This window comes from Gopherus flavomarginatus, chromosome 12 (assembly GCF_025201925.1).
Source record: "Gopherus flavomarginatus isolate rGopFla2 chromosome 12, rGopFla2.mat.asm, whole genome shotgun sequence".
Lineage (NCBI taxonomy): Eukaryota > Metazoa > Chordata > Testudines > Testudinidae > Gopherus > Gopherus flavomarginatus.
This window is the reverse complement of record NC_066628.1, coordinates 7,022,870-7,163,055: the sequence shown is the minus strand read 5'-3', so window position 1 is coordinate 7,163,055 and position 140,186 is coordinate 7,022,870. Positions and strand designations below refer to the sequence as shown.

Below are 140,186 nucleotides of genomic sequence, written 5' to 3'. Positions count from 1 at the left end.
AAAAGTTACAGAGTGGGGACGCTGTTATAAGTATGAAAGTCTGAAATCTCACCTCTCTTATCCTTTCCCCCTCCAGACACTCTGCCATCTGCACTGGAGAGAAAAAGGGGGGAACCCCTAGGAGCACACAGACAGGGTGAGTTTGCAGGTGAAGATTGTCTTTAAATTATGAGAAAATTCCAGAGAAAACGTCTTCATGAGAGTGTAGCTAAAGTTACCAACCAAACTGACAGTGACCATGACACACACAGCCCTAAAAACAACACATTCAATGGATCCAGGGGCCCACGTCCCCCCCATCTCCTGCCACACGCACACTTTTAAAAGTGGGATGTTCAGGACACTTTTTGACACGGGCATAGTTTGAGGGCAGGGTGCCACGTTCCCCTGCCCCTCCACCCCCGCACTGCAAGCCTCGGGTAGGCATGGAGAGTCACAAGCAGTGTCTGTGCTTTGGGCTGGGCAACTGATCAGTTCCTCCCTGTGTAGCGCAGCCCCTGCCCGCGGCGCCAGCCTCTTCCCAGTCCTGGCCCCTCTCAAAGGCTCCACCCCTGCTCCTCTTTCCCTGAGGCCCTGCCCCTTGGCCAGGCCAGAAACCAGAACCAGGGCCACCACCCAGGTAGCCCAGGCTGCACTGGAGAGCCCTGCACCCTCCACCTGCCCAGGATACTGCACCCTGGAGAGTGGGCACATGGACCAGAGGCTGGTCTCACAGCACCCCGCACCCATGTCCAGGGCAGGTGGATTGTCAGGGGCTCTCCATAGTGGGCAAGTCTCCCAGCCTGGCCAGGGGACACAGCCTCGGTCCGGGCCACGGAGGGGGCGGGGACACACAAACAGTCCTGACACCACTCTTAGTGCTGAGTTCATGCCCATTCTGATGAACAGAAACGCTCTTAACCAAGTCGCCCCCGAACAGAGCTCTCTGCCACATCTCTCTGCTTCACCTGGTGCCAAGGATCTCGCCATCACTCTTCTCTAACATCCTACCTTTCCTTTGGGTGGGGCTGGGCTCTCACATTGGAGCTGCTCCCTGCTTCCTGGATTGGGGAGATGCTCTTCCTGTGATGTTGGCAGCTCCTCCCTTCTCTCTGGGCTGGGGATGGGGCTACCCCAACCAATCCTTCCTCCTCCTCTATGGCACTTACACAATGCTGCACCGTCCTCTATGTTCCCTGGCCTGGGACTGGAGGCTGCATTAGGGGAGGGAGTTTCTCGCTCAGTTATTTAATTGGTACCCGTCCCCTCTTCCATAAAAGCTTCCAACACCTTCCTGGCTGTGCCTCTGCCGCTGGGAATGGAGCAGTCCCAAGAGGGGGAGCAGGGAGCTGAAGCTTTTGCAAGCAAAAGAGAAACTAATGAACTTTGTCATATTACATAGACTGAGGAGCTGCAGTGACAGCTCTGCTCAGTCTCAGGTGCCCTGAACAGAGGCAGCTCCCTGGGATCCAGGCCTGACCCAGCCAGGAGGGGGCTGCTGGGGAGAGTGAGAAATGGTCCCAGCCTTCCCCAGGGCCGAGCTCTGCCCCTGACATTCTGATTCTCTCTCCCCCCAGTGAATGTGACTCTGGATCCAGACACGGCTCATCCCGACCTTGTCCTGTCTGAGGATGGGAAAATTGTGATGCGGGGAGACACACTGCAGCAAGTGCCCAACACCTCTGAGAGATTTGACATTGCGCTGTGTGTGCTGGGCTGTGAGGGATTTACCTCAGGGAGACCTTGCTGGGAGGTGGTGGTGGGGGGTGGGCGATGCTGGGCTGTGGGGGTGGCCAGAGAGTCTGTGGGGAGGAAGGGACGGATCAGCCTTAGCCCTGAGGGGGGGATCTGGGCTGTACAGTGGTGGCTGGATCAGTTCCGGGCTCTCACCTCCCCTGTGACCCCCCTGCCCCTGAGCCGGGTCCCCAGCAGGATCCGGGTTTGTCTGGACTGTGACCGGGGGCAGGTGACATTTATCGATGCTGGTGACGAGGCCCCGATCTTCACTTTCCCGCCGGGCTCCGTCCCTGGGGGGAGAATCCGACCCTGGTTCTGGGTGTGGCAGGGATCCCTCCGACTGTGTCCTTGAGACGCAGGAGAGGGGGGAACCAGAAATCAGCCTCTGTAGCCTCATGGACCCAAGACTCTAAGATCTTGGAGGTCTCCCATCTACCCAGCCCCTGGCTCCTCATCTCTATGACCCCTGGAAGCTACTCCCCCTCCCTCTCTGCAGTGCCAGGGATGGGAGGGGGAAGGGAGTGAAGAACCCCTGGAGCAGGAAGGGCCCTGAAGGGCAGAAGTAGGGGCTTGGCAGGGGGTAGCACCAACAGCCGGGCAGGGGACAGGCGGAGGTGGGGGTGGCAGAGACACAGCATGAATCAATCAGGGTTTAGGGGGCTGGGGAGAAGCAGCAGCAGTCGGAAGCATTTTGTACAGATCTGTGACCTTAGCTCTCACTGGGGGCTCCCAGCCCAAGATCAGCTCAAGGGGAAGGGGTAAGATCAGGGAGAGAAGAGAGCAGCCAAGGGAGATGATCTGTGACAGGGAGGAGAGACACAGAGAAATAAAGAGGGATGGGAAGTGAGGCTAGAACAATGATGAATAGAAAAGGACAGTAGGAAAGGAAAGAAAAGGGAACATGAGCAGGACGGGGAGATTTATTACATATTACTGAAAGTGAGACTGTAACTCGTTAATTCCCCATATTAATCCCTGGCCACTGGTGCTATTTTAGTGCCATAAATGAAACTGTTCTCAGTAGCTGGGGCTCTCCTTGTCATGCTGTGGGTATTAAAGCTCCTTAAAACATTACAAACAATTCTTCTTGTTTGTACAACTTTAATGTTCCAGCTGCAGGTGCTGGGGGCAGCATCATGGGATTTGCTTCCTCACTTGGTTGTGTCCTCCCAGCACCCACAGAGAATAAGGGCCGGCTTTTGGAAGTGCGGGGCCCAATTCAAACATTTTCGGTGGGGCCCTGGCAGGGGTGACTAAAAAAAAAAAAATCACATTAAAAAAAACCCTTTTCATTTCTTCCATGTATTATTTACTTTCCATAACTATATAAATAATAAAATTATATATTACGTACATTGCTGGCTGGAGGCAGGGCAAGGGCAGGGCAGGGGCTGACTGGAGGTAGGGTCTGGCTGAAGGCAGGGCAAAGGGTGTGGGGCTGGCTGCGGGCAAAGCAGTGGGTGCAGGACTGGCTGTGGGCAGGGCAGGGGGTGCAGCAGGGGCTGGCTGTAGACAGGAGCTGGCTGCGGGCAGGGCAGGGGATGTGTGGCTGGTGGAGGCAGGGGGTTCAGCAGGGGCTGACTGTGGGCAGGGGGTGCGGGGCTGGCTGGAGACGGGCTGGCTGCAGGCAGGGCAGGGGGTGTGGGGTGCAGGGCTGCTGTGGGTAGGGGGTGCAGCAGGAGTTGGCTGTGGGCAGGGCAGGGACTCCCCTACTTCTATCGTCCCAGCCCTTTAAATAGCTGCCGGAGCCCTGGGGAAGCAGCGGGGCTCTCACGGCTATTTAAAGGGCCAGGGTGGCAGAGACCGTTCGAGCTCCAGCCCTTTAAATAGCCCTCGGAGCCCCTTGCTACCCCAGGGCTCTGGGGGCTATTTAAAAGATCCCAGGCTCCCCTGTTTCTACCGCCCCATTCCTTTAAATAGCCGCTGGAGCCCTGGGGAAGTGGCGGGGCTCCAGCGGCTATTTAAAGGGCCGGGGCAGTAGAAGCAATGAGAGCCCCCGACTTTTTAAATAGCCCCCAGAGCCCCACAGCCCTACCCCAGGGCTCCACCAGTGGGGCTCTGGTGGCAATTTAAAGAGTACGGGGGTTCCAGCCTCTGCTGGGAGCCCCAGGCCCATTAAATTGCCCCCTGGGGAAACCGGGCCGTCCCGGTATGGCGTACCAGGGGCGGCAAGGGTGCGGGGCCCTCTTAGGTACAAAGCCTGACTCAGGGGAATTGGCTGAATCAGGCTAAAGCCAGCCCTGCAGGGAATATTGAACCTCTAGAAGGAGAGTTTGGGTTTTGCTGTGATGTGCATAAGCACGGACTCCATGTGTGCTCCGGGGCTGGAGCACCCACAGAAAAAAACTGGTGGGTGCTCAGCACCCACTATCAGCTCCCCGTGGCCCCACCCCGACCCCCTACTCCAGCTTACCTCCGTCTCCTCTGCGAGCACGCCACCACGTCCTGCTTCTCCCCCCTCCCTCCCAGTGCTTGTGCTGTGACACAGCTGATTCAGGGGGCAGGGAGGGAGGGAGGGGGAATGTGGTGCACTGGGGGAAGAGGCGAGGCCGGGGTGGGCCTTGGGGAGAAGGGATCCAATAGGTGCAGTGAGGGGGCAGAGTTAGGGCAGGGACTTTGGGGATGAGTTTGGAATGGGGGCAGGGCCAGGGATGGGGTGGAGTCAGGGGGGCCAGGGGCCGGGAAAGTTGGGGGGTGCAGGCACCTACCAGCGCTGAGAAAGTTGGTGCCTCTGGTGATGTGTCACTCTCCAGCCTGTGCTCTGTCCCTGTCCTGTGCACGCCCATGTCAATCGGGAATTGCTCAGCTGTGCTCTGCGGAGAGGTGACTGGTTACACAGGGTGTAATCCATGAAGGGACTCAGGTATTGTAATGATGAGTGTTACAGGGCCTAATTTTTAGGCAGCTAGGAAATCACAGGAACAGCAGCACTATGACCCTCAGAGCTGATTCAGGTGTGTAAACTCCCTAGGCAATCCAAGGGCAACACAGGCACCTTACAATGCATTACATGAAAGCCCCTCTCAGTAGGCGGGGAGCCCTGGGAGATGCCGACAAGGGGGAAAGGGGTGTCCTAAGCCACACCCCTCTCATGGATAGGTGCCTAAATCTGGGCTGCAGAGGGATGTCTGTCTCTGCTTTGCAATCCACAAACAGGAACCCACCGCCTGACGTCCGGGGCCTCCAGTCGTAGCTGCTGCCAGTGCCTGGTAGTGGTGGCAGTGGCTGGGAACCTTAGCTCTTTGAAATCGCCCCAGCAGGCCACTGGGCGCCTAGGTGCATGCGCTGGATGGGTGCAGTGACAGATTAGGGGAAGGAGAAGTCCTGGACTCCAGCAGGAGCCACACTGCATGAGGTGGGGGACGAGAAGAAGCCCATGACCCAAGCAGATGTGGGACTGAAGCCCTGACCCCCCTCTGTGCAGAGCTGGATTGAGCCCTTTCTTTTCCTGTGCCTCCTGCACGGATCTGGCTATCACTGTCAGGCTGTGGAGTAATTCAGCCCAAATCTACTTACCTTGGTATCATTATTTCCCTCATCACCACACAGCTATGAACGGATTTAGCCTAGAAGGTAGAGTCAGCATTAGCCCCATGTGGCAGGTGGGATCTTGGGCACCCAAAGGTGAAGTAACTTTCCCAACGCTAAGCAGGGAGTCAGTGGCAGAGCAGAGAACCAAACCCAGCACACCTGAGGCCCAGGCCTCTTCCTGAACCACTGGGCCACCCTTCCTCCCCAAGGAAGGGGAATCTCCTCTGCCGCTTTGAGTGTGTGGGTGGGAGCAGGCACTAGAAAGAGCCCCCAGGAGGTGGGGAGCAGAGAGAGATGAGTAAAAGGACATGTGTGGGAAGCAAGAAGGGGGAAACATCAGGAAGGGGAACAAGGACTTAGAGAAGAAACAAGAGGGAGGGAAAGGGGCAGGGAGAGCGATTGGAAGGAAGTGGAGAAAAGAGGAAAGGAGAGGGGAACAACTCCCCACTGCCTGTGACCCCCATCCACCTTCTCCCACATCCATCAGTGGCCCTCAGCTCCCAAACAGGCACTAAGCAGGAGTAAAGCACAGAGTGAACACAGTGTCTTTACACAGTGGTGTTAGCGGTGATGAGCAGCCAAAATCTTAACAACCGGTTCCCTCCTCACCCCATGAGCGGGTCAGGCCCGGCCCCCGGGACTCCTGCTCCATCCACGCCCCTTCCCTGTCCCCTGACTGCTCCTCACCACCCCATCCAACCCCTCCTCTCATTCCTGATGGCCCCCGGGACTCCTGCCTCATTCAATCACCTCTGACTGCCCCTGGAACCCCTGCCCCTGACTGCCTCCCACTGCCCCAACCAACCCCTGCTCCTTCCTGACTGTCCCCTTGGGACCCTTGTCCCCATTCAATCCCCCTGTTCCCCGCCCTCTGACCACCCTGGCCCCTATCCACTCCCACCACCACCCTAAACTCCCCTGCCCTCTATCCAACACTCCCTCCCTGATCTCTGCCCCCTTACTGCACTGCCTGGAAGTGGCTGGTGGAGCTACAGCCACACGACTCGGCTGGAGCCGGGCCAGGCTGCATGGCTGGAGTTGGGCAGAGCCAGGCCACACCACAGGAACTGGGCTGGGCCAGGCTGGGCCACACCACACAACTGGAGCCACGCTGGGCCAGGACGCACAGCTGGAGCTGGACTAGGCCGGGCCACACCGCGCACCTGAAGCTGGGCCGGGCCGCTGCCTCGCAGTGCCTGGAGCTGGGTCACGCCGCAGTGCTGGATCCGGGCCACGCAGCATCTGGCTCCAGCCGGGAGTTCAGGGGCTGGGCAGGAGGGTCTAGTGGGCCACTGTAGTGGGTGCCCACCCCTCATTCTCCTAAGAGCCAGAGGGACCTGCCTGGGGGCGAGATGGGGAGTCCCGGCAGTGCTTACCTGGAGCGACTCCCAGGAAGAATCCAGCAGGTCCCTCTGGCTCCTAGAGGTGGAGTAGTGTAGCTGGGGGGGGGGGGGCACATGGTCGTCCTTGCGCCTGCCGCCGCAGCTCACCTCCACTCCGTCTCCCTGGACCTAAGCGTGAAGCCACTGCTTGCTTCTCAGCCCTCCCAGGCTTCCCACGCAAGCAGCTGATTCGCAGGAAGCGGGGGTGCGGGGGAGAAGGGGAGCAAAGCGTTCAGGGGAGATGGCAGAGCAGAGGTGGGCTGGGGCTGGGGTCAGGGCGGGGAGCTGCCAGAGCTTTACTGGTCGTTAAATTTAAAAGCCCTTTTAGATCCAGTTGTTCTGCGCAGGACAACCGGTTCTAAAAGAGCTTCTAAATTTAACAACCAGTTCCAGCAAACCGGTGTGAACTGGCTCCAGCTCACCACTGGGTGTTAGTGAAGGCAGCTTGTACCTGAGTGTAATTATTCTAATACACTGTAATTCATAGTAATGTAATGATGTAGTCCTACTATTTTAATGATGACATTATTAGCATACCAATGATATACACACATTCAATACCTACAATATGAAGGAAGTGTATAAATATGCTGAAAATTGTCAGTTTTGGGGGGATGCTGAGCCCCCCCCCACATACATCTTACTCTTGAGGCAGGAGGGGGCATAAAGGAGTGAGCAGTAGGCGGGAGGCACTTGGGGGGGGCAGGGACCTAGGGGGAGGGGGGCAGAGCAGGGACAGGAAGAGGTGGAGTGGGGCAAAGTGGGGGCTTGGCCTTGGAAGGGGGCAGAGCTGGGATGGGGCACCCACCAGGAAAACCAAAACTCATTACCTAGTGTGTGGGGTGGTACCAGTGAAATTGTGAAAAATTAACGCAATAAATATTGGAAGAAATACTTAAAATTGGCAGTGATATACACTGATATCAGTGAATTCTGACAATCCCTCCTTAAACACACAGACTTTGCTCCCTCAAGGGCATTAGGATAGGCGGATGCCCTCCAGCCACAGGGCCCTGGGGCACGTCACACAAATGCCCGCAGGTTGCAATGTTCCCCAGTGGCTCCTCCCTGCTCAGCAGCAGCCGAGTCAGTCCGAGGAAGGGAAACACCCGGAGGCTGCTGCAGGAGCTGCCAAGGCAGAGCCCGGCCGGCCTCACTCGGCTTCTCTCCTGCAGCGAATGTTGCTTGTTCATTTCTGGGAGGAGCCTGTTGCATGATCTGGGGCCAATCCCTGGGGGCAGGGCTTCTGCCTTTTTTGGTTGGTTGGTTTTTTAAATTCCCTCCCAGCTAAAACCTCTCCATTGCATTATCAGGGATCTACAACCCATCCTGGACAATGATCCCACACTTTCACAGGCCTTGGGTGGCAGGCCAGTCCTCGTCCACAGGCAACCTGCCTACCTGAAGCATATTCTCACCAGTAACTGCACACCGCACCATAGTAACTCTAGCTCAGGAACCAATCCATGCAACAAACCTCGATGCCAACTCTGCCACATATCTACACCAGCGACACCATCACAGGACCTAACCAGATTAGTCACACCATCACCAGTTCATTCACCTGCACGTCCACCTATGTGATATACGCCATCATATGCCAGCAATGCCCCTCTGCTATGTATATTGGCCAAACTGGACAGTCACTACGGAAAAGGATAAACGGACACAAATCAGATATTAGGAATGGCAATATACAAAAACCTGTAGGAGAACACTTCAACCTCCCTGGCCACACTACAGCATACCTTAAGGTGGCCATCCTGCAGCAAAAAAACTTCAGGACCAGACTTCAAAGAGAAACTGTTGAGCTTCAGTTCATCTGCAAATTTGATACCATCAGCTCAGGATTAAACAAAGACTGTGAATGGCTTGCCAATTACAAAACCAGTTTCTCCTCCTTGGTTTTCACACCTCAACTGCTAGAAGAGGGCCTCATCCTCCCTGATTGAACTAACCTCGTTATCTCTAGCTTGCCTGCATATATATACCTGCCCCTGGAAATTTCCACTACATGCATCTGAGGAAGTGGGTATTCACCCACGAAAGCTCATGCTCCAAAACGTCTTTTAGTCTATAAGGTGCCACAGGATTCTTTGCTGCTTTTACAGATCCAGACTAACACGGCTACCCCTCTGATACTCCCGAGATTGGCTCCCGGTTACCCAATCGGCTTTAAAAAAAGCTTTAAAGGGGCGTTACTGCGCCTGGGCCATTTTTGGTTTCGCTTGTGGGGGTCCCTTGGCTACTGCTGGCCGTGTTCCTCGCTCCTCCTGCAGCGACACGTGGCTGCTGCAGGCGCCTGGTTTGGGTGCAGGGGCCTTGACTTGCTCATATGGCGGGGTGAGGGCTGCCGACTGCCCCCCGCTGCCCTCCTGCACCCACCACCAGCGCATGGCTGTGCCTGGCTCACTGCAGGGGGGTTGTTGGTTGCGGGGGTTGTGGTTTGGGGGGAGAGGGAATAGCAGTAGCTCCAGCATTGATTTACCTGCCTTTGCCCTGCTCGCCTGGCAGTTACAGCCAGGGCTGGCTTTAGGAAGTGCGGGGCCTAATTCGAACATTTTGAGAGGGGCCCTGGCAGGGGTGCCAAAAAAAAAAAGGTTAAAAAAACCTTTTCATTTCTTCCATGTATAATTTACTTTCCATAACTATATAAATAATAATAAAATTATATATTATGTACATTGCTGGTTGGAGGCAGGGCAAGGGGTGCAACGGGCTGGCTGCGGGCAAGGGGTGCAACAAGGACTGGCTGCGGGCAAGGGATGGTGCAGGGCTGGCTGGAGACGGGCTGGCTGTGGGCAGGGCAGGGGGTGTGAGGCTGGCAGTGGGCAGGGCATGTGGGGCTGGCTGAGGGCAAGGGGGTGCAGCAGAGCTTGGCTGCGGGCAGGGCAGAGGCTCCCCTGTTTCTACTATCTCGGCGCTTTAAATAGCTGCCGGAGCCCTGGGGAAGCGTCAGGGCTCCCGTGGCTATTTAAAGGGCCGGGGCGGCAGAGACAGCTGGCGCCCTGGCCCTTTAAATAGCCCCTGGAGCCACCCGCTATCCCAGGGTTCTGGGAGCTATTTAAAGCATCCGCGGCTCCCCTGCTTCTACCTCCCCGGCCCTTTAAATAGCTACAGGAGCCCTGGGGAAGCGGCGGGGCTTCGGTAGCTATTTAAAGGGCCGGGGTGGTAGAAGCAACGGGAGCCCCAGACTTTTTAAATAGCCCCAGAGCCCTACCCCAGGACTCCAGCAATGGGGCTCTGGTGGCAATTTAAATGGCCTAGGGCTCTCCACAGCACTGTGCTGAGATCTCAGAGCTGACAGGTAAATCCTGGAGGAAGGAGATTCCCTGATTTACTCTCCAGCTGGGACACATTCTGTCACTGACACCATGAAACCCTCCCCCAGGGCTGAGCTCTGCCCCTAATGCTTTGATTCTCTCTCCCCAGCGAACGTGACTCTGGATCCAGACATGGCTCATCCCCAACTCGTAAGGTTTGAGGATCAGAAAAGTGTAAGATGGGAAGAGACACAGCAGGATATGCCCGACAACCCTGAGAGATTTGACACTGAGCCCTATGTGCTGGGCTGTGAGGAATTCACCTTGGGGAGACATTGCTGGGAGGTGGAGGAGGGGGATGGGCAATGCTGGGCTGTGGGGGTGGCCAGAGAGTCTGTTGGGAGGAAGAGACCGATCAGCTGTAGCCCTGAGGGGGGATCTGGGCTGTGGAGAAGTCGGGGGGGACCAGTTCCAGGCTCTCACCTCCCCTGAAACCCCTTCACCATGAGCAGGCTGCACGACTTGCAGCTAGTTCGTTTCCAGACCATGCCAAGAAAACATCTATACACACTTGTGCTCCACACCCTTCACTCCTCACCCTCCAATCCCGCCCTGTCACGAAGTGGCGGGACCTCCTACCACCTTTCGAGGGTGAGGCACCTCGGTGGGCCAGCCCATTCTCTACCCTGATCCTGAGCAGGGCCGGCTTTAGGAAGTGCGGGGCCCAATTCGAACATTTTTGGCGGGGCCCTGGCAGGGATGACTTAAAAACAAAAGTGGAAAAAAAGCCTTTCATTTCTTTCATGTATTATTTACTTTCCATAACTATATGAATAATAAAATTATATATTATATACATTGCATCATATATGCTGTTGATTGGCTATTAATGACCGCCATTTCACATGTGTGGGTCCCCGCCACTCCCTGGGGGTGTGCACATGTGTTGGTCCCAGCTGCTCCCTGCCCCCCTCATTGAAGCAGGTGTGCAGGGTTACTGCCATGGAAACTGCAGGGCAGCAGTGGACATGGGGCTGGCTGGAGGCAGGGCAGGGGCTGACTGGAGGTAGGGTCTGGCTGCAGGAGGGCAAAGGGTGTGGGGCTGGTTGGAGACAGGGAGTGTGGGGTGGGCTGGCTTCAGGCAGGGCCGCAGGGGGGTGCAGCAGGGGTTTGCAGGTCTGGAGACAGCAGAGTGTGGAACTGGCTGGCTTCAGGCAGTGGGGTGCAGCAGGGGTTGGCTGGAAACAGGGCAGAGGGTGCGGGCTGGGCAAGGTGTGCAGGGCTGGTGCGGGCAGCAGTGTGTGTGGGGCTGGCTGGCTTTGGGCAGGGCTGCAGGGGTGTGTGGCAGGGGTTGGCTGGAGACAGGACAGGGGGTTTGGCAGGGGCCGGCTGTGGGCATGGGGTGCAGAGCTGGCTGCAGGCGGGGGAGGGTCAGACTGGTGTGGGCAGGTCAGGGGGTGCAGCAGAGGCAGCTGGAACCCCAGCCCTTTAAGTAGCCCCCAAACGCCCTTCTATCCCGCCCCACACCTTTTAAATAGCCGCGGGAGTGCTGGGGAATGCATGGGGGAGGCGGGGCTCTGGCGGTTATTTAAAGGACCGGGGTGGCAAAGGCAGCTGGAGCCCCGGGCCCTTTAAATAGCCCCCGGAGCCCCTCACTGCCTCAGGGCTCCGGGGGCTCTTTAAAGGGCCCAGAGCTCCAGGCGGGATCGTGGGGCTTGCCGCGCTCCAGCTGGAGCCGCCAGGATTGCTGCATTCCGGCTGGAGCGCGGCAAGCCCCGCCGCCTCGCTCTCCCAGCCGGAGCGCGGCAAAGCCCCGCCACCCCACTCTCCCGGCTGGAGCCCCGGCCAGAGCACCGCAAGCCCCGCCGCCCCGCTCTCCCGGCTGGAGCCCCAGCCAGAGCACGGCAAGCCCCGCCACCCCACTCTCCCAGCTGAAGCCCCGGCCGGAGCACGGCAAGCCCCGCTGCCCCGCTTGGAGCTCTAGCTGGGAGAGCGGGGCTGTGCCGCGCTCCCGCCGGCGCTTCGCTCAAAGGAGCGGGACCGTGGAAGACCCCAGAGCAGACCGCAGCCGGGGACCGGGGTAAGTTAAAAAATAATTTAAAAGGTGCCTAAGACGCGGGGCCCTCTTAGGGGCGGGCCCAATTCCCCGGAATTGGTCAAACCGGCCTAATGCCGGCCCTGATCCTGAGACCTGCCCGGGATATCAGTTGGCAGCTCCTACACAGAGCCGTGAACACGGGTGTGTACTTCACACGATTTACCCCCATCCCAGACACCTGCCCCTTCTGTGGCGTGAGGGAGACACTGGCACATATTTACCTGTAGTGTGCCAGGTTGCAGCCCTATTCCAGCTCCTCTTAGACATCCTTTTGATGCTTTTGGTTGCACTTTTCCCCTTTCCTTCTTATTTATGCACTTCCTATTCATGGCCCCACGAAGTCACAGACCTCTTAGTCAACCTCCTCCTGGCCCTGGCTAAAATGGCCATCTATAAAACCAGGGAGAGAAGGTTGGCTGATGGGGGTCTCCTGCGACTGTGGGGCCTATTTTCGATCCACCGTCCATTCACGCATCTGGGCAGAATTCCTCTGGGCGGCATCCACTGGCTCCCTTGTCATTTTTGAGGAGCAGTTGGCGCTGTCCGAGGTTCTCTGCTCTGTGTTCCAGTCAGGTTCCCTTCCTTTGACCCTTTGACCACGCTCCCATCCCTGTTATTTCATTAGTTGTCCCCCGTAATCATTTGGTTTCCAGGCCCAGTGGATCCTCCCCTTAGGCTGGGGGGAGGTCCTTTAGCTGTGGGCGGGCTCTGCCTGCCTACTTCCTGGATCCCAATAGGACCCCTGAGAGATTTGTCACTAAGCCCTCTGTGCTGGGCTGTGAGGGAGTCACGTCAGGGAGACATTGCTGGGAGGTGGAAGCGGAGTGTGGGGGATGCTGGGCTGTGGGAGTGGCAAAAGCATCTGTTGGGAGGAAAGGAGGGATCAGCTGTAGCCCTGAGGGGGGGATCTGGGCTGTGGGGCGGTGCTGGGGGGGTCAGTTCCAGGCTCTCATCTCCCCTGTGACCCCCCTGCCCCTGAGCCAGGTCCCCAGCAGGATCCGGGTTTGTCTGGACTGTGACCGGGGGCAGGTGACATTTATTGATGCTGGTGACGAGGCCCCGATCTTCACTTTCCCGCCGGGCTCCTTCCCTAGGGAGAGAATCCGACCCTGGTTCTGGGTGGGGGGATCCCGGCTCCGACTGTGTCCCTGAAACATGGGGGGCCGGGGGGGAGAGTGCGGAAATCAGCCTTTCTAGCCTCACATACCCCAGTCTCTATAACCTTGGAGGACTCCCATCTACTCAGCCCCTGGCTCCTCATCTCTATGGCCCCTGGAAGCTGCAGGAGGGGCAGAGGGGCCCGGAGGGACAGATGTGGGGGCTGGGCAGGGGGCAGAACTAACAGCCGGGCAGGGGACAGGCAGAGGTGGGGGTGGCAGGGACACAGCATGAATCAATCACGGTTTGGGGAGAAGCAGCAGCAGGGAGCAGTTTGTACAGATATGTGGGATTAGATCTCACTGGGTCTCCCAGCCAGAGCTCCTGCCACAGGAGCCAAAGTCACTTCAGGACAACTGGTAACACTGTAATGGTCACACACACAATGAGTGGCAGGGGGAGATGGGTAAGGAGAGCAGTTGATGAAAAAACCATTATATAACCTAAAAAAAGGTCATAATTGAGTCAGTCTCATGATTTGTTTTTCAACTTCTGAGATTGCAGCACTGGGGGAGGCAGGGACAGGGCAGGTTTAACCTGAGGGAATTAGAAGAAGCAAGAAGGAAAATGTGAATGAAAATAAAACAAAAATAAAGGGAGAGTCCAGGAGAAATGGTGGAAAGGATAACGAGCCTTGTGGATAAGGGAGAAGCGGTGGATGTGATATACCTAGACTTTAGTAAGGCATTTGATACAGTCTCGCATGATATTCTTATAGATAAACTAGGAAAGTACAATTTAGATGGGGCTACTATAAGGTGGGTGCATAACTGGCTGGATAACCGTACTCAGAGAGTAGTTGTTAATGGCTCCCAATCCTGCTGGAAAGGTATAACAAGTGGGGTTCCGCAGGGGTCTGTTTTGGGACCGGCTCTGTTCAATATCTTCATCAACGATTTAGATGTTGGCATAGAAAGTACGCTTATTAAGTTTGCAGATGATACCAAACTGGGAGGGATTGCAACTGTTTTGGAGGACAGGGTCGAAATTCAAAATGATCTGGACAAATTGGAGAAATGGTCTGAGGTAAACAGGATGAAGTTCAATAAAGATAAATGCAAAGTGCTCCACTTAGGAAGGAACAATCAGTTTCACACATACAGAATGGGAAGAGACTGTCTAGGAAGGAGTATGGCAGAAAGAGATCTAGGGGTCATAGCAGACTACAAGCTTAATATGAGTCAACAGTGTGATACTGTTGCAAAAAAAGCAAATGTGATTCTGGGAGGCATTAGCAGGTGTGTTGTAAACAAGACACGAGAAGTCATTCTTCTGCTTTACTCTGCACTGGTTAGGCCCCAACTGGAGTATTGTGTCCAGTTCTGGGCACCGCATTTCAAGAAAGATGTGGAGAAATTGCAGAGGGTCCAGAGAAGAGCTACAAGAATGATTAAAGGTCTTGAGAATATGACCTATGAAGGAAGGCTGAAGGAATTGGGTTTGTTTAGTTTGGAAAAGAGAAGACTGAGAGGGGACATGATAGCAGTCTTCAGGTATCTAAAAGGGTGTCATCAGGAGGAGGGAGAAAACTTGTTCACCTTAGCCTCCAATGATAGAACAAGAAGCAATGGGCTTAAACTGCAGCAAGGGAGATTTAGGTTGGACATTAGGAAAAAGTTCCTAACTGTCAGGGTAGTTAAACACTGGAATAAATTGCCTAGGGAAGTTGTGGAATCTCCATCTCTGGAGATATTTAAGAGTAGGTTAGATAAATGTCTTTTAGGGATGGTCTAGACAGTATTTGGTCCTGCCATGAGGGCAGGGGACTGGACTCGATGACCTCTCGAGGTCCCTTCCAGTCCTAGAGTCTATGAGTCTATATTAAATATCTGAGTGCTTTTCGGTGTGTTTCTCTGTAATAATTAAAAGACAGTTCTATGAGTTGAGAGTGGGGATGCTATTATAAATATGAAAGCCTGAACTCTCATCTCCTTTCCCCCTCCAGACACTCTGCCTTCTGCACTAGAGACAAAAAGAGGAACATTCAGACAGGGTGAGATTGCAGCTGGAGATTCTTTGAATGATCAGAAAAAGTCTTCATGAGACTGTCACACAAACACTCCTGACACCAACCTTAGTGCTGAGTTCTTCTTCGAGTGATTGCTCATATCCATTCCAGTTAGGTGTGCGCGCCGCGCGTGCACCTTTGCCAGAAACTTTTTACCCTAGCAACTCCAGTGGGCTGGCAGGTCGCCCCCTAGAGTGGTGCCGCCATGGCGCTTGATATATACCCCTGCCGGCCCGCCCGCTCCTCAGTTCCTTCTTACCGCTGTGTCGGTTGCTGGAACTGTGAGTGCAGCTTGCTGTCCTCCACGTCCCTAGCTCTCCTTTGTTACTGTCAATAGTTGCAGTTGTAAATAGTTTAATAATATAGTTAGAGTTGTATAGTACTTAGTAGTTAGTGTATATAGTTTATAGAACTTGTTCGCGGGTTGGGCCGTTGCCCTTCCCGGCGCCCGGCACCGGGCCCATGCCTGGTTCGCCGGGCTTCAAGCAGTGCTCGGCCTGCAAGAGGCCGATGCCTACTAGCGATCCCCATGACGCGTGCCTGAAGTGCCTCGGGGAATCGCATATAGCCGAGAAGTGTCGCATCTGCAAGGTCTTTAAGCCGCGAACAAAGCAAGAGAGAGATCAAAGACTGCGGACTCTCTTGATGGAAGCGGCACTGAATCCAGTACCGTCAGCGCAGCCAGACACCTCTACACCGGCACCGGACCGCACCAGCACCGGAAAGAAGCCCTGGCACCGCCCATCCCTGGCACCGGGATCTGACCAAAGACCCTCGACGTCTGCAACACCATCTCAGCAGGCTCGAGTGGAGCACCTGGCACCTGCCTCTGCCGCGGCACCGTCTGCAGGGTTGCCGTTGACTCCGGGCCCAGAAGGTCCATCGAGTCCGGCCCCTCCGAGCTCCCCCTTAAGATCTGGGGTCGAGCCATTAGTCCCGTCCACACCGGAGACCTTCGCCTCGGCGTGGGACTTGATAGCTCTGACAGAGCCATCCCAGCCTCAACCCCCAGTACCCCCGGTGCGGGACATCTCCAGAGGCAAGCCGACATTGAGAACGCCGTCTCTGGAATCCAGGCATCGATTGCCTTCGAGGCCCCAACGATGTGGACGCTTGCGCTCTTGGCGCCGCTCGCAGTCCTGGCACCGCTCTCCTAGGTGGCACCGGTTGCACTCGCAGCGCAGGTCGATGTCGGTACGGTCCTGGTCTGGCTCATCTCCATACCGGCACCGGGTCTCTAGGAGCCGTTCGCGTCGGCGATCAACTCCTCGGTCGACCTCCCGGCACCGAGCCGGTGGCAGGTCCCGGTCCCGGTCGACCAACCGGCACCGCGTCGGTGGTAGGTCCTGGTCCCCAGCACCATCCCGGCACCGCATCAGACAAAGATCGCGGTCCCGATCCCGGCACCGAGCTGGAGGCAGGTCCCGGTCCGGATCCCGGCACTGAGTACCAGACCGATCCCGGTCCCAGTCCCAGCACCGGTATGGCTCCCGGTACCGATCCTCGGCACCGAGAGGATCGTCTGCGTCGGGACTGAGGGAGGCCTATCAGCCAAGTTCGGCACCTCCATGGCCTTCGAGACAGCCATCGGTCTCCTCTCAGGTGGACAGCGTTTATACACTGGGCCCGGACAGACACGTGGCACTCTTCCAGGATCCTCCGCCTCAAGACCAAGGGCCACAGCAGTGGGGGTTTTGGACTCCCTGGGCGTACCATCAAGCCCAGGGTCCGCAGCATGCTTCTCCTCGGCCTGCAGCGGACCGACGACCACCAGAGTCGACGCTGTCTCGCCCCCCTCCCCCTCCGGAAGGCGAGGACAGGTCCAGCCACCAGGACCCAGAGCTCCCTCCACAGCTGAAGGGCCGGGTCCAGACGGAACCCCCTGTGGACACTCTGCTGCCAGGGGTCTCCTCATCATCTTCCCCTATCGAGGCAGTGGCAGGCACCTCGTCCTCCAGCCCTCCCCTTCTCGACCTCAGGGCACATCAGGACCTCCTCAGGCGCGTGGCGCAAAACTTAAACTTACAAGCAGAGGAGGTCGCTGAGATCGAGGATCCGGTGGTCAGCATCCTATCTGCAGATGCTCCCACCAGGGTTGCCCTGCCTTTCATTAGGACCATTCAGGCCAATGCCACCACTATCTGGCAGTCACCGGCCTCCATCCCTCCTACCGCATGAGGCGTGGAGAGGAAGTACATGGCCCCCTCTAAGGGATATGAATTTCTGCACGTCCACCCGACACCGTGCTCCCTCATGGTGCAGTCGGTGAACGAAAGAGAGCGCCATGGATAAGAAGCCCCAGCGCCCAAATCTAAGGAGGCGAGGCGGATGGGTCTCCTAGGCCGTAAGGTCTATTCGGCGGGGGCACTACAGCTTAGGGTCTCCAATCAGCAGGCCCTCCTTAGCCGCTACTCGTTTAACTCCTGGGTAGCGGCGGACAACTTTAAGGAGCTGTTGCCGCAGGAGGCACGTCAAGAATTTGCGGCGATTCTTGACGAGGGCAAAAAGGTCACAAGGACCTCGCTGCAGGCCTCGTTGGACGCTGCAGACTCGGCCGCTCGGACCTTGCCTCAGGGCTTACGATGCGCCGCATATCCTGGCTTCAGGTCTCTGGTCTTCCACCGGAGCTCCAGTATACCATCCAGGACCTCCCCTTCGAAGACCAGGGCCTGTTTTCAGACGAGACAGACCCCAGGCTAAAGAGCCTTAAAGACAATCGCGTCATCATGCGCTCTTTGGGGATGCATGTGCCTGTGACGCAGCGCAGATCCTTCCGGACGCAGAACCAGCAGCAACAACGCCGGCCGTATCCCCAGTTCCGCCCATGGCAGGACCTTAATAGGCGCCGGGGCAGGAACAGCAGGCGCAGACAGTCGGGTGGCCAAGGGGGGCAGAACCAAGGCTCCTCCAAGGCCCCACCCGGACCCAAGCCTTCATTTTGAAGGTGAGCCCGAGGGCGCAGTACCAGTTTCCCCTTCGGATCCTTCCCCACAGTTTTCCAACCGTCTTTCGTTTTTCCTCCAGGCGTGGACCCGAATAACATCAGACCGCTGGGTCTTACGCACTGTACAGGCCGGTTACCGCCTACAGTTTTCATCGCCCTCCCCCCACTCCCCACCCTTGTCCCTCTTCAGGGACCCCTCTCACGAGCAATTCCTCCGTCAGGAGGTACAGACGCTCCTCGACAAGGGAGCTATAGAGGAGGTTCCAGAGAGCGAGAAGGGCAAGGGGTTTTATTCCTGATACTTTCTGATCCCCAAGGCCAAGGGAGGCCTCAGGCCTATCCTTGACCTGCAAGAACTCAACAAACATATGGTGAAGTTAAAGTTCCGCATGGTATCCCTGGGGACCATCATCCCATCGCTGGATCCTGGAGACTGGTACGCCGCCCTCGACATGCAGGATGCTTACTTTCATATCGCCATATTTCCACAGCACAGGCATTTCCTTCGCTTCGTGGTCAACCGCAAGCATTATCAATTTGCGGTCCTCCCATTTGGCCTTTCTACGGCCCCGAGAGTATTCACGAAATGCATGGCAGTCGTCGTCGCACATCTTCGGCGCAGCCGCATTCACGTGTTCCCCTACCTCGACGACTGGTTGGTCCGAGGCACATCAGAGCTGCAGGTCCGCGACCACGTCTGCAGGATCAGCAACCTCTTTGCTGCCCTAGGCCTCATTGTCAACGTGGACAAGTCCACTCTGCTCCCCACGCAGAGGATAGAGTTCATAGGGGCCGTTCTGGATTCCACCTTGGCCAGGGCCTTGCTACCATTGCCCAGGTTCCAGTCGCTATTGGCCATCATTCTGCGCTTGCAGGCGGCCCCCCCTGACCTCCATAAGAACATGTCTGACCCTCCTGGGCCATATGGCGGCCTGTACGTTCGTGACAGCATATGCTCGACTCCGCATGAGGCCTCTCCAATCTTGGCTCATCGCGCAGTACCGGCCGGCCAGGCATTCGTTAGACACAGTTGTCACCATCCCCCAGGGGGTACTGGACTCCCTCCAGTGATGGCTAGACCAGTCAGTCGTGTGTGCAGGGCTCCCATTCCATCTGCCCCAACCCTCGGCGTCCCTGATGATGGACGCCTCACATCTGGGCTGAGGGGGGCGCACAGCGGAACCCTGAGGACTCAGGGCCTGTGGTCCCCCCAGGAACTGGACCTCCACATCAACATACGGGAGTTGAGAGCGGTCCGTTGTCATAACCTTAGTCCCAGATTTGGACCTTAGCGTCCAAAATATGGGGGTTAGCATGAAAACCTCCAAGCTTAGTTACCAGCTTGGACCTGGTACTTGCTGCCACCACCCAAAAAAATTAGAGTGTTTTGGGGCACTCTGGTCCCCCTGAAAAACCTTCCCTGGGGACCCCAAGACCCAAATCCCTTGAGTCTCACAACAAAGGGAAATAATCCTTTTTCCCTTCCCCCGTCCAGGTGCTCCTGGAGAGATACACAGACACAAGCTCTGTGAAACTACACAGAGCGACTCCCCCTCTCCGTTCCCAATCCTGGAAACCAAAAGCACTTTCCTATTCCCCCAGAGGGAATGCAAAATCAGGCTAGCAAATCCAACACACAGATCTCCCTTGATTTCTTCCTCCCACCAATTCCCTGGTGAGTACAGACTCAATTTCCCTGAAGTAAAGAAAAACTCCAACAGGTCTTAAAAGAAAGCTTTATATAAAAAGAAAGAAAAATACGTACAAATGGTCTCTCTGTATAAAGATGATACAATACAGGGTCAATTGCTTAAAAGAATATTGAATAAACAGCCTTATTCAATAAGAATACAAATCAAAGCACTCCAGCACTTATATTCATGCAAATACCAAAGAAAAGAAACCATATAACTTACTATCTGATCTCTTTGTCCTTACACTTAGAAACAGAAGACTAGAAAGTAGAAACTGCTTCTCCAAAGCTCAGAGAACGCAGGCAGACAGACAACAAAGACTCAGACACAAACACCCCTCCACCCAGAGTTGAAAAAATCCGGTTTTTCTGATTGGTCCTCTGGTCAGGTGCTTCAGGTGAAAGAGACATTAACCCTTAGCTATCTGTTTATGACACTCCGTCTTGCTTGTCAAGCATTCATCCGTCACCTTCAAGGTCGCTGTGTCGCGGTGTTCACCAACAACACGACGACCATGTACTATATCAACAAGCAGGGTGGCACCAGATCCCCTCCCCTATGTCAGGAGGCGACGCGGCTCTGGGAATTTTGTATAGCCCATGCCATTCACCTCACGGTCTCCTACCTACCTGGAGTACGAAACACTCTGGCGGATCGCCTGAGCAGATCCTTCCGCTCACACGAGTGGTCCCTTCGCCCGGACGTCGCCCTCTCACTCTTCCAGAGGTGGGGTCGTCCCCGGATGGACCTCTTCGCGTCCAGGGAGAACAGGAAATGCCAGGCATTCTGCTCCTTTCAGGGTCGGGAGCCCGGGTCATTAGCGGACGCCTTCCTTATCCCATGGGCGACCCATCTGTTTTATGCGTTCCCTCCGTTCCCGCTGGTCCACAAGGTCCTCCTCAAGGTGCGCAGGGACAGGGCTCGCGTGATTCTGATAGCCCCGGCGTGGCCCAGGCAACATTGGTACCCCATGTTGCTGGACCTCTCAATAACCAACCCCAGTTCCCCTGCCCCTTCACCTGGATCTGATCACCCAGGACCACGGCAGGCTCTGTCACCCGGACCTTCGGTCTCTGCATCTCATGGCGTGGCTCCTGCGTGGCTGACCAGCTCCGAGTTACGCTGCTCTACCCCGGTTCGGGAGGTTCTCCTGGGCAGTAGGAAGCCTTCCACTAGAGCTACGTATTCAGCCAAGTGGAAGCGGTTTTCCTGCTGGTGCTCGGAGAGGGGTTTTGTCCCTATGGAGGTTTCCATCGCCAATATTCTGAACTACATCTGGTCCCTCAAGGTCCAGGGTCTGGCGATATCTTCCCTTCAGGTTCACCTAGCGGCCATCTCCACCTTTCATCCGGGAGGAAATGGCCGTTCGGTCTTCTCCCACCCTATGGTGGCAAGATTCCTGAAGGGGCTGGAACGTCTCTACCCAAGGTCCGTCCCCCTGCCCCTTCATGGGATCTCAACCTCGTTCTGGCTCGGCTCATGGGCCCTCCATTTGAGCCGTTAGCGACTTGCTCCTTGCTCTACCTCTCCTGGAAGACAGCCTTTCTAGTGGCCATCACCTCAGCTAGAGGGGTGTCAGAACTCCGGGCTCTCACGGTAGACCCCCCCGTATATGGTCTTCCATAAGGACAAAGTGCAGCTGAGACCGCACCCTGCCTTTCTCCCTAAGGTGGTCTCAGCCTTTCACATTAACCAGGAGATCTTCCTTCCCGTATTTTTCCTGAAGCCCCATTCGTCCCGCAGGGAGCAACAACTCCACTCGTTGGATGTCCGTCGGGCACTAGCATTTTATGTGGAGAGGACCAAACCGTTCCGCAAGTCCCCCCAACTCTTCGTGGCGATAGCGGACCGTGTCAAGGGCCTTCCTATTTCCTCGCAGAGGATATCCTCGTGGGTAACGTCCTGTATCAGGACCTGTTATGACTTGGCCCACATCCCTACGGGCCATGTGACTGCACACTCTACCAGGGCACAGGCATCATCACTGGCTTTCCTTGCCCGAGTGCCGATCCAAGAGATCTGTAGGGCAGCGACCTGGTCATCGGTCCACACTTTCGCTTCCCATTACGCCCTGGTCCAGCAGTCTAGAGATGACGCGGCCTTCGGCTCAGCAGTGCTCCATGCCGCGACTTCTCAGTCCAACCCCACCACCTAGGTAAGGCTTGGGATTCACCTAACTGGAATGGATATGAGCAATCACTCGAAGAAGAAAAGACGGTTACTCACCTTTGTAACTGTTGTTCTTTGAAATGTGTTGCTCACATCCATTCCACACCCGCACTCCTTCCCCACTGTCGGAGTAGCCGACAAGAAGGAACTGAGGAGCGGGCGGGCCGGCAGGGGTATATATCAAGCGCTATGGTGGCGCCACTCTAGGGGGCGACCTGCCGGCCCACTGGAGTTGCTAGGGTAAAAAGTTTCCGGCAAACGTGCACGCGCGGCGCGCACACCTAACTGGAATGGATATGAGCAACACATCTCGAAGAACAACAGTTACAAAGGTGAGTAACCGTCTTTTCTTTCTCAGGCTGCTGAACAGAAAAACTCTCCATGAGCAGCCTGCGAACAGAGCTCCCTGCCCTGAGGGCTGACACATCCGTCTGCTTTACCATGGTATAGGGGGTGTTCCCCATCACGCTTCTCCTACATCCTGCCTCTCCTCTGGGGAAGGGTTGGGCTCTCACTGCTTCCTGGACTGGGGAGACGCTCTTCCTGTGAAGCTGTCAGCTCCTCTCATCTCTCAAGGCTGGGGATGGGGCTACCCCACCCAGTGCCCCCTCCTACTCTTTTCTTAATTGACTCGTCCTACTCTGGCTGGGGAATGGAGGCTGCATTTGGGGGAGGGAGCTTAGCTTAGAAGCAAGAGGAAGACTAAGGACAGGGTAGGCCCACTGCTCAATGAGGAGGGGGTAACAGTAACAGGAGACTTGGAAATGGCAGAGATGCTTAATGACTTCTTTGTTTCGGTCTTCACTGAGAAGTCTGAAGGAATGTCTAGTATAGTGAATGCTTACGGGAAGAGGGTAGATTTAGAAGAGAAAATAAGGAAAGAGCAAGTTAAATATCACTTAGAAAAGTTAGATGCCTGCAAGTCACCAGGGCCTGATGAAATGCATCCTAGAATACTCAAGGAGTTAATAGAAGAGGTATCTGAGCCTCTAGCTATTATCTTTGGGAAATCATGGGAGACGGGGGAGATTCCAGAAGACTGGAAGGGGGCAAATATAGTGCCCATCTATAAAAAGGGAAATAAAAACAACCCAGGAAACTACAGACCAGTTAGTTTAACTTCTGTGCCAGGGAAGATAATGGAGCAGGTAATCAAAGAAATCATCTGCAAACACTTGGAAGGTGGTAAGGTGATAGGGAATAGCCAGCATGGATTTGTAAAGAACAAATCGTGTCAAACTAATCTGATAATATTCTTTGATAGGATAACGAGCCTTGTGGATAAGGGAGAAGCGGTGGATGTGATATATCTAGACTTCAGTAAGGCATTTGATACAGTCTCGCATGATATTCTTATAGATAAGCTAGGAAAGTACAATTTAGATGGGGCTACTATAAGGTGGGTGCATAACTGGCTGGATAACCGTACTCAGAGAGTAGTTGTTAATGGCTCCCAATCCTGCTGGAAAGGTATAACAAGTGGGGTTCCGCAGGGTTCTGTTTTGGGACCGGTTCTGTTCAATATCTTCATCAACGATTTAGATGTTGGCATAGAAAGTACGCTTATTAAGTTTGCGGACGATACCAAACTGGGAGGGATTGCAACTGCTTTGGAGGACAGGGTCAAAATTCAAAATGATCTGGACAAGTTGGAGAAATGGTCTGAGGTAAACAGGATGAAGTTCAATAAAGATAAATGCAAAGTGCTCCACTTAGGAAGGAACAATCAATTTCACACATACAGAATGGGAAGAGACTGTCTAGGAAGGAGTATGGCAGAAAGAGATCTAGGGGTCGTAGTGGACCACAAGCTTAATATGAGTCAACAGTGTGATACTGTTGCAAAAAAAGCAAACGTGATTCTGGGATGCATTAACAGGTGTGTTGTAAACAAGACACGAGAAGTCATTCTTCCGCTTTACTCTGCACTGGTTAGGCCTCAACTGGAGTATTGTGTCCAGTTCTGGGCACCGCATTTCAAGAAAGATGTGGAGAAACTAGAGAGGGTCCAGAGAAGAGCAACAAGAATGATTAAAGGTCTTGAGAACATGACCTATGAAGGAAGGCTGAAGGAATTGGGTTTGTTTAGTTTGGAAAAGAGAAGACTGAGAGGGGACATGATAGCAGTTTTCAGGTATCTAAAAGGGTGTCATCAGGAGGAGGGGAAAAAACTTGTTCACCTTAGCCTCCAATGATAGAACAAGAAGCAATGGGCTTAAACTGCAGCAAGGGAGATTTAGGTTGGACATTAGGAAAAAGTTCCTAACTGTCAGGGTAGTTAAACACTGGAATAGATTGCCTAGGGAAGTTGTGGAATCTCCATCTCTGGAGATATTTAAGAGTAGGTTAGATAAATGTCTATTAGGGATGGTCTAGACAGTATTTGGTCCTGCCATGATGGCAGGGGACTGGACTCGATGATCTCTCGAGGTCCCTTCCAGTCCTAGAGTCTATGAGTCTATGAGCTCTGGGGTTCAAAGCTGGTACCTGCCTCCTCTGTTCCCTCCTCACTAAAACCTTCCTTGCTGTGTCTCTCATGCTGGGAATGGAGCAGCCCCAGCAGAGGGAGCAGGGAGCTGAAGCCTCAGCAAGCAAATGAAAAACTAATGAAGTGGGTCCCATTACACAGTCTGAGGAACTGCAGTGACATCTTTACTCAGTCTCAGGTGCCCAGGACAGAGGCAGCCCCCTGGGATCAAGGCCTGTCCCAGCGAGAACAGGGCTGCTGGGGAGAATGAAAAATTGTCCCAGCCTCCCCCAGGGCTGAGCTCTGCCCCTAACGCTCTGATTCTATTATACCCTCACCCCAGCGAATGTGACTCTGGATCCAGACATCCTGACCTCATCCTGTCTGAGGATCGGACAAGTGGGAGACAGGGAGACAGATGGCAGTGACTGCCCAACACCCCTGAGAGATCTGACACTGAGCTCTGTGTGCTGGGCTGTGAGGGATTCGCCTCGGGGAGACATTGCTGGGAGGTGGAGGTGGGGGGGAGACGGGGGTGGGGGGAGGGGGAATATCCCACTGGGGACCTTGTGATCAGCCTCTCTAGCCTCACACACCCTAGTCTGTATGACCTCTGCCTGTGGACTTTCTATCATGCCGTCTCTATAAGCCTAAAGGTTGCTTCCAGACTCCGCTCTGTGCAGCCTCTGAACTGTCAAACCATTCAGTGAGTGAGGTAGAGAAGCCAACCTCATCATTGCCCCAGGGATTGTTCAGCCTATTTACCACTGTCCTCTATGATCCAGGAGGACTCTGGGGATCCTGGGTCAGACAGTGTCACTGAGACATGTTGGGGATGGAAAAATGGGCTTCTCCTCCCATGTTAACCTAGCCCCTACAGCCTGGAGGACTCCTGTCTACCCAAACCTCTGGCCTCTTAACTCTATGACCTCTGGAAACTTCTCCCCAATTACTTCCTGCAGCCCTAGAGATGAGAGGGGGAAGGGAAAGAACCCCTGGAGCTGCAAGGAGCAGAGGGGTCCTGAGGGGCAGATGTGGGGGCTGAAGGATCGGAACGTAGGGAGACGCTGGCGGCAGAGGTGATGTCGGATTGGGGGCAGAATTAACAGCTGGGCTGGGGACAGGCGGATGTGGTGATGGCAGTGTAACAAGGTGTGCTCTAGTGGGACACTACTGAGAGTGCCAATTCAGGGCGAATTGCTAAGAAACAGGGCTGTTACAGCCCCAGCCTGGTGATTCTCCACCTCTAAGGCACACCAAACCAGCACTTCGGTTTCACCACACTGGCTAACAAGAAGCCATACAAGCAATTCCCTCAGATCCTGCAGCCCCCTTGTCACACTGGTTGCACTCCTTACAGGGATGACTGATTGTGAAAACCAGTATCCCCAGTTAAAGGTTCTCCTGATCCCAAAGGACTAGCACAAACCCAGGTCAACATACAAATCAGCTCTTACCCCCAAATCACGATATTGCCAATCCTTTAGAATCTAAAATCTAAAGGTTTATTCATAAAAAGAATAAAATATAGATGAGAGTTAAAATCAGTTAAAGGAATCAAATACACACAATTGCAAAGTTCTTAGTTCTCGTTTAGAGCTTCAGTTTGTAGCAAAGTTCCTCCAGAAGCAGGAGAGAAGACAAAATGGAGGGGTTTCCAGGGCCTTTTATACCCTTTGTCATGTAGAAGGAAAACCCCTTGTTCTTCTGTGGAAAATCACAACAGCAAAATGGAGTTTGGGGTCACATGGGCAAGTCACATGCTCATGCATGATTCAGTTCCTTACAGGTAGCAGCCATTGTCCACTCGATACCTTGAATGTTCCCAGGAAGGCTCATCAGATGTGGATTGGTGTCTCCCAGGGTTTATTGTCAGTTAAGTGTTTCCTGAGGAAGCACTTAATTTAAATAGTCCTTTTTCCACAGGCTGGGTTCCTCCTGGAAGACATCTCACTGCTGAAGGTGACCTGGGAAACAAGGGAGGGTCTTCTGCAACAATGCGGTTTCTGCCCTGGCCCTAATGCAGCTTGCCTGTGTGCAGCAATGGTCTCCACCCCCTACTCATGGCACAGTGGCATGGGTGTGTTACCCTTACTGGGACAAGGAGCACAGTTGTGCTGCCAAGGAACCTGCACAAGCAGATTGCCCATCTTCTGCATGAGACCTTCGATGAGATCACTGAGGCTGATTACCATGATGGGAGAGAGCACATCAATGCCCTTTTCCGCATTTAAGCATGCATCCAGCCTCAAGCCTTCTTTCTGCAACCCTACTCACCCCAACAGACCACACCCAACAATCCCCTTCTTCCTCACTCCCGCTTTCCACCTCCTGGCTCATTGCACTCTGGACTGGCACAGCCTCTGAAGCGTCCATGGTGCTCTTCGGAGTGGAGGTGGGCTCACCAGCTCTTTGTAGTACCGGCAGCTCATGGGGACAGCACCAGAGCAGCGGTTTCCCCCTCGCCGCTTTGTGGTAGGCATTCCGCAGCTCCTTCACTTTAACCCTGCACTTTAACCCTGCACTGTGTCCCGGTCATGGCCCCTTTCCACCATGGCCCTTGATATCTGCCCCTAGGTATCGTAATTCCTATGGCTGGAGCACAGCTGGGACTGGACAGCTTCCTCCCCCCAAACACTGCTGAGTCCAGAACCTCAGCCTTGTTCCAGGCTGGTGATCACCTGGTGTGTGGAGCCATGGTCATGTGGAAAGATGCGCTGAGAGCACTCCATGCCTGGCTGGGCAAACAGGAAGGGGATTTTCAAAATTCCCAGAGAATTTAAAGGGCGGGTCTGATGGTTGGTCACATGAGGGCAGGGCAGTAGAGTTCAAAGTGATGACCAGAGTGGCTAGAACAGGCATTGTGGGCCACATCCTGGAGGCCAATCAGAGCGCAGTAATAGATCAAAGCATCCACACTGGCACCGTGGCACTCCAGCCCGGGCGCAGAAAGCTCTGTGCTTCTCATGGAGGTGGATTACCAATTCTGCCTGGGCCTGACTTTCCCTTTTCTAAAATGGGGGTAAGGAATTTGAAGAAGTTTGTGCGGTGCTCAGCTAGTGCCATGATGGGGGCCAGACAGGGGCCTGCAATAGCTACAGATGTGCAGCTGTTTCCTGTTCACGTCCAATCACAAAAGATCCCATTGGGGTTCTTGCAAACTTTCCTGATTTCACACTGACTCCCTCACTAGGTGGCGTTTCCCTTAACAATAATTGGAATGAAATACTTAAACCCAAATGTTTGTGCAACTGTGAAAGTTTAAATCAATAAATATAAATTTTTGACAGATATTTTAAGCATTTTATACATATAAAATATAAAAAAAAAAATTCTACCAAGCCTGACTATCATGCCTTAAGACACTCAGCGCCTGCTCTTGGAGGCTTATCCTCACAGGGGGATGCCTCTGATTGCAGGACCAGAGCCCTAGTGGTACATTTTCCACTAAATGGTCCAGAGGGAGCCATGGCCGCAGAGAACCCCCTGGAAAGTCTCCAGGAGGAAGCTCCACGTCCCATTTGTCTGCAGTATTTCACAGAAGCTGTCACTCTGCAGTGCAGGCAGGTCAGCCAGTGCTGGGAGAAATCCGATACAGCCGTCTCCTGTCTGCAGAAACTGTGCAACAGAGAAATGTCAGGCCCAACAGGCAGCTGGGAAACATGGTAGAAATCGCCAAGCAGCTGAGTTTCCAGGCAGCAAAAGGAGCAGGAGGGTACGGGGTGGGTGGGGACCACCAGGAGGCTCTTAGACTTCTGTGAAGAGGATCAAACTTCCATCTGTCTGGTTTGCCATCTGTCCCGGGCTCACAGAGCTCACACAGTGATTCCCATAGAAGAGGCTGCCCAGGAGTACAAGGTAGGGAATTGCTGTTAAGTTTCATGGGTAATAACTTAGCTTTGGATTTTAATGACAGACTAATTTCACTGAAAGTTCCCTGGCACAGGCATGATGCACCATTCAGCTCTGTAAAACCTTCAGGGTATGGGAAGCGCTGTAACAAAATAACTGATTTGACAGAGTGGCAACAGAGGCAAGTCTTTAATGATACCTGATGTGGGAAAATATCCTCTGAGATTCTGATGGAGATTCCTGAAAATCGTCATCATATAAAGAATTCTACCAATCCCAAAGAAGCAGACAAATCATCCACCAAGTTAAAGAAACTTCAATTCTTACCCAAATACAGTAACTCCTCACTTAACGTCCTCTTGCTTAACGTTGTTTCAATCTTACATCCCTGCTCAATTACAGAACATGCTCCATTTTAAATTGTTCAATGCTTCGCTATAACATCATTTGGCTGCCTGCATTGTCCACAGCTGGCAGCCCCCTATCCTCTTCCCTATGCCCTCCCTCCACAGCACCTCCCGCCTGCCGGCAGACCCCATGGATCAGTGCGTTCCTCCTTCTCTTCCCGCCTCCTGCCCGCAGCAATCAGCTGGCTTGCAGCATTCAGGAGGTAGGTGGGAGGAGTGAGACTCAGCGTGCAGGCTCCCCCTCCCTCCCCAGCCTCCCTAATGCTGCAAACCAGCTGATTGCTGCAGCGAGGAGACAGGGGAAGGAGGGGGGAGATTGTTGCTGAGTCCTCACTCCTCCCCCCACCCTCCTGCCCCCAAATATCACAAGCTAGCTGATTGCCCCGGGCAGGAGGGAGCGGGGAGGAGCAAAGATGCAACATACCTCCCCCCTCCCTCCGGCAATCAGCTGACTTGCAGTGTTCAGGAGGCAGGGGAGAGAGGGGAGCCTGCGTGCTGTGTCCTTGCTCCTCCATTGAATGCCACAAGCCACCTGATTGCCGTGGACAGGGGAGGGAACGGACAGGGGAGGAGCAAGGATGCAGCATGTGGAGTAAAGGTGGCGGGGGAGAAGAGGCAGGTCAAGGATGGGGGCTTGGGGGAAAGGGGTGGAGTGAGTGGGCTGAGGGTTGAGCTACCCACCCCTGGTGCTTGCAGAGTAGGAGAAGCTGCCACTGCTGCTGTGCAACGTGCTTCTTCGAGCCTACAGCACCTTCAGCCTCCTTGCCTGACTCATCTCCAGCGCTAGTGGGCTGTGCCTGTGTGGGGTAAGGCGGGGGCACCTCCCAACTATAGTACTGTACTGTACGGCAAAAAAAAAAAAAAAATCCCTGGAACCTAACCACTGCATTTACATTCATTCTTATTGGGGAACTTGGATTTGCTTAACATCATTTCACTTAAAGTCACATTTTTCAGGAACTGAACTACAACATTTTGGCCATGTCTACATCTAAAATTTTGCAGCGCTGGTTGTTACAGCTGTATTAGTACAGCTGTATAGGGCCAGCGCTGCAGAGTGGCCACACTTACAGCAACCAGCGCTGCAAGTGGTGTTAGATGTGGCCACACTGCAGCGCTGTTGGGCGGCTTCAAGGAGTTTCGGGGAACGCGAGAGCAAACCGGGAAAGGAGACCAGCTTCGCCGCGGTTTGCTCTCGCGTTCCGCGAACCACCCTGCAAACCGCAGGGAAGGAGACCTGCTTGCTCGGGTTCGGGGAACGCGAGAGCAAAACCGGGAAAGGAGACCAGCTTCGCCGCGGTTTGCTCTCGCGTTCCCGCGAACCACCCTGCAAACCGCAGGGAAGGAGACCTGCTTGCTCGGGTTCGGGGAACGCGAGAGCAAACCGGGGAAGGAGACCAGCTTCGCCGCGGTTTGCTCTCGCGTTCCGCGAACCACCCTGCAAAACCGCAGGGAAGGAGACCTGCTTGCTCGGGTTCGGGGAACGCGAGAGCAAACCGGGAAAGGAGACCAGCTTCGCCGCGGTTTGCTCTCGCGTTCCCCGAACAAGCAGGTCTCCTTCCCTGCGGTTTGCAGGGTGGTTCGCGGAACGCGAGAGCAAACCGCGGCGAAGCTGGTCTCCTTCCCCGGTTTGCTCTCGCGTTCGCCGAACCCCTGAGCAAGCAGGTCTCCTTCCCTGCGGTTTGCAGGGTGGTTCGCGGAACGCGAGAGCAAACCGCGGCGAAGCTGGTCTCCTTCCCCGGTTTGCTCTCGCCTTCCCGGAACCACCCAGCAAACCTCAGGGAAGGAGACCTGCTTGCTCGGGGTTCGGGGAACGCGAGAGCAAGCCGGGGAAGGAGACCAGCTTGATTACCAGAGGCTTCCTCAGGTATGCTGGGATACCTGCTTATTCCACGGAGGTCAAGAAAAGCGCTGGTAAGTGACTATACTTGATTACCAGCGCTGGATCACCAGCGCTGGATCCTCTACACCCGAGACAAAACGGGAGAACGGCCAGCGCTGCAAACAGGGAGTTGCAGCGCTGGTGGTGCCCTGCAGATGTGTACACCTCCTAAGTTGCAGCGCTGTAACTCCCTCACCAGCGCTGCAACTTTCTGATGTAGACAAGCTCTAAGTGAGGAGTTATTGTACACGCTTACGGCCAATTCTTGTGAACTAAACTACGATTTAGTAAAAGTAGAAAAGAGTATTGGCAAAAAGATCATTAGACATACAAATGCAAATAGAGTCCTTAGGTCAGTTTCACCAGAGATGGCGGGTTAGAATTGAAGAGAGTCCTTTTCAGAATCATTTCATCACGTTCTAGTCCAATGTCCAAATGTTCAAGATTAGGGCTGTCAAGGTCTGATTCCCACTTTGATCTTTAGCATCCAGAAAGTGGGCACCTGCATGTACCCCTCTAAACTTAATTCCTAGCTGAGATCTGATAACGCTGCCACCAACCAAAATATAGTGTTTGGTACATTTCTGTCCCCCAAAAACCTTCCCTGGGGAACCCAAGACCAAAATCCCTTGGGTCTTAAAACAAAGAGGAATAAACCATTCCCCCTCCTTCCCCCTCCCAGCTTTTCCCCTCCCTGGGTTACCCTGAGAGATCACTGTGATTCAACTCCTTGAATCTTAAAACAGAGAGGAATTAACCTTTCCCCCTCCTTCCTTTTCCCGCCCACCAATCCCTGGTGAGTTCAGACGCAATCCCCTTGGGTCTTACACAAGAAAAAAAATCAATTAGGTTCTTAAAAAGAAAAGCTTTTAATTAAAGAAAGAAAAAGTAAAAATTATCTCTGTAAAATCAAGATGGAAAATGTTTAAAGGGTCTCAGCTTTACATAGACCAGAGGGACTCCCTCCCTCCTAGCCTAAGGATAAGTTACAGCAAACAGAGGTAAAATATCCTTCCAGCAAAATACACATTTGCAAATCAAGAAAACAAATATAAAGACTAATTCGCCTTCTATCTAGTACTTACTATTTAGAACATGAGAGACTGTTTTAGAAAGATTGGAGAAACCTGGTTGCATGTCTGGCTCCTCTTAATCCCAAGAGAGAACAAAGAACAACCCAAAAAGCACAAACAAAGACTTCCCTCCACCAAGATTTGAAAGTATCTTGTCCCCCGATTGGTCCTCTGGTCAGGTGTCAGCCAGGTTCACTGAGCTTGTTAACTCTTTACAGGTAAAAGAGACATTAACTCTTAACTATCTGTTTATGACACGCCCACCAAATCTCAGACAGTGTGGAACCACACTGGCGGTGATTTCTTCCTAGAACTTTAGAATAAACAGAATAATAACACACATGCACCGTTACATATACTACTAATTATGTAAAACTACAAGATTTTCCACATTTCAAGGACAATTTTTAACCAGTTGAATCTGGGAAACTTTCACGGGAGAGTGCATCAGCTACTTTGTTAGAAGCTCCTGAAATGTCTGAATTTCAAATGAATTTCAAAATCAAAATCTTGGAGAGCTAAACTCCATCGAATAAGTTTTTTGTTATTTCCCTTGGCAGTATGAAGCCATTTTAGCGTAGCACGGTCGGTTTGTAGCTGGAACTGCCGTCCCCAAACGTATGGGCGTAGCTTTTCCAGGGCATACACAATGGCATAGCATTCTTTTTTACTGATCGACCAGTGGCTTTCCCTCTCAGACAGTTTCTTGCTGAGAAACACGACAGGATGGAAGTTTTGATCCGGTCCTTCCTGCATTAAAACTGCTCCCACACCACGTTCAGATGCATCCGTGGTTACTAGGAATGGCTTGTCAAAGTCAGGGGCCCTTAGCACAGGGTCAGACATGAGGGTCGCCTTCTGACACTCATCAGTCCACTTAACTGCATTTGGCTGGGTCTTTTTGGTCAGGTCTGTTAGTGGGGCAGCAATTTGGCTGTAGTGTGGTACAAATCGCCTGTAATACCCAGCCAAGCCTAAGAAGGATTGGACCTGTTTCTTTGACCTTCGGACAGGCCACTTTTGGATAGCATCCACCTTGGTCTGTAGGGTGTTTATTGTTCCTCGACCCACCTGGTGTCCCAGGTAAGTCACTCTGTTTTGGCCTATCTGACACTTTTTGGCCTTAACAGTTAGTCCTGCCTGCCTGATGTGCTCAAAGACTTTTTCCAGGTGTTCAGAATCAGAAAAAATGGCCACATCATTGAGGTAGGCAACTGCATATTCTCCCAATCCTGCTAGGAGACCATCCACAAGTCTTTGGAAGGTGGCGGGTGCATTTCGCAGCCCGAAACCAAGTACATTAAACTCATACACCCCTGCATGGGTGATGAAGGCTGACCTTTCTTTGGCGGGTTCATCTAGTGGTACTTGCCAGTACCCTTTGGTTAAGTCTATTGTACAGATGAACTGGGCACGTCCCAACTTCTCCAACAGCTCATGGGTGCGTGGCATTGGATAGTTGTCTGGATGAGTTACCGCATTTAGCTTACGGTAGTCCATGCAAAAGCGTATTTCCCCATCTGGTTTGGGTACCAGAACCACCGGAGATGCCCATGCACTGGTAGAGGAGCGGATTATACTCATCTGTAGCATGTTTTGGATCTCCCATTCTATAGCAGCTTGGGCATGAGGAGACACCCGGTAGGGTGGGGTTCTAATTGGGTGAGCATTACCTGTGTCAATGGAGTGGTATGCCCATTCAGTCCGTCCTGGGGTGGCTGAGAACAATGGGGCGAAGCTAGTGCACAGCTCCTTGATCTGTTGCCGCTGCAGACATTCCAAGGCTGTGGAGAGGTTCACCTCTTCCATGCCACCGTCACTTTTTTCCTTCGTAGTAGACACCTTCAGGCCACTCAGCGTCATCTTCTCCCTGGGCTTTAAACTGACAAACCTTTAAGTTTCTGGAATAGAAGGGCTTGAGAGAATTAACATGGTACACTTTAGGCTTTAGGGAGGAATTGGGAAATGCTATGAGGCAGTTAACAGCTCCCAGGGCTCTTGGACCGTGAATGGTCCTTCCCATGATGCTTCCATCTTATGGGCCTGTTGTGCCTTCAAGACCATAACCTGGTCTCCTATCTTGAAGGAACGCTCTCTGGTATGTCTATCATACCAGGCCTTTTGCTCTTTCTGAGCATCCTTTAGGTTTTCTTTAGCAAGGGCTAAAGAGTGTCGGAGGGTGTTTTGTAGGTTGCTTACAAAGTCTAGAATGTTAGTTCCTGGAGAAGGTATAAACCCCTCCCACTGCTGCTTCACCAACTGTAATGGCCCCTTAACCTCGTAGCCATACACAAGTTCAAATGGTGAAAACCCTAAAATGGGTACAGCTCTGTAGGCAAAAAGCAACTGCTGTAACACTAGGTCCCAATCATTGGAGTGTTCATTGACGAATTTACGTATCATGGCCCCCAAAGTTCCATTAAACCTCTCCACCAGGCCATTGGTTTGATGGTGGTAAGGGGTGGCAACCAAGTGATTCACCCCATGAGCTTCCCACAGATCTTTCATGGTCCCTACCAGGAAATTAGTTCCTGAATCTGTAAGGATGTCCGAGGGCCAACCTACCCTGGCAAAAATGTCTGTTAAGGCCTGGCACACAGTTTTAGCCCTGGTGTTGCTTAGAGCTACTGCTTCCGGCCATCGGGTAGCAAAGTCCACGAAAGTCAGTATGTACTGCTTTGCTCTGGGGTCTTTTTTGGGAAAGGACCCAGAATATTCACAGTTACTCGCTGAAATGGGACCTCAATTATGGGGAGTGGCTGGAGAGGGGCCTTGACCAGGTCTTGGGGCTTTCCCACTCTTTGGCACACCTCACAAGACCGGACATAATTGGCAACATCCTTGCCCATCTCCTCCCAGTGGAAGGACTTCCCCAATCTGTCTTTGGTTCTGTTCACCTCAGCATGGCCACTGGGATGATCATGGGCCAAGCTTAAGAGCTTCCCCCAGTACTTAGTTGGAACCACCAACTGTTTTTGAGGATGCCAGTCTTCCTGGTGTCCACCAGAAAGAGTCTCCCTGTATAAAAGTCCTTGTTCTACAACAAACCGGGATCGATTAGAAGAGCTGACAGGCGGTGAGGTGCTCTGTGCCGCCGCCCAAGCTTTCTGAAGGCTGTCATCTGCTTCCTGCTCAGTCTGGAACTGTTCCCCTGACGCTGGAGACACCAGTTCCTCCTTAGACTGTGGACTTGGGCTTGGTCCCTCTGCAAGCGATGTAGGTGATGGGGTGGTTTTCGTGGCTGGTGAACCGCTCTCCGCTGGTGCACCAAGTGGTATTTCAGGCTCTGGCTGAGCCTCTTGGGTATGGCTGTCTGCTGCTTCTGCCAGTTCAGGCCCACTGGCACCCTCTGTTGTTGGGTTTGGAGACGGGTTTGCAAGCGCTGGCGTCAGTGCTGGCAACGGTTCTGGTGCTGGTTGCTTTTCCAGTTCCGGTTCTGGGTTGGAGGTACTGTGGCTGTTGCCATCGTTGGCAGGGGATCCAGGTTCATCACCTCTGTCTGGGTCTCTGGTAACACAGACGGGGCCTCTGTGGACGGTTCAGGAACAGGGATAGGTCTGGAAGCTTGCCTGGCTTGGCTGCATGTAACCATTCCCACCCTCTTGGCCCGCTTCACCTGGTTGGCCAAGTCTTCCCCCAGTAGCATGGGGATAGGATAATTGTCATAGACTACAAAAGTCCACATTCCTGACCAGCCTTTGTACTGGACAGGCAGTTCAGCTGTAGGCAAGTCTACAGATTTTGACATGAAGGGGTAAATTGTCACTTGGGCCTTTGAGTTGATGAATTTGGGGTCCACTAAGGATTGGTGGATAGCTGACACTTGTGCCCCCGTGTCTCTCCACGCGATAACCTTCTTTCCGCCCACTCTCAAAGTTTCCCTTTGCTCCGAGGGTATTTGAGAGGCATCTGGGCCTGGGGATCTTTGATGTGATGGTGGTGTAATGAACTGCACTCGGTTGGGGTTCTTGGGGCAGTTGGCCTTTATATGTCCCAGTTCATTACACTTAAAGCATCGCCTAGCTGACTGGTCACTGAGCCGAGGTGGGTTGCTGGAGACTGGTGAGGTGGGACAATAGGGAGTCTGGGGCTTTCCTTGGATTGTAAGTGGGGTCTTGGGTTGCCCTTGGGGATAGGGTTTATTGTTGGTGTGACCCCTGTGATATTCGCTCCCCTTGCTAGTAGCCTTTTTCTTTTCTGCCAGTTCCACCCATCTGGCTCCAATCTCCCCCACCTTGGTTACAGTTTTGGGCTTCCCATCTAGGATGTACCTTTCTATTTCCTCAGGAACACCCTCTAAGAACTGCTCCAGTTGTATTAGGAGGGACAGCTCGTCCAGAAATTTAACATTTGCTCCTGATATCCAGGCATCATAATTCTTTCCAATGTGGTAGGCGTGTCGGGTGAATGACACATCTGGTTTCCACCTTAGGGCTCTGAACCGCCAACGGGCATGCTCAGGGGTTAGCCCCATTCTGATTCTGGCCTTGGTTTGAAAAAGCTTACAGCTGTTCATGTGTTCCTTAGGCATTTCATCCGCCACCTCTGCTAAGGGTCCACTGAGCTGTGGCCTCAGCTCTATCATGTACTGGTCTTCAGAGATGTTGTACCCATGGCAGGTCCTTTCAAAATTTTCTAAGAAGGCCTCAGTTTCATCACCTGCCTTGTAGTGGGAAATTTCCTGGGATGGAGAACAATAACTGAAAAGGGTTGTTAGGGTTGGCTGGAACATTTGGCTTAGTCTTTGTTAATTCCAGTTCATGCTTTCTCTCTCTTTCCCTCTCTTCCATCTCTTTTTCTTTTATCTCTAGCTCCTTTTGTTGCCTTTCTATCTCTCTCCTGTTAGCCGCCTCTTTGGCGTCTTGTTCTCTTTTGTGGGCTGCTTCTTCCTTGGCTATTTCTGCATTAATTAGTTCCATCCGTCTCCTATGTTCATTGTCTTTTTCTATGGCTTCTAGCCTTCCTCGGAACTCATTGTTCCTGCTTCCTTGTGCTGGCTGCGCCCTCTGCTGCTTAGTGCCTGGAATGTTGCAGCTCAGGCTGCCTCTTCAGGGTTGCTTGGTAACAGAGACTTTTTTTTTTAAACTAGCTATCCTGAAAGAGTTAGAAAGAAAAAAAAAACCATTCATTTGCAAATGCCCTTTGCTGGTGTCTGCTGCTCACAGCTCGAGCTTCCTTTTTAACAAAGACCCTTGTTAAAGAACTTAACAGCTCTGCCTTCAGGCACTCAGAAGGGAGAGAGAAAAAAATTCACAGGCTTTTGCTTTGAAACCCAATCCTTTCAGGCTCCATCCAAGCAGTTAGAAAGGAGAGAAAAAAGAAAAAAATCACTGGCTTTTGGGTCCTAGACTTTCCACCGCTGTGCCACCATGTCAAGGAGTGATTCCCACTTTGAACTTTAGCGTCCAGAAAGCGGGGACCTGCATGTACCCCTCTAAACTTAATTCCTAGCTTAGATCTGATAACGCTGCCACCAACCAAAATATAGTTTTTGGTACACTTCTGTCCCCCAAAAACCTTCCCTGGGGAACCCAAGACCAAAATCCCTTTGATCTTAAAACAAAGAGGAATAAACCATTCCCCCTCTTTCCCCCTCCCAGCTTTTCCCCTCCCTGGGTTACCCTGAGAGATCACTGTGATTTAACTCCTTGAATCTTAAAACAGAGAGGAATTAACCTTTCCCCCTCCCCTTCCTTTTTCCCCCACCAATCCCTGGTGAGTTCAGACCCAATCCCCTTGGGTCTTACACAAGAAAAAAAAATCAATTAGGTTCTTAAAAAGAAAAGCTTTTAATTAAAGAAAGAAAAAGTAAAATTATCTCTGTAAAATCAAGATGGAAAATGTTTACAGGGTCTCAGCTTTACATAGACCAGAGGGACTTCCTCCCCACTAGCCTAAGTATGTGTTACAGCAAACAGAGGTAAAATATCCTTCCAGCAAAATACACATTTGCAAATCAAGAAAACAAATATAAAGACTAATTCGCCTTCTATCTAGTACTTACTATTTAGAACATGAGAGACTGTTTTAGAAAGATTGGAGAAACCTGGTTGCATGTCTGGCTCCTCTTAATTCCAAGAGAGAACAAAGAACAACCCAAAAAGTACAAAAGACTTCCCTCCACCAAGATTTGAAAGTATCTTGTCCCCCGACTGGTTCTCTGGTCAGGTGTCTGCTAGGTTCACTGAACTTGTTAACCCTTTACAGGTAAAAGAGACATTAACTCTCAACTATCTGTTTATGACAAGGGCAGTCCAGAGGGGACTGAAGATCTCAATCTTAAGACTCAAACGCCCCCTGAATAACGCTTAAGAAGATCTGAGATAAAAAGATCAGGTCTCAAGAATTTATATAGACATTTTTGCTCTCTCTTCACAGCAGGCTGTCCTTGGATGATCAATAGGTTGTAGAAGTAACCTCCTATTTCCCAAACATCACAGGTAATTAAACTACATGGATTAACAAAGTAATTATCCCTATAGAAACATAGAATATCAGGGTTGGAAGGGACTTCAGGAGGTCATCTAGCCCAACTCTCTGCTCAAAGCAGGACCTAATCCCCAACTAAATCAACCCAGACAGGGCTTTGTCAAGCTTGACCTTAAAAACCTCTAAGGAAGGAGATTCTACCACCTCCCTACATAACCCATTCCAGTGCTTCACCACCCTCCTAGTGAAAATCTTTTTCCTAATTTCCAACCTAAACCTCCCCCACTGTAACTTGAGACCATTACTCCTTGTTCTGTCCTCTGCTACCACTGAGAACAGTCTAGATCCATCCTCTTTGGAACTCCCTTTCAGGTAGTTGAAAGCAGCTATCAAATCTCCCCTTATTCTTCTCTTCTGCAGATTAAATAATCCCAGTTCCCTCACTCTCTCCTCATAAATCATGTGCTCCATCATTTTTGTTGCTCTCCGCTGGACTCTTTCCAATTTTTCCACATTCTCCTTGTAGTGTGGGGCCCCAAACTGGACACAGTACTCCAGATGAGGCCTCACCAATGCCAAATAGAGGGAAATGATCACGTCCCTCGATCTGCTGGCAATGCTCCTACTTATACACCCAAAATGCTGTTAGTCTTCTTAGCAACAAGGGCACACTGTTGACTCATATCCAGCTTCTCATCCACTGTAACCCCTAAGTCCTTTTCTGCAGAACTGTTGCCTAGCCACTGGGTCCCTAGTCTGTAGCAGTGTCCAGGATTCTTCCTTCGTAAGTGCAAGACTCTGCACTTGTCCTTCTTGAAACTCATCAGGTCCCTCTGTATCCTATCCCTACCCTCCAGCGTATCTACCACTCCTCCCAGTTTAGTGTCATCTGCAAACTTGCTGAGGGTGCAATCCACGCCATTCTCCATGCCTTTTTTGCACTGTAAAAAACCAAAAGAATAGTATTTTTCAATTCACCAAGTGCAAGTACTGTAGTGCAATCTCTTTATCATGAAACTTGAACTTACAAATGTAGTATTACGTACAAAAAATACCTGCGTTGAAAAATAAAACAATATAAAACTTTGGGGCCTACAACTCCACTCAGTCCTCCTTCTTGTACAGCCAATCACTCAGAAAAACAAGTGTGGGTTACAATTTGTAGTAGATAATGCTGCCTGCTTCTTGTTTACAATGTCACCTGAAAGTGAGAACAGGCATTCTCGTGGCACTGTTGAAGCTGACGTCGCAAGATATTTATGTGCCAGATGCGCTAAAGAGTCATGTGTCCCTTCCTGCTTCAACCACTGTTCCAGAGGGCATGCCTCCATGCTAATGACGGGTTCTAATCGATAACAATCGAAAGCCGACCAGACCAACATGTGTTCATTTCCATCAACTGAGTCAGATGCCACCAGCAGAGGGCTGATTTTCTATTTTGGTGGTTCGGCTTCTGTAGTTTCCCAATCGGTGTGTTGCTCTTTTAAGACTTCTGAAAGCATGCTTCACACCTCATCCCTCTCAGATTTTGGAAGGTACTTCAGATTCTTAAACCGAGGGCCGAATGCTGTAGCTACCTTTAGAAATCTCAGATTGTTACTTCCTTTGCGTTTTGTCAAATCTGCAGTGAAAGTGTCCTTAAAATGAACATGTGCTAGGTCATTATCCGTGACTTCCATATGATGAAATATTTGGCAGAATGTGTGTAAAACAAAACAGGGGACATACAATTCTCCTCCAAGGAGTTCAGTCACAAATTTAATTAATACATTTTTTTTTTTAAATGAGCATCGTCAGCATGGAAGCATGTCCACTGGAATGGTGGCTGAAGCATGAAGGGACATAGGCATGTTCAGCATATCTTGCACACAAATACCTGCACTGCCAGCTACAAACATGCTATGTGAACACCTTCTCACACTTTCTGGTGACATCATAAATTAAAAGCAGGCAGCATTCTCCCGCGTAAATGTAAACAAACTTGTTTGCCTTAGTGATGGGCAGAAAACGAACAGTAGACATCTAGGTTCTAAAGTTTTTAATTGCTTTATTTTTGAGTGCACTTACGTAAGTAAAATAATCTGTGTTTTAAGCTACACTTTCCTGATAAAGCGATTGCACTACAGTACTTGTACCAGGTGAACTGGAAAATACTAGTTTTATTCTGCATGTTTACAGTACAAATATTTGTAATGAAAATAATATAAAGTGAGCACTGTACACTTCCTATTCTTTGTTGTGATAGAAATCAATATAGAAGAAAACGCAGAAAAACATCCAAAAAAATTCCAATTCCTCTTCTATTATTTAACAATGTGATTCATCAAGATTAATATTTCTAACCACAATGAATTTTTTTTAGTTAATCATGTGAGTTAATTGCAATTAATCAACAGCACTACTATCTTCTTTCAATTTCTTAACAATACCACGTTACATTTCAAAGCTCTCGTCTCTATTTCTTGGAATGGTCTCAATACCATTTACACACTTTCTGAACTCTTATGGTCTCCCTCTTGTATGGATTGCTTGATGTTTAACAAGGCCTGACCTCCGTATGAAACTTTTCCCACACTCTAAGCACTTATGGGGTCTCTCTCCGGTATGGATTTTTTGATGTGCAAGTAGGGATGACCTCCGTACAAAACTTTTTTCACAGTCTAAACACTTATGGGGTCTCTCTCCAGTGTGGATTTCCTGATGTTTAACAAGGTCTGACTTCCGTATGAAACCTGTCCCACAGATTAAGCATTTATGGGGTCTCTCTCCAGTGTGGATTGCCTGATGAAGAAGAAGGGCTGATCTCTGTATAAAACTTTTCCCACAGTCTAAGCATTTATGGGGTCTCTCTCCAGTGTGGATTGCCTGATGAAGAAGAAGGGCTGATCTCTGTACAAAACTTTTCCCACAGTCTAAGCACTTGTGGGGTCTCTCTCCAGTGTGGATTCTCCCATGTTTAACGAGGGCAGATCTCCATGTGAAACTTTTCCCACAGTCCAAGCACTCATGGGGTCTCTCTCCAGTGTGGATTCTTCTATGTTTAACGAGGGCAGATCTCCATGTGAAACTTTTCCCGCAGTCTAAGCACTTATGGGGTCTCTCTCCAGTGTGGATTCTCTGATGTTCCATAAGATTTGATCTTTGTGTGAAACTTTTCCCATCGTCCAAACACTTATGGGATCTCTCTCCTGTGTGGATTATCTGATGTTTAGCAAGGTCTGACCTCTCTATGAAACTTTTTCCACACTCTAAGCACTTATGAGGTCTCTCTCCTGTGTGGTTCTTCTGATGAAAAACAAGGCCTGACCTCCATATGAAACTTTTCCCACAGATTAAGCACTTATGGGGTCTCTCTCCAGTGTGGACTGCTTGATGTATAAGAAGGGTTGACCTCCGTATGAAATTTTTCCCACACTCTAAACACTGATGAGGTTTCTCTCCAGTGTGGATTACCTGATGTGCAACAAGGTTTGACTTCTGTATGAAACTTTTTCCACACTCTAAACACTTATGGGATCTCTCTCCTGTGTGGATTGCCTGATGACTAAGTAGGGCTGACCTCCATACGAAACTTTTCCCACACATTAGGCACTTATGGGGTCTCTCTCCAGTCTGGACTGTCTGATGTGTAATCAAGGCTGACTTCAAATTTAAAATATTCCTGCCCTCAAGGCACTGAGAGGGTCTCTCTCCTGTGTGGCTTCTCCCATGGTTATTAAGATCTGAGCAGTTATTGAAACTTTCCCCACGGTCCAAGCATTGAAGTGATTTCTTTCCAGTTTCGATTTCCTGAAGTGGAGCAAGCTGTGGTCTCAGAACGATTCCTTTCCCAAAACCAAGACATTCATAGCTTTTGTCTGTCTTGGAGGTTGTCTGTCGGGCTGTGGGATCGCTATGTCCTTCCCCACATATAATAGCTTTATTCATTTGCTTCCTTGAGTGGTTTCCCGGAAGCCTATCTGACCTCCGCCAATTTTCCCCATCATCTCCCTGTTCCAAGCACTGGGAAAAATTCCCTTCAGCTCTTCCCAAAAAGGTTCCCTGTGATTCTCCATGCACAGGAACTTCTGTCTCTTGATTCCCCTCCTCGTTTTCACTCACTGTCTCATCACCTGCTGGGAGAGAGACACAATCCAAATAGGAGTCATTGTGCTGGGGAGAAATTAAGAGGAATAGCACCAAGGGAAAACCCAACATACTAAAGCTGCACAGATGGAGCAATTGGATTCTGCCTCCACTTCCCACCCAAACTTTTAAAAAGAAGGAAAGTAGGGAAGGAAACTCATGCACTGAACAGGACATGTAGGAAGCAATGTCAGTGACATCTGCTGCCTGCAGCCCTGCCCTGGGTGAGAAGAGGAAGGAACTAAGGGCATTTACTGATACCTCATTTTGGGGATTCTCAACTTTTTCTTTCATTCACTAGATGGTTTCTGTGTCAGTCCTCACCTGTGTGGGCACCTCTCGGGATCTCTCCTCCCTCACAGGACTGGACATCAGGCACCCACGGCTCTTCCCCTCGTTCCAGCTGGCTGATCAGCTCAGGTTTGGGAAGAGGGAATCCTGTGCAGGGAGTGAAATCAGATTAGATCAGGGTGTGTGGAGGACTGAGAGCGTCTCTTCGAAAGTGAAAGTATTTTTCAGAAAGGACATTCCATGAGCAGAACCTGTCCCTGTGCTCTGTTGGGGAATGTGGAACCTAAGAGGATGGGAATGTGGTCACTGAGATACATCGGGGGAGGCAGACGTCTGGGGAGGTGAGGGCAATTGTGGTGCACACCCAGCTCCAGTGTTAAACCACTGTGCCTTAGGTTTTGACACCCTGGTCTCATTGCGGTTTCAGACACACAGACCCTCTGCAGTTTCCAATATGCAAGGGGCCAGGAATCCCTTACCCAGTGAGGTCACCGTCTCGTAGTTCTCCTGCATGACATCCCTGTAGAGGGCTCTCTGGGCGGGGTCCAGCAGAGCCCCCTGCTCCTGGGTGAAATACACAGCCACCTCCTCAAAGGTCACCAGCATCTGAAACAAGAAGAGTCCCCCGCTCAGCACCTGCTGCTCCAGCCACAATCCTGCTAGTCATGGGGGGAGGGGGAGAGGCCTGGAGAAACAGAATCCCACTCCCACCCTGCTGAGAGCAGCCAGGAGGCTTCAGGATGTGGGAGAAGGTGAGAGCTCCTTGTCCCCCCAGCACACGGAGGAGGGCAGAGTCCTGGTTCAGATACGGGGGAATGTTTCCTCTTTCCCCCACTTGCCACTGACCTGTTCTAGCAGCCCTTTCCAGTCTCTCCACTCTCCCTTTTATCTTCTTCTCTCGCCTTGGGAGAATGGGCGACTGCCCCATTTACCTGGGCTTTGCTCTCATCAGCCAGCTTAGCCACTGACACTGGTAACGGGGGTTGAACCCAGCTGTGTCACTGAGGCAGCAGCTCTGGGACTCACCGACACAGGGAGCCCCTCACCTTGTAGGCCAAACTCCCCAGCTGGTCCCTGAAAGGGGCCCTTTGTGCAGAGTCATTTCCCTGCCCAGCTCCAGCCCTTTCCCCAGGTCTCTCCATCACCTGCAGGTTCAGAGGCTGGAATGGTTAGAGTTGTTCTAGCCAGTGGAGAAAGTGCCCCTGGGCTGGTCTCAGAGGGGTGGGATGAAGCGGGAATGCTCTTAATATTTTCTCTGAATACCAAGTGTGTGCCTCAGTTTCCTCCTGGTTTGGGACTCACAGGAGAAGAGTCCAGGGCTCAGGATCCTGGATTCCCCCCCAGATGGATTTTGCTGAGAGCTCCTGATTTCTCTGCTAACAAGCTCTGTTCTATGCTGTGTTCCCAGCGACCAATAAACCTGTTTTCCAAGCCGGCTGAGAGTCACAGCTGACTGCAGAGGTGGGGTTAATGGCCCCTGCGTGGAGCGGGTCAGGCTTCTCCTTAGGCTGCCCCCGGGGCTCAGGCTGGGGCAATATTTGCCCCCCTCAGATCTGCCTGAGCTGCAGCCTCCGTCTGCACCAGCGCGGCCAGGGGCAGGAAACAAAGCAGCAGATGACGGGTAACGTGATCCCGCCCACACGGGGGCTGGCGGCAGCTTTCCCGGGCCCCGGGCGGGAATCTCAGCCAGCTCCGCTGGGAGCAGCCTGGGGACAAACCTCCCCCTGCAGCCCGGGGGTGATGGGGCGGGGGCGGGTCTCTCTCACCTTCCCTCCGAGCGGGGCCCCCCGGGGCAGGGGCCGGGCCGGGCCGGGCTGGGGGCTCTGCCCTGGGAGAGGCTCCTGGGGAGCAGCGGGAAGGGCCCTGCTGGAGATTCCCCTCTCCCGGCTGCAGCCAGGGCTCCGGGCTCCCAGCACCAGCCGCCGGGGCTCGGGGATCTCGCCAGGAGCCTGGGAGCCAGAGTCACCGCAGCGGCTGCGAGTCACTTCCTGCTGCCGCAGAGCCGCCTCCCAGCTGCTCCTGGGTCCTAGCGATCAGGGAGGGGATCGCGCTGCAGCATCTCTGGCTCCGGCTCCTGTTCCACTCCCAAGCTCTCAGGACAGAAGGGAGGGACCGTCTTCCATCTACCGTGGGCAATGGGTGACACATTTTTCTAAAATACTTAATGAACTTTAGAGGAAACCGATAAACATGCACAGAGGTAAGTGGGGAAATGGTCCCACTATTGGGGGGAACTTTCCTGACTTAACCCCCCCCGGCGGAATAAAAGAGCAGAAGGATCTGAGTCCTCGCTCCCTCTTCCTTCACCCAGAGCCTGCCTCACCTTGAGGGCTCCCCTTCCACTCTGCTGTGTGGCAAAGTCCTTATAACCCCAACAAGGCTGGGCCCAGGCTTCCTGTGGGGCTCGTCCCTCAACCTGGTTGTGACCACTCAGGAAACGGGCTAGAGCATCCCCACTCTGGGGCCCTTCCTCTGCTCTGGACGCTTCCCTGACCATTGTCTATACCCCAGAAGAAATGCAATTTACTAAACAGCAGCTAATAAAAAAAAATCAGGAAACAATGGGAAAGGCGAAAGGAAAACACTTCGCCCCACTCTGCGGGCCTGGGGGAAGCACAAACAGCATCTGTGGGATGCCAGGGCAGTTCACAGTCTGTCCCTCCCCCGTACCAGGCCTCCTGCCCAGGCCCTGGCTGTGCTGCAGGTCAGACACATGCTCTGGCGATGGCTGTACGCCTTCATGCTCTAGGTGACAGAACCTTTCTTCCCAGTGTCCCTGGAAAGGTGCAAATTCAGAGGACAGATAAAAAGCCCTCGAACTTGGTAATCTCTGTAACTGATTTGGGGGAGGGGGGCAGATTTGTGATCTTTGAGCACTTCTGGCTGCTGACCTAGTTCTGTCCCTGTCCCCCCCCCTCCAGGGTTCCACAAGGTGCAGGCTATGGACTGGGACACCCCTGGGGAGTGGTGGAAATCCCAGTACGACAGGGATGACTTCATCAGCTTCCATGTCCTGCCTCGGGCTGTTTTTCTAAGCTGGCGTGGGCAAACTTTGTGGCCCGACGGGCACATTAGGGTTGTGAAACTGTCTGGAGGACCAGGTAGGGAAGGCCGTGCCTGCCCAAACAACCTGGCCCCCACCCACCAACTTCCCAACCCTTGATTGCCCCCCTCAGAACATCCGACCCATCCAACCCCCACTGCTCCTTGTCCCCTAATTGCACTGACCCGTCGCCACACTCCTGCCCCGACAGCCCCCCGGGACTCCCACACCTATCCAGCTGCTCCCTGTCCCCTGACTGCCCTGACCCATATCCACACCCCTGCTCCTAATGGCCCCCTAGACCCCACCCCTTTATCCACCCAGCCTGCTCCACCTCCCCTAACCGCCCCATCCAACTGCCTCCTGTTCCCTGTCCCCTGACTGCCCCCTGGGACCTCCTGCCCCTTATCCAACTCCTCCCTAGCCCCTCACCCCCTTACCATGGCACTCAGAGTGGCAGGAGCTCATAGCCCCGCCGGAGGCAGCCACATCGTTCAATGCTGCCCGGCAGGAGCAGAGATCCAGTGCACTGGTGGTGTGGTGTGCTGAGGCTGTGGGGGAGGGAGAACAGTGGGGAAGGGGCTGGGGGCTTGCCTCCCCAGCCGGGAGCCAAGGGACGGTTCTACAGACCAGATGTGGCCCAGGGGCCATAGTTTGCCCACCTCTGGTCTAACACATTGGCTGAACAAGAAGTAGCACTGAGTGGACTTCTAGGCTCTAAAATTGTACAATGTTTTATTTTGAATGCAGCTATTTTTTACATAAATCTATGTTTCTAAGTTACACTTTCCTGATAAAGAGATTGCACTACAATACTTGTATGAGGTGAACTGGAAAATACTATTTTTGTTTTGCACATTTACAGTACAAATATTTGTAATAAAAAATAATATAAAGTGAGCACTGTACACTTTCCATTCTTTGTTGTGAGAGAAATCATTACATATGAAAATGCAGAAAAACATCCAAAACCATTTAACAAATTTCAATTGCTATTCTATTATTTTACAATGTGATTCATCGAGTTTAATATTTCTAACCACAATGAATTTTTTTGTTAATCATACAAGTTAACTGCAATTAAGCAACATCACTACTCTCTTCTTCCAATTTTTTAACATCAGTTTACATTTCAAAGTTCTAGTCTATATTTCTTGGAATGGCCCCAAATACCATTTACACACTTTATGATGTCTCTAAAGGTTGAATATGGGTCAAATAGCCTGCAAGGTTCTTAACTCTTTCGGGCCAGGTGTCACAGAAGTTTAGATCGTGTGTGAATTCTCCAGTGTTTAATGAGATATGATCTCTGTATACAATTTTTGCCACAGTCCAAGCACTTACAGAGTCTTGTGGATTCTCTGATATAAAACAAGGACTGATCAGTTTCTGCAATGTTTCCCCAGTCTAAGTACTTATGGGGGCTTTCTTCTGTGTGGGTTGCCTGATGTTTAACAAGGCCTGACCTTCATATGAAACTTTTGCCACAGTCAAAGCAGTTATGGGATCGCTCTCCTGTGTGGATTGGCTGATGTTCTGTAGTGCTGAGGTGTTTCTGAAACGTTTCCCACAGTCCAAGCACTTACAGTCTCCCCCTCTTTTGTGGATTACCTGGTAATTAAGAAGACTTGACTATGGTATGAAACATTCTCCATAGTCTAAGCACTTATGGGGTCTCCTATGTGGATTCTCTGATGTAAAACATGGCCAGAACTCCATATAAAACTTTCCTCACAGCCTAAGCACTTACGGAATCTCTTTCCTGTGTGGATTAGCTGATGTTAAACAAGGTCTGACCTATGTAGGAAACTTTTCCCAGTCTGAGCTCTGATGGGGTCTCTCTCTGTGATAGAGTAGGGACTATCTGTGTGGGAGATGAGAGAGCAGGGGAGGACTTTAGGTGAGGGACTCCTCCACATCCTGTAACCTGAGCCAGGTATGGGGAGAGGTGTGTCAGCACCTTTTGCCCGGGAAGCCGGACAAAGGCAGGAGAAAGGAAGGGGCCGGCTGGAGGGGAGTTAGTTCAGTTTCTGTTTTGGGCTGGGTGGTTGGAATTCAGGGAATCTCAAGCTGGGAACTAAGCTTCCTGAACCCGCAGAAGGACCAGATTGAGGGGTCCTGGTTGTGCCTACATGCTCTGCTGTAGCCTGTGTTCCTGTTGTCCAATAAACCTTCTGTTTTACTGGCTGGCTGAGAGTCACTGTGAGTCCCAGGAAGAGGGGTGCAGGACTGGACTCCTCATAGACTCTAGGACTGGAAGGGACCTCAAGAGATCATCGAGTCCAGTCCCCTGCCCTCATGGCAGGACCAAATACTGTCTTCCCACACTTCGTGACACTCTCCTGTGTAGATCCTCTGAGTGTTATATGATTTCATGTTTGTGTGAAACTTTTCAAATGGTCTAAACACTTATGGGGTCTCTCTCCTGGCTGGATTGCCTGATTTGAAACAAGTTCTGACCTTTATTTAAAAGGTCTTTCACAGGCTAAGCAGTTATGAAGTCACTCCAGTATGTGGATTCTCTGATGTAAAACAAGGGATGACATCAATTTGAAACATTTTTCCACAGTCTTAAGCACTTACGGGGGTCTCTCTCGTGTGTGGATTGCCTGATCTTTAAAAGGGCTGATCTGTTTCTGAAACCTTTCCAAGAGTCTTATGGTCTCCCTCTTGTATGGATTGCTTGATGTTTAACAAGGTGGAACCTCTGTATGAAACTTTTCCCATAGTCTAAGCAGTGGTGTAGCCAGGTTCTAACACCAGGGGGAGCGAACACATAAAAAAAGGTGCCACCCGACATATCAAATTACTAATTACATACTTTAAAATCCACTATACATATTTATTTTGTACTTAAAATAAAAACACAATAATGATATTGTTTTACAAGTATGTATTATTTTGCATTTAAAATAGAAAAAGTTTTACAGCATGTCATCTATTTATATTGTATATAAAATCAAAACATAATAAAAACACGCGTTATTTACTTATTTTATATTTCAAAGATAAGATCAAAACAATATGAAGCTACTACAACAGCCTCTTTCGTCTAAGCTTCATTCTAGCAAAGTTATCTATTACTTTATTATAATCTACTTCAGTAGCTAATTGTCTTTCAATGGCGAGCAAAGCTAACCTAGACAATCTATCTTCACTCATTGTAGAGCGCAGGTAGGACTTTATAAGTTTGAGTCGGCTAAAGGGTCTTTCCGCAACTGCGCTACTTATTGGCAACGTCAGAAAAATGTGGTACAACCTCGAAAGGTTAGGATAAATGGAACACATATCATTGGCAATCATGAATTTCAGCACACTGTTGATGGTGAGGTTCTCGTCGACACCTGACTTTACCCTACCGCTAGTGATCATTATATCTTTGTACATGTCTTTAAAGCTAAGAAACTCTTCTACGATTGCAGTCTGACTGTCAATTACATCTGAGTACCTGTCTGCCAAAAATTCTAATTTGTTAACATTATCTGCGTTGTCAAAATGCTTTGGATCTAAACCACTAAATTTGGCAGCCACAACTTTAAAATGCTCAAATCTTTTACTTGTGCTATTTATAACAAGATCTAAGGACACTAAGTAAGCTTCAACTATGAATTTCTCCCGGGCATCAAATATTCCTTCTTCATCCTCTGCAATTTCCTCATGGAATCTTTTTCTCTTATGTATTCTGTGCTGCTTATAGTCCGTAGTAATATCACACTTTCGAGCCAACTCGGTTGCTTCATTCTCAATCTGTTTGAATTCAGATTCAAATTCACTTCGAATGTTTTTCATATCATTTTCAAAAATCTGAATCAAATGAGAAGCTGTTACCAGATCTAGATTACTTTTCTGTAAATAGGTGGATAAACAGAAAGCCTTCTCTAGCACTTTACTCCAAAATATAAGAAAAACCAAGAATTCATAAGTATCGAGTGTTGCCAGAATACCCTTTGCCTCACTGAACTGTTTAGGAGTACAGGTTTTTATCTCACCATCCACAATTGTTTGCAGGGCAATTACTAGTGCTGGTAAATTTTGCAAGACTGCCTCTACTGCTGACTTTCTAGATGCCCATCTGATATCACAAAGTTTCTTTAGAGTTAATGTGAAAGATTCAGTAAGATTGCATTGTTTTTCCTTTAATATTGAAAGATGAGGTAAACTGCCAGAAAAAAAAGTAAATAGACTTTCTAGAGTTCCAAAAAACAACCGAGTTTGAACATTGGAGCTTAATGCATCAATCAGAATTAAATTAAAATCATGTGCACAGCAGTGCATAAAGAGTGCATTTGGAGCAATTTCCCGTATCCTAGTTTGGAGACTTGATATTTCACCCGACATGGTGCTTGCTCCATCGTAAGACTGACCGTAACACATAGTTATTGACAGCCCCAAGTTTTTGATTGCTGAAAGAAGAACGTTGAAAAAATCTTCAGCACTTGCTCCAGGTAATTCGCTGAACTGTATAAATCGTTCCACTGCATCACCGTTTACTGTTACATATCGTAAGGATAAAGAAAATTGATCGGTTCTGCTGATATCAATAGTAGAGTCAACAATTAGGGCAAAGTACTTAGCTACTTTGATTTCAGCTACTATCTTTGAGAGAAGCTCGGCTGATAAGGACTGTATCAGATCATTTTGTATGTCAGGACTGAGATATGTTGCATTTCGATCACTCCGTAATAAATGTTGTTCCAGTAACGTATCACTTTTAGCCAACAGCTTAATAAGTGCCAAAAAATTGCCTTCATTTGTACTTGGAGAACTTACACCTCGATACTCGCGATGACCACGAAATGCCAATCCCTGAATTCCCAAAAAGAGAACTGCATCTATAATACATCGTAAAATCATCCTATTTTTTTCTATCTCTTTCCTTTCTGCTGTTAGACAAGCCAAGATTGTTCTATCGTTGAACAAACGGAATTTGGTAAGGAAAAGTTCTTTCTCTGCTTTTTTGTGACTTTCACTTTTTTCATGTTTTTCAATTTTCTGCGTACCTGTAGCAAATTTCTTGCAACCAGTTTTTGGATCGCTCCAAGCGTTCGACTGATTTGCAAAAAGCCAACAAGCAAAACAAATCATAATGTTTGCTCTTGGTGAGTAAACCAGCCAGTGCCGGTCAATTGTACAAGCACTTTTTAGTTGTTTTTGTTTGTACCAAGTTGCTCTGAAATGACGTCCAGCTTCATCTTTTGGAAAATTGTCAAAATTATCTTTAAGTCCTGGCTGACAAGGGCCTAACTCAAGCAGAGCACGTATTAGATCAGGTGTTACAGGTGTGTCACAAAACAAGTGTGGATCTGTTGGGTATTCCCTATGTGTGTCAACAATAGCACGGAATCTTACTGTGTCATTCTTGTCCTCTGCATGATAGTCTACTGAAGTAATCAGGTCTTCTGAGGACTCCACTTCCACTACTTGTTCAGCTGCAGCAGCCAGGATGCTGTAATCAGCTCCTAGATTGAAGGTAGGGACTAGCAAGTCTTCAGAGCGTTTTATCTCTGGTGAAGCCGCAATGGCCAGGGCACCGTCTCCACCCCCTTGGCTGAAGTTAGGTAGCAAGTCTTCAAAATGTTCCACCTCTGGTGCAAAAGACGTTGTGGGTGTGTCGAATGAAAAGTAGGCCTCCAACTTCACATATTTTGATGATTCTTTTACTCCATTTGCATCTTCCTTCATCTTCTTTCTGTCGCACCCGGATAGTTGCCTCTTCTTAGTGCGCTTATCCATCCCTTATCAGAAACAAATAAAATAAATATGAACAACATATGATTGTTTTTTAAAAAAAGTGATGTATTTTAACCACTCTCTGCACTGCAGCCAGGTCAATTACACAGCTCTATGAATTTGAGGACCGTCAAATTTGGTCAGCAAAATGTTAAATTATTTGTTGAAAAGGTGCCACTTGATTCAAAACTAGAGGAGAAGCGAAAACAATCTGCACACTAAGAAGTAATCAAACAGACTGAACTATTTGAAGTCGTCCAAAGGGTTCAGCATTTGTTTACACTGCAGGAAACAATTCCTGTGTGGGTGCCTGGGTCAGTGAGTGCACGTCAACCAATAAAAAGAGAGCCGATAAAAGAGCGAAGACAAAAAGTTAAAAAAATGTGGGCCTCTTGGCTCTTACAAGGGATTCACGTGTTACAAGACTGACTGATGCTGTAGTGATAAGTGTTACAAGTATACAGACGACATTCCTACTGCATTTGATTATGTGATAGAAGCTTGTCCAGAAGAAAAGGACACTGCTCAAAAATTATTTGGAGGTACCTGTAACGGAATGCGTTCTTTTGTCAGTGCTTTTTTTCCCCTGCGTTATATTGTCACTTGGCCACAGGTGCCAACTTTGCTTGGCGCCGGTGGAAGCTCATGCCCCCACCCGGCCCCAACCCAATTCCACCCCCCTGGCTCCTATTGGACCCCTCCCCAAATGCCCGCCCCCTGCCACACCTCTTCCCCAGCATGCTGCGTTCCCCCTCCTCCCTCCCTCCCAGGCTTGCCACACAAATTAGCTGTTTCATGGCGCAAGCACTGGGGAGCCAGGGGGAGAAGCAGAACATGTCAGTGCGCTCAGGGGAAGAGGCGGAGCGGAGGTGGAGGTGAGCTGGGACGGAGGGCGGGAACCAGGGAGCTGCCGGTAGGTGCTCAGCAACCATCAATTTTTCCCTGTAGGTGCTCCAGACCCGGAGCACCCACAGAGTCAGCGCCTAATGTGCCAATTTTGGAGAATGTGCTCAGTGGGAGCGGCCGCTCCTCCTGACCCCACCCTAGCTACACTACTGAGTCTAAGCACTTATGGAGTCTCTCTCCAATGTGGACTGCTTGATATAAAACAATGTGTGACCACCATATGAAACTTTTTCCACAGTTCAAGCACTTATGGCGTCTTCCCACAAAGGTCCTCTGTGATTCCCTGTGCCCAGGAACTTCCTGCTGTTGATTCCCCTCCTTGTTCTCACTCACTCTCCCATCAACTGCTGGGACAGAGAGACAATCCAGACAAGAGTCATTGTGCTGGGGAGAAATTCAGAGGAATAGCACCGAGGGAAAACCAACATACTAAAGCTGCACAGATGGAGCAATTGGATTCTGCCTCCACATCCCACCCAAACTTTCACAGACAAGGAACATTGGGAAGGAAACTCCTGCAGTTAACAGGACACGTGGGAAGCAATGTCAGTGATATCTGCTGACTGCAGCCCTGCCCTGGGTGAGATTAGGAAGAACCAAGGGCACTTACTGATACCACATTTTGGGGATTCTCAACTTTTTCCTTCATTCCCCAGATGGTTTCTGTGTCAGTCCTCACCTGTGTGGGCGCCTCTTGGGATCTCTCTTTCCCCACAGGCCGGGAGATCGGGTACCCACGGCTCTTCCCCTCGTTCCAGTCGGCTGATCAGGTCAGGTTTGGGAAGGGGGAATCCTGTGCAGGTGGTGAAATCAGACCAGATCAGGATATGTGGAGGATTGAGAGAGCTTCTGTCATAAAGGACATTCCGTGGGTGGAACCTGTCCCTGTGCTGTGCTGGGGAATCTAAGAGAATAGGAACGTGGTCATTGAGCCCCCTCGTGGGAAGCAGACGTCTGGGGAGGTGAGGGGAATTGTGACACACACCCAGCTCCAGTGTTAAACCCCTGCCTATTTCTAAACCTGCGGAGCTCAGAGCCCTCCATATTGCTGGTGCTGTTCCCAAGGAGGAGGGAGAAGAGGGATTCAGTGTGTGAATGAGAAACAACCCAGACAGAACAATACACGTCTTCACCACCTTGAAAGCTAGTGGGGTTGGGTGGGGATGATTTAGTATGTGCTTTAGGTTTTGACACCCTGGTCTCATTGGAGAGTGATGAGAGAAGAACCTGACCAGTGTCAGACACGCAGACCCCTTCCCCCCCTCCCGCCCCCCCAGCTTCCAATAACCAAGGGGACGGGAATCCCTTACCCAGCGAGATCACCATCTCATAGTTCTCCTGCATGACGTCCCTGTAGAGGGCTCTCTGAGTGGGGTCCAGCAGAGCCCCCTGCCCCTGGGTGAAATACACAGCCACCTCCTCAAAGGTCACCGGCATCTGAAACAACAAGAATCCCCCACTCAGCACCTGCTGCCCCAGCCAGAATCCCACTAGTCATGAGGGAGGAGTGCCAGAGAAGCAGAATCCTCCCCACACCCTGCTCAGAGCAGCCAGGAGGCTTCAGGGGATGGGAGAAGGTGAGAGCTCCTTGTCCCCCCAAGCACACAGAGTAGGGCAGGATCTTCTCATTTCCCACATGCCTACCAGCCACAGGCTGATTTAGGAAGCAGAGCTCTGAGCCAGGGACAGGGAAAGGAACCTCTACAGGTTCCAAAATGGGGGAATGTTTCCCCTCCCACCACCACCAATAGGCCTCTTCAGAAAATCAGGCCCAGGTTGATCATGTTCCAGCAGGTTTATCACATCCCGTCCCAACCCTGGGTGATTAACCCCTCTGCAATACCCCTCTCCCCCCACCAAAAGCTCCCTGAAAATCCCCTTCCTGAGCTGGCTCCATCATGGCCATTTCCCTGCCCTGTCTCCTGGAAGACGGGACGATCTGGAACGAAACGTGGATGTGATTCCTCAGACTGTGAGAGGAGCTGGGAGATTGGGCAGGTTTCATAAAGGGCTGGAGACCATGTCACTCCCCGATTCCCCCCAGGCTCTCTCCCTGCAGAAAAGACATGCTGATTCTAAGACTCTGCCATGCTGGGAAGAAACCCAGTTACTTCATTACCCCCCCAGGCCAGGCGCCCTCCCCCATTAGATCTAACCCCACCAAGTCCCTTCTAAACTTCCCCAGAACAGCATCTCTGAGCCAAACGCCAGAAAAAGAGCACAATCAAAGGAGTCACTTTAGGGCACTGCCCCACAGTGTATTGTAACCCCTCTAGCTCTCCCCCGTCTCCCTCAGTCGGGCGGTGCTCAGCAGAGTCAGCAACTGACTTTTCCTCTCTCAGCTCCTCCCCTTCTTCCCAGAAGAGCTGACTGCCCCGGGGGTGCAGGGAATGGAGCCGGGCAGGGCTGGGAGCTGGGGACCTCCCTCCCCACTTCTTGCTTCTGCTGCCCTTCCAGTCTCTCCGCTCTCCCTTTTTATCTTCTCCCCTCGCCCTCGGAGAATGGGTGACTGCCCCATTGCCCTGGGCCTTTGCTCTCATCAGCCAGCTCAGCCACTGACACTGGTAATGGGGGTTGAACCCGGGAGTGTCACTGAGGGCAGCAGCTCCGGGACTCACCAACACAGGGAGCCCCGCCCCTTGTAGGCCAAACTCCCCAGCTGGTCCCTGAAAGGGGCCCTCTGTGCAGAGTCATTTCCCTGCCCGGCTCCAGCCCTTTCCCCAGGTCTCTCCATGACCTGGAGGCTAGGCTCTGGGGCTGGTATGGTTAGAGTGGTTCCAGACACTGGAGAAAGTGCCCCTAGGCTGGTCTCAGAGGGGTGTGATGAAGCGGGAATGTTCTTAATGTTTTCTCTGAATGGTGTGTGTGCCTCAGTTTCCCCATGTGTTACTCAAGTATCAAGTTGGTAGGATATGGGTGTGAGATCATTGCAGAGACCTCTAGAGGGCAGGTGTGACTGCAGAGTGGCTGCCTGGGCATAAAGAATGGCCAAAATTTTGTATCCTGGCAAAGCAGGTCCTCTGCAAGGAGCCAGCCAGCTGAAGGTGTTGGAGAACAAAGAAAGAGGGGAAGGCTGGTGAGACATTTTCCTGGGAAAGAGAGAAAGCACGGAGGAGGGGCAGCTGCACATCACTGAGGAAGTGGGGCTGGAAGCGGGTCAGTCTCCTGGTTTGGGACTCACGGGGAGAGCTCAGGGCTCAGGACTCTGGATTCCCCCCACAGATGGACTTTGCTGAATGCTCCTGATTTCTGTGCTAACAAGCTCTGTTCTACGCTGTGTTCCCAGCGACCAATAAAACTTCTGTTTTCCAAGCTGGCTGAGAGTCACAGCTGACAGTGGAGGTAGGGTGCAGGGCCCCTGTGGGGAGCGGGTCAGGCTTGTCCTTAGGCTGCCCCCAGGAATAAGGCTAAAGCCATGCACCCTCCCGGGGCTCCAAGGCCAGGGAGGCTGGGACCACATGCTCAGTGGGTTGGGGGGATGTTGGGGATGCTCAGGGGCTGGGGGGGCTTGCCTCCCCAGCCCTAGTTTCACACCCCACTGGCTGCTCCCCGTTCTTATCCGCGGCTCCTAGTCCCAGGCAGGGGGGCTGAAACAATCTGTACAGTGGAGGGGAAGCACTGAGAGCCATTGAACCAAACTGTGAACCCTGGATAGGATGAAAACTCCTTCAACCCGGGGCGGGGGGCCTGGCAGGGCTCCACCAGCCTAGAGCCAGCGCCTGTGATGCTCCACTCCCAACCCTGGTTGTGCCCCTGGGCCCCTCTCCTTCCCCGACCCCCAGCTGGGCCCTCACTCTGCATTCAGTTTGGCCCCCGCCCACCTTCTGCCCCCCCCCCCGATCTCCCCCCTCAGATCCCCCTGAGCTGCAGCCTCCGTCCGCATCAGCGCGGCCAGGGGCAGCGAAACAAAGCAGCAGATGGGGGGCGGGATGGGGAGTACCGTGATCCCATCCCCGCCCCGCAAACACCGGAGCTGGCGGCAGCTTTCCCGGCCCCGGGGCGGGAATTGCAACCAGCTCCGCTGGGAGCAGCCTGGGGACAAACCTCCCCCTGCAGCCCGAGGCTGCCGGGGGGGGGGCGGGTCTCTCTCACCTTCCCTCAGAGCGGGGCCCCCCGGGGCAGGGGCCGGGCCGGGCTGGGGGCTCTGCCCTGGGAGAGGCTCCTGGGGAGCAGCGGGAAGGGCCCTGCTGGAGATTCCCCTCTCCCGGCTGCAGCCAGGGCTCCGGGCTCCCAGCACCAGCCGCCGGGGCTCGGGGATCTCGCCAGGAGCCTGGGAGCCAGAGTCACCGCAGCGGCTGCGAGTCACTTCCTGCTGCCGGGCCGGAGCCCAGCGCTCGCTGCCCCACAGCCGCCTCCCGGCTGCCCCTGGGTCCTAGCGCTGCAGGGGTGACGCTGCAGCATCTCTGGGTCCGGCTCCTGTTCCACTCCCAGGCTCTAAGGTCAGAAGGGCCCGTCAAGAGCATCTAGCCCAGGGGGTCTCATGACGAAATTTTTGGTGGCCTCAAACTGCGGCCAGGAAGTCTCGCTGGTGGCCGCTCTCACATTTTTTTCCTAAAATACTTAATGAACTTTAGGGGAAACCAGTAAACATGCACAGAGGGAAGCAGAGAAATGGTCCCGCAATGGGGGGGAACTTTCCTGACTTAAACACCCCCTGGGTGGAAAAGAATAGCAGAAGGATCTGAGTCCTCGCTCCCTCTTTCTTCACCCAGAGCCTGCCTGTCCCTGAGGGCTCCCCTTCCACTCTGCTGTGTGGCAAAGTCCTTATAACCCTGACAAGGCTGGGCCCAGGCTTCTTGAGGGGTTCGTCCCCCAGCCTGGTTGTGACCTCTCAGGATACAGACACAGTGATGGAATTTCTCCTCTCTGGATGCCTCTCTGATCTCTTCCCTAGCCATTCTCTATAGTTCAGAGCAAATACAATTTACAAAACAGGAATTAATTTAAAAAATCAGGACACAGCCAGAAAGGAAAAAGGAAAACTCTTAGCCCCACTCTGCAGGGTCAGATTAATTTTTCATGGGCCTGGTGCCAAAGGTATTTATGGGCCCCCATGGGGCAAGGTGCAGGGGGTGGGATGGTCAGTCTCCAGAGGAAAGGGTGGGCTGGAGGCAATGAGGCACAGCACGGTGGGAGCGGCCCTGCTCTGCGCAGCCCAGCAGAGGGCGCTGTTTACAGCCCAGCCCAGCGCTGTGCTGCCAGCCTGCCCCTTCCCCTTGCGGGCAGGCCTGCACCACACTGCCCACCTGCCCAGAGCCCCACCCTTATGCCCAGCACCCCCTTGCTCTGAGACCTCCCCCACTGGCCTCCCACCACAACTGCACAGCACCCTGCACACCACCCCGCTCACCCAGCGCCCCCACCCATGGACCTCCCCACTGCCCACCACCTTCCTCACAGTCCCACCCTCACAGCTGCACAGCACCCATAGTCCTAAGGGGTTTCTGCACCAGCAATAAAAATTCTGCACACAATTTTTAAAATTTCTGCACATTTTATTTGTCAATAAATCAATGTCGAGGCTCCATCATGGCAGTGGGGAGCACAGGCCACTGGTTGCATGGAGGTGAGAGATCATCCTGCAGCCTCCCCCCACCCCACCCCACCCTGGGACAGGGACTCAGCAGTGATGCTGCACCCAACCCTGACACAGTGCAAGGGCCAGGCCTGCCCCAGAAACACCCTGGGGCCCTGCCCCCCTTGCCAGATGCACCAGGTGTGGGTGAGCAGGCTCAGCCCGGCAGCAGGATCCAAGTGCAGAGGGACTTAGTATGGGGGGATCCAGGTGGGGGTAAGAGTTCTCTGTGGGGCAATCTGGGTGCAAGTGGCTCAGTGGGGATTTGGATGCACAGAAGCTCATTGGGCAGTTCCAAGTGCAGGGGCAATGGGACTCTGCAAGGGATCCAGGTGAAGGTTTGGGGATCAGCGAGGGAGAGTCTACATGCAGGGGAAGTGGGGTTCATTTGGATGGGGGTCCAGGTGCAGGTGATTGGGGCTTAGTGGGGAGGGTGTCTGGGGGGCTCATTGGGGTGGTACAGATGTAGGGGAGGTGGGGCGTGTCAGGGTGAGGGTTCACTGGGTCTGCTTAACAGGGGAGCCCCAGTTTCTGCCAAGGGGATGCCGCATGCTGGGCTCCAGCTTCCCTCTGCCCCCACTTCTCCTGTCACCATCTCTTCCCTACCCCATACCCCTTCCCATCTCCTCCCCATCCCACCCTCTTCCTTCCCTCCTGCCCCTACTTTCCCTTTTGGCGAGAAGAGCTGTTCTCCTCCCCAGCTGCTCCTCGCTTTTCCTCTGCCCTTTGCACGTCTCCCCTGCTCTCCCTAGGTGTGTCCGTCTCTCGCTCAGGAGCAGGCTGACAGCTGGGAGGGATGCTACAGACACAGTGGCTCGAACTCTGCTCTGAATATCAGCAACACCTCAGTGTCCAACTCTGCAATCTGCTCTGCAGGTGGAGGGGAGTCAGCTGAGCGCCTGTGTACGGATCTCTCGCCAGAGCCACTCCAGCCCCAGCCTGCCAGGTCCCAAAACTCCACTTTTATCAAAATCAAAATGTTTTGCAGCAGCATGTAGATTTTGGTGACATTTTTAATCATTTCAGTTCCCGTTGCCAACACAGTACTGCGTCATATTTCATAAAAGGTGACCAGCAAACCAAAATAAACTTCCGGGAGGGATCAAAATGAAACAGTAGGAGGGGTCTGAACTGCAGCTTTTTCAGCATTCTTGTTCCAAGGGACACCTTGAAATTTCAGCTTTTTTGTTTCCTTTTGAAATGTTTTTTTTTATTTCAAAATTGCCGATATTCAACCAGCTCTAGTTCAGAAGTGTTCTCCTTCTAAAGGCATGGGGAGTGAGAGACACACCAGTAGGAAACTGAGGCACTGACTGAGGAGCAGGGAATTCACAGTGGAGTCGGGAACGGACTGCCCCTCGCCAGAGCCCCAATCAAGTGCTTTACCCACGAGCCCACCCTTTCTCTCCAGGCCTGCACCTGAAATCTCCATGTGAAGCAGAGACACTTTCAGAAGCACGGGCACAGCCTCTCCTGGACCCATCCGGGGGTTGGTTTCTAGGTCCAAGCTGGGGGAGCCTGTCAACATAATTCCAAACACAGGAGAGAAATCCTCAGCCCATGTCTGGCTGATTTGCAGGCACTGGTTTCACTTCCCAATTTGAGATCATTTGCAGCTACACTTTTCAAAGTCCAGGCCCAGCCATTCTCAGGCTGGTTCTGGCTCCTTTAATAGGTTGATTAGCTTGTGCTGTCACTAATTATTGCTACACCCTTTCAGCCTAAAATAGCAGCAGAGTCTTCTTGAAAGAATAAAAACTCCTTTTGGGTCTCCCCTCTGAATCCCAAAGCTGTGTTCAAAATAATGCCCAGAGATTGATCACTGGCTGGAGTTTCTTAGGGTTTCTTCTGGAGCAAAGGCAGACTTTGAAATGCACAAACTAGACATGCTCCTGGCTGAAATGCTGGTTAAACAGCTGCTGTCCAGCAACTAGTGCAACCCAAATGTTGATATTAATGTTCGGATAAGCCGTAGGCTGCATTGGTTCATATGCCTCTTCCCCTGGATTCCAGTCTAACTCCACTAGTTGCCTGCCTGGATACGGCGGCAGAAACAATATTACAAAGAAAACAAACTCAAGTGCCTTTATATTTTAATGTAATTAGCCACTGGACCAATGTACCCAGGGTTCTGGTGGGTTCTCTCTTGCTGCCCATTGTTAATTCAAGATGGGATGTTTTTCTAAAAGCTCTGTGGTAGGAATTATTTGGGGGCAGGTCTCTGGGCTGCTCTAGAGGAGGGCAGATGAGATGAAGGGTATGTCTACACTACGGGATTATTCCGATTTTACATAAACCGGTTTTGTAAAACAGATTGTATAAAGTCGAGTGCATGCGGCCACACTGTGCATGCGGCCACACTAAGCACGCGGCCACACTAATTCAGCGGTGTGCGTCCATGTACCGAGACTAGCGTCGATTTCCGGAGTGTTGCACTGTGGGTAGCTTTCCTGTAGCTATCCCATAGTTCCTGCAGTCTCCCCTGCTCATTGGAATTCTGGGTTGAGATCCCAATGCAAAAACAGTGTCGCAAGTGATTCTGGGTAAATGCAGTCACTCAATCCTTCCTCCATGAAAGCAACAGCAGACAATCATTTCGCGCCCTTTTTCCCTGGATTACCCTGGCAGACGCCATAGCATGGCAACCATGGAGCGTGTTTTGCCTTTTGTCACCGTCACCGTATATGTACTGGATGCTGCTGACAGAGGCGGTACTGCAGTGCTACACAGCAGCATTCATTTGCCTTTGCAAGGTAGCAGAGACGGTTACCATCCCTATTGCACTGTCTGCCATTGTAAAGTGGTGATGAGATGACGGTTATCAGTTGTTTTGTACTGTCTGCTGCTGTCATGGGTGCTCCTGGCTGGCCTTGCTGAATGATTCCCTGGGTCATTCCCTTCTTTATGTTTTGTCTAAAAATAGAGTCAGTCCTGCCTAGAATATGGGGCAAGTGTACTAGAGAACCAGAGAGCACAACTGCTCCGTGTCAGAGCCCCAGAGATCCCGCAGAAATGATGAGCTGTATGCCGTTCTAGGGAGTGCCCCTGCAACAACCCCACCCGTTGCTTCCCTCCTCCCCCAACCCTCCTGGGCTACTGTGGCAGTGTCCCCCCCCCCCATTTGTGTGATAAAGTAATAAAGAATGCAGGAATAAGAAACACTGACTTTTTAGTGAGATAAAATGAGGGGGAGGAAGCCTCCAGCTGCTATGATAGTCCAGGCAGTACAGAATCTTTTCTTTAGACATGAAAGGGGGGGCTGATAGAGCTCAGCCTCCAGTTGCTATGGTGAGGACGGTTACCAGCCGTTCTGTACCATCTGCCGGGAATGACCGGGAGTCATTCCCATTTTTACCCAGGAGCCCCCGGCCAACCTCACCGAAGCCAGCCAGGAGCAGTCACGGGCTGATGATGATGATGGATAGCAGTCATATTGTACCATCTGCCACCGGGAAGGGGATGCTGGTGTTCAGCGCTGCAGCACCCCGTCTACCAGCAGCATGCAGTAGACATAGGGTGACATTGAAAAAAGGCGAGAAACTTTTTTTCCCTTTTCTTTTGGCAGGGGGAAGGGTGTAAATTGATGACATATACCCTGAAACACCCAGGGAAAATGTTTTTGACCCTTCAGGCATTGGGAGCACAGCCAAGAATGCAAATGCTTTTCAGAGACTGCGAGGACTGTGGGATAACTGGAATCCTCAATACCCCCTCCCTCTCTCCATGAGCGTCCATTTGATTCTTTGGCTTTCCGTTATGCTTGTCACACAGCACTGTGCTGTGGACTCTGTATCATAGCCTGGAGATTTTTTTCGAATGCTTTGTCATTTCATCTTCTGTAACAGAGCTCTGATAGAATAGATTTGTCTCCCCATACAGTGATCAGATCCAGTATCTCCCGTACGGTCCATGCTGGAGCTCTTTTTGGATTTGGGACAGCATCGCCACCCGTGCTGATCAGAGCTCCACACTGGGCAAACAGGAAATGAAATTCAAAAGTTTACGGGGCTTTTCCTGTCTACCTGGCCAGTGCATCCGAGTTCAGATTGCTTTCCAGAGCGGTCACAATGGTGCACTGTGGGATACCGCCCGGAGGCCAATACCGTCGATTTGCGGCCACACTAACCCTAATCTGACATGGCAATACCGATTTCAGTGCTACTCCCCTCATCGGGGAGGAGTACAGAAATTGGTTTAAAGAGCCCTTTATATCAATATAAAGGGCTTCGTTGTGTGGACGGGTGCAGGGTTAAATCAGTTTAACAATGCTAAATTCGGTTTAAACGCATAGTGTAGACCAGGCCTATATCTCTATGATCCCTTCTGCCTTTGGAGTCTAGGCATTAGTCTGATGTCTCCGCTTGCTGGGGAATCAGACACATGGAGTTGGTCTGATCTCCCTGGGGGAAGCAGTAATTACTCTGATGCCCAGTGTGGAGGCAGAGCTGGGGCTGTGGACTAAAAGCGATCACGTGGATTCACATCATAGCTTGCTCTGCCTTTCCTGGCACCTGTGGAATGCAAGAGGCACTGAACTCCAGGTCCCCTTTCAACACTAAGGGGAGAGGGGTGGGGGGACCCCGGGGGACCCCAGCCTCTCCACATACAGCTGCTGATCAGAGCGATCACGTGTCAATCAAGTTTCACATCTATAGCGAAGGGGTGATTGCAGTGCTGGGGGCGGGGGACACTGGAAAAGGATTTCTCTGAGTCCAATGGATGAGAAATCAGCTGTGCACAAAAGCTGATGGTGTCCGCCCCTGAAGGACCCCTGCCAGTCCATGCTGGTATCCGCAGGGAGGGGAGGGGAAAGAAGAGCGGGCTGGTACTGCCACTCTGCGGGCACGGAGGAAGCACAGTGTCTCTGGAATGCCAGGGCAGTTCACAGACTGGCCTCCTGCCCAGGCCCTGGCTGTGCTGCAGGGATTCTGTTAGTCAGACACATGCTCTGGCGGTGGCCACACACCCTCAGGCTCTAGGTGACAGTGTCCCTGGGAAGGTGCAAATCCAGAGGGCAAATAAAAAGCGCCCCCCCCCCCGCATCATCTCTGTAAGATGACTGGGGGAGGGCAGGGAGTGGCACATTCATGATCTTTGAGCACTTCTGGCTGCTGACCTAGTTCTGTCCCTGCCCTTCCCAGCGTTCCGCGGGGTACAGGCCATGGACTGGGACGCCTCCGGGCGGGAGGTGGGGGAAATACCAGTAGGACGGGGGTGACTTAATCAGCTTCCACATCCAGCCTCAGGCCTCTTACCCCTGTCTGCATCCCGACTTCCCCCCTCCCAGAGCCATGGCCCTGCTCCCAGCCCCCTCAAGAGGGTAGAGGGGGCACGGACAGGGATAAACGGGGGCACTGCACCCCTGCTCTAAAAAGCATTGCACTGGGCCCAGAGCAATTCCAGCCTCTCCCCCTGTGCTTTGCCGGGCTCAGCCAGTCATGGCAGCAGCCAGGATGCCGGGTGGGGGCAAGAGCCGGGATCCTGGGTGGGGGCCTCTGTTGTGAATTCTTTTAATGTTTAACCAGGACAATTTTAATAGTTGAAACGGCTACTTCTTTAAAATGAGCCGACCAGGGTTATTCTATCCATTACCCAAGATCCACAAACCCGGAAATCCTGGACGCCCCATCATCTCAAGCACTGGCATTCTCACTGATGGACTGTCTGGAAATGTGGACTCTCTACTCAGACCCTATGCCACCAGCACTCCCAGCTATCTCTGTGACACCACTGATTTTCTGAGGAAACTACAATGCATTGGTGACCTTCCAGAAAACACCATCCTAGCCACCATGGATGCAGAGGCTCTCTACACAAACATCCCACACACAGATGGAATACAAGCTGTCAGGAACAGTATCCCTGATGATGTCACAGCTCTGTGCCTTTATCCTCACACACAACTATTTCAAATTTGATGACAATATATACCTCCAGATCAGTGGCACCGCTATGGGCACCTGCATGGCCCCACAATATGCCAACATTTTATGGCTGACCTGGAACAACGCTTCCTCAGCTCTCGTCCACTCACGCCCCTTCTCTACCTATGCTACATTGATGACATCTTCATCATCTGGACCCATGGGAAGGAGACTCTGGAAAAATTCCACCGTGATTTCAACAGCTTCCACCCCACCATCAACCTCAGCCTGGACCAATCTACACGGGAGGTCCACTTCCTAGATGCCACGGTGCAAATAAGTGATGGTCGCATTAACACCACCTTATACCGAAAACCCACCGACCGCTATGCCTACCATCATGCCTCCAGCTTCCATCCGGGGCACACCACACAATCCATAGTCTACAGCCAAGCACTGAGGTACAACCGCATCTGCTCTAACCCCTCAGACAGAGACCAACACCTACAAAATCTCCACCAAGCATTCTCAAAACTACAATACCCGCACGAGGAAATAAGGAAACAGATCAACAGAGCCAGACGTGTACCCAGAAGCCTCCTACTGCAAGACAAACCCAAGAAAGAAGCCAACAGGATTTCACTGGCTATCACATACAGTCCCCAGCTAAAACCCCTCCAACGCATCATCAGGGATCTACACGCATCCTGGACAATGATCCCACACTTTCACAGGCCTTGGGTGGCAGGCCAGTCCTCACCCACAGACAACCTGCCAACCTGAAGCATATTCTCACCAGTAATTGCACATTGCACCATAGTAACTCTAACTCAGGAACCAATCCATGCAACAAACCTTGATGCCAACTCTGCCCACATATCTACACCAGCGACACCATCCCAGGACCTTACCAGATCAGCCACACCATCACCAGTTCATTCACCTGCACGTCCACCAATGTAATATACGCCATCATATGCCAGCAATGTCCCTCTGCTATGTACATCAGCCAGACTGGACAGTGTCTACAGAAAAGGATAAATGGACACAAATCAGATATTAGGAATGGCAATATACAAAAACCTGTAGGAGAACACTTCAACCTCCCTGGCCACACTATAGCAGATCTTAAGGTAGCCATCCTGGAGCAAAAAAACTTCAGGACCGGACTTCAAAGAGAAACTGCTGAGCTTTAGTTCATCTGCAAATTTGACACCATCAGCTCAGGATTAAACAAAGACTGTGAATGGCTTGCCAACTACAAAACCAGTTTCTCCTCTCTTGATTTTCACACCTCAGCTGCTAGAAGAGGGCCTCATCCTCCTTGATTAAACTAACCTCGTTATCTCTAGCCTGCTTCTTACTTGCTTATATATATCTGCCCCTGGAAATTTCCACTACATGCATCCGACGAAGTGGGTATTCACCCACGAAAGTTCATGCTCCAAAATATCTGTTAGTCTATAAGGTACCACAGGACTCTTTGCTGCTTTTACAGATCCAGACTAACACGGCTACCCCTCTGATTCTTTAAAATGCTATTTACATCCCTAGTCTGGACACCTGCCTTGTAGCTTCTGAGCCCTTAGGCAGAAATCTCCAACTACCCCCAAAGCTTCAGTGATATTTGCAGTAAAAGAATTCCCTTCTGGCTGCTGGGTGGGGCAGCCCCTCCCCCTCTCCTTCCCCATGGGGTGGGGGAGCTGCCATTATATCTCTCCCTCTCCCCGACCCCCACCCTCTTTCTTTCCTTCCCCAGCCAGCCTGCTCTTGCTCTCACAGCCTCCCACCAGGCTCCTCTCCCCATATCCCCTTTCCTTCACAGTGACCCTCCCACTCACAGTTTCCCTCTATTGCAACCCTGTCCCCACCTGGCCCCTAAGTCTTCCTTGATTCCCCTGCATCACCCCATTCCCCCTTCAGCACCCTACCCTGTCCACTGTATCCTCCTCCTGCTCCGACCCATCCCTCATCCCCCTTTATCTACAACCCCTTCCCCTCTTCAGCCCTCTTTCAGCTCCCCTAGGTATGGCTGTCCCAGCGCCCAGCGCAGCGTGGGTTGGCTTCCCTCTGCCCTGCACACAGTGGAAACTGGCAGGTGTCATATAGGAAACTGTTCCCTGTAGGAATGTGCTACCTGTAGCAGTTGCTGATCTGTAACTGGTTTGTAAGAAACTGCTATTGGGGAAAAAAATCCTGCTCCCTGATGTAGCAAATGACTGCAGATAGCAGTTTGTCCCCAGCACTCTTGTCCCCTGCACTCATGGCAGGACTAAATATTATCTAGACCAGTGCTACTCAAAGTGGTGCTCCGTGGACCCGTGCCGGTCTGCGAGCCATTGGCTGTTGGTCCGCGGCAAGTTTCCAGGAAAGAGAGAGACAAATAATAGTATAATTTAAAAATCACACCAGAATTCCACCAAGAACAAGCACCAGTCGATAAAAGTTAATAACATGCATCCGACGAAGAGGGTGTTCACCACGAAAGCTCATGCTCCAATACGTCTATTAGTCTATAAGGTGCCACAGGACTCTTTGCTGCTTTAACAATATTAAATAGTAATATGTTTTCAGAAGCACACATTTTAATATTGTTAAATAAACAAAATAAAAAATGTCTGACTTTTTATTTTATTCATTATATTGTTTCTGATATAAATTAATATTACTACGACTGTTCAAATAATATTTTTTTGGATCTAGAATTATCAGCTCTGCTCAGACCCTGGCCGGCACCCTCCTTCGATTTGCCCCCTTTGCCTCTTTTTAACCCCTGTAAAAAGCACTCAGCACAGTCGTATATTTAGGGCAGGGTGAAGGGCAGTAGCTTCAGCAGATGTTACTGAGCATGCTCAGTTCACCATAAGTAGCACATTCCTACAGGGGGCAGTTTTCTGTACTGCACCTGCAGGAGAGTTAATTAATCCACCCCAATGGGCGATAGCAGCTATGTCTGTGGGAGAAACTAAACACAAAAAAAAAAAATGCCAATTGATTCTCCTTTGGCAGGAGGCAGGTGTGACAGGTTGGATCACAGAAACTCCCTTGGAGGCTGCCAACTGATGTGCCAAGACTACTTCTGCCCCTGCTTTCCCTGCCAGCCTGGAACTCCAGCACCCTGTCTTGTTGATCCAGACACACCAGTCTGCTCTAACACAGACCCAGGGTCTGAACCATGTGTCCCAAAGCTGCAGACTTAACTGAAAGCAACTTAAGAAGTGTTCCTGTGTTCAACACTCAGATGCCCAACTCCCAATGGGGTCCAAACCCCAAATAAATCCATTTAACCCTATATAAATGTTATGAAGGGTAAACTCATAAATTGTTCTCCCTCTATAACACTGATAGAGAGACATGCACAGCTGTAATCCCCCCCCCCCCCCAGTATGAATACATACTCTGGGTTAATTAATAAGTAAAAAGTGATTTTATTCAATACAGAAGGTAGGATTTAAGTGGTTCCAAGTAGTAACAGACAGAACAAAGTGAATTACCAAGCAAAATAAAACAAAACACACGTCTAACCTAATACAGTAAGAAAGTGATTACAGATAAAATCTCACCCGCAGATGTTTCAATAAGCTTCTATCACAGACTGGATGACTTCCTAGTCTGGGCACAATCCTTTCCCCTGGTACAGTCCTTGTTCTAGATCAGGTGGTAACTAGGGATTTCTTATGACTGCAGCCCCCTTTGTTCTGTTCCACCCACTTACAGGTATATATCTTTTGCATAAGGTGGGACTCCTTTGTCCCTCTGGGTTCCCACTCCTCCTTCCCAATGGAAAAACACCAGGTTAAAGATGGATTCCAGTTAAGGTGAAATGATCACATGTCACTGTAAGACCCCAAGCCTTCATTCCTCCCAGCCTGACTCACAGGAAGGCCTGCCTGCAAACAGAGCCATCCACAGTCAATTGCCCTGGTTGATAGGAGCCATCAAGATTCCAAACCACCATTAATGGCCCACACTTTGGATAATTACAGTAGGCCTCAGAGTTATATTTCGTATTTCTCATTTCAGATACAAGAGTGACACATTTATATAAATAGGACGACCACACTCAGTAGATTATAAGCTTTGTAATGATACAAGAAACCTTTTGCATGAAGCGTATTTTAGTTACATCATATTCACACTCATCACCATACTTTCATAAAATCATATAGAGTGCAACGTCACAGCAGGCAAATGGAAAATGCCAGCCATAGAGGATTTCCCTGGCAAATAAGATTTCTAGCTCTCCCAGACCAAGACACCATTGCTGCAAATGACGTCCAGTCCAGGATGGTTGGCAACCCTACGAGCAGATGAAAAAATTCCCCCACAGACCCTAGAAGTGGCTGAAAAGCTGAAGAATTATCAGCTCTGGTCTGAGCATGGGCACCAGGTAAAGCAGGCCAGATGATGGCAGGTTAAGCAATGGTGGTTGAATCATGAAGGGACATAGGAATCTTTAGTGCGTCTGGCATGTACATATCTTGCTACTTGGGCTAGAACAGTGCTGTAAGAATGCCCCTTCTCATTTTCAGCATTATCTCACACAAAAGTGAACAAACTTGTTTGTCTAAGCGATTGGCTGAACAAGAAGTAGGACTGAGTGGACTTGTGGGCTCTGAAATATTATATTGTTTTATTTTTGAATGCAGGTATTTTTTACATAATTCTACATTTGTAAGTTCAATTTTCATGATAAGGGGCTTGCACTACAGTACTTGTAATAGGTGAATTGAAAAATACTATTTCTTTTGGGGTTTTCTTACAGTGCAAATATTTGTAATTAAAAAGTGAGACTGTACTTTGTATCCTGCATTGTCATTGAAATCAATATATTTGAAAATGTAGACAACATCCAAAAATATTCAGAGAAATGCTATCATATCATTGTTCAATGGTGCAAATAATCACATGATTAATCAGGATTAATTTTTTTTAATCACTTGAAATCCCTAATTCCAATTGATTTCTTTCTTAAAATTATATGGTAAGAAAGAGAAAGGCAGCAATTTTTTGGTAATAGTAGCCGTGACACTTTTGTATTTTTCCAGACCAAAACAAAGACCGCTGAGAAAAGGAAACTGTTTCCCCACATTTGAATGTATCTTTCATTTTCATTGGGTCTGGGTTCTCTGCTAACTCTTTTCTTGATTTTGTTTTTTTCCTAAGCATCTTCAGGGAAACAGGTAACCCTTTACAGGTAAAACAATTCAGAACAACAGTTAAGAAGGTCTTTATAATTAACTGACTGGGCTGGCATACATAAAGGTTGCTACCTTTCCCCCTATATTCATGACACCCCATTTGATGCCAGGAAGTCCCTGCTCCCAGAATCCTGTAGCAAATTCAGACATGTCAAGCTGTACTACATTCATGTTCACCACATTCATTAATAAGAACAGCGATTTATAAACATTTGTAGATAAATCTCTGCATTAAGCATCTTCACATAACTTTCATATGACTTTGTATTATGCCTCTATTTTCATACAGCCTTGTATCAGATCCTTATATAGAAAACTCTGCATTGAGCCTTGGTATGTTAAAAAAATGTCTTTTTGCTAGGAGTAGAATAAGATCTCCTCCCCTCCACACACTCCTTTTAATGAACGAGGTGTGAATGAGTAAAGGGTGAAAGGCAGCACCTCCAGACAGCTGCAAGAGTTGGAGAGGAGATGGAAGCCAGACCCAAGAACAATAAAACTTGTCCAGTGAGCTCACTAAAGAAGAGCAGACATATTGACAGCCTTGGGGGTTAGAAGTAAGCACCTTTCTTTTGAAAACATCCTCTTTGAACAGCATTGGGACAACACCCAGAAGGAAGCAGCACAAAGGACTAACGGACAGAGATTTTGAATTTGGGACAGATTTGCATGAGAGGAAAGCTGCTATAAATGTGATGTGTCTTGCAGAGGATCTTGGGAAGGGCCAGCTTTAGGCCAATTCCACCAATTCCCCTGAATTGGGCCCCGTGCCTAAGAGGGCCCCGCGCCCAGTGTGAATCTCTTCCCTGGCAAGAGGCACCTTTTTAATTTTTACTCACCTGGCGGCGCTCCGGGTCTTCGGCGACACTTTGGCGGTGGGTCCTTTGCTTGCTCCGGGTCTTCGGCGGCACTTCGGCAGCAGGTCCTTCAGTGCCACCGAAGACCTGGAGTGAGTGAAGGACCCGCTGCTAAAGTGCCGCCGAAGACTCGGAGCACCACCCGGTGACTACAAGCCCCATGTGTTTTTTTACATTTTTTTTTCTGGTCATCCCTACCGGAGCCCCATCGAAACTGTTCGAATTGGGCCCCGCACTTCCTAAAGCTGGCCCTGATCCTAGGTCTCATCTTGTAAACATGAGAGCACTGATCTGGATTGGCAGGAAACCTTTGTTTGCAATCCCACCCCACTCTGAAAAAGTCCCAGCTTCAAGGTGGATTACAGTACCAAATGACAATGTTAAGCTTATAAAACGCACATGGGATCTTTTTCAGGGGAAAAGGCAACAGGCCACATTTATTGAAAATACAGCATAAAAATTGGCACATTCATTCACACACACACACGGGTCCCACAGATGGTCTTATAGTTACCACTTTGTCGTAGCTCGAGTCAATCTAATTGGCAGTTAGATTGAGCACAAGTGAGGAGCAGGGCTCTGTCGGTCGCGATCTGATGCGTTGATTGAACCCAGCGTTCCATGAAAAACACTCCATATTTATACCTGTAAATTCCCATTCGAGACTACTACAATTACTATCTTCTAGGGCTGTCGAGTGATCAGAAAAATTAATTGGGATTAATCTTGCTGTTAACAATAATAGAATACCATTTATTTAAATATTTTGGATGTTTTATACATTTGCAAACATACTGATTTCAACTGCAACACAGAATACAAAGTATACAGTGAGCACTTTATATTTTTTTATGACAAATACTTGCACAGTAAAAAATGAAAGAAATAGTACTGTACTGCAGTCTTTTTATCATGAAAGTTGAACTTACAAATGTAGAATTATGTACAAAAACACCCGCATTCAAAAATAAAACAATGTAAAACTTTAGATCCTATAACTCCACTCCTCCTTCTTGTATAGCCAATCACTCAGAAAAACAAGTGTGGTTACAATTTGCAGGAGATAATGCTGTCCACTTCTTGTTTACAATGTTACCTGAAAGTGAGAGCAGGCGTTCTCGTGGCACTATTGCAGCCGGCGTCGCAAGATATTTATGTGCCAGATGCACTAAAGAGTCATGTGTCCCTTCCTGCTGGAACCACCATTCCAGAGGACATGCATCCATGCTAATGATGCGTTCTAATTGATAATGATCTGAAGCAGAGTGGACCGATGCGTGTTCATTTCTATCAGCTGAGTCAGATGCCACCAGCAGAAGGTTGATTTTCTTTTTTTGTGGTCCGAGCCCTGCAGCATCCGCATCGCAGTGTTGCTCTTTTAAGACTTCAAAAACATGCTCCACACCTCGTCCCTCTCAGATTTTGGAAGGTACTTCAGATTCTTAAACCTTTGGCAGAAAGCTGTAGCTATCTTTAGAAATCTCAGATTGTTAGGTTCTTTGTGTTTTCTCAAATCAGCAGTGAAAGTGTCCTTAAAATGAACATGTGCTAGGCCATTATCCATGACTTTTATAATATGAAATATTTGGCAGAATGTGTGTAAAACAGAACAGGGGACATACAATTGTCCTCCAAGGAGTTCAATCACAAATTTATCAAATGGATTATTTTTTTTAAAAAAAGAGCATTGTCAGCACGGAAGCATATCAATTGGAATGGTGGCCGAAGCATGAAGGGACATAGGCATGTTTAGTATATCTTCCACATAAATATCTGCATTGCCAGCTAAATGTGCCATGCGAACACCTTCTCAGACTTTCAGGTAACATCATAAATTAGAAACAGGCAGCATTATCTCCTGTAAATGTAAACAAACTTATTTGTCTTAGCGATTAGCAGAAAAAGAAGTAGCACTGAGTGGACTTCTAGGCTCTAAAGTTTTGAATTGCTTTATTTCTGAGTGCACTTATATGCCAAAATAAATCTACGTTTCTAAGTTACGCTTTCCTGATAAAGAGATTGCACTACAGTACTTGTATGTGGTGAATTGAAAAATACTATTTTTATTTTGTGATCACTGTACACTTTCTATTCTTGTTGTGATAGAAATCAATATATATGAAAACATAGAAAAATATCCCAAAACATTTAACAAATATCAATTGGTATTCTACTGTTTAACAATGTGATCCATTGAGATTAATTTTAATACACACCATTATTTTTTGATTAATCAACCACACTATTATCTTCTTCCAAGTTTTTACAAGTTCACGTTCAAAGTTCTAGTCTATATAACTTGGAATGGCCCCAAATATCATGTACAAACTTTTCTAATATGTCTTTAAATGTTGAATCTGGGTCAAATAGCCTGCAAGGTTCTTAACTCTTTCTGGCCAGGTGTCACAGAAGTTTAGATCGTGTGTGAATTCTCCAGCGTTTAATGAGGCCTGATCACTGTCTGAAACTTTTGTCACAGTCCAGTACTTATGGAGTCTTGCTCTTGTCTGGATTCTTTGATGTAAAACAAGGACTGATCGGTTTCTGAAATGTTTCCCACAGTCTAAGCACTTATGGAGTCTCTCTCCAGTGTGGATTGCTGGATGTTTAACAATGTTTGATTGCGTATAAAACTCTTTCTGCAGGCTAAGCAGTTACGGGGTGTCTCCCTGGGTGGATTCTCTGATGTAAAACAAGGGCTGACATCTATTTGAAATGTTTTTCCATAATCTAAACATTATGCGTGTTTTGCCTGATGTTTAGAAGGGCTGATTTGATTCTGAAACTTCCCCAGAGTCCAAGCACTTATGGTCTTCCCCTTGTATGGATTGCCTGATGTTTAACAAGAGTTGAACTCTGCATGAATCTTTTCCCACAGTCTGAGCACTGATGAGGTCTCTCTCCTGTGTGGACTACTTTATGTCTAACAAGGGCTGACTGCCGTATGAAACTTTTCCCACAGTCTAAGCACTTATGGGGTCTCTCTCCTGTGTGGATTGCCTGATGGTTAAGAAGGGTTGATCTCCTTATGAAACTCTTCCCACAGTCTAAACACTTGTGGGGTCTCTCTCCTGTGTGGATTATCTGATGTTTAACAAGGTCTGATCTCTGTATGAAACTTTTCCCACAGACCAAGCACTTATGGGGTCTCTCTCCTGTGTGGATTCTCTGATGTGTTTTAAGATGTGATCTCTGTGTGAAACTTTTCCCACAGTCCAAGCACCTATGGGGTCTCTCTCCTGTGTGGATGGCCTGATGTTTTACAAGGTCTGACCCCTGTATGAAACTTTTTCTACAGTCTAAGCATGTATGGGGTCTCTCTCCTGTGTGGATTGCCTGATGTTTTACAAGGTCTGACCTGTGTATGAAACTTTTCCCACAGTCTAAGCACTTATGGGATCTCTCTCCTGTGTGGACTGCTTGATGTTTAACAAGGGCTGACTTCCATATAAAATTTTTTCCACAGTCTAAGCACTTATGGGATCTCTCACCTGTGTGGATCTTCTGATGTGTTATAAGATTTGACCTCTGTATGAAACTTTTTCCACAGTCTAAGCACATATGGGGTCTCTCTCCTGTGTGGATTGCCTGATGTTTTAAAAGGTATGACCTCTGTATGAAACTTTTTCCACAGTCTAAGCATTTATGGGATCTCTCTCCTGTGTGGATTGCCTGATGATTAGCAAGGCCTGACTTCCATACAAAAGTTTTTCCACAGTCTAAGCATTTATGGGATCTCTCTCCTGTGTGGATTGCCTGATGTTTCACAAGGTTTGACCTCTGTATGAAACTTTTCCCACAGTCTAAGCATTTATAGGGTCTCTCTCCAGTGTGGATTGCCTGATGTTTCACAAGGTTTGACCTCCGTATAAAACTTTTTCCACAGTCCAAGCACTTATGGGGTCTCTGTCCAGTGTGGATTGCCTGATGTTTAACAAGGTCTGACCTCTGTATGAAACTTTTTCCACAGTTTAAGCACTTATGAGGTCTCTTTCCTGTGTGGATTGCCTGATGATTAGCAAGGCCTGACTTCCATATAAAACTTTTTCCACAGTCTAAACACTTATGGGGTCTCTCTCCCGTGTGGACTGCCTGATGTTTGACAAGGGCTGCCCTCCGGATAAAACTTTTCCCACAGTGCAAGCACTTATGAGGTCTCTCTCCGGTGTGAATAGCCTGATGTTTAACAAGGTCTGACCTATGTACAAAACTTTTTCCACAGTCTGAGCACTTATGGGGTCTCTCTCCTGTGTGGATCCACTGATGATGTTTAAGATTTGATCTGTGTGTGAAACTTTTCCCACAGTCCAAGCACTTATGGGGTCTCTCTCCAGTGTGAATAGCCTGATGATTAATAAGGGCTGACCTATGTATGAAACTTTTCCCACAGTCCAAGCACTTATGAGGTTTCTCTCCTGTGTGGCTTATCTGATGTCTAGTCAGTGCTGACTTCCAATTCAAAGAGTTCCTGCCCTTAAAGCATTGGTAGGATTTCTGTCCTGTGTGGCTTCTCCCATGGTCCAAGCATTGAAGTGATTTCTCTCCAGTAGGAATTGCCTGAGGTGAAACAAACTGTGGTCTCAGAATGAATTCGTTTCCATAACCAAACCATCCATGGTGTCTGTCTTCCTTGGAGGTTGCCTGCTGGGCTGTGGGATCCGTGTATCCTTCCCCACAGATAATAAATTCATCCATTTGCTCCCTTGAATAGTTTCTCAGCAGCCTCTCTGACCTCTGCCAATTTCCCCAGGCTTCTCCCTGTTCCAACCACTGGGAAAAATTCCCTGCAGCTCTTCCCACAAAGGTCTCCTGTGGTTCCCCGTGCCCAGGAACTTCCTGTTGTTGATTCCCCTCCTTTTTCTCACTCACTGTCTCGTTACCTGCTGGGAGAGAGACAATCCAGACAGGAGTCATTGTGCCTGAGAGAAAGAAAGAGGAATAGCACCGAGGGAAAACCCAACATACTTAAGCTGCACAGACGGAGCAATTGGATTCTGCCTCCACATCCCACCCAAAAATTCACAGAGAAGGAATGTTCGGAAGGAAACGCCAGCAGGTAACAGGACACGTGAAAAACGATGTCAGTGATATCCACTGACTGCAGCCCTTCCCTGAGTGAGATGAGGAAGAACCGAGGACACTTACTGATACCACATTTTTGGGATTCTCAACTTTTTCCTTCATTCACCAGATGATTTCTGTGTCAGTTCTCACCTGTGCTGGAACCTCTTGAGAGCTCTCTTTTCTCACAGGCCTGTAGATCAGGCACCCATGGCTCTTCCCCTCGTTCCAGCCGGCTGATTAGGTCAGGTTTGGGAAGGGGGAATCCTGTGCGGGTGGTGAAATCAGACCAGATCAGGGTGTGTGGAGGACTGAGAGAGCATCTGTCAGAAAGGACATTCTGTGGGAGGAACCTGTCCCTGTGCTGTGCTGTGGGAACATGGAATCCAAGAGGACAAGAATATGGTCACTGAGCCCCTCTGTGGGAGGCACATGTCTGGGGGAACTGGGGGGGAATTGTGACACCCTAACTAGGAGTTCCTAGGATCTGTGCTTTCGGGGGGCCTTGCTGACGCATACCCAGCTCTGGAGTTAAACCTCTGCCTATTTCTAAATCAGCGGAGCCCAGAACCCTCTGCATGGCTGGAGCTGTTCCCAAGGAAGGAGGTGAACAGAGATTGTGTGTGTGAATGAGAAACAACACTGACAGGACAATACACGACTTCTCCACCTTGCAAGCTAGGGGGTCAGGTGGGGATGATTTTGTATATCCCTTAGGGCTTGACACCATGGTCTTACTGGAGAGTATACAGAGATGAAAGTCTCTCTCACACGGCAGCTGTGCATTATGGAGCCCAGTCCCCTCCAATCTAACTGACCAGGGAAGAACCTGACTAGTGTCAGACACGCTGGCACCATGCTTCTAATAACCGAGGGGATGGGAATCCCTTACCCAGCAAGGTCACCGTCTCGTAGTTCTCCTGCATGACGTCCCTGTAGAGGGCTCTCTGGGCGGGGTCCAGCAGAGCCCCCTGCCCCTGGGTGAAATACACAGCCACCTCCTCGAAGGTCACCGGCATCTGAAACAACAGAGTCCTGCACTAACTACCTGTTGCCCCCACCAGAATCCCACCAGTCACAGGGAAAATTAAACAAAACATTGAAGCTCTGGGATGGCCGGAGAAGCAAAATTCCCCCCGCAACCTGCTCACAGCAGCCAGGAGGCTTCAGGGGGTGGGAGAAGGTGAGAGCTCCTTGTCCCCCCAGCACACGGAGCAGGGCAGGGTCTTCTCATTTCCCACATGCCTGCCAGACACAGGCTGATACGGGACTGGAAACTCGACAGCTTCCCTTCGTATTTCACAGCAGCCTCTGGCCAGTGGGGTGTTTCCTGGGTCAGAAAGTTCACCCTCACCCCCCTCCAATGAGCTTGTTCATAAAATCAGGCCCAGGTTGATCATGTTCCAGCAGGTTTATCGCACCCCGTCCCCTCCCTGCCTCACACTGTGTGTTTTCTGCCCCTCCCCCTCTACAACAAATCCTCCCCATCCCCCCACAGCTCCCTACAAATCCCAGATCTGAGCTGTCTCCATCTCAGCCATTTCCCTTCCCTGTCCCCTGCAAGACGGGTGATCTGGAGTGGATCTGGAGCGAAATGAGCGGATCTGGAGCGAAACACGGACGTGATTCCTCAGCCTGTTGGGGCGAGAGGGGCTATGTGGGAGGTTACAGAAGGGACTTGAGTCCATGTCACACCCCCTCTCCCTGCAGACAGATACTCTGGACTCTGCCACCCTGGGAAAACCCTCAGTTACTTTATCACAACACGGACTCAGCACCTCCTCCCAGCACTGAACCCCTGAGACACCAGCAGGTCCCTCAAAGGGGCCCTTTGTGCAGAGTCATTTCCCGGCCCAGCTCCAGCCCTTTCCCCAGGTCTCTCCATCACCTGCAGGCTCAGGGGCTGATATGGTTAGAGGGTATTTTCCCCAGATGGACTTTGCTGAGAGCTCCTGATTTCTGTGCTAACAAGCTCTGTTCTATGCTGTGTTCCCAGCAACCAATAAACCTTCTGTTTTCCAAGCCAGCAGAGAGTCACAGCTGACTGCGGAGGTGGGGTGCAGGGCCCCTATGAGGAGCGTGTCAGGCTTCTCCTTAGGCTGCCCCCAGGGCTCAGGCTGGGGCCGTGTGCCCTCCCTGGGCTCCGGGGATGGGGAGACTGCGGCCACGTGCTCAGCAGGTGGGGGGGATATTGGGGGTGCTCAGGGGCTGGAGTCCTGCCCCTACAGTGGGGGGGAGGGGCTAGCCTCCCCCAGCCCTAGGTTCATCCCCCTCCAGCTGTACCTTGTTCTTATCCCGGGCTCCTAGTTCCAGGCAAGGGTGCTGAAACAATCCATACGGGAGGGGCCGCTGAGAGTCATTGAACCAGACTGTAAACCCTGGACAGGAAGGAAACCCCTTCAAGCCTGGGGGGTGGGGGGGGGCGGAGAGCGGCAGGGCCCCACCAGCCTAGAGCCAGTGCCTGTGCTGCCCCCCCCCCACCCCGCCCTGATTGTACTCCTGAGCCCCAATCCTTCCCCGGCCCCCAGCTGGGCCCCCACCCTGCATTCAGTTTGGCCCCCTGCTACCCCCCTCAGATCCCCCCGAGCTGCAGCCTCCGACCGCACCAGAGCGGCCAGGGGCGGGGAAACAAAGCAGCAAATGGGGGGTGGGGGAATGGGTGATAACGTGCTCCCGAAACCCCCCCGCCCCCCGCAGGGAGCTGGCGGCAGCTTTCCCGGGCCCAGGGCAGCGAATCGGGGGGTCTCTCTTACCTTCGTCCAAGCGGCTGCGAGTCACTTTCTGCTGCCGGGACTGACCCCAGCGATCGCTCCCCCCCAGAGCCGCTTCCCAGCTGCTCCTGGGTCCTAGCGGGAAACCCACCGATCTGCGCTTCTCCTCTCTGGGTCCGGCTCCTGTTCCACCCCCAGGCTCTCAGGCCAGAAGGGAGGGACCGTCTTCCATCTAGCGGGGGGAATTGGTGTCACATTTTCCTAAAATACTTAATGAACTTTAGGCGAAACCAGTAAACATGCACAGAGGTAAGAGGGGAAATGGTCCCGCTGTTGCGGGAATTTTCCTGACTTAAACACCTCTCAGGTGGAATCGAATAGCAGAAGGATCTGAATCCTCGCTCCCTCTTCCTTCACCCAGAGCCTGCCTGACCCGGGGGCTCCCCTTCCACTCTGCTGTGTGGTAAAGTCTTTATATCCCTGACTAGGCTGGGCCCAGGTTTCCTGAGGGGCTCGTCCCCCAACCTAGCTATGACCACTCAGGACACGGGCTAGAGCATCCCCACTCCGGAGCACTTCCTGCGCTCTGGACACTTCCCTGACCATTGTCTATACCCCAGAACAAATGCAATTTACTAAACAGCAGCTTATAAAAGAAATCGGGAAACAATGGGAAAGGCGAAAGGAAAACATTTTGCCCCACTCTGTGGGCCTGGGGGAAGCACAAACAGCGTCTGTGGGATGCCAGGGCAGTTCACAGTCTGTCCCTCCCCCGTCCCAGGCCTCCTGACCTGGCTCTGGCTGTGCTGCAGGGATGCTGTGGGTCAGTCACATACTCTGGTGATGGCCACATGCCTCAGGCTCTAGGTGACAGGACGTTTCATCCCAGTGTCCCTGGAAAGGTGCAATCCAGAGGTCAAATAAAAGCCCCTGAATTTGGTAATCTCTGTAACTGGTTTGGGGGGGGGAAGACTCAGATCTTTGAACACTTCTGGCTGCTGACCTAGTTCTGTCCCTGCCCCCCCCCCCCAGGGTTCCAAGGGGTGCAGGCTATGGACTGGGACACCCCCAAGGGTTGGGGGGGGGGAAATTCCAGTATGACAGGGATGACTTCATCAGCTTCCATCTCTAGCTATGGGCCCCTTACCCCATCTGTGTCCCGACTCCCCCCTCCCAGAGCACAAGTGGCGCCTTGTCCATTTCTTGGTGCCTTTGTACTCACCCGGGAGAATTGGAGAAAAAAAAAGACCCGTCTGCCATGGCACTTTTATTTTACTCACCCGGCGGTGCTCCAGGTCTTCGGCGGCACTTTGGCGGCGGGACCTTCACTGCCGCTGAAGACACCCAGAGCGAGTGAAGTGCCTGCCGCCGAAGACCCAGAGCTCCGCCGGGTGAGTAAAAGCGCCGCAGCGGATGGTGCTTTTTTTTTTTTATTGCTCCCTCTGTTCCCTCCACCTGGCTATGCCACTGCCTGAAGTGTCACAGGTGCAGTTCTTGTCCCCCAGTTATAGTCCAGAAAACCGCTGAAGTTCCCCCTCCCCCCAAAAAAACCAGTATTTTTCAGTTCACCTCATACAAGTATTGTAGTGCAATCTCTTTATCAGGAAAGCATAACTTACAAATGTAGACTTATGTAAAAAATAGCTGCATTCAAAATAAAACAATGTACAGTTTTAGAGCCTAGAAGTCCACTCAGTGCTACTTCTTGTTCAGCCGATTTCTTAGACTAGAGGTGGACAAACTATGGCCCCTGGGCCACATCTGGCCTTTGGAACACTCCTGCTCAGCCCCTGAGCTCCGGGCTGCGGGGACTAGCCCCTGGCCCCTCCTCTGCTGTTCTCCCTCCCCCGCAGCCACAGCACACCACACCACTCTGTCAACGCGCTGGACCACTGCTCCTGCCAGGCAGCGTTGAGCAATGTGGCTGGCTCTGGCGGGGCTATGAGCTCCTGCCACTCTGAGTGCTATAGTAAGGGGGTGGGGAGCCAGGGTGGAGTTGTATAAGGGGCAGGAGGTCCCAGGGGTCAGTCAGGGGACAGGGAGCAGGAGGCAGTTGGATGGGGCAGTCAGGGGAGGTGGAGCAGGGTGGGTGGATAGGGGGTGGGGTCCGGGGGGCCATTAGGAGCGGGGGTATGGATATGGGTCAGGGAGCAGCTGGATAGGTGTGGGAATGCCAGGGGGCCTGTCAGGGGGCAGGGGTGTGGATAGGGGTAAGGGCGGTCAGGGGACAAGGAACAGGGGGGGTTGGATGGGTCAGATGTTCTGAAGGGGGCAGTCAGGGGCTGGGAAGTGGGAGGAAGTGGAGAGGGAGTGGGGGCCAGGCTGTTTGGGGAGGCACAGCCTTCCCTACCTGGACCTCCATACAGTTTCACAACCCCCATGTGACCCTCGAGCCAAAAAGTTTGCCACCCCTGGCTTAGACAAACAAGTTTGTTTCCATTTGCAGGAGGTAATGCTGCAAGTGAGAAGAGGTAATCTTATGACACTGTTGCAGCTGGAGTCGCAAGATATTTACATGCCAGATGCCTAAAGATTCCTATATCCCTTCATGCTTCAACCACTGTTGCTTAACCACCTTTCTGTTACCAGATTTGCCCATTACTTTGGGGTAGGCTCATTTATTCGGGTTACTCTTCTGGGGAAGGAGATTCTGTAATTCTATCAATGTGCTGCTTGTGTCACTTGTGTGTTCATACGGAGCGTTACTTCTCCCTTCTGCAAGTCCCCTCCCAATAGAGCCACCCTGCAGGACCTCGGTTCCCTACGGCTTGGTTTCTCCAACCCCAAAACCAGATGAGCACACCCCCACCCCCACACACATTAACAGAGCAAGTCTGAGCAGACCGGGTCAATCAGCACCACCAAGATGACCCCTTATATGTCCCTGGACTCACTGAGCTGGATTAAGCAGCACTTCCAAGCTGCCTCTCCTTATACGCCCCAGGGCCCCATGGACTGGGTCAAGCAACACTTTCAAGCTGTTACCCTTATGCGTCCCAGATTCAGCACATCCCTATCCCCACTCTCACAACACAATTGTACTGGCAGTAACCTGCTTGATGAGCAAACCCCACAGTATTCTAGGCGCTGCAGGGATCTTTAGCTTAGGTAAAAGAAGCGTTGCTGCAGAGTGAATGCGGGAAGCTAAAAACTCAAAAGGGTAAAGTTCAGCAAGAGAGAGAGAAGCAACCAGCTGAACCGTAAAAGTTACTTACTGAATAATAGTGATCACTACACAAGAAGCCTAAACCAACATAACCTATATTAGTAAAGGTTAATACCTAAGGTAGAAAGGAAAACAGAGAGAGAGACGGGGGGGTATCACACACTCCATGAGGCTTGAACTGGTCGGGGTTCCCAGATGATGGTGGTAGCTCAGGGTCCTGAGGGCTGGAGACAGGCAGTCTCCAGCATGATCAGCCAGGCGAAGATTGAGTTCCAGTGGAACTGATGCCTAGTTTGGATCTAAGCATCAGAACCCTGACTAGAGGGTGAGTAGGGATTTTTGTAGAGAAAATACAATTGTTCAAGGGAGAATACTAGATTTGTTTATAGGTAAGCTGATGACTCAAGGGTTTTCTTTAGACTAGACAATAGGAGCTGATCACTCTTGGCTATGGGTGGTGTTTTCTTCCAGGGAGCCCACAATGCAACTAGGCTGCTTCACTATTTGGATATCAATTAAGGATTCATTACTAGAATTGGTCTGACAACTGCTGAGCTGGGTGTGGGCAGGCGTAGGTTCATTAGCATCTGGAGCAGAGATTCCCATGATGCAGTGCTTCCCTGTTTTTTCTGGTCCCAGAATTCAGTGTGGTTCTCTGTTCTCCATTTTGTATGTAAACTGAGATGTCTTCCTGTCCCATCTTTCATGCAGATGAGGCTAGGGGATCTGGTCTCTGATCTCCATTCTGTATGCTGATGGAGATGTCTTAATCTTGTCACCTTTGGCAGGAGGGGCCTTGTTACCCTGGGCAGGAGGCCTGAGACGGGGGAGGGACAGACTGTGAACTGCCCTGGCATCCCACAGATGCTGTTTGTGCTTCCCCCAGACCCGCAGAGTGGGGCGAAGTGTTTTCCTTTCACGTTCCCCATTGTCTCCTGATTTCTTTTATTAGCTGCTGTTTAGTAAATTGCATTTGTTCTGGGGTATAGACAATGGTCAGGGAAGCATCCAGAGCGAGAAAGTACCCGGAGTGGGGATGCTCTAGCCCGTGTCCTGAGTGGTCACAACCAGGGTGGGGGGGCGAGCCCCTCAGGAAGCCTGGCCCAGCCTTGTCCGGGTTATAAGGACTTTGCCTCACAGGAGAGTGGAAGGGGAGCCCTCAAGGTGAGGCAGGCTCGGGGTGAAGGGAGCGAGGACTCAGATCCTTCTGCTATTCGATTCCAACCAGGTGGTATTTAAGTCAGAAAAGTTCCTCCCAATAGCGGGACCATTTCCCCGCTTACCTCTGCGCATGTTTACTGGTTTCCCCTAAAGTTCATTAAGTATTTTAGGAAAATGTGTCACCCATTGCCCACGGTAGATGGAAGACGGTCCCTCCCTTCTGTCCTGAGAGCCTGGGAGTGGAACAGGAGCCGGAGCCAGAGATGCTGCAGCGCGACCCCTGCAGCGCTAGGACCCAGGAGCAGCCGGGAGGCGGCTGTGGGGCAGCGAGCGCTGGGCTCCGGCCCGGCAGCAGGAAGTGACTCGCAGCCGCTGCGGTGACTCTGGCTCCCAGGCTCCTGGCGAGATCCCCGAGCCCCGGCGGCTGGTGCTGGGAGCCCGGAGCCCTGGCTGCAGCCGGGAGAGGGGAATCTCCAGCAGGGCCCTTCCCGCTGCTCCCCAGGAGCCTCTCCCAGGGCAGAGCCCCCAGCCCGGCCCGGCCCCTGCCCCGGGGGGCCCCGCTCGGAGGGAAGGTGAGAGAGACCCACCGCCACCCCTCCCCCATCTGCTGCTTGGTTTCGCTGCCCCTGGCCGCGCTGGTGCGGATGGAGGCTGCAGCTCAGGGAGATCTGAGGGGGACAGATGGGGGGGGGGGCAGAAGGTGGGCGGGGGCCAAACTGAATGCAGGGGGGGAGGGCCGGGGAAGGAGCGGGGTCCAGGGGCACAATCAGGGCCGGGGGAGGGGGGCAGCACACGCCCTGGCTCTAGGCTGATGGCTCTGCCGCCCCCCCTGGCTTGAAGGGGTTTCCATCCTATCCAGGGTTTGCAGTCTGGTTCAATGGCTCTCAGTGCCCCCCACTGTACGGATTATTTCAGCCCCCCCTGCCTGGGGCTAGGAGCCGGGGATAAGAACAGGGAACAGCTGGCAGAGGGTGAACCTAGGGCTGGGGGAGGCAGGCCCCCCCCACTGTAGGGGCAGGACTCCAGCCCCTGAGCACCCCCAATATCCCCCCACCTGCTGAGCACGTGGCCCCAGCCTCCCCGTCCCCAGAGCCCAGGGAGAGCACACGGCCCCAGCCTGAGCCCCGGGGGCAGCCTAAGGAGAAGCCTGACCCACTCCCCCCAGGGGCTGTTCACCCCACCTCCACAGTCAGCTGTGACTCTCAGCCAGCTTGGAAAACAGGTTTATTGGTTGCTGGGAACACAGCATAGAACAGCTTGTTAGCAGAGAAACCAGGAGCTCTCAGCAAAGATCTAGGGGGGAATCCAGAGTCCCGAGCCCTGGACTCTCCCCACTGAGTCCCAAACAAGGAGACTGACCCGCTTCCAGCCCCCCCTCCTCAGTGACATCCGGCTGCCCCTCCTCCGTGCTTTGTCTTCCCCAGGAAAACAGGTCACCTGGCCTCCCCCCTCTCTTTGTTCTGCGTCACCTTGCAGAGGACCAGTTCCGGCCAGTGCTTGCCAGGATACAGTATTTTGACCATTCTCTATGCCGGGGTGGTCAAACTTTTTGGCCCGAGGGCCACATCGGGGTTCAAAATTGTATGGAGGGCCGGGTAGGGAAAACTGTGCCTCCTCAAACAGCCTGGCCCTGCTGCCTATCTGCCCCTTTCCACTTCCCACCCCGACTGCCCCCCTCAGAATCCCTGACCCATCCAAACCCCCCTGCTCCTTGTATGCTGACTACCCGCTCCAGAGACCCCACCACCACTAACAACCGCCCAAGGCTCCACCTTCTATCTAAGCCCCCCTGCTCCTTGTTCCCTGATCGCCCTCTTCACAGACCCCCCTACCCCAACCCCCCCAACCCTACCTACTATCCAATCCCCCCCTGCTCCCTGTCTCCTAACTGCCCTGAACCCCATCCACACCCCCACTCCCTGAGAGCGCCTCGGGATTCCCACGCCCCATCAACTCCCCCCATTCCCCATCCTCTGATCACTACCCCAGAACCTCTGCCTCATCCAACCGCCCCGATTCCTGTCCCCTGACTGCCCCCTGGGACTTCCTGCCCCTTACCCAACTCGCTGGCTCTGGCCCCAGCCCTCTTATTAACGCCACTCAGAGCAGCGACCAGAGCCAGACTCGCTGCTGTGCAGCCCTGCCCCCCAGAGCGCTGCCCGTCTGGCAGTGTGGCTGTGGAGGGAAAGCAGGGGAGGGACCGGGGGAAGCCTCCCCCGCGAGCTCAGGGGTTAGACAGTAGAGGCCCATGGGCTGCAGTTTTCCCACCCCTCCTCTATACACAGGCAGACACTCTGCAGTCACACCTGCCCTCTAGAGATCTCCGCAATGATCATACACCTGTATCCCACCAGTTCAATACTTGAGTAACACATGGGGAAACAGAGGCACACACAGTATTCAGATAAAACATTAAGAACATTCCCGCTTCATCCCACCCCTCTGAGACCAGCCCCAGGGGCACTTTCTCCAGTGGCTGGAACCCCTCTAACCATTCCAGCTCCTGACCCTAGGGAAAGGGCTGGAGCTGGGCAGGGAAATGACTCTGCACAAAGGGCCCCTTTTAGGGACCAGCTGGGGCTCCCTGTGTCAGTGAATCCCAGAGCTGCTGCTCTCAGTGGCACAGCTGGGTTCAACCCCCGTTACCAACGTCAGTAGCTGAGCTGGCTGATGAGAGCAAAGGCCCAGGGCAATGGGGCAGTCGCCCGTTCTCCCAGGGCGAGGGAAGAAGATAAAAAGGGAGAGCGGAGAGACTGGAAGGGCAGCAGGAGCAGGAAGTGAGGGGGAGGTTCCCAGCTCCCAGCCCTGCCCATCCTCATTCCCTGCACCCCGGGGCAGTCAGCTCTCCTGGGAAGAAGGGGAGGAGCTGAGGGAGGAAAAGCCAGTTGCTGACTCTGCTGAGCACCGCCCGACTGAGGGAGACAGGGGAGAGCTAGAGGGGTTACAATACACGGTGGGGCAGTGCCCTAAAGTGACTCCTTTGATTCTGCTCTTTTTCCAGCGTTTGGCTCAGAGATGCTGTTCTGGGGAGGTTTAGAAGGGACTTGGTGGGTTTAGTTCTAATGGGGAAGGAGGGGGATGACCCAGTAGCATAGCTGGGAAGGGAGCAGGGGGAGCGGCCGCTCCCACTGAGCACATTCTCCAAAAGTGACACCTTACGCGCCGACTCCGTGGGTGCTCCGAGTCTGGAGCATCGCCAGGGAAAAATTGGTGGGTGCTGAGCACCCACCGACAGCTCCCCAGGCCAGCTCACCTCTGCCTCCGCTTCGCCTCCTCCCCTGAGGACGCTGCCATGTTCTGCTTTTCCCCTGGCTCACCAGCGCTTGTGCTGCGAAACAGCTGATTTGTGCTGCAAGCTAGGGAGGGAGACGGGGAAATGCAGCATGCTGGGGAAGAGATGGGGCCAGGGTGGGTATTTGGAGAGGGGTCCAATAGGGGCAGGGAGGGGCGGGGTCAGGCCGGGTGGGGGCGCAAGCTCCCACTGGCGCCAAGGAAAGTTGGCGCCTGTGGCTGAGCGACAAAATAACAGAAGGGAAAAAAAGCACCAACAAAAGAACATTGTCGGAAGAGTGCATTCCGATAAAGGTACCTCAAAATAATTTTGAGTGGTGTCATTTTCTTCTGGACAAGCTTCCATCACATAATCAAATGCGGTAGAAACGTTGTCTGTACCCTTGTGACACCACTACAGTGTTAGTCAGTCTTGTAACACGTGAATCACTTGTAAGAGCCAAGAGACCCACATTTTTTTTAACTTTTTGTCTTTGCCCTTTTATTGGCGCTTTTTTCATCGGTTGACATGTGCACTCACTCACCCAGGCACCCACACAAGCGTGCGTACTCATAAGAATTGTTTCCTGCAGTGTAAACAAATGCTGAACCCTTTGGATGATTTCAAATAGTTCAGTCTGTTTGATTACTTCTTAGTGTGGGGATTGTTTTCGCTTCTCCTCTAGTTTTGAATAAAGTGGTGCCTTTTCAACAAATCATTTAACACTTTGCTGACCAAATTTGACGGGCGTCAAATTCATAGAGCTGTGAAATTGACCTGGCTGCCGTGTGGAGAGTTTGTTTTTAAAATGAGATTTATTTAAAAATTGTATATTGTTCATATTTATTTTATTTGTTTCTGATAAGGGATGGAGAAGCGCACTAAGAAGAAGCAACTATCCAGGTGGGATAGAAAGAAGATGAAGGAAGATGCAAATCGAGTAAAAGAATCGTCAAAATATGTGAGGTTGGAGACCTACTTTTCATTCGACATGCCCACAACTACTTTTGCACCAGAGGTGGAACATTTTGAAGACTTGCTCCCTACCTTCAGCCAAAGAGCTGGAGATGGTGGCCTGGCCGTTGCGGCTTCACCAGAGATAAAACCCTCTGAAGACTTGTTAGTACCTACCTTCAACCTAGGAGCTGATTACAGCATCCGGGCTGCTGCGGCTGAACAGGTAGTGGAAGTGGAGTCCTCAGAAAACCTGATTACTTCAGCAGGCTATTATGCAGAGGACCAGAATGACACAGTAAGACTCCATGCTATCGTTGACACACATAGGGAATACCCAACAGATCCACACTTGTTTTGTGACACACCCGTAACACCTGATCTAGTACGTGCTCTGCTTGAGTTAGGCCCTTGTCAGCCAGGACTTAAAGATAATTTTGACAATTTTCCAAAAGATGAAGCTGGACGTCATTTCAGTGCAACTTGGTACAAACAAAAACAACTAAAAAGTGCTTGTACAATTGACCGGCACTGGCTGGTTTACTCACCAAGAGCAAACATTATGATTTGTTTTGCTTGTTGGCTTTTTGCAAATCGGCCAAATACTTGGAGTGATCCAAAAACTGGTTGCAAGAATTTTGCTACAGGTACACACAAAATTGAAAAACATGAAAAAAGTGAAAGTCACAAAAAAGCAGAGAAAGAACTTTTCCTTACCAAATTCCGTTTGTTCAACGATAGAACAGTCTCGGCTGGTTTAACGGCGGAAAGAAAAGAGAGAGAAAAAAATAGGATGATTTTACGACGTATTATAGATGCAGTTCTCTTTTTGGGAATTCAGGGATTGGCATTCCGTGGTCATGGCGAGTATCGAGGTTTAGGTTCCCCAAGTACAAATGAAGGCAATTTTTTGGAACTTATTAAGCTGTTGGCTAAAAATGATACATTACTGGAACAACATTTATTACAGAGTGATCGAAATGCAACATATCTCAGTCCTGACGTACAAAATGATCTGATACAGTCCTTATCAGCCGAGCTTCTCTCAAAGATAGTAGCTGAAATCAAAGTAGCTAAGTACTTTGCCCTAATTGTTGACTCTACTATTGATATCAGCAGAACCGATCAATTTTCTTTATCCTTACGATATGTAACAGTAAACGGTGATGCAGTGGAACGATTTATACAGTTCAGCGAATTACCTGGAGCAAGTGCTGAAGATTTTTTCAACGTTCTTCTTTCAGCAATCAAAAACTTGGGGCTGTCAATAACTATGTGTTACGGTCAGTCTTACGATGGAGCAAGCACCATGTCGGGTGAAATATCAAGTCTCCAAAGTAGGATACGGGAAATTGCTCCAAATGCACTCTTTATGCACTGTTGTGCACATAATTTTAATTTAATTCTGATTGATGTATTAAGCTCCAATATTCAAACTCGGTTGTTTTTTGGAACTCTAGAACGTCTGTATACTTTTTTTTCTGGCAGTTTACCTCATCTTTCAATACTAAAGGAAGAACAATGCAATCTTATTGAATCTTTTGCATTAACTCTAAAGAAACTTTGTGATACCAGATGGGCATCTAGAAAGTCTGCAGTAGAGGCAGTCTTGAAAAATTTACCAGCACTAGTAATTGCCCTGCAAACAATTGTGGATGGTGAGATAAAAACCTGTACTCCTAAACAGCTCAGTGAGGCAAAGAGTATTCTGGCAACACTTGATACTTACGAATTCTTAGTTCTTCTTATATTCTGGAGTAAAGTGCTGGAGAAGGCTTTCCGTTTATCCACCTATTTACAGAAAAGTAGTCTAGATCTGGTAACAGCTTCTCATTTGATTCAGATTTTTGAAAATGATATGAAAAACATTCGAAGTGAATTTGAATCTGAATTCAAACAAATTGAGAATGAAGCAACCGAGTTGGCTCGAAAATGTGATATTACTACAGACTATAAGCAGCACAGAATACGTAAGAGAAGAAGATTCCATGAGGAAATTGCAGAGGGTGAAGAAGAAATATTTGATGCCCGGGAGAAATTCATAGTTGAATCCTACTTAGTGTCCTTAGAGTCTGTTATAAATAGTACGAGTAAAAGATTCGAGCATTTTAAAAACGTGGCTGCCAAATTTAGTGGTTTAGATCCAAAGCATTTTGACAATGCGGATAATGTGAACAAATTAGAATTTTTGGCAGACATGTACTCAGATGTCATCGACAGTCAAACCACAATTGTGGAAGAGTTTCTTTCATTTAAAGACATGTACAAAGAGATAATGAGCACTAGCAGTAGGGTAAAGTCAAGTGCCGACGAGAGACTCACCATCAACAGTGTGCTGAAATTCATGATCGCCAATGATATGTGTTCCATTTATCCTAACCTTTCGAGGTTGTACCACATTTTTCTGACGTTGCCAATAAGTAGCACAGTTGCGGAACGACCCTTCAGCCGACTCAAACTTATTAAGTCCTACCTACGCTCTACAATGGCTGAAGATAGATTGTCTGGGTTAGCTTTGCTCTCCATTGAAAGACAATTGGCTACCGAAGTAGATTATAATAAAGTAATAGATAACTTTGCTAGAATGAAGTTTAGATGAAAGACGCTGTTGTAGCTGTTTCATAGATTATCATATTGTTTTGATCTTATCTTTGAAATAGAAAATAAGTAAATAACGCGTTTTTATTGTTTTGATTTTATATACAACATAAATAGATGTCATACTGTAAAACTTTTTAAATTTCAAATGCAAAATAACACACGTACTTGTAAAACAATATCATTCTTGTGGTTTTATGTTAAGTACAAAATAAATATGTATAACGAATTTAAAAGTATGTAATTAGTAATTTGATACATTGGGTGGCGCCTTTTTTTATGTGTTCGCTCCCCTTATGGTAGAACCTGGCTACGCCACTGGTCCCGACTCCTCCCCTCTCAGAGCCATGGTCCTGCTCCCAGCCTCAAGGGGGTGGGGCCATAGATGGGGATAAGGCGGGGCACTGCACCCCTCCCCTAAAAGTGTTCCACTTGGCCCAGAGCAATCCTAGCCTCCCCCCCTCTGCTTTGCTGGGCTAAACCGGCAACCGGCAGCCGGGATGCTGGGCAGATGCCCATGTTGTGAATTCCTTAACATGTTACCAGGACAATTTTAATAGTGAAACGGTTACTTTTTATATCCTATTTTCATCCCTAGTCTGGACTCCTGCCTTGTAGCTTCTGAGCCCTTAGGCGGAAACCTCCACCTAGCCCCAAAGCTTCCGAATATTTGCGGTAAAAGAATTCCCCTCTAGCTGCTGGGTGGGGCAGCCCCTCCCCCTCTCCTGCCCCATGGGTGGGGAACTGCCCTTGTATCTCTCTCTCTCCTTCTCCCCGACCCCCACCCTCTTTACCTCCCTCCCCTTGCCAGTCTGCTCTTGCTCTCACAGCCTCCCCTCCCCACATCCCCTCTTTGCTTCCCAGTGACCCCCACACATTCACAATTTCCCTCTATTGCAGCCCTGTTTCCATCTAGCCCCTAAGTATTCCCTGAATCCCCTGCATCGCCCCATCCTCCCTTCAGCCACCAACTGCCCCCTGGATCTGCCCCTGCCCCATCCCTCATCCCCCCTCAATCCCACCTTATCTACACCCTCTTCCCCTCTTCAGCCTGCTTTCAGCTTCCCCTCTCTTCCCCCTCCCCCAGGTGTGGCTGGTCCAGCCCCCAGCGCAGCGTGGATTGTCTCCCCCCTGCTCTGCACACAGTGGGACCTGGCGGGTGTTGTATAAGAAATTGTTCTCTGTAGGAATGTGCTACCTGTACCCGCTGCTGATCTGTAACTGGTTTCTAAGAAACTGCTGTTGTAAAAACCTGCTCCCTGATGTAGCAAATGACTGCAGATAGCAGTTTGTCCCCTGCACTCATGGCAGGACTAAGTATTATCTAGACCAGGGGTCGGCAAGCTACGGCACGCGTGCCAAGGGTGGCACGCGAGCTGATTTTGCCTGGCATGTGGCTGCCAGCCGGGGTCCCGGCCGCTGGCCCCGCTCAACCTGCTGCTGGCTGAGTGAACGGAACCCCAGGCCGCCAGAAGGCTGAGCGGATGGATGCAGGCGGCGGTCCATGCGCCTCCTGGCTCCCCCCTTGCCGTGCTCGGGTTCTGCGGCTCCCGGGAGTATGAGCTGCTGGGGTGAAGGGCCCTGAGCCTGCTGCAAGAGGGGCGGCGGTGGCGGCTCACATTCCCGGGAGGACTGAGGACCGCCGCCCGCATGCATCTGCTGCAAGAGCCCCTTGGGGGGGCACCGGGCCGCAGCCCAGGCAGGCGCGCACCCCGACTTCCCCATCACCGCTCTCGGGTTCTGCAGCTCCTGGAACTGTGAACAGCCACCGCTGCCCCTCCCGCAGCTCCCCTCCTCCCCCCGCTGCGTCAGAACTCTGCAGGGGTGGGGCTGTGCGCGGCAGTGTGTTTTGCCTCCATGTGGAGCTAGTGTCTGATCAACATGGGCATGGTAAGGGGAGTCCCGGGGGGCAGTCAGGGAGCAGGGGAACGGTTGAATTGGTCGGGAGTTCTGGGGGTCCTGTCGGGGTGGGGAGTGGTTGGATGGGGCGTGAGAGTCCTGGGGGTCTGTCTGGGGGCAGGGGTGTGGATAAGGGTTGGGGCAGTCAGGGGACAGGTTGGGGGGTCTCAGGAGGGGGCAGTTAGGGGACAAGGAGCAGGGAGGCTTAGGTAGGAGGTGGGGTTCTGGGAGGCAGTTAGAGGCAGGGGTCCCAGGAAGGGGCAGTCGAGAGACAAGGAGCAGGGGGGTTGGGGGTTCTGACAGGGGCAGTGTGGATTGTCTCCCCCCCTGCTCTGCACACAGTGGGACCTGGCGGGTGTTGTACAGGAAATTGTTCCCTGTAGGAATGTGCTACTTGTACCCGTTGCTGATCTGTAACTGATTTCTAAGAAACTGCTATTGTAAAAATCTGCTCCCTGATGTAGCAAATGACTACAGATAGCAGTTTGTCCCCTGCACTCATGGCAGGACTAAATATTATCTAGATCAGGGGTCGGCAAGCTATGGCACGTGTGAGGGGCTGCTAGTCCACCCTGGTTCCAAGCCCCCACAAGCTAGTTGCAATGAGCTGCTCTTCCTGCAAGCAATGGACAAAGCAGGCGGCTGCCAAACCATTAGAAGGGAGCACTGCACAACTTTAAACGAGCATGTTCCCTGATTGATCAGCAACGTAACAACGCAACATTACCTGGGAAGACTTTAAGTGAGGAGTTACTGTATTTGCCTTCTGGTTTCTCAGATCTTTAAAATGCGATCTGAGTGCAGCCTAAAGTTTTTCTCTGCAACCAAGAAAGCCAGAAACTTCCTTTGTTTAGGAAAGGAAAGCCAAGAGTCTCACCTCATCACATGCTTCCAGGAGCTGGGGCTTTCACAAACACACCAAATGCAATAAGACTCATTATAAAATCATGAGTGTTGGAAACACCGCACCTTCTTTACACTGAGACAGAGCTGCCTTAGTGTACATGAGAACCAGGCCTTTGAAACATTGATATCAGCTTAACTTAGGAAATTCACAAGACAAAACCTATCACTGGAAAGGATTAGATTTTTAGTGGTTGATGTCTGTAAATGTTGATTTCACTGTGCACACAAACCAGTAAAAAGATTTACTTTGCATATTTTGACATGTGATGTTGAGAATCTCTGTTTAATGAAGCTTTAACTTTTTGAATCTGTCTCTACTGTCATTAAATAGTTTTTGTCTGACTCAAATATTGTCTGATCCCGCCCTAAATCTCCCACCACTGTGAACATTTAAATTGACAACAATTGGAATGAGATGCTTAACACCCAGATTTTTGTGCAACGGTGAAAGTTTAAATCAATAAATATAACATTGCTTAAAAATAAACATCTGTCAAAATTTTATATTACAAATCAATTCTACCAAGCCTGACTATCCTGCCTTAGAAACACAGCTCCTCCTCCTGCAGGCTCATCCTCACAGGGGGATGCCTCTGATTGAAGGACCAGAACCCTAGTGGTCCATTTTTCACTGAATGCTCCAGAGGGAGCCATGGCTGCAGAGAACCCCCTGGAAAGTCTCCAGGAGGAAGCTCCACATCCTATTTGTCTGCAGTATTTCACAGAAGCTGTCACTCTGCAGTGCAGGCAGGTCAGCCAGTGCTGGGAGGGATCCAATACAGCCGTCTCCTGTCTGCAGAAACTGCAATGGAGAAATGTCAGGTCCAACAGGCAGCTGGGAAACATGGTAGAAATCGCCAGTCGGCTGAGTTTCCAGGCAGCAAAAGGAGCAGGAGGGAACGGAGTGTGTGGGGAACACCAGGAGGCCCTGAAACTTCTGTGAAGAGGAGCAAACTTCCATCTGTCTGGTTTGCCATCTGTCCCAGGCTCACAGAGCTCACACGGTGGTTCCCACAGAGGAGGCTGCCCAGGAGTACAAGATAGGGAATTGCTGTCAAGTTTAATGGGTAATAATTTTGGATTTTAATGACAGGCTAATTTCACCGAAAGTTCCCTGGCACAGGCATGACGCATCATTCAGCTCTGTAAACCCTTCATGGTATGGGAGATACTGTAACAAAATAACTGATTTGACAGAGTGGCAACAGAGGCAAGTCTTTAATGATACCTGATGTGGGAAAATGTCCTCTGAGGTTCTGATGGGGATTCCTGAAAATCTTCATCATATAAAGAATTCTACCAATCCCAAAGGATCAGACACATCACCCACCAAGTTAATGATACTTCAGTTCTTCCCCAAATACCGCTTACAGCCAATTCTTGTTAATGAAACTACGATTTATTAAAAGAAGAAAAGACAGTATTGGCTCAAAGGTCATTCGACATATAAACGCAAATAGACACCTTAGGTCAGTTTCACCACAGAGATGGTGCATTAGAATTGGAAAGAGTCCTTTTCAGAATCATTTCATCACATTCTAGTCCAATGTCCAAATGTTCAATATCAGGGCAGTGCAGAGGGGACGGGAGATCTCAGTCTTACTACGCAAGTGCCCCCTGAATAAAGCTTAAGAAAATCGGAGATAAAAGGATCAGCTCTCAAGAGTGTATACACACATTTATGCAGCCTCTCGACAGCAGGCAGCCCTTGGGTGAACAATAGGTTTTGGAAGTAACCTTCTACTTCGCAAACACCACAGGTATAAAACTATATGGATTAACATAAGGTAATTATCCATAAAGCCATTCATAGACAGTTTACTACAAACTTTAAAGAGAGAGATATATACAATGACATTATTACACCCAAGTTTAATCTAAGTGTTATTTCCCTCTTGTATGGATTGCTTGATGTTTAACTAGGCTAGACCTCCGTGTGAAACTTTTTCCACAGTCTAAGCACTTATGGGGTCTCTCTCCAGTGTGGACTACCTGATGTACAACAAGGTGTGACCTCTCTCTGAAACTTTTTCCGCAGTCTAAGCACTTGTGGGGTCTCTCTCCTGTGTGTATTGCCTGATGTGCCACAAGGCTTGATTTTTGTGTAAAACTTTTCCCACAGTCTAAGCACTTGTGGGGTCTCTCTCCTGTGTGGATTGCCTGATGTGCCGCAAGGTTTGATTTTTGTGTGAAACTTTTTCCACAGTCTAAGCACTTATGGGGTCTCTCTCCGGTGTGGACTGCTTGATGTTTAACAAGGTCTGACCTCTGTATGAAACTTTTCCCACAGATTAAGCACTTGTGGGGTCTCTCTCCAGTGTGGATTGCCTGATGTGCCATAAGACTTGATTTTTGTGTGAAATTTTTCCCACAGTCCAAACATTTATGGGATTTCTCTCCTGTGTGGATTATTTGATGTTTAACAAGGGTTGACTTCCATATGAAACTTTTCCCACAGTCTAAGCACTTATGAGATCTCTCTCCAGTGTGGACTGCCTGATGATTAAGTAGGGTTGACCTCCGTATGAAACTTTTCCCACACTCTAAGCATTTGTGGGTTCTCTCTCTTCTGTGGATTGCCTGATGTGCCATAAGATTTGATTTTTGTGTGAAACTTTTCCCACAGATTAAGCACTTATGAGGTGTTTCTCCAGTATGGATTGCCTGATGTGCCATAAGATTTGATTTTTGTGTGAAACTTTTCCCACAGTCCAAACATTTATGGGATTTCTCTCCTCTGTGGATTATCTGATGTTTAACAAGGGTTGACCTCTGTATGAAACTTTTTCCACAGTCTAAGCACTTATGGGGTCTCTCTCCGGTGTGCACTTCATGATGTATAAGAAGGGCTGACCTCCGTATGAAATTTTTCCCACAGATTAAGCACTGATGGGGTCTCTCTCCAGTGTGGATCGCCTGATGTGCAGCAAGGTGTGACTTCTGTATGAAACTTTTTCCACAGTCTAAGCACTTGTGGGGTCTCTTTCCAGTGTGGACTGCTTGATGTATAAGAAGGGCTGACCTCCGTATGAAATTTTTCCCACAGTCTAAGCACTTATGGGGTCTTTCTCTTGTGTGGATTGCCTGATGTGCCATAAGATTTGATCTTTGTGTGAAACTTTTCCCACAGTCCAAACATTTATGGGATTTCTCTCCTGTGTGGATTGCCTGATCATCAAGTAGGGTTGACCTCCATATGAAACTTCTCCCCCAGTCTAAGCACTTGTGAGGTCTCTCTCCAGTGTGGATTGCCTGATGATTAAGTAGGGCTGACCTCTGTAGGAAACTTTGTCCACAGTCTAAGCACTTATGGGGTCTCTCTCCAGTATGGACTGCGTGATGTTTAACAAGATCCGACCTCCGTATGAAACTTTTTCCACAGATTAAGCATTTATGGGGTCTCTCTCCAGTGTGGATTGCCTGATGTGCCGTAAGATTTGATCTTTGTGTGAAACTTTTCCCACAGTCCAAACATTTATGGGATTTCTCTCCTGTGTGGATTGCCTGATGATCAAGTAGGGTTGACCTCCGTATGAAACTTTTTCCACAGTCCAAGCACTTATGGGGTCTCTCTCCTGTGTGGATTCTCTGATGTGAAACAAGGGCTGACCTCAGTATGAAACTTCTTCCACAGATTAAGCACTTATGGGGTCTCTCTCCAGTGTGGATCGCCTGATGTGCAGCAAGCTGTGACTTCTGTATGAAACTTTTTCCACAGTCTAAGCACTTATGGGGTCTCTCTCCAGTGTGGACTGCTTGATGTATAAGAAGGGCTGATCTCCGTATGAAATTTTTCCCACAGATTAAGCACTTATGGGGTCTCTCTCCAGTGTGGATCGCCTGATGTGCAGCAAGGTGTGACTTCTGTATGAAACTTTTTCCACAGTCTAAGCACTTATGGGGTCTCTCTCCAGTGTGGACTGCTTGATGTATAAGAAGGGTTGACCTCCGTATGAAATTTTTCCCACAGATTAAGCACTGATGGGGTCTCTCTCCAGTGTGGATTACCTGATGTTCAACAAGGTGTGACTTCCGTATGAAACTTTTTCCACAGTCTAAGCACTTATGCGGTCTTCCCACAGAGGTCCCCTGTGATTCCCCGTGCCCAGGAACTTCCTGCTGTTGATTCCCCTCCTTGTTCTCACTCATTCTCTCATCACCTGCTGGGAGAGAGACAATCCAGACAGAAGTCATTGTGCTGGGGAAAAATTAAGACGAAGAGCACCGAGGGAAAACCCAACATACTAAAGCTGCACAGACAGAGCAATTGGATTCTGCCTCCACTTCCCACCCAAACTTTCACAGAAAAGGAAAGTTGGGAAAGAAACTCCTGCAGGTAACAGGACACATGGAAAGCGATGTCAGTGATACCTGCTGACTGCAGCCCTGCCTTGGGTGAGATGAGGAAGGAACTAAGGGCACTTATTGGTACTACATTTTTGGGATTCTAAACTTTTTCCTTCATTCCCCAGATGGATTGAGTGTCAGACCTCACCTGTGTGGGCGCCTCTTGGGATCCCTCTTTCCTCACTGGCCTGGAGATCGGGCACCCATGGCTCTTCCCCTCGTTCCAGCCGGGTGATCAGGTCAGGTTTGGGAAGGGGAAATCCTGTGCAGGGAGTGACATCAGAGCAGATCAGGATGAGTGGAGGATTGAGAGAGCATCTGTCAGAAAGGACATGCTGCGGGTGGAACCTGTCCCTGTGTTGTGCTGGGGAATGTGGAATCTAAGAGGATGAGAACGTGGTCACTGAGCCCCCTTGGGGGAGGCAGACGTCTGGGGAGGTGAGGGGAATTGTGACACACACCCAGCTCCAGTGTTAAACCCCTGCCTATTTCTAAACCTGCGGAGTCCAGAGCCCTCCACATAGCTGAGCTATTCCCAAGGAGGAGGGAGAAGAGGGATTCTGTGAGCGACTGAGAAACAACGCAGACAGGACAATATATGGCTTCTCCACCTTGCAAGCTAGGGGGGCTGGGTGAGGATGATTTAGTATGTGCCTTAGGTTTTGACACCCTGCTCTCATTGGAGAGTGATGAGGGAAGAACCTGACCGGTGTCACACATGCAGACCCGCCTCCAGCTTCCAATAACCAAGGGGCCAGGAATCGTTTTGTGACAGTGTACCCCATAAGGCTTTATGGTGGGGTGCTCATAAATGTATGTATGATATAACGGGAATAGGGTTTTGCTACACATGCCATGTAACATATCTGTGTAAAGGTTTTGATCTACTGGTTCTGTTCATCCTAGTTGGGTGCAGGCACCATTTGTGTGTTCAGAGTTATGAACACTGGCTCTATAATTGCTTGACTTCTAAGTAGCCTTAGTGAGAACATTTGGTCACCTCTTGGAAAAGGAATGTGCAAGTTCAATGCTCAATCAGGAAGAACTTAATAGACCAAAGAGGTTGGAAGACTCCAATCCACATAAGAAGTCTGCCTGAGGATGTTCAAGGTCGCATGTGGGAAATGGCTGCTGCCTGCAAGTCCTGAGTCATGCATGGGCAGGTGACTTGCCCATGTGATTCCGAATCTCCATTTTGTGACTGGATTCTACACAGGGTGAGGAGGGGTCTCCACCCACAAGAGAAAGTCTATTTAAACCCCTGGAAGACCCCTCCATTTTGTCTTCAGCTGGCTAAAGAAGGAGCCTCTTCCTCACTCCCCCAGGATACGTGAAGGAAACTGGAACAAAGGACAGTAGCTACAGGGGGTGTGAGTGATTGCTGGACCCAGGCTAAAAGGAGATTAGTCTGTAAAAGGGAACATTCTGGAACTGGTCAGGATCTTATCTGTATTTAGTTTGATTAGACATAGATTTGCGCATTTTATTTTATTTTGCTTGGTGACTCACTTTGTTCAGTCTGTTACTACTTGGAACCACTTAAATCCTACTTTCTGTATCTATTAAAATCACCTTTTACTTATTAATTAACTCAGAGTAGGTATTAATACCTGGAGGAGCAAACAACTGTGCATCTCTCTCTGTCAGTGTTTTAGAGGGCGAACAATTTATGAGTTTACCCTGCATAAGCTTTATACAGAGTAAAACGGATTTATTTGGGTTTAGACCCCACTGGGAGTTGGGCATCCCAGTGTTGAAGACAAGCATGCTTCTGTGAGCTGCTTTCAGGTAAACCTGCAGTTTTGGGGCAAGTAATTCAGACTTTGCGTCTGTGTTGGAGCAGACGGGAATGTTGGGCTCAGCAAGACAGGGTGCTGGAGTCCTGAGCTGGCAGGGAAAACAGGAGCAGGGGTAGTCTTTGCACATTGGGTGGCAGCTCCCAGGAGGGTTTCTGTGATCCAGCCCTTCACACTCTTACCCAGCGAGGTCACCGTCTCATAGTTCTCCTGCATGACGTCCCTGTAGAGGGCTCTCTGAGTGGGGTCCAGCAGAGCCCCCTGCCCCTGTGTGAAATACACAGCCACCTCCTCGAAGGTCACCGGCATCTGAAACAACAAGATTCCCCCACTCAGCGCCTGCTCCCCAGCCACAATTCCACCAGTCAAGGGGGAGGAGGGACAGAGAAGCAGAATCCTCCCCAGACCCTACTCAGAGCAGCCAGGAGGCTTCAGGGAGTGGGTAGAAAGTGAGAGCTCCTTGTCCCCCCCAGCACACGGAGAAGGGCAGGGTTTTTTCATTTCCCACACACCTGCCAATCACAGGTAGACAAGGAGAAGAGCTCTGAGGCAGGGACAGGAATCCCAACAGCTTCCCTTCGTATTTCATGGGAGCCTCTGGCCAGTGGGGTCAGGCTCCAGCACTGGGAGTCAGTTTTCCCAGCCCTGCCCAGCGGGGTGTTTCTTAGTTCCAAAACTGATCTCCTGCACCACCAAAAGCTCCCTAAAAATCCCCTGCCTGAGCTGACTCCATCACAGCCATTCCCTGCCCTGTCTCCTGGAAGACTGGACGATCTGGAGCAAAATGTGGATGCGAATTCTCAGCCCGTCAGAGGAGCAGGGAGATTGGGCAGGTTTCATAAGGGGCTGGCGACCATGTCACTCCCCGATTTCCCCCAGGCTCTCTCCCTGCAGACAGACGCGCTGATTCTAGGACTCTGCCATGCTGGGAAGAAACCCAGTTACTTCATTACCCCCCGGCCTGGCCCGTTCCCCCATTAGAACTAACCCCATCAAGTCCCTTCTAAACCTTCCCAGAACAGCATCTCTGAGCCAAACGCTGGAAAAAGAGCAGAATCAAAGGAGTCACTTTAGGGCACTGCCCCACGGTGTATTGTAACCCCTGTAGCTCTGCCCTGTCTCCCTCAGTCGGGCGGTGCTCAGCAGAGTCAGCAACTGGTTTTTCCTCCCTCAGTTCCTCCCCTTCGTCCCAGGAGAGCTGACTACCCCAGGGGTGTAGGGAATGGAGCCGGGCAGGACTGGGAACCTCCCTCCCCACTTCTTGCTCCTGCTGCCCTTCCAGTATCTCCGCTCTCTCTTTTGTCTTCTTCCCTCGCCCTGGGAGAACGGGCGACTGCCTCATTGCCCTGGGCCTTTGCTCTCATCAGGCAGCTCAGCCACTGACACTGGTAACGGGGGCTGAACCCGGCTGTGCCACTGAGGGCGGCAGCTCTGGGACTCACCGACACAGGGAGCCCCTCCCCTTGTAGGCCAAACTCCCCAGCTGGTCCTTGAAAGGGGCCCTTTGTGCAGTCATTTCCCTGCCCAGCTCCAGCCCTTTCCCCAGGTCTCTCCATCACCTGCAGGCTCAGGGGCTGGCATGGTTAGAGGGTTCCTGCCAGTGGAGAAAGTGCCCCTGGGCTGGTCTCAGAGGGGTGGGATGAAGCAGGAGTGTTCTGAGTGAATACTGTGTGTGTGTGCATCAGTTTCCCCATGTGTTACTCAAGTATCAAGCTGGTAGGATACAGGTTTGTGATCATTGCAGAGGCCTCTAGAGGGCAGGTGTGACTGCAGAGTGGATGTCGGGGCATAGAGAATGGCCAAAACTCTGTATCCTGACAAGGGATGGCTGGAGCCAGTTCTCTGCAAGGAGCCAGCCTAAGGTGTTGGGGAAAAAAAATGGGGGGGGGGGGCAAGTGACCTGTTTTCCTAGGAAAGACAGAAAGCACGGAGGAGGGGCAGCTGGACGTCACTCAGGAAGTGGGGCTGGAAGCGGGTCAGTCTCCTGGTTTGGGATTCAGCGGGGAGAGTCCAGGGCTCGGGACTGTGGATTCCCCCCCAGATGGACTTTGCTGAGAGCTCCTGATTTCTCTGCTAACAAGCTCTGTTTTATGCTGCGTTCCCAGCAACCAATAAACCTCTTTTCCAAGCCGGCTGAGAGACACAGCTGACTGCAGAGGTGGGGTGCAGGGCCCCCGTGAGGAGCGGGTCAGGCTTCTCCTTAGGCTGCCCCCGAGGTTCTTCCTGGGGCCGTGCGTCCCCCCGGGCTTCAGGGATGGGGAGGCTGGGGCCACATGCTCAGCGGGGGTGGGGGGCGTTATTGGGGGTTCTCAGGGGCTGGGGTCCTGCCCCTACACTCGGGGGGGGGACTACCTTGCCCAGCCCTAGGTTTACCCCCTACCCGTTGTGCCCCTTTTTATCTCCGGCTCCTAGTCCCAGGCAGGGGGAGCTGAAACAATCCGTACAGTAGGGGGCGCTGAGAGCCATTCAACCAGACTGTAAACCCTGGATAGAATGGAAACCCCTTCAAGCCGGGGGGGGGGGGGGGGGGCGGTGGCAGGGCCCCACCAACCTAAAGCCACTGCCTGTGCTGCCTCCCACGGCCCTGATTGTGTCCCTGGACCCCGCTCCTTCCCCAGCTAGGCCCCCCACCCTGAGTTTGCCCCTGTCCACCTTCCCCCCCACATCTACCTGAGCTGCAGCCTCCGTCCGCACCAGCGCGGCAGGGGCAGGGAAAAAAGCACCAGATGGGGGAGGGGTGGAAGATGGGGGGGTAACGTGATCTTGCACCCGCCCCGCACCCACCGGGGCTGGCGGCAGCTTTCCCGGGCCCCGGGCGGGAATCGCAGCCAGCTCCGCTGGGAGCAGCCTGGGGACAAACCTCCCCCTGCAGCCCGGGGGTGACAGCCGGGGGGGCGGGTCTCTCTCACCTTCCCTCCGAGCGGGGCCCCCCGGGGCAGGGGCCGGGCCGGGCTGGGGGCTCTGCCCTGGGAGAGGCTCCTGGGGAGCAGCGGGAAGGGCCCTGCTGGAGATTCCCCTCTCCCGGCTGCAGCCAGGGCTCCGGGCTCCCAGCACCAGCCGCCGGGGCTCGGGGATCTCGCCAGGAGCCTGGGAGCCAGAGTCACCGCAGCGGCTGCGAGTCACTTCCTGCTGCCGGGCCGGAGCCCAGCGCTCGCTGCCCCACAGCCGCCTCCCGGCTGCTCCTGGGTCCTAGCGCTGCAGGGGTGACGCTGCAGCATCTCTGGGTCCGGCTCCTGTTCCACTCCCAGGCTCTAAGGTCAGAAGGGCCCATCATGAGCATCTAGCCCAGGGAGTCTCACTACCAAATTTTTCGGGGCCCGAGAATGCAGCCAGCAACTCTCGCTGGTGGCTGCTCTGACTCATTTTCCTAAAATACTTAATGAACTTTAGGAGAAACCAGTAAACATGCACAGAGGTAAGCAGGGAAATGGTCCCACTATTGTGAGAATTTTCCTGACTTAAACACCTCTCAGGTGGAATCGAATAGCAGAAGGATCTGAGTCCTCGCTCCCTCTTCCTTCACCCAGAGCCTGCCTGACCCCGAGGGCTCCCCTTCCACTCTGCTGTGTGGCAAAGTCCTTATAACCCCGACAAGGCTGGGCCCAGGCTTCCTGTGGGGCTCGTCTCCCAATCTGGTTGTGACCACTCAGGACACGGGCTAGAGCGTCCCCACTACGGGTACTTTCTCCCTCTGGATGCTTCCCTGACCTCTTCTCTGACCATTGTCTATAGTTCAGGAGAAATGCAATTTACAAAACAGCAAGTAATAAAAAAATCAGGACACAGTCGGAAAGGCAAAAGGAAAACTCTTAGCCCCACTCTGCAGGGCCGGATTAACTTTTTGTGTGCCCCATGCCAAACATACTCGTGGGCCCCCTCAGGGCAAGGTGCAGGGGGCGGGATGGTCAGTCTCCAGAGGGAAGGGCGTGTGGGGCGCAATGAGGCACAGCGCTGTGAGAGCAGCCCTGCTCTGCGCATCCCAGCAGAGGGCGCTGTTTACAAACCAGCCCAGCGCTGTGCTGCCAGTCTGCCCCTTCCCCTTGCGGGCGGGCCCCCACCACACTGCCCACCTGCCCAGAGCCCCACTCTCATGCCCAGTGCCCCCTCGCCCAGAGACCTCCCCCACTGGCCTCCCACCACAACTGCACAGCACCCTGCACACCAGCCTGCTCATCCAGCACCCCCACCCATGGACCTCCCCACTGCCCACCTCCTTCCTCACAGTCCCACCATCACAGCTGCATAGCACCCATAGTCCTGAGGGGATTCTGCAGCAAACATTTAAAAATTCTGCACATAATATTTTAAAATTTTGCAAATTTTGTCAATAAATCAATGTGGAGGCTCCAACATGGCAGTGGGGAGCACAGTAACTACTCACTTAAAGTCATCCCTGTTAATGTTGTTTCATTGTTACATTGCTGATCAATTTGGGAACATACTCCTTTTAAATTGTGCAATGCTCCCTTCTAATGTCGTTTGGCAGCTGCCTGCTTTGTCTACTGCTTGCAGGAAGAGCAGCCCATTGGAGCGAGCTGGTGGGGGCTTGGAACCAGGGTGGACCGACAGCCCTCTATCAGCTCCCCACTCCCCTAAGTTCCCTGTGCAGCAGCTGCCTGCAGTTCAGCTGTGTCCCTGCCCCCACGGCCATGTGCTGCTCTTGCCCTCTGCCTTGGAGCTACTCCCTGAGATTTCTGCTTGCTGTGCTGGGGAGGAGGGAAGGAAGAGGGGGACTAACGTCAGGGTGTCTCCCTTCCCCCTGCTCCTGCACCCTGCTTACCCCATCTTCCATAGAGCAGGGGGGACACACCAGGGCTGCAGTCTCAGCAAGCTGATCTAATTAACAAGACAGTGTACTTAAGGGAAATGCACATATCTCCCTCCATTACTGCTGCCTTGCAGAGCGAGAGAGTTAACCCTTGAGAGCTCAGCCAATTGCTAGTTCATCATTTAGCAGTGAGGGAAATATCTCACCTTCTGACTCCTCCACCTCAACCAAGCTTCACAATCATCATCACTGTGTACCAGTATTGTTTGTTTAAAACTTATACTCTGTGTGTGTGTGTATGTGTGCAAAATACCCCCTTTGTAAGGCATTGCACTGAGAGCTTGAGTGAATGATTAAAGAGAGAATAAATGTGGGATGATATCTGGTTGGTACCCCTTCTGCAGTCCCTTCCAAACTATTAATTGGAAGAAAATTAGTACTGAAATGTCCACAGTGTAAGTGACTCCTTTGAAAACCACTGCTTCAGAGGAAACCTTGATAGACCGGGTGCCTGACAAGAGACGACAATGAAAGAGAGAAATCCTCATCTAGATCGGTGGCTATACCCGCTTTGCTAGCCAATCAGAATAATGTGTGGGGCCAGCATAAATACGGAAGGTTTACGCTTGGGGAATTGAGGATCACTAGGGAGACGTGAATTAAATAACCTTATACTGCTTCTGTAATTCTTTTCTCAAATAAACTGTTGTGCATAGAGTCTACTGAATCTGACTTGTTGGTTGGTACCGGGAAGCATTCTGCCCAGCTGTGAGCCATTAAAGATCCATTTCAACGTTTAGTAGCAGAGGATGGTTACCGTGCCAGTGAATAAGTTAATGTTTCTCAACTGGTTGGATAAGCTAAAATATTGTCTTAGGATATTAGACTCAGTGGCCGGGGAACCAAGGATTGGATCAGATTGGTTATAGATTATTGGGAGAGAGTGAAATACACAGGCATGCAGGGTTGTATTAGCGCTATCTTCAAGTCTATGATGTTCTGCAAGTGCGAGCAAGGTGGGTTTACTCCGGAGGCCAAGGGGGATGCCCTGAAGCCTCTGGGTATGCTTAATAAGTGCTTGTTAAGACAGGTGTTTAAAAGCTTGGGGTCTGATCGATGTGTGATTGCTGCAGTCTCCACACTGCATAAGAAAGGTTTGGACAACTTGTTATTGGGGAATCAACAGGGCTAGTCTCCCAAGAAAGTCCAAAGAGCAGCATGAGTCATCTGTGCTATGTCTCTGGCTGTAAATAAGCTCACAGAAAAGCACGATGCCTGTGAATATGAAAAGGAAAATTTGGAACAGGAATTGGAAAGCCTAAAATTGCAACATGAAAACAGGAAACAAAATATGGATAGCTGGATGGAGGCGGCGATCCCAGGGCATGGTCAGGGAGCAGTGGGGGTTGGATGGGGCAGGGGTCTCCGGGGCTGTCAGGGGGCAGAAGGAGTGGATAGGAGGTGGGAGATCGGGGGGGGCGGGGGAATCAAGGGGCAGGGAGCAGGGTGGGGTTGGATAGGGGGTGAGGGCCGGGCCACGCCTAACTGAGGAGGTACAGCCTCCCCCAGCCTTCCCTACTTGTCCCTCCATACAATTTTGGTACCTGATGTGGTCCTAAGGCCAAAAAGTTTGCCTGCCCCTGCTATAGAGTCTCCCATCTCTCACTCTGACCCAGGGGTTATTGAATTATTTAGCCAAAGTGCAGCAGCATGATCAGAAGAGATTGAGGGGGATCCTCACATCAGAATATCTGAGACCCACGTGGTTAGGGCAGTCACCTGAGATGTGGCAAGTCTCTATTCAAACCCTTCCTCCCCATCAGGCAGAGCAGAGAATAGAGTAGAACCTGAGTCTCCCATACGACAGGTGAGTGCCCTAACCACTGGACTCAGTGTTATAAAGAAGCCTCTGCCAGCACCTCCTCTGGGTTTTGCCTGAACCGTGATCCAATAGGGGTGCTCAGCACACTCAGCTACAGGATTGGGCCCCTCAGGCATGATAGGCTTTCCACTGCCACCTCCTTGGAGGATCCTTCTGGAGTTTAGGTGTGAAGCAGGTGTCTGGTGCAGCAGTGCCCAGGCCCAGAAGCAGAAATTTAGGAACCTTGGGAAATTTTACCATAGAAATATTGGTGCTGAGTGAGTTTAGGCCCCTACAGAGTTAGGGGCAGAGGTTTTCTGGATTCCAGTGGCACTGAATTCTGGGAGTCGGTGCTCAAAACCTGGGCTTTAGGCATCTAAGTCCCATTGGGGAATCTGGCTCATCACTGCTTCATGCCTCAGTTTCCCACCTGTGAAATAGGGATAACATCACTTACCTTCACTGTAAAATGCTTGAACTCTGCAGATGACAAGTGCTATGTAAGCGCTAGGGGAGATGAGGATGATGAAATGGCCCATGAGTCTCCACATGTCCATGACCTGCCATCACAGGGAAAGACAGAAGCTTAGAGGCAGGAAATTGTTTCTCATTTTGACTCTCTGGGCTGGTGTATCCAGGACCAAGAGCAATTCCTGCTGGCTCAGCTGGGGGAACTGGACAGGGAGATTGGGAAGAAATTAAGTGAAAATGCCACCAACTTTTCCAAGCCAATAGCTCACCTCAACAAGCTGATCAGTGAGCTGGAGGGGCAGGGCCAGCAGCCAGCAAGTGAATTTCTGCAGGTGAGACTGTTCCCATCACCCAGATCCCTGCACAGAGACAGGAGAGCTCCTGAATCCAGGGCACTGGAGTTCAGCACTCAAGAGATCACAGCATAACTCGGTGTGGGCATGGCAGAGATGGGAATTATAACTGTTCTTTGCAGAGTTACAGATGTGCAGATGTCAGAGAATCCATGGCTTTGGGGCCAGGGCAGGGTCTCCATTTCTGTTGTTTGAAAAATCCCTTCTGATCCCTGTTGATGCCTGGCAGTTACTGTTTCACTGCTTTGCTTGTTTTCCGTAATTCTTTCCATGCAGCCATTACTGTCCCTGAATAGTCTTGTTTCTTAGGCTACCTTCCCCTTTCCATTCCCAGGACAGGTTGGTTTATCCTCAGACCTCAGGGCAGCCCCCTAGGGATCCACTGCCTGATTCTCAGTCCTACTCTCAGCTCAGCATTGTCAGTGCAGTCATAGGCTACCACAGGCCTTGAGTTCAGTGGACAGGACCCAGCCAGCCATTTTTATGCAGAATTCCCCAGTGCGCTGAGAGCTGCATTGATAACACCTGTATCCAGGTGCTCTGCTGTGCTGGGGCCTTTCACAAGTTGGATTCCGCAACTGCCAGCAGGTGGTTTGCTGAAATCTCATCCCCTGGTGCTGCTGCAAACTCTGATCCCTTCCCTCATTCTGCATTTGCTGGAAGGAGGATCTCACTGACCATGCACAGAGCAATCACTCTTTATCCCAGAGAACGAAAGCCCCACCCCACTGTGTGACATACTGGTCTGAGCACTCTTTTCCCCTTCTAGGACATCAGAGACACCTCGCCCAGACATGTGGCTCCTCACTCCCCCTCACACTTCTTGAGACTGGGCAGGGCTTGGATACCAGGTGAAAGCCACGTCTCCCCTCAGCATAGTGTGGACAGGAACCACATTTCCGCTACTTTCACTTTGTTCAAGTTAACCTTGAGGTTCTCGCCCTGTGAACAAAATGGTGGATTTACCTCTCCTGTGGGAAAGATTAGGAACTTGTTACATCCCTGGGGGATTGGCTGCCTGTAGACACTAGGGATGTAATACGGGCCTTTCACTGCTAGGTTTCTGCTTACCATAGGCACTGACTTTTATTTGTCCCTGGGGGTGCTCCACACCGGCTTTACCCTGTTATTTCTGTGGGGATTTGAGCTCCGGGGCACCCATGGGACCGAACAGTGACCAAGTATAAACAGCGACTTACAATGAGACTTAGCCACGTCCTGCTGTTAACCGGCAGGTCGGTAAGACCTAAATTTACAGCAGTGGCCTAATTTTGGGGTTGTCGGTTTAGCTCCTCGAAATACAGGAGTTCAGGGCACGTGTTCCACCTGGATTCGCAGCTGCAGCCAGAGTCAGTGGGTGCTGCGGGTGCCCAGCCCCTTGGAGAACCAGCCCCTAAGCACTTAGGTCAGTACCCAAATTTGGACCCTAAATCAAAAGACATTCTTTATCTTGGACCCAGCCCATCATTGTGCTCTGGCTCCTGGTCCGGCCGGCAGGGCTGTTTGTGCCTCCTCCCCAGCAGCTGCAGGCACAGGGAGTGCTCCTGGGAGGGGCAGGAGGGAGTGGGGTTGGGGCAGGGATAGGCTGGAGGAGGAAGGGGCGGAAAGGGGTAGAGGGGTGTGGCCAGGGTGAAGCTGTATCTCTTGCACTCTGCACCCTGACAAAGCCTCTCAAGTTAATCAGCAAGCTGCTGCCAGGAAGTTCCCTCCATCCTGAGCCGTCATGTGTTCTCCTTGTTCTACAGAGATGGGGTAAATGGGGGGCAGGACCAGGGGGGAGGGGGACACCCTGATATTAGCCACCATCTTCCTTCCTTCCCCCCCCCCCCACAGCAAGCAGGAGTCTCGGGGAGCAGCTCCAAGGCAGAGGGCACGAGCAGCACATGGCAGTGCGGGGAGGGACAGCTGAACGCCCCAGCAATTGATAGCCTGCTGGGCAGCTGCTGCCCAGGGAACTTATGGGAGTGGGGAGCTGATGAGGGGCTGCCAGTCCACCATGGTTCCAAGCCCCCACAAGCTAGTTGCAACAGGCTGCTCTTCCTGCAAGCAGTGGACAAAGCAGGCGGCTGCCAAAGCGTTAGAAGGGAGCATTGCACAACTTTAAACGAGCATGTTCCCTAATTGATCAGCAACGTAACAACGCAACATTACCTGGGACGACTTTAAGTGAGGAGTTACTGTATTTGCCTTCTGGTTTCTCAGATCTTTAAAATGCGATCTGAGTGCAGCCTAAAGTTTTTCTCTGCAACCAAGAAAGCCAGAAACTTCCTTTGTTTAGGAAAGGAAAGCCAAGAGTTTAACCTCATCACATGCTTCCAGGAGCTGGGGCTTTCACAAACACACCAAATACAATGAGACTCATTATAAAATCATGAGTGTTGGAAACACCGCACCTTCTTTACACTGAGACAGAGCTGCCTTAGTGTACATAAGAACTAGGCCTTTGAAACAGTGATATCAGCTTAACCTAGGTTTTGTCTTGTGAATTTCATATCACTGGACTTGGAAGGATTAGACTTATATTGGTTGATGTCGGTAAATGTTGATTTCACTGTGCATGCATAAGCCAGTAAAAAAATTTACTTTGCATATTTTGATGTGATGTTGAAAATCTCTATTTGATGAAGTTTTTACTTTTTGAATCTGTCTCTACTGTCATTAAATAGTTTTGTCTGACCCAAATATTGTCTGATCTTGCCCTAAATCTCCCACCACTGTGAACATTTAAATTGACAACAATTGGAATGAGATGCTTAAAACCCAGATTTTTGTGCAACGGTGAAAGTTTAAATCAATAAATATAACATTGCTTAAAAATAAACATCTGTCAAAAGTTTATATTACAAATCAGTTCTACCAAGCCTGACTATCCTGCCTTAGACACACAGCTCCTCCTCCTGCAGGCTCATCCTCACAGGGGGATGCCTCTGATTGAAGGACCAGAACCCTAGTGGTCCATTTTTCACTGAATGCTCCAGAGAGAGCCAAGGCCGCAGAGAACCCCCTGGAAAGTCTCCAGGAGGAAGCTCCACATCCCATTTGTCTGCAATATTTCACAGAAGTTGTCACTCTGCAGTGCAGGCAGGTCAGCCAGTGCTGGGAGGGATCCCATACAGCTGTGTAGCGAGGCTGTGTGGCTCCCTTCCCCCTCAGGGAGGGTCGAGCCCCGTCAGTCATCCATGGGGCAGGGCCGCTGAGCGGAAGTCCCGCCCCTCAGAGGGTCAGGGGGTGACCCGGAAGAATAAAAACCGGGCCCCAGCCTTCAGTTGCAGGTCTGCCGCCCGCAGGAGCAGACGTGTCCGCCGATGCCCGTAACGGGGACACTGCCCAAGCCAGAGGCCGAGACCGGGAGCTGCCAGAGCTGCCTCGCCCCTACTACGGCCCTGAGGAGCCCCCAGACCAGGCTTGGCCCGCATTCCCCGAAACATTGCTGGACCTGCCGCCCAGCCCGGATTCCAGGACGTCCCTGGAATGCAGGCCCCGGACCAGGCAGTCGTAGAGGGGGAGCTAGGAAGTAGCCCGGGGGCACCAGACTCCAGTCAGGCTGCAGTGCTAACCTGGCCAATGTCAGTGTGTTTCGGTCAGGATCCCCACTGACCACCGGTTGCGGTGATGGCCGCTACCAGGGCCCCGGGCTGGAACGCAGAGGAGTGGATGGGCCTGCGTTCCCCCTGCCACCCGTATCCGGGTGGCAGACTCCCCCTCTCCCCAGCCTAATTCCAGAGCTGATTGTACTGAGTTTAGTGCCCCGCCCTAACCAAGGGCTGGGCCCCCTTTGACCTTGCCACTGCTCTGCCTGCCCCAAAGGGCCAGAGCTGCTTGTTACTGTGTTTGGTGCCCAGCCTGAACCAAGGGCTGGGCCCCCTTTGACTTTGCCACTGCTCTGCCCTGCCCCAAAGGGCCAGAGCTGCTGTAACTGTGTTTGGTGCCCCGCCCGAACCAAGGGCTGGGCCCCCTTTGACTTTGCCACTGCTCTGACCTGCCGAAAAGGCCTGAGCTGATTGTAATTGCAGGGACAACAGCGAGGCCCGTGTGGCTCCCCTCCCCCTCAGGGAGGGTTGAGCCCCGGCGGAACCCGTCTGCAACTGGTACCTGACCAGGGACCTTCTGAACCCCTTGCCTCTGTGAGAAGGGGCTGGTAGAAGGACGCTAGTGCAGCCGGTGTACCCAGGACCGGGAACATGGATGTCGAACGGCTGGTCTAGCTGCTGGCGGAGAGCCAGGAACGGCAGCAGGCGGCCCAACTGTTGCAGCAGCAACAGCAGCAGGCCGCCCATCTCGAGCAGCAGCAACAGCGAGATGCCGCCCACCTCCAGCAGCAACGACAGCAAAATGCCGCTCAGTTGGAGCACCAGCAGCAACTCATCCAGCAAATAGGGGCCCAGCTACAGACGCTTCTCGGGCCCGCCACCCGAGTCCCCGACGGGGATACGGGTGAAGACCTCGTGGGTCCCCGGCCGCCGGCGCCCCTGCGCCTGACCAAGATGGGCCTGGGAGATGAGCCTGAGGCCTTCTTGGTCACCTTCAAGTGCGTGGCCCTGGTCGAAGGATGAGCCTGAGCCCAATGGGCCACCCTTGTGGCCCCGTATTTAACCGCGCCCACCCAGCTGGCCTACTGCGGCTTGGCCACGGAAGACGCCAAGGACTATGATCGGGTGAAGGTAGCGGTCCTCGACACTTTGGACGTCAGCCCTGAAACCTTCTGACAACGGTTCCGGGGCCAGACCTACCCGACCGGCGCCCGTCCCCGCTTAATTGTACAAGGCCTGAAAGAGGCCTGCCGCCACTGGCTGCAGCCGGAAACCCGTACGGCGGAGGAAGTGACCGAGCAGATGGTCCTAGAACAATTTGTACACATCCTGCCAGCTCGAGGAAGGGCCTGGGTACTCCGCCACTGGCCTGCCACCCTGGGGGCAGCAGTCTCCCTGATGGAGGATTTCCTCGCTGTGGAAGCTCCCGTGGGGCCAGCCTTCCGGCCACCCGCCCCGAGGCCTGACCAAAATCGCGGAGGCAGGAGAGGATCCGGCACGCCTGGGCAGCGGCGGCCGAGCCACGGACCGGCCCCCGGACTGACCTCGCAGACCCACCGCTCGGGGACCTCTCGGAGCCCCACAGAAGCCCCCGAAGCCCTTGGGCCACCGGTTCTTGGCGTGGATACTCGGAAATAGGACCTTGCTTTAGATGTGGGAGGGCCGGACACTTACAGCGGGACTGCCCTGAGATGGAGTGCGACTTTGGGCAGGTCTGCGCAGGAGAAGGCCGGGCCCGGCGATCCCTGCCCCCCAAGCTCACGGTCCCAGTACTCATGGGGGACCAAGACACCACGGCCTTGGTCGACTCAGGCTGTGGTCAAACATTGGTCCGTCAGGCCCTGGGGCCCCCGATCGATCCCGGTCTGGGGCCCATTCACCTGCAATGCATCCACGGAGATGTTCGGCCCTACCCCAGTGCTCGGGCCCGGCTGACTGTCAATGGCCTCACTCGGTCGCTGATCGTCGGCGTGGCCCCTTGACTGACCTACCCTGTCATCTTGGGACGCGACTGGCCCGCCTTTGACGGACTCTTCGGTCTATACCGGCCCTAGTGGCCGAGTCCCCGGAACCCCCGGTGGAAACTGAGATGGACACCGAGGAAGCCGGACTAGAAACCCCAGAGGCGGAGGGGTCAATCGAAGGAGCTCCCCCGGCGCCCCGCTTTGACACGGTCTTCTACCGGGACCAGGGGGCTGACCCCACTCTCCGGGCCTACGACCAGCTTGCGGCAATTGATGGGTCTGTTATCGACCCCGGTCGGGCTACGCGGTGGCCCCACTTTGAGCTCTGCCTGGACCGGCTTTATTGGGTGGACCTGGACCCCTGCACACAAGAACCGCGGATGCAACTCCTCGTGCCCCGATGCCATCGGCGGGCCACAATGAGCTTGGCCCATGATATACCCGCCACGGGCCACCTGCGATATGAGAAGACCCTGCCCGAATTCGGGCTCTGTTCTACTGGCCGGGGCTTGATGGAGAGGTAAAGCAATACTGCAACTCCTGCCCGGAGTGTCAGTTGGCTGCCCCAGCCCGGACACCCAAGGCACCCTCGGTCCCCATACCACTAATTGACACTCCGTTTGAGCGCGTCGTCATGGACTTGGTAGGCCCGCTTCCCCGGAGTGCGGCAGGTTTTCAATACGTCCTGGTCCTGGTTGACTATGCCACCCGATTTCCGGAGGCCATCCCCCTGCAGAGCATGATGGCCCGGACCATCGCCGGCGAACTAGTGAAGGTATTTGCCCGCGTGGGATTGCGTAAGGAGATCCTAACGGACAAGGTCACTAATTTTACATCCAGGTTGCTAAACCAAGTCTGCCGACTCCTGGGGGTAAAACAACTGCGGACCTTCGTCTACCACCTCCAAACCGACGGATTGGTAGAGCGGTTCAACCGGACCCTCAAGGACATGCTGAGAAGGTTCCCGCCAGACGAACCATGCCATTGGGACCAACTCCTCCCGCCGCTGCTCCTCGCTGTCCGGGAGGTACCCCAGGCGTCGACCAAATTCTCCCCCTTTGAGCTCCTGTACGGGCGGAGGCCTCGGGGCCTCCTGGACCTGATGAAGGAGACGTGGGAGCAGTCAGCCTCCCCGACCCAGGGGCTCCTCCAGTACGTCCTCCGGCTATGAGAGTGCCTAACTCAGGTGGGGACCCTAGCGCGGGAGAACCTAAAAGCAGCCCAGGAGAGGCAGGAGCGAAGCTATAACCAAGGCGCATGTGCGCGGCAATTTAACCCCAGAGATCGAGTTCTTCTGCTCCTGCCCTCCAGTGAGTCGAAATTGTTGGCCTGGTGGCAAGGCCCCTACGAGGTACTCCGGAGAGTGGGGCCCATCAACTACGAGATTTGCCAAGCAGGTCACTGGAAAGAGAAGCACTTATACCACATCAATCTGCTGAAACCGTGGCGTGACCAAGAGGGCCTGCTAATCGACCCAGGCCCGCTGGAGTTAGAACTAGGTCCGGAAGTAGCCCAGACGGAGGAGGTGACGGAACCCGCGTTGGGGAGCGCCCTGATGGGCGAGCAACGTCAGCAGGCCAAGTGTCTCCTGCGGGCCTTCCGACGGACCTTCACGGCACTACCGGGCTGCACAACCGCCACCTGTCACAGGATCCAAACCGAACCAGGGAAGGTCGTGCCGGAGACTGCCCGGCCGATACCGTACCCAATGCGCCAGGCAGTGGAGGAAGAGGCTCAGGCCATGCTGGCCCTGGGGGTCATTGAACCGTCCCAGAGCGAGTGGCGCAGCCCGGTGGTCCTGGTACCCAAGCCTGACGGCTCCCGGCGCTTCTGCATAGACTTTCGGAAAGTTAACGCCATATCCCGTTTCGATGCCTACCCAATGCCCTGGGTTGATGAGCTGCTCGGCCGCCTCGGGGAGGCCCGGTATATCACCACGCTGGACCTCAGCAAGGGGTACTGACAAATCCTGCTTGAGGAGACGACCAAAGAAAAGACTGCCTTTGCCACTCCGTCCGGACTGTACCAGTTCACCAGAATGCCTTTTGGGCTCCATGGGGCCCCCGCGACCTTTCAGTGGCTCATGGATCACCTCTTGCGACCGCACCTGGAGTATGCAGCCGCTTACCTGGATGACGTTGTGATATACAACCGCTGCTGGGACAACCACCTGACCCAGGTCGCGGCGGTCCTCTGAACCCTTCGGCAGGCGGGGTTGACAGCGAACCCCAAGAAGTGCCGGATAACCTGGGAAGAGACCACTTACCTCGGCTATACCGTCGAGCAGGGGCAGGTGAAGCCTCTCGTGGGGAAAGTACAGGCCCTAGCGGAGTGCCCCACCTCGACAACAAAGCGACAGGTACGGCGCTTCCTGGGGCTCGTGGGGTATTATCGTCGGTTTATTCCCATTTCGCGTCCCCTGCAGCCCCCCCGACTGAGCTACTAAAGAAGAACAGCCCTCGAACGGTGCAATGGAACCCCGAGTGTGAGGCAGCCTTCAGAACGCTCCGCAGCTGCTTGTGCTGAGAACCGGTGTTGTACAGCCCCGACTTTGACAAGCCCTTCATCCTCCAGACGGATGCGTCTGATAGTCGGCTTAGCGACCGTCTTGTCCCAAGAGGGGAATGGAGGTGATCACCCCGTATTTTATATCAGTCGGAAATTGTTACCCCGAGAGTGGAATTATGCAACGGTTGAAAAGGAGGCCCTCGCGGTCAAGTGGGCCTGTGAGGCCCTTCGGTTCTTCCTCTTGGGTGGCTCGTTCACCCTCGTTACAGACCACGTCCTCCTTCAATGGCTTATGAGGATGAAAGACAACAATGCCCGCATCATGCGCTGGTATTTGGCCTTGCAGCCCTATGCGTTCACCATCCAGCATAGGTCGAGCAAGGACCATGCCAACGCGGATTTCCTGTCCCGCCTTGAGGAGATGGGACAGCCCGGCCCCGAGAGGCGGGGGCTGGACTTGGGAGGGGTGTGGTGTAGCGAGGTGGTGTGGCTCCCCTCCGCCTCAGGGAGGGTCAAGCCCCATCAGTTGTCCACGGGGGCAGGGCTGCTGAGCGGAAGTCCCGCCCCTCGGAGGGTCAGGTGGCGACCCGGAAGAATAAAAGCCAGGCCCCAGCCTTCAGTTGCAGGTCTGCCACCGGCAGGAGCAGACGTGTCTGCCGACGCCCGTAATGCGGACACTGCCCAAGCCAAAGGCCGAGACCAGGAGCTGCCAGAGCTGCCTCGCCCCTACTATGCTGAGAACCTGCAAGAGCATTCTCAAGGCCGCTACGACCAGGAGCCGCCATAGCTGCCTCGCCCCTACTACGCCTAGGAGCCGCCAGAGCTGCCTCGCCCCTACTACGGCCCCGAGGAGCCCCCAGACCAGGCTTGGCCTGCATTCCCCGAAACATTGCCGGACCTACCGCCCAGCCCGGATTGGGAGGAGCCGATGGTCCTGGACATCCCAGGAACGGAGGCCCCGGACCAGGCAGTCGTAGAGGGGGAGCCAGGAAGTAGCCCGGGGGCACCTGACTCCAGTCAGGCTGCAGAGCTAACCTTGCCAATGTCAGTGTGTTTCGGTCAGGATCCCCACTGACCACCGGTTGCGGTGACGGCAGCTACCAGGGCCCAGGGCTGGAACGCAGAAGAGTGGGTATCCGGGTGGCAGGCTCCCCCTCTCCCCGGCCTAAGGCCAGAGCTGCTTGTTACTGTGTTTGGTGCCCCGCCCAAACCAATAGCTGGACCCCCTTTGACTTTACCACTGCTCTGCCCTGCCCCAAAAGGGCTAGAGCTGCTTGTTACTGTGTTTGGTGCCCCGCCTGAACCAAGGGCTGGGCCCCCTTTGACTTTGCCACTGCTCTGCCTTGTCCCAATGGGCCAGAGCTGCTTGTTACTGTGTTTGGTGCCCCGCCCGAACCAAGGGCTGGGCCCCCTTTGACTTTGCCACTGCTCTGCCCTGCCGAACAGGCCAGAGCTGATTGTAATTGCAGGGACGACAGCGAGGCCGGTGTGGCTCCCCGCCTCCTCAGGGAGGGTCGAGCCCTGGCGGAACCCATCTACAACGGGTACCTGACCAGGGACCTTCTGAACCCCTTGCCCCTGTGAGAAGGGGCTGGTAGAAGGACGCTAGTGCAGCCGGTATCCCCAGGACCGGGAACATGGATGTCGAACGGCTGGTCCAGCTGCTGACGGAGAGCCAGGAACGGCAGCAGGCGGCGTAACTGCTGCAACAGCAACAGCAGCAGGCCGCCCATCTTGAGCAGCAGCAACAGCGAGATGCCGCCCACCTCCAGCAGCAATGACAGCAACATGCCGCTCGGAGCACCAGCAGCAACTCATCCAGCAACTCGGGGCCCAGCTACAGACGCTTCGCGGGCCTGCCGCCCAAGTCCCCGATGGGGCCACGGGGGAAGACCCCGTGGGTCCCTAGCCGCCGGCGCCCCTGTGCCTGACGAAGATGGGCCCAAGGGATGACCCTGAGGCCTTCTTGGTCACCTTCGAGCGCATGGCTCTGGTCGAAGGCTGGGCCTGAGCCCAATGGGCCACCCTTGTGGCCCCGTATTTAACCGGGCCTGCCCAGCTGGCCTACCACGGGTTGGCCACGGAAGACGCCAAGGACTATGATCGGGTGAAAGCGGAGGTCCTCGACGCCTTGGACGTCAGCCCCGAAACCTTCCGACAACGGTTCCTGGGCCAGACCTACCCGACCGGCGCCCATCCCCGCTTAATTGTACAAGGCCTGAAAGAGGCCTGCCGCCACTGGCTGCAGCCAGAAACCCGTACGGCAGAGGAAGTGACTGAGCAGGTGGTCCTAGAACAATTTGTACACATCCTGCCAGCTCGAGGAAGGGCCTGGGTACTCCGCCAACGGCCTGCTACTCTGGGGGCAGCAGTCTCCCTGATGGAGGATTTCCTCACTGCGGAAGCTTCCGTGGGGCCGGCCTTCCAGCCACCTGCCCTGGGGCCCGACCAAAATCGTGGAGGAAAGAGAGGATCCGGCCTGCTTGGGCAGCGGCGGCCGAGCCACGGACCGGCCCCCGGACCAGCCCCGCGGACCCACTGCTCGGAGCTTGGCCCGCACGTAGGTTCGGGGACGTCCCCTGCGGGTCTGTTGGAGCTCATCCGAAGCCCCCAAAGCCCTCCGTCCACCGGTCGCCGGCGCGGATACTCGGAAATAGGACCTTGCGTTAGATGTGGGAGGACCGACCACTTACAGCGGGACTGCCCTGAGATGGAGTGCGACTTTGGGCAGGTCTGCGCAGGAGAAGGCCGGGCCCGGCAACCCCAGCCCCCCAAGCTCACGGTCCCAGAGCAATCTGGGACCGTGAGCTTGGGGGGCTGGGGTTGCCGGGCCCGGCCTTCTCCTGCGCAGACCTGCCCAAAGTCGCACTCCTTCTCGTGGGGGACCAAGCCACCATGGCCTTGATCGACTCGGGCTGTGGTCAAACGTTGGTCCGTCAGGCCCTGGGGCCCCCGATCGATCCCGGTCTGGGGCCCATTCACCTGCAATGCATCCACGGAGATGTTCGGCCCTACCCCAGTGCTCGGGCCCGGCTGACTGTCAACGGCCTCACTCGGTCACTGATCGTCGGCGTGGCCCCTCGACTGGCCTACCCTGTCATCTTGGGACGCAACTGGCCTGCCTTTGATGGGCTCCTTCGATCTGTACCGGCCCTAGCGGCTGAGTCCCCGGAACCCTCGGTGGAAACCGAGACAGACACCGAGGAAGCCGGACTAGAAACCCCAGAGGCCGAGGGGTCAATCGATGGAGCTCCTCCTGCACCCCGCTTTGACACGGACTTCTGCCGGGACCAGGGGGCCGACCCCACTCTCTGATGGGCCTACGAGCAGCTTGCAGCAATTTATGGGTCCGTTATCGACCCCAGTCGGGCTACGCAGTGGCCCCACTTTCAGCTCCGCCGGGACCGGCTTTATCGGGTGGAGCGGGACCCCCACACACAAGAACCACAGATGCAACTCCTCGTGCCCCGATGCCATCGGTGGGCCATAATGAGCTTGGCCCATGATATACCTGCCGCGGGCCACCTGGGATATGAGAAGACCCTAGCCCGAATTCGGGCTCGGTTCTACTGGCTGGAGCTTGACGGAGAGGTAAAGCAATACTGCAACTCCTGCCCGGAGTGTCAGTTGGCCGCCCCAGCCCGGACACCCAAGGCACCCTTGGTTCCCATGCCACTAATTGACACTCCGTTTGAGCCCATCGCCATGGACTTGGTAGGCCCGCTTCCCCGGAGTGCGGCAGGTTTTCAATACGTCCTGGTCCTGGTCGATTATGCCACCCAGTTTCTGGACGCCATCCCCCTGCGGAGCATCACAGCCCGGACCATCGCGGGTGAACTAGTGAAGGTATTTGCCCGCGTGGGATTGCCAAAGGAGATCCTAACGGACAAGGGCACTAATTTTACATCCAGGTTGCTAAACCAAGTCTGCCGACTCCTAGGGGTAAAACAACTGCAGACCTTTGTCTACCACCTCCAAACCGACGGATTGGTAGAGCGGTTCAACCGGACCCTCAAGGACATGCTGAGAAGGTTCCCGCCAGACGAACCATGCCATTGGGACCAACTCCTCCTGCCGCTGCTCCTCGCTGTCCGGGAGGTACCCCAGGCGTCGACCAAATTCTCCCCCTTTGAGCTCCTGTACGGGCGGAGGCCTCGGGGCCTCCTGGACCTGATGAAGGAGACGTGGGAGCAGTCGGCCTCCCCGACCCAGGGCTCCTCCAGTACGTCCTCCGGCTATGAGAGCGCCTAACTCAGGCGGGGACCCTAGCGCGGGAGAACCTAAAAGCAGCCCAGGAGAGGCAGGAGCGAAGCTATAACCAAGGCGCACGTGCGCGGCAATTTAACCCCAGAGATCGAGTTCTGCTGCTCCTGCCCTCCAGTGAGTCGAAATTGTTGGCCTGGTGGCAAGGCCCCTACGAGGTACTCCGGAGAGTGGGGCCCATCAACTACGAGATTTGCCAAGCAGGTCACCGGAAAGAGAAGCACTTATACCACATCAATCTGCTGAAACCGTGGCGTGATCAAGAGGGCCTGCTAATCGACCCAGGCCCGCTGGAGTTAGAACTAGGTCCGGAAGCAGCCCAGACGGAGGAGGTGACGGAACCCGCGTTGGGGAGCGCCCTGATGGGCAAGCAACGTCAGCAGGCCAAGTGTCTCCTGCGGGCCTTCCGACGGACCTTCACGGCACTACCGGGCTGCACGACCACCACCTGTGACAGGATACAAACCGAACCAGGGAAGGTCGTGCCGGAGACTGCCCGGCCGATACCGTACCGAATGTGCCAGGCAGTGGAGGAAGAGATTCAAGCCATGCTGGCCCTTGGAGTCATTGAACCGTCCCGGAGCGAGTGGCGTAGCCCAGTGGTCCTGGTACCGAAGCCTGATGGCTCCCGTTGCTTCTGCATAGACTTTTGGAAAGTTAATGCCATATCCAGTTTCGATGTCTACCTGATGCCCCGGGTCGACGAGCTGCTCGTCTGCCTCGGGGTGGCCTGGTATATCACCACACTGGACCTCAGCAAGGGGTAGTGGCAAATCCCGCTTGAGGAGACGACCAAAGAAAAGACAGCCTTTGCCACTCCGTCCGGACTGTACCAGTTCACCAGGATGCCTTTCGGGCTCCATGGGGCCCCCGCGACCTTTCAGCGGCTCATGGATCACCTCTTGCGACCGCACCAGGAGTATGCAGCCGCTTACCTGGATGATATTATGATCTACAGCCGCTGCTGGGACGACCACCTGACCCAGGTCGCAGCGGTCCTCCGAACCCTTCGACAGGTGGGGTTGACAGCGAACCCCAAGAAGTGCCTGATAGCCTCGGAAGAGACCACTTACCTCGGCTATACCGTCGAGCAGGGGCAGGTGAAGCCTCTCGTGGGGAAAGTACAGGCCCTAGCGGAGTGCCCCACCTCGACAACAAAGCGACAGGTACGGCGCTTCCTGGGGCTCGTGGGGTATTATCGTCGGTTTATTCCCATTTCGCGTCCCCTGCAGCCCCCCCGACTGAGCTACTAAAGAAGAACAGCCCTCGAACGGTGCAATGGAACCCCGAGTGTGAGGCAGCCTTCAGAACGCTCCGCAGCTGCTTGTGCTGAGAACCGGTGTTGTACAGCCCCGACTTTGACAAGCCCTTCATCCTCCAGACGGATGCGTCTGATAGTCGGCTTAGCGACCGTCTTGTCCCAAGAGGGGAATGGAGGTGATCACCCCGTATTTTATATCAGTCGGAAATTGTTACCCCGAGAGTGGAATTATGCAACGGTTGAAAAGGAGGCCCTCGCGGTCAAGTGGGCCTGTGAGGCCCTTCGGTTCTTCCTCTTGGGTGGCTCGTTCACCCTCGTTACAGACCACGTCCTCCTTCAATGGCTTATGAGGATGAAAGACAACAATGCCCGCATCATGCGCTGGTATTTGGCCTTGCAGCCCTATGCGTTCACCATCCAGCATAGGTCGAGCAAGGACCATGCCAACGCGGATTTCCTGTCCCGCCTTGAGGAGATGGGACAGCCCGGCCCCGAGAGGCGGGGGCTGGACTTGGGAGGGGTGTGGTGTAGCGAGGTGGTGTGGCTCCCCTCCGCCTCAGGGAGGGTCAAGCCCCATCAGTTGTCCACGGGGGCAGGGCTGCTGAGCGGAAGTCCCGCCCCTCGGAGGGTCAGGTGGCGACCCGGAAGAATAAAAGCCAGGCCCCAGCCTTCAGTTGCAGGTCTGCCACCGGCAGGAGCAGACGTGTCTGCCGACGCCCGTAATGCGGACACTGCCCAAGCCAAAGGCCGAGACCAGGAGCTGCCAGAGCTGCCTCGCCCCTACTATGCTGAGAACCTGCAAGAGCATTCTCAAGGCCGCTACGACCAGGAGCCGCCATAGCTGCCTCGCCCCTACTACGCCTAGGAGCCGCCAGAGCTGCCTCGCCCCTACTACGGCCCCGAGGAGCCCCCAGACCAGGCTTGGCCTGCATTCCCCGAAACATTGCCGGACCTACCGCCCAGCCCGGATTGGGAGGAGCCGATGGTCCTGGACATCCCAGGAACGGAGGCCCCGGACCAGGCAGTCGTAGAGGGGGAGCCAGGAAGTAGCCCGGGGGCACCTGACTCCAGTCAGGCTGCAGAGCTAACCTTGCCAATGTCAGTGTGTTTCGGTCAGGATCCCCACTGACCACCGGTTGCGGTGACGGCAGCTACCAGGGCCCAGGGCTGGAACGCAGAAGAGTGGGTATCCGGGTGGCAGGCTCCCCCCTCTCCCCGGCCTAAGGCCAGAGCTGCTTGTTACTGTGTTTGGTGCCCCGCCCAAACCAATAGCTGGACCCCCTTTGACTTTACCACTGCTCTGCCCTGCCCCAAAAGGGCTAGAGCTGCTTGTTACTGTGTTTGGTGCCCCGCCCTGAACCAAGGGCTGGGCCCCCTTTGACTTTGCCACTGCTCTGCCTTGTCCCAATGGGCCAGAGCTGCTTGTTACTGTGTTTGGTGCCCCGCCCGAACCAAGGGCTGGGCCCCCTTTGACTTTGCCACTGCTCTGCCCTGCCGAACAGGCCAGAGCTGATTGTAATTGCAGGGACGACAGCGAGGCCGGTGTGGCTCCCCGCCTCCTCAGGGAGGGTCGAACCCTGGCGGAACCCATCTACAACGGGTACCTGACCAGGGACCTTCTGAACCCCTTGCCCCTGTGAGAAGGGGCTGGTAGAAGGACGCTAGTGCAGCCGGTATCCCCAGGACCGGGAACATGGATGTCGAACGGCTGGTCCAGCTGCTGACGGAGAGCCAGGAACGGCAGCAGGCGGCGTAACTGCTGCAACAGCAACAGCAGCAGGCCGCCCATCTTGAGCAGCAGCAACAGCGAGATGCCGCCCACCTCCAGCAGCAATGACAGCAACATGCCGCTCGGAGCACCAGCAGCAACTCATCCAGCAACTCGGGGCCCAGCTACAGACGCTTCGCGGGCCTGCCGCCCAAGTCCCCGATGGGGCCACGGGGGAAGACCCCGTGGGTCCCTAGCCGCCGGCGCCCCTGTGCCTGACGAAGATGGGCCCAAGGGATGACCCTGAGGCCTTCTTGGTCACCTTCGAGCGCATGGCTCTGGTCGAAGGCTGGGCCTGAGCCCAATGGGCCACCCTTGTGGCCCCGTATTTAACCGGGCCTGCCCAGCTGGCCTACCACGGGTTGGCCACGGAAGACGCCAAGGACTATGATCGGGTGAAAGCGGAGGTCCTCGACGCCTTGGACGTCAGCCCCGAAACCTTCCGACAACGGTTCCTGGGCCAGACCTACCCGACCGGCGCCCATCCCCGCTTAATTGTACAAGGCCTGAAAGAGGCCTGCCGCCACTGGCTGCAGCCAGAAACCCGTACGGCAGAGGAAGTGACTGAGCAGGTGGTCCTAGAAACAATTTGTACACATCCTGCCAGCTCGAGGAAGGGCCTGGGTACTCCGCCAACGGCCTGCTACTCTGGGGGCAGCAGTCTCCCTGATGGAGGATTTCCTCACTGCGGAAGCTTCCGTGGGGCCGGCCTTCCAGCCACCTGCCCTGGGGCCCGACCAAAATCGTGGAGGAAAGAGAGGATCCGGCCTGCTTGGGCAGCGGCGGCCGAGCCACGGACCGGCCCCCGGACCAGCCCCGCGGACCCACTGCTCGGAGCTTGGCCCGCACGTAGGTTCGGGGACGTCCCCTGCGGGTCTGTTGGAGCTCATCCGAAGCCCCCAAAGCCCTCCGTCCACCGGTCGCCGGCGCGGATACTCGGAAATAGGACCTTGCGTTAGATGTGGGAGGACCGACCACTTACAGCGGGACTGCCCTGAGATGGAGTGCGACTTTGGGCAGGTCTGCGCAGGAGAAGGCCGGGCCCGGCAACCCCAGCCCCCCAAGCTCACGGTCCCAGAGCAATCTGGGACCGTGAGCTTGGGGGGCTGGGGTTGCCGGGCCCGGCCTTCTCCTGCGCAGACCTGCCCAAAGTCGCACTCCTTCTCGTGGGGGACCAAGCCACCATGGCCTTGATCGACTCGGGCTGTGGTCAAACGTTGGTCCGTCAGGCCCTGGGGCCCCCGATCGATCCCGGTCTGGGGCCCATTCACCTGCAATGCATCCACGGAGATGTTCGGCCCTACCCCAGTGCTCGGGCCCGGCTGACTGTCAACGGCCTCACTCGGTCACTGATCGTCGGCGTGGCCCCTCGACTGGCCTACCCTGTCATCTTGGGATGCAACTGGCCTGCCTTTGATGGGCTCCTTCGATCTGTACCGGCCCTAGCGGCTGAGTCCCCGGAACCCTCGGTGGAAAACCGAGACAGACACCGAGGAAGCCGGACTAGAAACCCCAGAGGCCGAGGGGTCAATCGATGGAGCTCCTCCTGCACCCCGCTTTGACACGGACTTCTGCCGGGACCAGGGGGCCGACCCCACTCTCTGATGGGCCTACGAGCAGCTTGCAGCAATTTATGGGTCCGTTATCGACCCCAGTCGGGCTACGCAGTGGCCCCACTTTCAGCTCCGCCGGGACCGGCTTTATCGGGTGGAGCGGGACCCCCACACACAAGAACCACAGATGCAACTCCTCGTGCCCCGATGCCATCGGTGGGCCATAATGAGCTTGGCCCATGATATACCTGCCGCGGGCCACCTGGGATATGAGAAGACCCTAGCCCGAATTCGGGCTCGGTTCTACTGGCTGGAGCTTGACGGAGAGGTAAAGCAATACTGCAACTCCTGCCCGGAGTGTCAGTTGGCCGCCCCAGCCCGGACACCCAAGGCACCCTTGGTTCCCATGCCACTAATTGACACTCCGTTTGAGCCCATCGCCATGGACTTGGTAGGCCCGCTTCCCCGGAGTGCGGCAGGTTTTCAATACGTCCTGGTCCTGGTCGATTATGCCACCCAGTTTCTGGACGCCATCCCCCTGCGGAGCATCACAGCCCGGACCATCGCGGGTGAACTAGTGAAGGTATTTGCCCGCGTGGGATTGCCAAAGGAGATCCTAACGGACAAGGGCACTAATTTTACATCCAGGTTGCTAAACCAAGTCTGCCGACTCCTAGGGGTAAAACAACTGCAGACCTTTGTCTACCACCTCCAAACCGACGGATTGGTAGAGCGGTTCAACCGGACCCTCAAGGACATGCTGAGAAGGTTCCCGCCAGACGAACCATGCCATTGGGACCAACTCCTCCTGCCGCTGCTCCTCGCTGTCCGGGAGGTACCCCAGGCGTCGACCAAATTCTCCCCCTTTGAGCTCCTGTACGGGCGGAGGCCTCGGGGCCTCCTGGACCTGATGAAGGAGACGTGGGAGCAGTCGGCCTCCCCGACCCAGGGCTCCTCCAGTACGTCCTCCGGCTATGAGAGCGCCTAACTCAGGCGGGGACCCTAGCGCGGGAGAACCTAAAAGCAGCCCAGGAGAGGCAGGAGCGAAGCTATAACCAAGGCGCACGTGCGCGGCAATTTAACCCCAGAGATCGAGTTCTGCTGCTCCTGCCCTCCAGTGAGTCGAAATTGTTGGCCTGGTGGCAAGGCCCCTACGAGGTACTCCGGAGAGTGGGGCCCATCAACTACGAGATTTGCCAAGCAGGTCACCGGAAAGAGAAGCACTTATACCACATCAATCTGCTGAAACCGTGGCGTGATCAAGAGGGCCTGCTAATCGACCCAGGCCCGCTGGAGTTAGAACTAGGTCCGGAAGCAGCCCAGACGGAGGAGGTGACGGAACCCGCGTTGGGGAGCGCCCTGATGGGCAAGCAACGTCAGCAGGCCAAGTGTCTCCTGCGGGCCTTCCGACGGACCTTCACGGCACTACCGGGCTGCACGACCACCACCTGTGACAGGATACAAACCGAACCAGGGAAGGTCGTGCCGGAGACTGCCCGGCCGATACCGTACCGAATGTGCCAGGCAGTGGAGGAAGAGATTCAAGCCATGCTGGCCCTTGGAGTCATTGAACCGTCCCGGAGCGAGTGGCGTAGCCCAGTGGTCCTGGTACCGAAGCCTGATGGCTCCCGTTGCTTCTGCATAGACTTTTGGAAAGTTAATGCCATATCCCGTTTCGATGTCTACCTGATGCCCCGGGTCGACGAGCTGCTCGTCTGCCTCGGGGTGGCCTGGTATATCACCACACTGGACCTCAGCAAGGGGTAGTGGCAAATCCCGCTTGAGGAGACGACCAAAGAAAAGACAGCCTTTGCCACTCCGTCCGGACTGTACCAGTTCACCAGGATGCCTTTCGGGCTCCATGGGGCCCCCGCGACCTTTCAGCGGCTCATGGATCACCTCTTGCGACCGCACCAGGAGTATGCAGCCGCTTACCTGGATGATATTATGATCTACAGCCGCTGCTGGGACGACCACCTGACCCAGGTCGCAGCGGTCCTCCGAACCCTTCGACAGGTGGGGTTGACAGCGAACCCCAAGAAGTGCCGGATAGCCTCGGAAGAGACCACTTACCTCGGTTATACCGTTGGGCAGGGGCAGGTGAAGCCCCTCGTGGGGAAAGTACAGGCCCTAGCGGAGTGCCCCATCTCGACAACAAAGCGACAGGTACGGCGCTTCCTGGGGCTCGTGGGGTATTATCGGCTGTTTATTCCCATTTCGCATCCACTGCAGCCCCCCCCCCGACCGAGCTACTAAAGAAGAACAGCCCTCGAACGGTGCAATGGAACCCCGAGTGTGAGGCAGCCTTCAGAACCCTCCGCAGCTGCTTGTGCCGAGAACCGGTGCTGTACAGCCCCGACTTTGACAAGCCCTTCATCCTCCAGACGGATGCGTCTGATAGTCGGCTTAGTGGCCGTCTTGTCCCAAGAGGGGAACGGAGGTGATCACCCCATATTTTATATCAGTCGGAAACTGTTCCCTCGAGAGCGGAATTATGCAACGGTTGAAAAGGAGGCCCTCGCGGTCAAGTGGTCCTGCGAGGCCCTTCGCTTCTTCCTCTTGGGTGGCACGTTCACCCTCGTTACGGACCACGCCCCCCTTCAATGGCTTATGAGGATGAAAGACAACAATGCCCGCATCATGCGCTGGTATTTGGCCTTGCGGCCCTATGCGTTCACCATCCAGCATAGGGCGGGCAAGGACCATGCCAACGCGGATTTCCTGTCCCGCCTCGAGGAGATGGGACAGCCCGGCCCCGACAGATGGGGGCCGGACTTGAGCAGGGGTGTGTGTAGCGAGGCGGTGTAGCTCCCCTCCCCCTCAGGGAGGCTCGAGCCCCGTCAGTCGTCCATGGGGGCAGGGCCGCTGCACGGAAGTCCCGCCCCTCAGAGGGTCAGGCGGCGACCCGGAAGAATAAAAGCCGGGCCCCAGCCTTCAATTGCAGGTCTGCCACCGGCAGGAGCAGATGTGTCCGCCGACGCCTGTATTGGGGACACTGCCCGAGCCAAAGGCCGAGACCAGGAGCTGCCACAGCTGCCTCGCCCATACTACGACGAGGAGCCGCCAGAGCTGCCTCGCTCCTACTACGGCCCCGAGGAGCCCCCAGACCAGGCTTGGCGTGCATTCCCCGAAACATTTCTGGACTTGCCGCCCAGACAGGATTGGGAGGAGCTGATGGTCCTGGACATCCCTGGAACGGAGGCCCCGGACCAGGTAGGAGTAGAGGGGGAGCTAGGAAGTAGCCCGGGGGCACCTGACTGCAGTCAGGCTGCAGAGCTAACCTTGCCAATGTCAGTGTGTTTCGGTCAGGATCCCCACTGACCACCGGTTGCGGTGACAGCTGCTACCAGGGCCCCGGGCTGGAACGCAGAGGAGTGGATGGGCCTGCGTTCCCCCTGCCACCCGTATCCGGGAGACAGACTCCCCCTCTCCCCGGCCTAAGGCCAGATCTGATTGTACTGAGTTTGGTGCCCCGCCCAAACCAAGGGCTGGGCCCCTTTTGAATTTGCCACTGCTCTGCCCTGCCCCAAAGGGCCAGAGTTGCTTGTTACTGTGTTTGGTGCCCTGCCCGAACCAAGGGCTGGGCCCCCTTTGACTTTGCCACTGCTCTGACCAGCCGAAAAGGCCAGACCTGATTGTAATTGCAGGGACGACAGCGAGGCCGGTGTGGCTCCTCTCCCCCTCAGAGAGGGTCGAGCCCCAGCGGAACCCGTCTACAAGCCGTCTCCTGTCTGCAGAAACTGTGCAACGGAGAAATGTCAGGTCCAACAGGCAGCTGGGAAACATGGTAGAAATCGCCAATCGGCTGAATTTCCAGGCAGCAAAAGCAGCAGGAGGGAACAGAGTGTGTGGGGAACACCAGGGGGCCCTGAAACTTCTGTGAAGAGGATCAAACTTCCATCTGTATGGTTTGCCATCTCTCCCGGGCTCACAGAGCTCACACAGTGGTTCCCACAGAGGAGGCTGCCCAGGAGTACAAGGTAGGGAATTGCTGTCAAATTTAATGGGTAATAACTTTGGATTTTAATGACAGGCTAATTTCACCGAAAGTTCCCTGGCACAGGCATGACGCATCATTCAGCTCTGTAAACCCTTCATAGTATGGGAGATACTGTAACAAAATAACTGATTTTACAGAGGCAAGTGTTTAACGATACCTGATGTGGGAAAATGTCCTCTGAGATTCTGATGGGGATTCCTGAAAATCTTCATCATATAAAGAATTCTACCAATCCCAAAGGATCAGACACATCACCCACCAAGTTAATGATACTTCAGTTCTTCCCCAAATACCGCTTACAGCCAATTCTTGTTAATGAAACTACGATTTATTAAAAGAAGAAAAGACAGTATTGGCTCAAAGGTCATTCGACATATAAACGCAAATAGACACCTTAGGTCAGTTTCACCACAGAGACGGTGCATTAGAATTGAAAAGTCCTTTTCAGAATCATTTAATCACATTCTAGTCCAATGTCCAAATGTTCAATACCAGGGCAGTGCAGACGGGACGGGAGATCTCAGTCTTACGATGCAAATGCACCCTGAATAAAGCTTAAGAGGATTGGAGATAAAAGGATCAGGTCTCAAGAGATTATACACATGTTTTTGCAACCTCTCGACAGCAGGCAGCCCTTGGGTGAACAATAGGTTTTGGAAGTAACCTTCTATTTCGCAAACATCACAGGTAATAAAACTATATGGATTAACAGAAGGTAATTATCCATAAAGCCATTCATAGACAGTTTATCACAAACTTTAAAGAGAGAGATATATACAATGACATTATTACACCCAAGTTTAATCTAAGTGTTATTTCCCTCTTGTATGGATTGCTTGATGTTTAACTAAGCCGGACCTCCGTGTGAAACTTTTTCCACAGTCTAAGCACTTATGGGGTCTCTCTCCAGTGTGGACTACCTGATGTACAACAAGGTGTGACCTCTGTCTGAAACTTTTTCCGCAGTCTAAGCACTTGTGGGGTCTCTCTCCTGTGTGGATTGCCTGATGTGCCATAAGATTTGATTTTTGTGTGAAACTTTTCCCACAGTCTAAGCACTTGTGGGGTCTCTCTCCACTGTGGATTGCCTGATGTGTCATAAGATATGATCTTTGTGTGAAACTTTTCCCACAGTCCAAACATTTACAGGATTTCTCTCCTGTGTGGATTATCTGATGTTTAACAAGGGTTGACCTCCATATGAAACTTTTCCCACAGTCTAAGCACTTATGGGGTCTCTCTCCGGTGTGGACTGCTTGATGTTTAACAAGGTCTGACCTCCGTATGAAACTTTTCCCACAGTCTAAGCACTTATGAGGTCTCTCTCCAGTGTGGACTGCCTGATGATTAAGTAGGATTGACCTCTGTATAAAACCTTTCCCACAGTCTAAGCACTTATGGGGTCTCTCTCCGGTGTGGACTGCTTGATGTTTAACAAGGTCTGACCTCTGTATGAAACTTTTCCCACAGATTAGGCACTTATAGGGTCTCTCTCCAGTGTGGATTGCCTGATGTGCCATAAGACTTGATCTTTGTGTGAAACTTTTCCCACAGTCCAAACATTTATGGGATTTCTCTCCTGTGTGGATTATCTGATGTTTAACAAGGGTTGACTTACATATGAAACTTTTCCCACAGTCTAAGCACTTATGAGATCTCTCTCCAGTGTGGACTGTTTGATGTCTAACAAGGTCTGACCTCCGTATGAAACTTTTCCCACAGTCTAAGCATTTATGAGGTCTCTCTCCAGTGTGGATTGCCTGATGATTAAGTAGGGTTGACCTCCGTATGAAACTTTTTCCACACTCTAAGCATTTGTGGGTTCTCTCTCTTGTGTGGATTGCCTGATGTGCCAGAAGGTTTGATCTTTGTGTGAAACTTTTCCCACAGTCCAAACATTTATGGGATTTCTCTCCTGTGTGGACTGCCTGATGATCAAGTAGGGTTGACCTCCATATGAAACTTCTCCCCCAGTCTAAGCACTTGGCAGGTCTCTCTCCAGTGTGGATTGCCTGATGATTAAGTAGGGTTGACCTCTGAAGGAAACTTTTTCCACAGTTTAACCACTTATGGGGTCTCTCTCCGGTGTGGACTGCATGATGTTTAACAAGATATGACCTCCGTATGAAACTTTTTCCACAGATTAAGCATTTATGGGGTCTCTTGCCAGTGTGGATTGCCTGATGTGCCATAAGATTTGATCTTTGTGTGAAACTTTTCCCACAGTCCAAACATTTATGGGATTTCTCTCCTGTGTGGATTGCCTGATGATCAAGTAGGGCTGACCTCCGTATGAAACTTTTTCCACAGTCCAAGCACTTATGGGGTCTCTCTCCTGTGTGGATTCTCTGATGTGAAACAAGGGCTGACCTCAGTATGAAACTTTTTCCACAGATTAAGCACTTATGGAGTCTCTCTCCAGTGTGGATCGCCTGATGTGCAGCAAGGTGTGACTTCTGTATGAAACTTTTTCCACAGTCTAAGCACTTATGGGGTCTCTCTCCAGTGTGGACTGCTTGATGTACAAGAAGGGCTGACCTCCGTATGAAATTTTTCCCACAGATTAAGCACTTATGGGGTCTCTCTCCAGTGTGGATCGCCTGATGTGCAACAAGGTGTGACTTCTGTATGAAACATTTTCCACAGTCCAAGCACTTATGGGGTCTCTCTCCTGTGTGGATTCTCTGATGTGAAACAAGGGCTGACCTCAGTATGAAACTTTTTCCACAGATTAAGCACTTATGGAGTCTCTCTCCAGTGTGGATCGCCTGATGTGCAGCAAGGTGTGACTTCTGTATGAAACTTTTTCCACACTCTAAGCACTTATGGGGTCTTCCCACTGAGGTCCCTTGTGATTCCCCGTGCCCAGGAACTTCCTGCTGCTGATTCCCCTCCTTGTTCTCACTCTTTCTCTCGCCACCTGCCGGGAGAGAGACAATCCAGACAGAAGTCATTGTGCTGGGGAGAAATTAAGAGGAATAGCACCGAGGGAAAATCCAACATACTAAAGCTGCACAGACAGAGCAATTGGATTCTGTCTCCACTTCCCACCCAAACTTTCACAGAAAAGGAAAGTTGGGAAAGAAACTCCTGCAGGTAACAGGACACGTTGAAAGCGATGTCAGTGATACCTGCTGACTGCAGCCCTGCCTTGGGTGAGATGAGGAAGGAACTAAGGGCACTTATTGGTACTACATTTTTGGGATTCTAAACTTTTTCCTTCATTCCCCAGATGGATTGAGTGTCAGACCTCACCTGTGTGGGCGCCTCTTGGGATCCCTCTTTCCTCACTGGCCTGGACATCGGGCACCCATGGCTCTTCCCCTCGTTCCAGCCGGGTGATCAGGTCAGGTTTGAGAAAGGGAAATCCTGTGCAGGGAGTGAAATCAGAGCAGATCAGGATGAGTGGAGGATTGAGAGAGCATCTGTCAGAAAGGACATGCTCTGGGTGGAACCTGTCCCTGTGTTGTGCTGGGGAATGTGGAATCTAAAAGGACGGGAACGTGGTCACTGAGCCCCCTTGGGGGAGGCAGACGTCTGGGGAGGTGAGGGGAATTGTGACACACACCCAGCTCCAGTGTTAAACCCCTGCCTATTTCTAAACCTGCGGAGTCCAGAGCCCACCACAAAGCTGAGCTATTCCCAAGGAGGAGGGAGAAGAGGGATTCTGTGAGCGACTGAGAAACAACGCAGACAGGACAATATATGGCTTCTCCACCTTGCAAGCTAGGGGGTCTGGGTGAGGATGATTTAGTATGTGCCTTAGGTTTTGACACCCTGCTCTCATTGGAGAGTGATGAGGGAAGAACCTGACCGGTGTCAGACATGCAGACCCGCCTCCAGCTTCCAATAACCAAGGGGCCAGGAATCGTTTTGTGACAGTGTACCCCATAAGGCTTTATGGTGGGGTGCTCATAAATGTATGTATGATATAAGTGGAATAGGGTTTTTCCTACACATGCCATGTAACATATCTGTGTAAAGGTTTTGATCTACTGGTTCTGTTCATCCTAGTTGGATGCAGGCACCATTTGTGTGTTCAGAGTTATGAACACTGGCTCTATAATTGCTTGACTTCTAAGTAGCCTTAGGGTATGGCTACACTTGGCAGTGTGCAGCGTTGGGAGTTACAGCTGTCTTCGTACAGCTGTGTAGGGACAGCGCTGCAGTGTGGCTACATTTGCAGCATTTGCAGCGCTGTTGGGAGTGGTGCATTGTGGGCAGCTATCCCAGCGTTCAAGTGGCTGCAACATGCTTTTCAAAGGAGGGGGGTGGGGTGGAGTGTGACAGGGAGCGTCGGGGAGACAGAGAGATTGGATTTTTGGAGCTGACACTGTTCTCAGCTCCCTGCCTTGCAAGTTCTAAGGACTGGAACATACATATCACCAACCTGCAATCATTTTTAAAGTTTCAAGCCCTTCCCCCACCCCTCTCTTATTCACTAAGTGCAAATTATGCACTCTGAGCTCCAACACGGACTCCGCCCTCCCCCTCTGCCGTGTGGCTTCTCTACTCAAGCAAACAGCTGTGAACATTCCAAAGCAATTCCCCTGCCTCTTCTCCAGCAAACAGGAGCTGTGTTTGTTTTTTAGATAAGCAGCTCCGGGGAGCCCGGTCTTCCGGTTTGTTGTGAGCAGGCATTCTGGGATACCTCCTAATACCCTGGAGGCCAATTACAGCGCTTTTGGTGGCCACACCTGCGGAGCAGCGCTGCATCATCAGCGCTGCAATCGTTATACCCCAAGCAGACCAGGTGTACAGCCAGCGCTGCAGCCAGGGAGTTGCAGGGCTGGATGTGCCTTGCAGGTGAGGACAGTTACTAAGTTGCAGCACTGTAAACTCACCACCAGCGCTGCAACTCTCCAGTGTAGCCATGGCCTGAGTGAGAACATTTGGTCACTTCTTGGAAAAGGAATGTGCAAGTTAAGTGCTCAATCAGGAAGAACTTAACAGACCAAAGAGCTCGGAAGACTCCAATCCACATAAGAAGTCTGCCTGAGAATGTTCAAAGTAGCATGTGGGAAATGGCTGCTGCCTGCAAGTCCTGAGTCATGCATGGGCAGGTGACTTGCCTATGTGATTCTGAATCTCCATTTTGTGACTGGATTCTACACAGGGTGAGGAGGGGTCTCCACCCACAAGAGAAAGTCTATTTAAACCCCTGGGAGACCCCTCCATTTTGTCTTCAACTGGCTAAAGAAGGAGCCTCTTCCCCACCCACCCCCTGCCAGGATACTTGAAGGAAACTGGAACAAAGGACAGTAGCTACAGGGGGTGAGAGTGATTGCTGGACCCAGGCTAAAAGAAGATTAGTCTGTAAAAGGGAACATTCTGGAACTGGTCAGGATCTTATCTGTATTTAGTTTGATTAGACATAGATTTGTGCATTTTATTTAATTTTGCTTGGTGACTCACTTTGTTCAGTCTGTTACTACTTGGAACCACTTAAATCCTACTTTCTGTATCTATTAAAATCACTTTTTACTTATTAATTAACTCAGAGTAGGTATTAATACCTGGGGGAGCAAACAACTGTGCATCTCTCTCTGTCAGTGTTAGAGGGCGAACAATTTATGAGTTTACCCTGCATAAGCTTTATACAGGGTAAAACGGATTTATTTGGGTTTAGACCCCACTGGTAGTTGGGCATCCCAGTGTTGAAGACAAGCACGCTTCTGTGAGCTGCTTTCAGGTAAACCTGCAGTTTTGGGGCAAGTAATTCAGACCCTGGGTCTGTGTTGGAGCAGACGGGAGTGTTTGGCTCAGCAAGACAGGGTGCTGGAGTCCTGAGCTGGCAAGGAAAACAGGAGCAGGGAGAGTCTTTGCACATCGGGTGGCAGCTCGCAGGGGGGTTTCTGTGATCCAGCCCTTCACACTCTTACCCAGTGAGGTCACCGTCTCATAGTTCTCCTGCATGACGTCCCTGTAGAGGGCTCTCTGAGTGGGGTCTAGCAGAGCCCCCTGTCCCTGGGTGAAATACACAGCCACCTCCTCGAAGGTCACCGGCATCTGAAACAACAATTTTCCCCCACTCAGCACCTGCTGCCCCAGCCACAATTCCACCAGTCAAGGGTGGGGAGGGACAGAGTAGCAGAATCCTCCCCCGAGCCTGCTCAGAGCAGCCAGGAGCTTCAGGGAGTGGGTAGAAAGTGAGAGCTCCTTGTGCCCTCGAGCACACGGAGAAGAGCAGGGACTTTTAGTTTCCCACACACCTGCCAGCCACAGGTTGATAGGAGAAGCAGAGCTCTGAGCCAGGGACAGGAATCCCAGCAGCTTCCCTTGGTATTTCACGGCAGCCTGTGGCCAGTGGGGTCAGGCTCCAGCACTGGGAGTCAGTTTTCCCAGCCCTGCCCAGCGGGGTGTTTCTTGGTTCTGAAACTGACCTCCCGCACCACCAAAAGCTCCCTAAAAATCCCCTACCTGAGCTGACTCCATCACAGCCATTTCCCTGCCCTGTCTCCTGGAAGACTGGAAAATCTGGAGCAAAATTTGCATGTGATTCCTCAGCCTGTCAGAGGAGCAGGGAGATTGGGCAGGTTTCATAAGGGGCTGGCGACCATGTCACTCCCCGATTCCTCGCAGGCTCTCTCCCTGCAGACAGACGTGCTGATTCTAGGACTCTGCCATGCTGGGAAGAAACCCAGTTACTTCATTACCCCTCCGGCCTGGCTCCCTCCCCTATTAGAACTAACCCCACCAAGTCCCTTCTAAACCTCCCCAGAACAGCATCTCTGAGCCAAACGCTGGAAAAAGAGCAGAATCAAAGGAATCACTTCAGGGCACTGCCCCACCGTGTATTGTAACCCCTCTAGCTCTGCCCTGTCTCCCTCAGTCGGGTAGTGCTCAGCAGTCAGCAACTGGCTTTTCCTCTCGCAGTTCCTCCCCTTCATCCCAGGAGAGCTGACTGCCCCGGGGGTGCAGGGAATGGAGCTGGGCAGGGCTGGGAGCTGGGAACCTCCCTCCCTCCCCACTTCTTGCTTCTGCTGCCCTTCCAGTCTCTCTGCTCTCCCTTTTGTCTTCTTCCCTCGCCCTCGGAGAATGGGTGACTGCCCCATTGCCCTGGGCCTTTGCTCTCATCAGGCAGCTCAGCTACTGACACTGGTAACGGGGGCTGAACCCGGCTGTGTCACTGAGGCAGCAGCTCCGGGACTCACCGACACAGGGAGCCCCTCCCCTTGTAGGCCAAACTCCCCAGCTGGTCCCTGAAAGGGGCCCTTTGTGCAGAGTCATTTCCCAGCCTGGCTCCAGCCCTTTCCCCAGGCTCAGGAGCTGAAGAAAGTGCCCCTGGGCTGGTCTCAGAGAGGTGGGATGAAGCAGGAATGTTCTGAATGTTTTCTGTGAATACTGTGTGTGTGATTCAGTTTCCCCATGTGTTACTCAAGTATCAAGCTGGTAGGATACAGGTTTGTGATCATTGCAGAGGCCTCTAGAGGGCAGGTGTGACTGCAGAGTGGATGCCGGGGCATAGAGAATGGCCAAAACTCTGTATCCTGGCAAGGGATGGCTGGAGCCAGTTCTCTGCAAGGAGCCAGCCTAAGGTGTTGGGGAAAAAAAAGGGGGGGGGGGGAGTGGCGCAAGTAACTTGTTTTCCTAGGAAAGACAGAAAGCACGGAGGAGGGGCAGCTGGACGTCACTCAGGAAGTGGGGCTGGAAGCGGGTCAGTCTCCTGCTTTGGGATTCAGCGGGGAGAGTCCAGGGCTCGGGACTCTGGATTTCCCCCCAGCTGGACTTTGCTGAGAGCTCCTGATTTCTGTGCTAACAAGCTCTGTTCTACGCTGTGTTCCCAGCAACCAATAAACCTTCTGTTTTCCAAGCCGGCTGAGAGTCACAGCGGACAGTGGAGGTGGGGGCAGGGCCTCTGTGAGGAGCGGGTCAGGCTTCTCCTTAGGCTGCCCCCGAGGTTCTGCCTGGGGCCGTGCGTTCCCCCTGGGCTCCAGGGACAGGGAGGCTGGGGCCACATGCTCAGCAGGGGGGGAGGTTATTGGGGGTTCTCAGGGGCTGAGGTCCTGCCCCTACAGTCGGGTGGGGGCTACCTCCCCCAGCCCTAGGTTTACCCCCCACCCGTTGTGCCCCTTTTTATCTCCGGTTCCTAGTCCCAGGCAGGGGGGGATGAAACAATCCGTACAGTGAGGGGCGCTGAGAGCCATTGAACCAGACTGTAAACTCTGAATAGGATGGAAACCCCTTCAAGCCGGGGGGGGGGGGGGGGGATGGCAGGGTCCCACCAGCCTAGAGCCACTGCCTGTGCTTCCCTCCTCCCCCAGCCCTGATTGTGTCCCTGGACCCCGCTCCTTCCCCAGCTGGGCTCCCCAACCCTGCATTCAATTTGGCCCCTGTCTACCTTCCTCCCTCTCCCCCCCCCTCCCATCTACCTGAGCTGCAGCCTCCGTCCGCACCAGCGCGGCCGGAGCAGGGAAAAAAGCACCAGATGGGGGAGGGTTGGGAGATGGGGGGGTAACGTGATCTTGCCCCCGCCCCGCACCCACCGGGGTTGGCGGCAGCTTTCCCGGGCCCCGGGCGGGAATCGCAGCCAGCTCCGCTGGGAGCAGCCTGGGGGTGCCGGGGGGGGGGCGGGTCTCTCTCACCTTCCCTCCGAGCGGGGCCCCCCGGGGCAGGGGCCGGGCCGGGCTGGGGGCTCTGCCCTGGGAGAGGCTCCTGGGGAGCAGCGGGAAGGGCCCTGCTGGAGATTCCCCTCTCCCGGCTGCAGCCAGGGCTCCGGGCTCCCAGCACCAGCCGCCGGGGCTCGGGGATCTCGCCAGGAGCCTGGGAGCCAGAGTCACCGCAGCGGCTGCGAGTCACTTCCTGCTGCCGGGCCGGAGCCCAGCGCTCGCTGCCCCACAGCCGCCTCCCGGCTGCTCCTGGGTCCTAGCGCTGCAGGGGTCGCGCTGCAGCATCTCTGGCTCCGGCTCCTGTTCCACTCCCAGGCTCTAAGGTCAGAAGGGCCCATCATGAGCATCTAGCCCAGGGGTTGTCAGGACCAAATTTTTCGGGGCCTGAGAGTGCGGCCAGCAACTCTCGCTGGTGGCTGCTCTGACTCGTTTTCCTAAAATACTTAATGAACTTTAGGGGAAACCAGTAAACATGCGCAGAGGTAAGCGGGGAAATGGTCCCACTATTGCGGGAATTTTCCTGACTTAAACACCCCCTGGTTGGAATCGAATAGCAGAAGAATCTGAGTCCTCGCTCCTTCTTCCTTCACCCAGAGCCTGCCTGACTCCGAGGGCTCCCCTGCCACTCTGCTGTGTGGCAAAGTCCTTATAACCCCAACAAGGCTGGGCCCAGGCTTCCTGAGGGGCTTGTCCCCCAACCTGGTTGTGACCACTCAGGACACGGGCTAGAGTGTCCCCACTCCGGGTACTTTCTTGCTCTGGATGCTTCCCTGACCTCTTCTCTGACCATTGTCTATAGTTCAGGAGAAATGCAATTTACAAAACAGCAAGTAATAAAAAAATCAGGACACAGTCGGAAAGGCAAAAGGAAAACTCTTAGCCCCACTCTGCAGGGCTGGATTAACTTTTTGTGTGCCCCGTGCCAAACATACTCGTGGGCCCCCTCGGGGCAAGGTGCAGGGGGCGGGACGGTCAGTCTCCAGAGGGAAGGGCGTGTGGGGCACAATGAGGCACAGCACAGCGAGATCAGCCCTGCTCTGCACAGCCCAGCAGAGGGTGCTGTTTACAAACCAGCCCAGCCTTGTGCTACCAGCCTGCCCCTTCCCCTTGCGGGCGGACCCCCACCTCACTGCCCCCCTGCCCAGAGCCCCACTCTCATGCCCAGTGCCCCCTCGCCCAGAGACCTCCCCCACTGGCCTCCCATCACAAGTGCACAGCACCCTGCACACCAGCCCGCTTGTCCAGCGCCCCCACCCATGGACCTCCCCACTGCCCACCTCCTTCCTCACAGTTCCACCATCACAGCTGCACAGCACCCATAGTCCTGAGGGGATTCTGCACCAAACACAGGGCCGGCTCCAGGCCCCAGCGCGCCAAGCGCGTGCTTGGGGCGGCACGCCGTGGGGGGCGCTCTGCCGGTTGCCGAGAGGGCAGCAGGCTGCTCCAGTGGACCTCCTGCAGGCATCCCTGTGGAGGGTCCGCTGGTCCCGCGGCTTCGGTGGAGCATCCGCAGGCATGCCTGCAGGAGATCCAGCAGAGCCGCAGGACCAGCGGACCCTCCACAGGCACGCCTGCGGGAAGTCCACTGGAGCCGCGGGACCAGCGAGCAGCAAAGTGCACCCCGTGGCGTGCCGCTGTGCTTGGGGCAGCGAAATGGCTAGAGCCGGCCCTGACCAAACATTTAAAAATTCTGCACATAATATTTTAAAATTTTGCAAATTTTGTCAATAAATAAATGTGGAAGCTCCAACATGGCAGTGGGGAGCACAGGCCCCTGGTTGCATGGAGGTAGGAGATCACCCTGCAGCATCCCCGCACCCCACCCCAGGACAGGGACTCGGCAAGGAGGCTGCACCCAACCTTGACACAGTGCAAGGGCCAGGCCTGCCCCAGAAACACCCTGAGGCCCTGCCCCCTGTGCCAGGCGCACCAGGTGTGGGTGAGCAAGCTCAGCCCAGCAGCGGGATCCAGGTGAGGATAAGAAAGTTCTCTGTGGGGCAATCTGGGTGCGGGTGGCTCAGTGGGGATCTGGATGCACAGAAGCTCATTGAGCAGTTCCAGGTGCAGGGGCAATGGGAGTCTGCAGGGGATCCAGGTGAAGCTGTTTGGGGCTCAGCGAGGGGGGGTGGTCTACATGCATGGGAGGTGAGGTTCATTTGGAGATGGTCCAGGTGCAGGTGGTTGGGGCTTAGTGGGGAGGGTAATGGGAGGGCTTATCAGGGTGGTACAGATGCAGGGGAGGTGGGGCTTGTCAGGGTGAGGATTCGATGGGCCTGCTTTACAGGGGAGCCCCAGTTTCTGCCAAGCGGATGCTGCATGCTGGGCTCCAGCTTCTCCCTTGCCCCCAATTCTGATATCTCCTTTTCTTCTGCATCCCATTTCCTTTGACCACTGCTCCATCTCCCCCGTCCTCTTTCCTCCCTGCCCCCACTTCCTCTTTTGGTGAGGAGAGCTGTTCTCCTCCCCACCTGCTTCTCGTTCTTCCTCTGCCCCTTGCACGTCTCCCCTGCTCTCCCCAGGTGTGTCCGTCTCCCGCTGCATGGCTGAGAGCCCCGCTGCTGGAGCAGGCTGACAGCTGGGAGGGATGCTACGGAAACAGTGGCTGAAACTCTGCTCTGAATATCAGCAATGCCCAGGACCGGCGCTAGGGTTTTGAGCGCCCTAGGCGGACACCAATTTCGCAGCCCCGCGCACTGGTCCCGCGGCTCCGGTGGAGCTGCCACAGTGGTGTCTGCGGGAGGTCTACCGGAGCCGCGCGAGCAGCCGACCATCTGCAGGCACGACTGCGGCAGCTCCACAGGAACTGCCTGCCGCCCCCTCCGGACACCCTGGACTGCGGGCTGCCGCGGAGGCGCCTTGACCCAGGGGACACCCTGGACTGTGGGCTGCTGCGGAGGCACCCTAACCCAAGGGATACCCTGGGCTGCCGGCTGTCACGGAGGCGCCCTGACCCAGGGAACATCCTGGACTGTGGGCTGCCGCACAGGCGCCCTGACCCAGGGGAACCCCTGGACTGCGGGCTGCCGTGGAGGCGCCCTGACCCAAGGGACACCCTGGACTGCGGGCTGCCGCGGAGGCGCCCTGACCCAGGGGACACCCTGGACTGCGGGCTGCCGCGGAGGCGCCCTGACCCAAGGGACACCCTGGGCTGCTGGCTGCCACTGGCAGCTCAGACTCCCTCTCTGTCCCAGCAGCAGCGGCTGCTCAATCATTTAAAAAATATTGGGGGGCACTTTTTGGCACCCTCAAATCTCGGCACCCTTGGCAACCCCCTAGTCCACCTAAATGGTTGCACCAGCCCTGGCAGTGCCTCAGTGTCCAACTCTGCAATCGGCTCTGTGGGTGGAGGGGAGTCGGCTGAGCGCCTGTGTACAGATCTCTCCCCAGAGCCACTCCAGCCCCAGCCTGCCAGGTCCCAAAACTCCACTTTTATCAAAATCAAAACGTTTTGCAGCAGCATGTGGATTTGGTGACATTTTTGATCATTTCAGTTCCTATTGCCAACATAGTACCGCGTCATATTTCATAAAAGGTGACCAGCAAACCAAAATAAACCTCCGGGAGGGATCAAAATGAAACAATAGGAGGGGTCTGAACTGCAGCTTTTTCAGCATTCTTGTTCCAAGGGACACTTTGAAATTTCAGCTTTTTTGTTCCCTTTTGAAATGTTTTCTTTTTATTTCAATTTTTTTTTTAATTTTCAAAATTGCCGATATTCAATCAGCTCTAGTCTCTCTTCTAAAGCCATGGGGAGCCAGAGACACACAGGTGGGAATGAGGGAAGCGCAAACAGCATCTGTGGGATGCCAGGGCAGTTCATAGTCTGTCCCTCCCTAGTCCCAGGCCCTGGCTGTGTTGCAGGGATGCTGCGGGTCAGACACATGCTCTGGCGATGGCCACATGCCCTCAGGCTCTAGGTGACAGGACCCTTCTTCTCAGTGTCCCTGGGAAGGTGCAAATCCAGAGGGCAAATAAAAAGCCCCCAAACTTGGTAATCTCTGTAACTGATTGTGGGGCAGGGGGGCAGACTGGTGATCTTTGAGCACTTCTGGCTGCTGACCTAGTTCTGTCCCTGCCCCCCACCAGGGTTCCACGGGGTGCAGGCCATGGACTGGGACACCCCCGGGTAGGGGCGGGAGAGAAATGCCAGTAAAACAGGGATGACTTCATCAGCTTCCACGTCCAGCCTCAGGTCCCTTATCCGTGTCTGTGTCCCAACTCCCCCACTCCCAGAGCCATGGCTCTGCTCCTGGCCCCACCTCAAGGGAGTACAGGGGGCGCAGAAAGGGATAAATGGCGGGGAGGCATCACACTCCTGCTCTAAAAGCATTGCACTGGGCCCAGAGCAATTCCAACCTCTCCCCCTGTGCTTTGCCAGGCTCAGCCAGTCATGGCGGCAGCCAGGATGCCGGGTGAGGGCAAGAGCCGGGATCCTGGGCAGGCGCCTCTGTTGTGAATTCCTTTAACATTTAACCAGGACAATTTTAATAGTTGAAACGGTTACTTTTTAAAAATACTATTTACATCCCAAGTCTGGACACCTGCCTTGTAGCTTCTGAGCCCTTAGGCAGAAACCTCCACCTACCCCCAAAAGCTTCAGTGATATTTGTGGTAAAATATGGGGCAGGAGACGGGGGAGGGCCAGTCCCCTCTGGCTGCTGGGTGGGACAGCCCCTCCCCCTCTCCTGCCCCATGGGTTGTGGGAGCTGCCATTGTATCTCTCCCTCTCCCCGACCCCCACCCTCTTTCCGTTCCTCCCCAGCCAGTCTGCTCTTGGTCTCACAGCCTCCCCTCAGCCTCCCCTCCCCACATCCCCTCTTTCCTTCGCAGGACCCCCGCCCACTCAGAGATTCCTTCTATTGCAACCCTGTTCCCAATTCCCATCCACCTCATAAGTCTTTCCTGATTCCCCTGCATTGCCCCATCCCCCCTTCAGCACCCGCTCTGCCCATTGCATCCTCCTCCTGCCCCTGACCCATCCCTCATTCCCCCTTATCTACACCCCCCTTCCCCACTTCAGCCCTCTTTCAGCTCCCCTCCTTTTCCTCGTCCCCCCAAATCTGGCTGTCCCAGCCTCCAGCGCAGCGTGGGTTGGCTTCCCCCCTGCTCTGCACACAGCGGGAACTGCCAGGTGTCGAATAGGAGACTTCCCTGTAGGAATGTGCTACCTGTACCCGCTGCTGATCTGTAACCGGTTTGTAAGAAACTGCTATTCTAAAAATCTGCTCCCTGATGTAGCTAATGACTACAGATAGCAGTTTGTCCCCTGCACGCTTTTCCTGTGCCTGTACTCATGACAGGACTAAGTATTATCTAGACCATTCCCGCCAGGTGTTTGTCAGGTGCATGACCCCCCAACTAGTCAATTTTTGCCCCTAGCTCAGATCCTGGCTGCCCCCCTCTTCTGATTTCCCCTCTTTGCCCCTTTTTAACCCCTGTGAAAAGCACTCAGCACAATCGCATACTTAGGGCAGGGTGAAGGACAGTGGCTTCAGCAGATGTTACTGAGCATGCTCAGTTCACTGTAAGTAGCCTGTTTCTACAGGGAGCAGTTTTCTGTATTGCACCTGCAGGAGAGTTAATTAATCCACCTCAATGGGTGATAGCAGCTATGTCTGTGGGAGAAGTTCAAAACAAAAACCAAACCAAAACAAAAAAGTCAATTGACTCTCCTTCGGCAGGTGGCAGGCAAATGGGAAATGCCAGCCACAGGGGATTTCCCTGGCAGATAGGATTTCCAAC

At 52.7% G+C, this 140,186-nt stretch overlaps 6 protein-coding genes across 24 annotated transcripts in view; 3 read left to right on the top strand and 3 right to left on the bottom strand.

Annotated features, from left to right (window-relative positions):
* LOC127033345 (tripartite motif-containing protein 10-like) overlaps positions 1–2,249 on the top strand; it is a 23,278-nt gene extending 21,029 nt beyond the window's left edge. Inside the window, exons 6-7 of the mRNA XM_050921372.1 lie at positions 77–136; positions 1,557–2,249. Coding sequence (XP_050777329.1) covers positions 77–136; positions 1,557–2,068 — 572 coding nt within the window. The 3' untranslated portion in view covers positions 2,069–2,249. The remainder of the gene's footprint in view (positions 1–76; positions 137–1,556) is intronic.
* Positions 2,250–37,852: 35,603 nt separating this feature from the next.
* On the bottom strand, positions 37,853–56,525 carry LOC127033285 (zinc finger protein 84-like). 3 transcript variants are annotated; one of them, XM_050921232.1, is made up of 4 exons: positions 56,261–56,525; positions 42,969–43,095; positions 42,523–42,636; positions 37,853–42,188 (listed from the first exon to the last, which is right to left on the bottom strand). In XM_050921232.1, the coding sequence occupies exons 2-4, from the start codon at positions 43,093–43,095 to the stop codon at positions 40,576–40,578; spliced, it is 1,854 nt and encodes a 617-aa protein (XP_050777189.1). In that variant the 5' UTR covers positions 56,261–56,525; the 3' UTR covers positions 37,853–40,575. The 3 variants fall into 3 exon arrangements, with proteins under 3 accessions (XP_050777189.1, XP_050777187.1, XP_050777188.1); XM_050921230.1 differs by lacking the exon at positions 56,261–56,525 and adding an exon at positions 44,256–44,507; XM_050921231.1 differs by lacking the exon at positions 56,261–56,525 and adding an exon at positions 43,336–44,164.
* On the bottom strand, positions 48,254–100,776 carry LOC127033268 (zinc finger protein 585B-like). Of its 14 annotated transcripts, none has more exons than XM_050921117.1 (6): positions 100,445–100,776; positions 98,254–98,460; positions 75,725–75,745; positions 53,479–53,584; positions 52,848–53,072; positions 48,254–51,267 (listed from the first exon to the last, which is right to left on the bottom strand). In XM_050921117.1, exons 2-6 carry the CDS (start codon positions 98,275–98,277, stop codon positions 48,566–48,568), a joined length of 3,078 nt encoding a protein of 1,025 aa, XP_050777074.1. In that variant the 5' UTR covers positions 98,278–98,460; positions 100,445–100,776; the 3' UTR covers positions 48,254–48,565. The 14 variants fall into 14 exon arrangements, with proteins under 14 accessions (XP_050777074.1, XP_050777078.1, XP_050777075.1 ...); XM_050921121.1 differs by having other exon boundaries at positions 52,848–52,961; XM_050921118.1 differs by having other exon boundaries at positions 98,254–98,452.
* Positions 81,884–90,013, top strand: LOC127033273 (zinc finger MYM-type protein 1-like). Its single transcript, XM_050921167.1, has 2 exons — positions 81,884–82,336; positions 85,902–90,013. Exon 2 carries the CDS (start codon positions 85,904–85,906, stop codon positions 88,586–88,588), a length of 2,685 nt encoding a protein of 894 aa, XP_050777124.1. The 5' UTR covers positions 81,884–82,336; positions 85,902–85,903; the 3' UTR covers positions 88,589–90,013.
* A 10,024-nt stretch (positions 100,777–110,800) lies between the features above and the next one.
* On the top strand, positions 110,801–123,107 carry KRBA2 (KRAB-A domain containing 2). 4 transcript variants are annotated; one of them, XM_050921392.1, is made up of 2 exons: positions 110,801–111,655; positions 122,817–123,107. In XM_050921392.1, exon 1 carries the CDS (start codon positions 111,117–111,119, stop codon positions 111,651–111,653), a length of 537 nt encoding a protein of 178 aa, XP_050777349.1. In that variant the 5' UTR covers positions 110,801–111,116; the 3' UTR covers positions 111,654–111,655; positions 122,817–123,107. The 4 variants fall into 4 exon arrangements, with proteins under 4 accessions (XP_050777349.1, XP_050777347.1, XP_050777348.1 ...); XM_050921390.1 differs by having other exon boundaries at positions 110,801–111,668; positions 122,829–123,107; XM_050921391.1 differs by lacking the exon at positions 122,817–123,107 and adding an exon at positions 117,235–117,525.
* Positions 123,108–128,797: 5,690 nt separating this feature from the next.
* On the bottom strand, positions 128,798–132,343 carry LOC127033362 (zinc finger protein 707-like). The gene is made up of 4 exons (XM_050921402.1): positions 132,256–132,343; positions 131,718–131,844; positions 129,091–129,204; positions 128,798–128,925 (listed from the first exon to the last, which is right to left on the bottom strand). Exons 1-4 carry the CDS (start codon positions 132,328–132,330, stop codon positions 128,840–128,842), a joined length of 402 nt encoding a protein of 133 aa, XP_050777359.1. The 5' UTR covers positions 132,331–132,343; the 3' UTR covers positions 128,798–128,839.
* Positions 132,344–140,186: the final 7,843 nt, after the last annotated feature.

Coding starts and splice junctions, on each gene's coding strand:
- KRBA2 (XM_050921392.1), top strand. CDS start 111,117: ATGGACTTGGTAGGCCCGCTTCCCCGGAGTGCGGCAGGTTTTCAATAC.
- LOC127033285 (XM_050921232.1), bottom strand. CDS start 43,095: ATGCTGGTGACCTTTGAGGAGGTGGCTGTGTATTTCACCCAGGAGCAG. Junction 42,637..42,968: donor CGAGACGGTGACCTCACTGG/GTAAGGGATTCC, acceptor CTCCCTGCACAG/GATTCCCTCTTCCCAAACCT. Junction 42,189..42,522: donor CCCGAGAGGTGCCCACACAG/GTGAGGACTGAC, acceptor TCTCTCTCCCAG/CAGGTGATGAGACAGTGAGT.
- LOC127033268 (XM_050921117.1), bottom strand. CDS start 98,277: ATGGCTGTGATGGAGTCAGCTCAG. Junction 53,585..75,724: donor TGCCGGTGACCTTCGAGGAG/GTGGCTGTGTAT, acceptor ACCTTTGAGGAG/GTGGCTGTGTATTTCACCCA. Junction 51,268..52,847: donor CCCAAGAGGCGCCCACACAG/GTGAGGACTGAC, acceptor GTTTCTGATAAG/GGATGGATAAGCGCACTAAG.
- LOC127033273 (XM_050921167.1), top strand. CDS start 85,904: ATGGAGAAGCGCACTAAGAAGAAGCAACTATCCAGGTGGGATAGAAAG.
- LOC127033362 (XM_050921402.1), bottom strand. CDS start 132,330: ATGCAAATTTTGCTCCAGATTTTCCAGTCTTCCAGGAGACAGGGCAGG. Junction 129,205..131,717: donor TGAGACGGTGACCTCACTGG/GTAAGAGTGTGA, acceptor CTCCCTGCACAG/GATTTCCCTTTCTCAAACCT. Junction 128,926..129,090: donor CCCAAGAGGCGCCCACACAG/GTGAGGTCTGAC, acceptor TGTTACCTGCAG/GAGTTTCTTTCCCAACTTTC.